Below are 144,179 nucleotides of genomic sequence, written 5' to 3' on the forward strand. Positions count from 1 at the left end.
TTATTTTATTGTTCATAGCAGAAAGTTGGTAGTGGCTTCTCTTAACTAACAGAAAAATAGGTTTTATGTCATCCAAATGTGAAACTTAAAAATGGGTGGAGTATATATTGTTCTGAGTGTTTATTCTGGTTGAAAGTTGTATGGGTTTTTGTGTTATCCACTGTTTTTAAGTGTATACTATTAAGGAAGCAGGCTTTGACAAGTACCTTAGCATCAGCCTTTTAAAGGTCCGTGAATATCTACTTGATAAGGATTTTGGTGGGACTAGAATAATCACTGCCTTCTATCAGAAATAGCTTACAAAACCAGCAACAAAAATAAAAAAGAAAAGGGAAAAGTTTGGATGTAATTAAACAGCAAGGTCATTCTTTCCATTCCTAAAGCACAAATTCCAGTAACCTGAAGAGTTACTAATGGAGCTAGTGTGATGATGACCGAAAAAGAAGCTTGAAAGAAGTAAAGATTTTCAATACCGTGCTGTTTTCACAGCCACAGGCCTACAGCCAACATAGCTATTTCTTGTGAATTAGTTCAAAACCAGGTTAAAGCAATTAATTTTTTATGGAGAATGCACTTTCAATTTTGGAGATATAATGAAAACCAGTTTGCATTTGGCATTACTTAACAGGTGGGAGCAGAGAACTTGGATTGGTTTAATTATTGGAACTACTTAGGTATTCTTTTATGTTGAAGTAATTTAAGTCAATTCTAAACAGCTATGTGGCGATAAACTTCAACACTTCATTTCCATGATTTACTTGAAAAATTTGATTTATAACTGCCCCACAGCACTGCGTTGTCTACTGGGTGTACTGGATTGGAAATGAAAATTCCATTAATGCTGCCACTTTTCAGCAGAGAAGCCTGAGAAGAGATTAGATAGAGATAGAAAGAATTGCCAGAAACTTTGTATTCTGACAGCAAATGAAGCAAATGAAAGGAGCAAAATGAAGGAAGCAAATGAAAACTCAGTTACCAAGGTGAGCAGCTCTGTTGCTGGCATTTTTGGCAGTGCAGTGCTCCAGCGTTGTGCACAGGAGAGGTTCCTCAACCAGGGAAACCTCAGGGGAGCAGAGACCCACCAGGAGCCCGCCGCCCACGCAGCAGCAGCTGAGGAGACCCGGGCAGTGCCAGGAGGAATGGCAGCCAAGCCCGCACACCTATAAAAGAAACCCCTGGGGAATGCTAATGACCAGGGTGGGCAGACAGGGCACAGCGTGGCAGTTTGCGCAGGAAAGGCACTCTGGCTCTGACAGCTTGACAGGGAGCAATGGCATCCACCCAGCAGAATGCTGAGTCCTCTCTAAACTCTGCACCCATTGCGACTGATGCAGCTTTGCAGACAGAGCTCCGATGGGAACATGCTGCTACCCAGGTGTCTGTAACCAGTTCGTAGGATTCTTATGCACAAAGTTCACCCAACATATGATATTTAAAAGCACAACAGTATTTATTGCTCTATTATAGCCTTGCATAAGCAGTTACCAGCATAGGCAGTTACAGTTCCTAGCATAAGCAGTTACCAGCGTATTGTTTTCCCTTTGTGAGAGTCTCACCAACCCGACTAAGCCAGAGACACCACCAAGTAGGAGGATGATGATCAGCGGGGTCAGAGCAGAGAAGGGAGGGAGGCGCAGCACCTTCAGGGCGTCCCCTATTGTTCACAGAGTGTGCTCTGGGTCCTTTCTCTCTCCCTCTGCGCTGAGCCGCCTCTGTTTATCCCCTCAGCAGATTCAGTGGCAGAGTACTGACCAGGTGTTGATACACGCGTGGCCAGCACACGCAGCAAGGCCTTCCAAGTACGTGCCCTGCTGGCTAACAGCGGTTCCCAGATAGCAGCAACATCGTGCTCAGTAACAACCCTCCTAGCTCCCCTCTCCAAAGTCGCGTTCTCACAGCTGTGTGCAGCTTGTAATTCCCCACAGTGGCCCTACACGGACCATCACTGAAATCCCTCACACAGTGTCCAGCTGTGCCCTGCTCCTACACCAGCACTGGATGGCAACAGTAAGCACAGCTGTGGAAGATGCACCCAGGGAGAGGAACTCCTCTTAGTGACAGAGCTCTAGGAGGAGGTGAGGATGTTGAGGAGCAGCAGGGAGTGGTCTTGCTGTGAGAAGTAAGACCATGGAGCAATAGACTCAGTGCACCAACAGCAGAAGAAGACAGCAGCCACAAGAGTACATCTTTCTTCCCTGTGCAGCCCATGTAAGACCTCAGCTGGAGACCAGTTTGAGTAATTTAGGAAAGATATAGTTTAAATGGGGGATGGATAAAGAATGTTGGACTTCTAATTTTAACATGACTAGTTCAGGCAAGAACACTGCCTATGAGAGTTGTGAAGCCCATATTGCTCAGAGATGTCTACAAGAAGGTTAGATCATCACCTGCCAGGATGGCTTGGCTGATCATGTCTTTGGCAAGTCAAAATTCACTAAAAAGCTTATAAGATTCCCAGTAACTGATAGCTTGCCATAAAAACAGACATCAATTCCCTCTAGCAGCTTTCACAGAAACAATAATGTAAAGAGCCAGGACAGACTCCTCCTGATGGGAAACATTCCTAATTACATCTGGTTTCAGATCTATGTGAAGGAGGCTGCTTCCTTTGCCAAAACCATTTGAAAGTTGTAGTAAATTAAAGTAGACATCTCCAAAGTTTAAACCATGCAATCTACAAAACCATATTTCGTGTACATCAAGGACTTTTCAAAATCAATGACGACCATCCAAAGCAGAGAAGAGATCATCCTAAAATTCACTAACAACTACAATGGATTTATTAGTTCAAAAGCACACTGATATGGAAATAATGTTTGATGTGGCATAATATATTCTATATCAGTTTCATTTCTGAAGAAATATACTATTTAAGCTCCAATTTCTAAATACAAAAGAACAAAATATCCGATAATAGATGTAGGGCAAGTAAAAAATGTATAGAGGTAAATCTGGCTTTTTGTCTGGAAAGGCCTGTCAAAAGATGCAGTAAATGCTAGGGCAGCAGATCTTAATCCCAACAAAGAATGGTCCTTTCTTTAAAGAGTATTTTACACATTTAAAAAATAGAGACCCACTTCTGTCTCTTTTTAAGCTTGTATATTACAAAGAGAAAATGTCCAGTACCAGCCTCAAGTGAAGTTACAGCTGTAGCTCTAGAGACAGAATTATCAGTAAAATACCATTAGTGGGGTAAGCAACATGTAGGCTGTTTTTTTACAGTCTGAGTTAATAATTTCCTGACAAACTGATCAGGTTCCAAGTTGTGGAGAGGACTCCCTAGCCATGTATAAAAACCAAAAGGTTGTAGAGGTCAGACAGACCATTAAGTGTCATCAAGGGGTGCCTGTGAAATGGGGTGAAGTATCCTGACTGATACCAGACACTGCAAAGGTCCCTGTAGCAGGGACCAGGACCCAGTAATCTGCCTACTCCACAAAGCGAGGCCTCCTGCAGTTTGCTCTCCGATGCGGCTCAGTGGCTTTAGTTGCGAACCAGATGACTTTTACAGAGAATGCCACATCCAGGTGATGGGGATGCAAGTTTGAGTCCTCTCATCCTGGGGAAGGAATTGAACGGAGGTCTCCCAGACCACGAACGTGCTATGGAAAAGGTAGTCAACATACAACATGGACTCCTCTCAACAGAGATGATACAACGCAGGTATAAACTCTGCAAGAAGACCAAATGCTCTGACCAGACAGCAAACCAACAAGCACAACAAGCAACAATGCATCAAGCAATTTATTTCCTTTGTTTGCCTCCAGGCTGCTCCCAGTTAGTGGGAAAAACATCCTCTACCAGAACATTGTTTCATCCCCACAGAGTGGGAGACTGCTCCCAGAGACTTGTATTTTGTGAAGGCACCAGAGCAACCCCTGCCCGCTGGCCATACAGATCTTAACTCATCTCAAACAAACTATTCTAAAAGTGATTAATCACTGCAGACATGGAAAAAACTAGTAGGCAGTTAGTGAGGCTGGGGATGGACCAGAAACTTGGAGTCAGGGGAGAAGTATGCCAGTCCAGCTGAACAGACACAACCTGAATTGCCCTATGGAAATACTGGGTTTGGAATTAGGGATCGACCATGGATGGTTTTTAACTACGTGATTTACTCAAGGCAATGTAGGAAGAGCATGGCAGAGCAAGGACCTGCATGGCAGAGCAGAGATCCTCTAAAAAATCTGTCTTAAACTAGGGCCTTCTTAATGTTGCTCACGAGTTACCTTCATGTTAATATTCTGCTGCAGCCAGGCGAAGCCAGACACACCACACAGGGTACCAAGCTGCAGGAAAGAAATCTTTTTAGCAATGCCTGGCAGCAAGGTGGGATAAGTCAAAGTTCCTCCTCTGTTCTCACCCTCCCAGCAGAGAAGAGTGGAAATACCAAACAAGACACATAAGCACTAAAAAGTGAGATTTTTAAAGCATCAATACACTCTTAGTAACCCCAGGTGTTATTAATAGCATCAGTATGGGCATTTATTTTCCCCACACTGAAACTGGAGTTCTAATCCCCTATTGATTGAAGCTGAAATGCAGGACACACTGCAATTTACATGATTGATTCGTGAACATTGAGGGAATCAAGTAATTTGTAAACCAAATTTTTTTCTTCCCTTACGGGTCCCTGTTAGATCAATGTCTCTGTAAGCAAAAGATCTTCTTTAACTTAAGGGCAAGAGGTCAAATACACAGCCAGCAAAAGCAGGCAGGACTTCGATGAAGTCCATGTAGAAAATCTGACCTGATAAACACATTTCCGTAAGTTATGAGAAGGTAACTTGGATTCAAGAAAAATAGCTTTTTTAAGAGTGAGAAGTTACGTGATTCCATACAGAAGATACACTTGGCAGCATCCAGAAAGAGATATTCACCTATTTATATATATTTTTATATATATTCACCTATTTATATATATTAAGAATGCATTTTTTTTTCCAAAATAGCAGATTATTGCAAGAGCTCAATCTAGTGTCCAACTAGCTGGGATGCACTCTGATCTTCAGAAGGCGCGAAGCATTCCCCCTACTAAAAGCACTAGTCTCCACTCAGGCATAAAATAAGAAGCTTGAATATCCCAGTCACTTCACGAAATGAAGACTGGAAACCTGTTCAGAAACCACAGATAAATCACCTTAGGAGTAAAGTCAGAAGGAGGAGACGGCCCCGGGTGCCACTGGTGCGTGCGCATCGGTGAAGGAGATCTACGTCTCCTTCAGCATTCTCTTTAAAAGCTTCTTGTCAAAGTTTCTCCAGTGTCTTGACTAACAGAGGTTTTGCTAAACTCAGCTCAGCAGGGGAAAGCGTGATAACTTAGAAGGATGAAGCTCAGAGGTAGTTCTGGTTCATTTGAAATAGCAGCAGCCATGACTCGGTAATAGAAAACAAAGTTCTTTCAGATATTGTCGTTGCTGTGAATCTCAATGATGCCGTCTCAGACAGGAACAATAACATCTGATTTTCCTTCTACGTTTGACATACAGAGACTAAGTGCCTTGGGGGAGGAAAGAAATAACAACTTACAGAATTCATACATGTTTATATTTATTTATATGGTAAATAACACAATTGGAGTTGGGGACATAATACAGGTGAGCTTTCCAATCTACAGCACTCAAAAGAGCTAGGTAGTTCAGTAATGTAAAGTTTTGATCTGGTTCTGCAAAAATTTAAGTGCAAGTGGGCCACCGTTGCTTGACCGAAGAGCGGATGGCAGCCTGTCCAGTCCCAAGGCTGGCCTGTTTTTTTCCCGCTACCAATGTACCACCTCAGTACCAATGATGTACCACTTCAACACCAATGTACAAACTCAATACCAATGTGCCACCTCAACACCAATGTACCACCTCAGCCCCAATGATGTACTACCTCAATACCAATGATGTAACACCTCAATACCAATGTACCACCTCAATACCAATGTACCACCTCAAACTGATGAAGCATGCTGTCATATTAGAGAGACATCTCATTGCAAGCTGCACATGAAAGTTGTTGTGAGTAAAAGATTTGTTATTAGAGGCTTCCCCCCCCGGCCTTTCCTTTTTTTTGTGTATAATTGAAGAGGTTCAAGACTCCCCTGTGTGCAGTATCTTCCCAACAGCGTGAGCTGTAAGGAAATTATTATTGGCAGACACTTTTATAAAACAAGGTAAATTAATCACTTCTTCATCTTCCCCACAGAGAATGACTTTTCCTGATTACACTGTTTAAAAGCCCTCTTATTAAATTCAGCTACGGAGACAACAATCTCTCTTTCTAGTCACACCGATGTCCCAGCCACCAGGCTACTGGGTAGAGGTGGGTGAGGCAGCGTTTGGAAAACTCCCTGTGTTTCCAAAGCCACGCGGAGTCATTGGAATAAGCCTGGATATTTAGTTCAATTCCATTCTTCTTCCTAAAAAAGTTTTCATTTTCACGCGTTCCTGTGCAGATGCGTCTCAGCTGGATGTAATAGTGCCAACATGGTGAAAGGAAAATTGCTTTTTTGTTTCTCACAGTATTTCATGCATAAAGCATCCAGTTCAATCAGAAAATGGAACTGCTCAGCCTGTGCAGAGCAGGGCAGTTACTGAGCCCTCAGAAATGGGTGGGATGGGGTCTCCTCTGCTTTTTCAGTCTTAACCAGGCCAGTTCCATGCTCCTTACTGTCATGACCAAGGGACTCAGGACTACACTGGCACAGGGCAGGAATGAGAAAAGAAGAACAGTATTTCTGGTCAGCTTCTGTAGGCTGAGGAGGACTCATTTGATTTTAAAATTATTTGAAAAAAAACCACAAGGGATCTGAAAATTTAGTGCAATGAATTTAAACTGGAAAAATGAAAAAGTGTCAGGCTTTTTCCACAGTTGGCCACAGTGTATGCTCATTTCTGCTTGTTTGTCAGCCAGAATCATACAAAGAAAGGTTCATTATCTACTACAAAGAATAATTTATCGTGTCTGTTTAAATGGCTATGAAAGAGCTTTTGGAGGAGCGTGAAGCCCTATTTATGTTATAGGCAGCACTGCAGCAGCAGAAGACATATTTCTATTCACTTGTGGGAGGTGAGAATTTTATTTTTCCATTTAGAACGTGTTTGTACATAACGCTGTCAGAAGGTGCCAGACAACGCCACAAACACAAATCCTCTGTTCATCTGCCCACGAAACAGCTCAGGCAGTGCCCCATGCCCAGGGAATGGCTCCTCCTCGCCTGCCAGTCCTGGGGACCAGTGCTGGAGGGCTGCAGGCCATCATCTCCTCCCTCACAGAGAGCCTGTGCTGCCGCGAGCCCGTGTGTACCTCGCTCCATGTGTCTCACCCTGTGAGACACAGCCGCTGCCAGCTGCTCTTTTGTTAACACGGATACTTATTTCACATCTAACCTCACTCAGATTTATCACAGCCTTTCTTTAAACCGGTGCGAAGTTTATCATTGCTGCTCCTCAGGGAAAGCCCAGCAAAACAACTCCTTGGGATGACTATCAAGTATGAACCTAATAACAAAGCATCACATCCAGGGACTCACTGCGATCTCAGACGGTGCTGCCGATGCCCTTTTCTGCTTTCTCATGTTTTGTTACACCGTGGATGGGCTGTTCTGGTTTTGTTAGTGAGGGGGGGGGGGCCTAAGGTGGTAGCTTCTGTAGGAAACTGCTAGAAGTCGCTCCCCTTTGTTCAGTGGACTCGGCCGGGCCTAGGGCGGACCTGCTGCTGGCCAAGGCCGAGCCAATTGGTAGCAGAATGTCCCGTGATAACGCCTCTGCGATAACGTATTTAAGTAGGGGAAAACAGGAAAAAGGAAGGAGAAGATGTGAAGCAGCTGAGCGGGGGGCAGAGAGGGGGAGGCGCGAGCCTCATGGGCCTTGCAGGCCTCACCCTCTGGCCTCCCGCCGGGCAGCCGACTGGGCCCAACTCGGCCCGGCCTGGCTGCAAGAAGTGGAGAGGAGATGAGAAGTGAATAAGATGTAAAAAGGATCCTGAGAGGCGTCTGCCAGCCTGTTGTGAGGAACGGCTGCAGACGCCAAGGTCAGTTCAGAAGGAGGGGGAGGAGTAATATGGCTCCTGGCCAAGATTCCTCTGCAACTCGTGGTGAAGACCATGGTGGAGCGGGTTGTCCCCCTGCAGCCCATGGAGGTCCACGGAGGGGCAGAGATCCACCTGCAGCTCGTGGAGGACCCCACGCCAGAGCAGGTGGAGGCCTGAAGGAGGCTGTGGCCCGTGGAGGGCCCGCTGGGACAGCTGTTCTGGAGGGACTGCACCCTGTGGAAGAGATGACCCACGCCGGAGCAGTTTCACGGAGGACTGTGGCCCGTGGGAGGGACCCCACGCTGGAGCAGAGGAGGAATGCGAGGAGTTCTTCCCCCGACGATGATACAGCGGCGTAAAACAACGCGTGATGAACTGACCGCGACCCCCATTCCCTTTTCCCCCCCCCGTGCCGCTCGGGAGGGGAAGGTAGTAGAGATAATGTTAAGCCCGGGAAGAGGGAGGGGTGGGGGGAGGTTATCTTGTTCCCTGTCTCATTCTCCTGCTAATTTTAGAAAATAAATGAATAGTTTTCCCCAAGTCGAGTCTGTTTTGCCCGTGACGGTAACTTTAAGGATTTCTCCCCGTCCTTATCTCAAACCTTGAGCCGTTTTTCTTATATCATCTCCCCCTGTTCTCTCGGAGGGTGGGGGGAGCGGGAGAGAGACTGCGTAGTCTGGTCCTGATCAGGGCTGAACTACGACATGGGCTCAGCTGCCTTTCCGCGGCTGAGCAGCGCAGTAGTTAGGAGAAGAGGGAATACGCAAGTTATTTTGTAAGCTGAGGATTAGAGAGGGCCAGGAACAAACAAATGCTTGACAGAAAACCAGCAGGGACTGGAAGACAGACACACAGAGCATTTCCTTTGACCCAGCGGAGCGAGAATCCATCCACATCCCAGAATGGTCCCCACAGTTTTCTGCAAACCACATTCACAGAAACGATGACTCAGAACTTCCATTTCCCCCGTGCTTTGCTAGCGGTGCGGTTACAAACCATCTCCAGCATCACAAGTGCACCTGAGACAAAAAGGAGGTGGAGAAAGGGGCTCATTTTAACCCATCAAGAATGTTTTCAGGCTGCCAGACTCAAGTTGTGTGTCTCTGCGAGGGCAAAATAGAAGGAAGGGACCTAAAAGCACTTGAAAAAAAATTAAAGGCTAGCACAAGCACATCACTAATTCAAAGAAATCCTGCAGCCAGGATTTAGAAGAGCACTGGTACAAAGTAATAGGTTGATTCCCTTAGAAACACTAATGCCAGTCATCTCAAGTTTGTTATTTACTGCCTGCCTACGCAGCTGCCTTTCAGTTTAAGCACTCAAGGAGAAATTTCTCTGGACAAGCAGCGATTAAACTTTAAAATCCAATTCATGACTTTAACCCCACAATCTCCTATACTTTGTGGAGAGAAAAATTGGCATTCCTCTTAAAATTTGACAACACAGCAGACCCAATCTTGCCAATTTGCACAAGGTGGCAAACTTTTCAGAAAAAAAAAAAAAAAACTAAAGAGAACTTACGTTATTGAAAGGGGCTGGGGCAGAGAGAGAAGCTCTCCCATTTGCATTCAGGGATTTATATAAAGGGTTTTGTAAAGGGAGCGAGATCCAAAACATTTACTGGGGAAAAATCATGCGGAATCTGTTCAGAACCCAGGCTGTGCCTCTCCAGCGCCGCTCATTTATTAAATGGAAATAGAAGCACCCAGCCCAGCATGCTCTGTCTTCTGATTAAAAAGGGAAAGGAAGAGGGGAGGGAATTGTTATCACTGTATTTGCAGCATAGCATGCTGACTCTTTTTTATTTTTTGTAACTCACTTTTACAAGTGCGCCATTAATAATTCATGCTGCTTCCGAATGGCAGGGCAGCCGCTGCTTCTTTGTCGCGTTTCACAACGGCTGAGTGACAATGGTGGCCCTGACTCCAAGCTCCTATCTTTGACTATCTGCCAGGAGAAACACATTGCTGTCCTTCCTTTGTCATTCCCTCCCTGACACAGTTGTGACAAATGCTGGCATGCCCTGTCATTCCCTTCACCCTCCGCTAACAGAAATCTGCCACTTTTCAATGTGCGCCCTGCACTCTCGTCCCCCAGAGAAGAAACTATATGTTAACGATGCCTGGTGATGTGTGGGTCTGCTTCTGCTTTTCCTCCAGTTACAGGTTTGGATTCACTGCGCTTCAAAAAGCACAGAATGTAAATGATGCTCTGGGACCAGCACCCAGCTAAAGCTTGTATGATAATGGTATCTCCAGGGCCATGAAGGGGGGGAAAAAAGGCTCTGTTTTTTATCAACAGTGATAGAAGACAATGCCAGATTTTAAGAGAGATAATAAAAGATTGAAAGATGGAATAAAAGATGGAAAGAACTGTATGTTTCCCATTGGTGCTAAGGAGCCTTTGGGTCTCAGCTGGCAGGGCGCAGTGTAACCCCCAGCACTGCTGGAGGCCTCCCAAAACCCTTGCCGGATGGTGCGTGCAGGACACGCCGCGTACCTGCCTTACGTGCCGAAGCATCACAAACCGTTTTGCAGAGGTCCATAAAGAAAACCATCCTGCTTCCTTTCTCAGATGCTTGGAAGTGGTGGGTTTGTTTTCGACAGGCAGCACAAAGTGTTCTGGGGCTCTCTCTGACTCCGACAGCAACTTGCAGCCCCCACCTTTCATCCCTACCTCCCTGCCTGCAACAGGGGGGCAACATGCTTTATGCGCTCAGATAAAATTGCTCTGTTCTCTTCACGTGCAATATCCATCACAGAGTACCTAAGCGCCTGTTCGGGATGCTGATTCCAGGAAGGGGCTGGGAGCCTTAATGAGTTTCCCAATTTCCAGCACTTTGATCTTCCCAGATAAATGGATGCAGGCAAATGCAAAACAAGGACTAAGTCATGATAGCCAGAGATGCCAATGCCAGTCTATTGACTCCACCGTGCCCTCAGAGCCGGCTGCAGCACTTTGGTGGGGCATCCTCAGCGTCCAACCATCATACCCTCAGCAAGCGTTCACTACATGTTGCTATTACAAACAGGGGGACAAGATGTTATGTTCTTTTTCCCATGGAGACACCGAACACTGCTTGCTTTATCCTCAGCGACAGCAGCGCTGCAACCGATTACAGTCACTGAAGGAGAGCAGCTGGCACTCGTTTGAACAGAGCGCTCTTTCCAAAGCGCACTGAAGCCGATGGAAAACGGTTCTCCTCTCTTTCATTGGATTTTGAATCAGACTGAGAGATGATTTAGAAAGCAGAGTTGTTTTTTTTTCCTTTGTTACTTCTCCATCTCATGTTTGTGACTAGAAACTGTTTTTTCCAAGCTACACACCCAGCAGCAGAAGGTTGGGGCAGCTTTACCCCCAACATTTTTGTAAAATAAGAAATGTTAATTAAAAAGCTGCACAGCAGGGCTGCAACTATTAGAAACTAGAAAGGGAGAAAGAATGAGGCAGAACAGCAAACAGGAGCAGACTTTTGATGTCCTTTGCACATGATGCTTTTTCCTGTTAGAGTACTTTCACGGCTGTTCCACACACTTCTCCAAGCTCAATTCATCTTGCACACAGACTTTACTGAAGGGTAATAAGCAACTCCTAGCTAGAGAGTCAATTAACATGTAATCTTTGACATTTTGAATCACCAGTGACTGCCAGATGCGCTTCTCCTTTATACAGAATGAAACCTATTGCTTGAGTGTTTGAAATGTTGATTTTGTGTTACATTTCTCCGTAGTCATCTAGACTGCTCTGTCTTTCGGTCCCATGGTGGGAAGTGTGCTGAGTTCTGCGTCTGAAATTAGCAACAAAACTCTTCTTGAGCACAGGGAGTAACAAGCTGATCCAATAGTGTGTTTGCAGAGCAACATTTCCTTTCCTTTCCTTTCATCTTGTCCATTTGGGGCCAAATTTTCATTTCCGTACCTGTAAGGCTCTGACGGGCGATGAGGCGGCGTGCCCGGATGGCTGCTGCAGCTGCTGATGCTGCCCTCCATGAAGGGTCCCTCTCTTGCGGTACAAACAGCTCAGCAGCTCAGAAGCAAGTACTGAACCCCAGGCACCGGCAAGATGATCTGAGATTACCTCGCATTATCAGAATGCAAAGCAGGAGACATTCAGCAGCTGTTTCACAAGGCAAAAACCACGGGGAGAGTGTGAAAGGGTGGGCAGCTGGGGATTATCATCTCTACATCCTTCCCAAATTGCCAAGACACTGAATCCTTTATTTGCAGTGCAATAACAGTTGGAGCAGTTTGGGCAGAATACATGACAGATAAAACACTTTACTGGACAACGCGCGTACTTGGGAATTCAGCTTGCAGACTGGTGGGACAGGGACTGTAATTTCTCAGGTGCATAGGAAGCACCCGCTGTGAAGGACTCCAACTGAGGTTTCCATTGCTACAGCTACAGAAATATTTAATAATGGTAAATAAATGACTGTCATTGCTCTGTAATTTCATTGTGTATAACAAAATGGTGTCTGTTAGTTAATAATATGAATCATAGAATCATGGAATGGTTTGGGTTGGAAGGGACCTTCAAAGGTCATCTAGTCCAACCCCCCTGCAAGGAGCAGGGACATCTCCAACCAGATCAGGTTGCTCAGAGCCTCATCCAACCTGGCCTTGAATGTTTCCAGGGAAGGGGCATCCACCACCTCTCTTGGCAACCTGTTCCAGTGCTCTACCACCCTCAGCACGATTTTTTTTTTCCTAATATCTAATCTAAATCTACCTCCCTCTATTTTGAAACCACTACCCTTCGTCCTATCACAACAGGCCCTGCTAAAGAGTTTCTCCCCATCTTTCCTGCAGGTCCCCTTGAGGTACTGGAAGACTGCTATCAGGTCTCCCCGGAGCCTTCTCTTCTCCAGGCTGAACAGCCCCAACTCTCTCAGCCTGTGCTCATAGGAGAGGTGCTCCAGCCCTCTGATCATCTTCATGGCCCTCCTCTGGCGCATATCTAAATACAGCAGTTGCGATAAGCTCCGTCTTGCTCACCTTATTGTGTTACTGTTGGATCCCCACCGGTCTCAACGTGGCTGAGATTCTACATCAGTTCAAATGGTTGGAATTATCTGTCCCTGAAAGATTAACAAGGAAGCAGGATTATACAAAGGGATTAAACATACACATAAAAATAACCTAGTAAGTAATGTAAGAGAAATTGTAGGTAAACTAATCTCTGAATCACCTGTGAAGGCTGAAAAGTTGTGAAATTGCCCTGTCTTACAGAGCTGTGTATTTTCTACGCCTTGTTTAGCTATGTAGAATGATTGCAATAAAACGTCACCTGCACCTAGAAGAAACGGTACCAGACTGTTGTAATAATCACTTCAGTAATTCTGGGCCACTTGCTGGAAACAGTCAGAGCTCTGCAAGCTGTTCAGTTCATCTGAACATCATGCAAATATATATATATATATATATATATAAAATGTTTGGCATCAAGTGATGTCTTTGCTGCCTTCTCTTAATGCTTCTGAAAACCAGGCAAGATAATAGCAATACTCTCATGAAAGAGCGATTACCATCATTGTGTTAATGATGGTCACAGAAGAAAGGCTCAGGTTCAATGAACTCTGAATAGGAAATGAATTTCGCAGAAGAGGCGAGGAATAAATGGGAGAATTTGAAACCCAAATCCATGAGGAAGTGATTTATTGCAATTTTCTGTGCACTGTATAATCCTAAAGCAGAACGGAATCCAAGCCTTTTCCTTTTAAGAAAGATCTCTGCCACATTAATGTTTGCTGCATCACCACCACAAAGTGGCTCTACCCACCGTAACACGCTGCCCTCCAGCCAGATGAAATGGCTCACACCTCAGATTCACTAGACAGTCAATTAAATCAAGCTGATAAAGCAGACAAATTCAGCCAAAGGACAAATTAAGCAGCGCAGAATGTATCGTCGCCAAGGCAGAAATGTAACACACAGAGCAGATGCAGAGATGCTGCAGTATTCCCAGAGAAAGCCGTGCTGGCCAAAGCGAGGAAACGCTACCAGGAATTAATGGCAATATGGTCTATATCATAGAATCATAGAATGGTTAGGGTTGGAAGGGACCTTCAAAGGTCATCTAGTCCAACCCCCCTGCAAGGAGCAGGGACATCCCCAACCAGATCAGGTGGCTCAGAGCCTCATCCAGCCTGGCCTTGAACGTTTCCAGGGATGGGGCTTCCACCACCTCTCAGGGCAACCTGTTCCAGTGTTCCACCACCCTCATTGTAAACAATTTTTTCCTAATACCTCATCTAAATCTATCTCCCATGAAATGCATGACCCAAACACTGCGGTTGACAAAAGTAAACATGAGAAGAGAGAGACATTATTTAAAGGGTAATCCAGCAGATAATAGTTTACTATCTTTTATGAAGAGCAGATCAATGCAAGAAGATTCCCAACAAGGGAAGAAATTAATTGCAGTCAGTGTTGCCGGTGTACGAGCAGAAAGGTCACCAAGGGTCTAGAGCAGGAGCTGAACAGATTGAAGTTTCTATTACACAGTGTTAGATGGGAACGCAGAATAATTGCTTTTGCAAGCTCGCAGAGGATTAAAGTGATTTAAATGGGATGAATCTAGTTGCAGCCCACTGCATCAGCTGTGTGACCATAATTAATATGCAGATTAGAAAAAAAAAATGAATAGAGTGGTTTACTTCACATTAAGGCAACAATTTCCTTTTAAAATTTCAGCAATATCTCAGGCCTTAACATAGACAGATAGCGTGGAAGATGTCTTCCAATGCTCTAAGTATTTAATGTACAGATGAATTAATTTTCCAGGCTTCTTTTTTAATGCTAAACAACTTAATCTGGGGTTTAGAATTGAATTTCTAGTTTTACACTACAAATTTTAAAAGTGCTTAGGAAAACAGTTTTCAATTACTTATGAATATACACAACGAAGTTGGGAGAGATGTACTTGCATTGGCTTGTATTTGTGCTTTGCAGCGACGTAAAGGCCACAGAGAGCATTAGACACGCTTAAATGGTCAAGCTAATTATTCCTAAATATTCATATTGCAGTAGCACTGACAAGCCCGTCGTGCAGTAGGGTCCAGCTGTATTATTCAGGCTGTCAATCAGACCTAAAACTGCATGGGCAGAGCTGAGTGGCTGTAACAGGGTCCACCAGCCGTCCCAGACAGGGCAAGGTGATGCACCAGGTCCAGGGTTCAGCTGGGGAAAGCAGTGAGGAACAGCAGGAGACTGGGCCGGAGGCAAGGCTGAGACAAAGCTGCAGTGCAGGTCTGGGGTCCATCCAGGAGAGAGGGGCAGAGGCAGGAGTGGAGACAATCCACCCACAACCAAGGCCTTTTAGGAAACAGGGCCAGAGATGCCTCCAAAATATCCGCAACATTTTCAATGTTGATCTCAGCTTCCAAAATACTTCGGTTGTCTGTTGATTTTCCCTTATGCAGATTTAATGAGCATACAATTATACGCATCATGATGTAGGCAAGGAGTCTTGATACCCGCGTTAAGAAAGAAGAAACTAAGACTGGAAGCTCAGGTTGTGTTACACACTGCTTGATTTTCAAAAACTTGTGATATTCAAAAACATCAGAGGGCATGCAAAGTACTCCTCACCTCTGATGGCTCTGGACGTCTAGCTCTGTGCAGTCTTCAAGATCATCATCCTATGAATTTCATTTTTAGGATTACTAAAAATTCATTTTTAATCAAAAAAAGGAATTGCATCCTTTTTAAAGTTGTAGCTACCTGTCACTAAAGAATGATACTGCTTTAACCTCTACTATTCCTATCCTAAAAATGACAAAAACGGATGGCAAGAATGACCCGGAGGGATGGTGACACTATCTGCAGTCAGCAGACAACCTCATTACAGACAGCTTTAGGACTTTTGTGTAACTGAGAGCAAGAGAGAGTTACACCTAGGGAGAAACGCTTTATTATTAGCTGTGCATTTCTGCTAGGATAATGTAGATGTTACTGGTGAAAGTTTTAAACTACCTCTTTCGCTCCACTGACTTCTTAGGCACTCACCCCCCCCTGCCTACCACACTGCAAAACCAAAAATCCTCGGAGGGCACTCAGCTCAAAACACGCTGCAGCGAGCTGGGATCTTCGCTGGCCGTTATCTGTGCGGAGAGCTGTTGGAACGCTGTGCTTTATGCAAGTAAAACCTGACCTTTAGACGCTGAGAAACCGGTGGTGCAGCTCTTCAGCAAGTCCTGAGCAGCTCTTCTGCATCTGTTTTTACAGCAGCTCCATCTCGTATTCCAGATATTGCCACCTGTGCGTCTGGAGCACAGCAATTACCGCCCAGCCCGCACCCCAACAGGCCGCGCGGCTGGATGCTCGCGTAGTGGCGATGAGTTCCCAAGCTCATTGGCACTGGAGAATCAGTTCTGTTGTTTGTGTGCTGATGCTTTATAATCTCTCCATGTGCATAGCTAATTTTGGTTTTAACCACACTAGGTGTTCCTCCCAGCCTCTAAAACCTCCTGAGAAACGATGCAGTCCCATTGGCTCTCATTTTCTTGATGCATGCTCCCAACACATGCAATTACTGCATGCGCAATTGCCAGCTTGTAGGCTCAATTATTAGTTTCTAAATCAGGTATTTACCTAGACTTCCTAAATCAGTGGGAGGGTGATTTAAACACAAATCCATGTCCCCTTGTGGTGTCAGCCCCAGTGAAATGGTTTGGGTTCGCAGTAAATCACACGATATCCAAGTTCAGTGCCTTCTGTTTTACAAGCAGGATCCATCACCTCAGAACAAGTGAAATCCTTTAATACACAAAATCCTTTTAAATTTCTGAGTCTGTGGATAAAGCAAACCGCCTTGAACAAAGGCTGAAAAATGGACCAACCTAAGCGTTCAGCATAACAAAGGAGCATCAAGAGATCTGAAAGCGGAGCAAAAGCCGCAAGGCATATTCTCCAGAATATGCAGCACAAGGGAACAAGCATGAATGTCCAATTCAGATGGATCTTGGCTCAACTGGGAAATATGCAATTAAATGACAATCTGGCTTTGCGCTGAGCTGTGATGTAGGGCATTCTGACACCTAGCGTAGAAACTTTATTGATGCCTCACAGCACTCGGTGCCCTGAAGTCTTTGTGAACCAACTTAAGCATAAAGTACAGATGCTAACCGCCAGTGAACTGGCTGTGAAAAGAGAGAAGAAAGTAAAAAAAAAAAAAGTCTACAGCTTAAGACAAAGCACTTTTATTGCTTTGAGGGATGAGCAGGGTGAAAGAAGTCCTGCTGGCTTACCTATAGAGTAGTATAAATACAGAATTTTGCTGCTAAACATATTTATATTGTTAAATCAAGACAGACATGCTGCTCTCTTGCAGCGCTCAAAATTGGACGTTTCAAGAACATCATTCAGATGTGGCTTTGCAAGCTGTGTTTGTGCTTGCCTTGGTGTTACACTCCCACCTTGGCACCTACTCACGCCTCCCACTAGAGGCTGGGCAGCAGCTGTATGACCAAACACACCCATGTTATGTATCTACAGATGTCCAATGCTACTCCCACCTACATTCCCATGCTGAGGATAATACTAAAAAAATGTAACTGCTTGAAAAACAGCACAACAACTGAAAGTATGCTGCCGTCATTCATCCAGTATCTGTCCTTTTCGTGCTTCCACTCCCCCTGCCATGGAAATATCAGTTATCAGAATTCAAGAAGCTCCAGGCTCTCACTTGTTCACAGAGCTGCCCACTATTACTCAAGCTCAACATGAGCCAGCAGCGTGTGCTTGCAGCCCAGAAAGCCAACTGCATCCTGGGTGCATCACAAGAAGTGTGGCCAGCAAGTTGAGGGAGGTGATTCTGCCCCTTTACTGCACTCTCGTGAGACCCCACCTGCAGTACTGCATCCAGCTCTGGAGCCCCCAGCATAAGAAGGACATGGACCTGTTGGAGCAAGTCCAGAGGAGGCCACAAAGATGACAAAAGGGCTGAGGCACCTCTCCTATGAGGACAGGCTGAGAGAGTTGGGGCTGTTCAGCCTGGAGAAGAGAAGGCACCAGGGAGACCTTATAGCAGCCTTTCAGTGTCAAAAGGGGGCCTACAGGAAAGACGGGGAGGGTCTTTTGACAAGGGCATGTAGTGATAGGACAAGGGGTAATGGCTTTAAACTGAAAGAGGGTAGGTTTAGATTAGACATAAGGAAGAAATTCTTTACTGTGCAACACAAGAAGTGTTGGTGTGGCACTGGAACGGGTTGCCCAGAGAAGTTGTGGATGTTCAGTCCCTGGAAGTGTTCAAGGCCAGGTTGGATGGGGCTTTGAGTGACCTGGTCTAGTGGAAGGTGTCCCTGCCCATGGTACGGGGGCTGGAGCTATATGATCTTTAAGGTCTCTTCCAACTCAAACCATTCTATGATTCTTTGGTTCTACACAACTACGTATGGCACTGTCTCCATGCTCCATTGCACAAAGACACTGCACTGTACAAAGACATCGCAGAGAGGAATGGAGGAATGTTAGCTAAGACTCCTGTTGGCTGTGAAAAAAGCTTTCATCCACTATAGGTTCCACATATGCTTCCCTCCACCTGCCTGTAGGCTTTTCTGCAACTTCCTTATGTTTTGTATCTCAAGAGGAGAGAGAACAGAAGGATACCTGTCTTCCCTTGGCTCTACAGCTACCTCCAATTCTAATTCTCCATTTACAGGCATGGAAAAACTGTATTTTAAGAACATGTTTTTATCTCACCTACTTAGAATAAAATCTTTGGGGCAAGAATTTTTGGTGTGATTTTACAGCACCTACAAGATGACCAACCAGTGAGTAAATTCTCCTGTAGCACAAGCTGACAGCAAAATAAATGGGCTTATATTAACTCCAGAATATCAGACACAGTAACATATTTCCATTTTATCAATTCTTGCCAGATCTGGTGTTGCACTTTGCTTCCTGCTGTAACAGTTTTCAAGGTGATAGTTAAAAAAAAACCCAAAAAAAAAAAAAAAAAAAAAACACCCCACCTCCAAACTTGCATCACAACAGCCACAAAAACTTTCCCAATGATCAACTAATGTTTTTCAACTACTTTAAGGATGACCTAAATTCAGGTTCCATGTGGCTGTTTGAAGTTATGGTGTTTCAGTGAAGACTGACATTCTACTTCATTCCCAATTTCACAGTGATTTTTTTACTTGCACTTTTTCTACCATATCTATCTCAGATTTTAACTCTTTAACTTGTCCAATTATCATTAGATGAAGGAAATACTTGGTTACTACCATTTGAACACGGGTTTGAACAAGCTACCTAGCATCAAACAAGCCTATACTCTATTTTTAAAACCCCAAGCCCATCCAGCTTTCAGTTCCCAGAAAGTATTTTCACTCTCAATGCTAGTAACAAAATAAATGCTATCAAGGCTAATCAAAAAGGGAACCATTTCCAAAAGAAATTGTAAAAACATCGACTAGCTCTGTAATCCACTGTAATATTTTGTCCTTCATTTCACTGCTAGCCCATAAAGCAGATTACAAATGAGGTAGCTGCTGTGGTTCCATTCCCATATCTCTGTTGTGTTCCTGTAAAATACACATACAGGGTATTTCATTTGGGTGCACGACACAAAATGAGCCCTTATTTCCCAGAAGATAACATCGCTTTAACTAAAGAAAAAGCCATAAAGCTTGTTCTATAAATTCCCATTAATTGTTTTATTCCATTCCAAAACACCAAAGACCTTTTGATCCCTTTTAATTTACCTAGGCTGATAAACTTATTTCCAGCTTTTCAGAAAAATGTACAGCATTTAAAAATCAGGCAGAGCTCTGTGCAATGTATTGACTGTAATTTCTCTCTTCATCCACTTTTAGCAACAGGATTGTAAAAAATATTTTTATAGGGAATGAAAAGGTCATTTATAGCACTGTCAGAGATGTTTATTTTGTGGTTCTGTATTTTACTGGCAACCACTACTCACTTCAAGTCTTGCACTGGACTTTTCATGAAGAGTAAGTGACACAAGAGTAAGAAAATATAAGTGACAATTTTGCTCTTATTTAACATCCCATCAATGCCCACCCCAGCAATTCCTTCAGAGCAAGCGCTGACAAGCATCCTTGCTAGGTGTGACTCTGAATATAAAACAGGTCTCTCATCATTTCATCCTCCTTTGCTGTTATTAAATGTGCAAAAATCCACGGTGTAAGAGAATCCTTTGAGATCAGCGGCCCTGTTCTTCCCACCAGGCTCAGTCCTAATGCCTGGCTGCATGTTACTCAGTGCGACAACACAGCAACTCAAGAGGAGCTTCTTCTATTTCAGGTACTGTCTTTCAAGCTAATAGTTCTCCCCAACAGTATGTTAATACTGTTCTTTGGCCTAATATTTCTTTTGCTCAATGACACCCCATCATTTCGTGTTTTTCTATGACACTAAGCCCCGTCTATTCTTCTCTGGTTCAATCCTTAAATATTGTTGATCACTGTACACATGGGCACTCGGCATCAATCTCTTGGTCAACTTACGTAAACCCCATTCAAGAGAGAGAGAGGGGAAAGGACAAAGAACATTTTCAGTAACACTTAGCTCCAACTTCTTCCTGCCTTGCGTTCTGAGGAGTTGTAGGCTGATATGGAGCCAGTTGAACTCAGCAGATTAAAAACCCACCGCCTTAAAAAAAAAAAAAAAACAAAAAAACACCCCAAAAGCCAAGCCAGTTACCCCAAGCTCTACTAAGTGTAGCCCCTTGAAGAAACTGCGGCCCTGGAGAGCCCAGGCGGGAGCAGGGTGTCCCTGCAGGGCTGCAGCCCGGGGAAGGGCCCGCGCTGGAGCAGGGAGAGGAGTGAGGAGGGAGCAGCGGCCCAGAGGGGCTGGGATGGACTGACCGCAGCCCCCAGCCCCACCCCTGCGCCCCTCGGGGAGAGGAGTGGGAGCGTGGGAGCAAAATGTGCATGTAAGAGAACGATTTTTATAAAACTAGGATGACTATTGCCATCCCTTTCCTTCATCCAAAGGGCTGACAATTTATTACGCACCTTAAATATCATTTAGAGAGCAGAGAGAAGAAAATAGGTAGCTGCACTAAAACAAGCAAGCAACTCCTGAAGTTTTCAGAGGAAGTCCCCTCCTGAACATGGTGCTACCAGAGCAGGAACGTGCTGCCTGGCTGGAGTCACTCGCCAACCAGATGCTGCTGCGGCTGCTGTAGTCTCTTTCTAGCATTCTTATGCTGAATTTTAGCTCCGCTACAGCTGAGGGCTGAGTCTGTAGCCCTTGACAAACATCTGTCATAATTGATGGCTTTTTATCAACAGGGCAAGCCATTCCTGTAAGCATCAACATGCTCTGTACTCTAAACCATTTTGCTGGTTAATCTGGGAAAAGGTGATTGGGTTGGTGATTGGCAACTCGTTCCGAGAAAGAAAAAGTCATTCTGGGATGGTAAATTCGCATTGCGATCTGCTTTGTACAGGATGGAAAGGAATTATGTTTACACATAAGCAGAGCATTTTCATCCATTAGTATTTACCAAGAAACACATGATGGCTTGCTTTCTCTGCCTCAATCATCTCGAAGACTGACAGAGAGGAACACAACAAACTTGAGCAGAACTTTCTGTTAGGAATATACAAGGGCTCTGGAATTTGCACTGTCCTTTGAAGTGTGTGGCACTGCTTTTAATCACTTAAAGCCCAATACAGGCAAGCTGAGAACAGGAACACATGAAAGACCACCTAACCAATTACCTGTACCTTGTGGAATTAGAGCAGAGATGAATATGATTCTACACATTTATGCCATAATATCCAGTTTGACACTCTCAGGATGTGCCAAAATACATCTCTGTGACTGAGTGAACATGGAAGTCTTCCAATATGGAAACTTGTCCTCATTTCAAGGAAGAAAAAAAGACAAATGGAGTAGTGCTGCTGTTGATGGAAGTGGCGTCTGCTAATGACAGGAAAGCTGGAAATGCAAATTGAGAAGCTGTCAAGCCATGTTCAGTACAACTCAGTAACCTCACTGCGATCAGATTACAAAAGGGAAAACATCTGCAGTTGGTAACATTATGAGCAAAGACTCTATTACTGCCATTGCCTAAAGAAACCATGTTTTTGCTAACGATGCAGTCTGCAAATGAACTCCTGTCTTTCCCCGATTTCAGATACAGCTCAAGCACACCTACAAAAAGCAGAAACTATAATGTGGTGTAAAAAAACCCCAAACAAACCACAAAACGAACTGTAACAATCCATATACAATGATTTTGTGTACAGCATCTGTTTCACTCAGCTCTGCTATGTGCACTCTGATCACAGTCATAATTATTTTCAGATCAAAAAAATTAAATAATAAAAATCAATACTCTTTCAATTCAATACTAGTTGAACAGTCCTCAGTTGGACCTCGCTGTTCTTACAGAAATACAACTGCACATTTAAGCAAGAGAAGAAAAGACAGGCTTGCAGTCTGTTAAGGTATAAGACTGGTTGACAATTCTACATCTATGAAAGATTAGGTGTGATTTTTGAAAAAAGTTCTCCCAACATCATCAGTTCTGGGTGAATTTTCACATCTCTGTTGACTTTACTGAAGCTTCTACAATCTGGAGCAGCTCATGGTAAGATTCCTCCATAGGCAGGCATGAAGAGTCCAAGCCAAAAATCAAGTCCTGATCCTACAGCTGAACACAGCTCCAAAAGGTTCCCTCACACACCAAAGTCTCTGCCCACTTGGAGCTTAAAACTTTTTTTGGAACATTTTAATATCTTGCAATATTATTTCTACCACTTTCTTCCTTTCTCTACTGTGCTAACAGTGCTTGCTTAGTCTTGACATGGGAGGTGAAGTGGTGGTGTGTATTTTGTTTCTAGTTTTGGTTTGGTTTGGCTTTTTAAAGTTTGCAAAGCACAAGTCCATGTTTTAAGTTTACTGGAATGTGAAAGCATTTTTCTTTTCCTTTACGAAGACCAAATGGATTAAGTGCCATATTCTATATGACAGTGCTAGGCTGCTGTGTGGACTCAGAACTTTATAACTTCAGAAGAAATTTATCAAAACATTTTGAAAATCTCAGACTTGCAGCAATGTCACTTCTGTAATCTTGTTTGAAAACATGCTATTAAAAGCATTAATTTCAGGTATACATACTCAAGGTGTGTAATTCCTTATTATGGTAGGACCAATTGGTCTAGCATTACCATCACTGCAGTACTCTTGTCTCTAGCTGTGATTTCATACAACCTCAAAATTTGAGGTAAAACAGCAAAGTAGAAGTACGCAGTTCCTTTCTCTTTTCATCCCATGTACTTTCCAGATAAGTGACACAGATCCAGTACAAAGCTTCTATTATTGCAGCTTCACAGAAGCTAAGATGTTACAAAAGCTGGTTAAAATCAGGAGTATCAAGAAATGGTGCTGGGATTGACAGGCACCACACTGGCCACAGAAATCAAACAACATCAGAAGGAAAGGCAGATCCCATCCTCTTCTCCACTCAGTAAAGAGAAACTACTCTCTGTGGATATAATAAATTAGAAAGGGATGTAAAAAATGTTGTGACCTCCATTCCCCATATCCTCTCTTCTGCCTTTTGCCCTGTGAGGTCCAAATCTTCCCCCTTGTGTACAGATGCTTATTGCATTCTGCGAGATAAGGACCTTCCAGAACTAGTGTTCCTACATAATTTCTATGAGATCTTTCCAAAGAAGTCATCAGCTCAAGCACTACAATATTACCTTCCATTAAATAAGACTCTGCTACCACTAATGTTATTTGAAGCTTCCTTCTTCCATGTCTTTAAACATCTTTTGCGCGATTCCAAGACCTATCTCCCCTTTGTGCTCAACATATTCCCAGAAACATCTGATGTCTTCTTAGCCATGCAGATCAGCTAGCCCATCGGTTGCTTGATTTATGCACCCATAAGCTTTTAAAGAGCAGTATTTCCCAAGTGTTAACCTAAAGCCAGGATACTCCTCAGGTGTCAAAGGAGAAAAAAACAGATCATATAGTGTTGTAAATGCCAACAAAAATTACTTGTGCATGGGAAGAATGTAATCTTCGGAAACAGGAGGCACTTGACTAAGTTAAAGCTACAATTGCTTGTCTCCTCCTGAACTGAAAGTCACCTAACCCTCAGAAAAGAGAAATTGGATAAAAAGAGTTGAATCTACATGGAAAACAATCTGTGCTATTTAGGTGATAACAGAAGCAGTGCTTGCCAAGCAGAAGATGTAATTCTTACCTTCCAAATCAAGACAAAAGACAACTGGAACAGCTGTGGCCTCTCAAAACAAGCGCCTGGTATAAACAAAGCTGTCTTTGTTTTCTTTATACTTCTGAAAAAAACACAAATCTTTGGATATTCACTTTGTAAATTACAATGGCTTACATTAAAGAGGAGGTACTTATCCCCAAATGGCATTACAGATGTCGCGTATTCTAGAAAGAATAAAATTAATTAATCATGGAGGCAAGAAATCAGTGCGCAGTGCTCAACACAGCTGAAGGTCTTTCCTGACTTACACCTCATGTTTCCAACCATTGCATTTCCAAGAAGAGTTGGGGAAAAAAAATGGAACTTAATAACGACTCGAATTGCAAAGTATTTTTAAAATTAAAAAAAAAATGGTTACAGAAAATTCACACAAATGTTTATGCTTTAGTATAGGAAAACTAATATATAGTGATATAACTTGTATACATTCACACCTTCATTTCTCCATTATAAAATTCATTAACATTTAGTAAAATGAACTGGACTTTCCTCCTTCAAATCAGCAGGAAGTACAGCACTTCTACTGATGTTTAAAGAAAAAAAAACAAACAAGTCAAGCCTTAAATTACAGTAGTTATGCATAGCCATGGTATATTGGCATGGTATATTGGAATTAAAATAAACAAAAAACCAAAATCAAAATCCTTCCTCCAAATACAGACACAGTTCTCATAAACTCAGTATGTCTATCTGGAAATAATTTGCTTAAGAATTCCTGAGTGATGCATAGGAAAACACTCTTCCATTTTTCCCCCCATCAATCAGGTAACAATACAATACATTGCTGAACTGATTCAGAAAGTTGTCGTGTTGAGAACGCAGCTGTTACTGTGTATGATCATCATGCTCTTCCAAATGTGGTTTTAAAAGCAAGCGGGCTGTGAATATTTCAATAAATTCTAAGAAAACCTTTTGAGACTGTTTTCTTCTCTTTTAGACAATAGAAAGCATTATTCTTGCGAATTAACACTGAATTTTAGCCAGTAATCACAAAATCAAAGTTTCTTATTGCAGATTTATCAAGTTGATACATTTTGTGCACCAGTTTCTATCAGGTTGCAAATGTTACCAAACACTTCATTGCTCATTCTAGTAAAGTTTACTGAACATGTAAGAAATGAACATTGACATTTGTGACCAGCTCCAGCCAGTTACCAAAAGGTCTCCATCCTACAAATGTAACATCTCCGGAGCTTCTTGTGCACCTTCAAGATTAAACCAGAGGAAATACAGCTACCCCCAACGTCGAACAATTGTCAGTTCTTTTCCATAAACAAATTTAAGTTCCGTACCACCACAGTTAAGGGAGAAGCTACCACTAAATGTACTGATTTTATATAGCACCGCAGCAGACTTAGAAGAGGAAGACAACTAACTCACTATGTTACATGAACTTAAGCCAAAAGCTTTTTTCCACTTTTCTACCCAGAATGTCCATAATTAAGTTCAATCACATAGAAAGCTCTGCCTAAACTTCATTATGCTGCTTTCTTGATTAGAGACTACTAACTGGAGCAATAATTTGTCAGAGCCAATGCAAACCAGTATTTTTTACTTAGCTGTGAAATGGAAGCCAACACTTAAGAAATTAGAGCATTAGAAGAAAACACGACAATTGTGTTATTAATCAATAATTTTTATAGCTCAAATTTAAAAATATTAAATCAGAAAGAATTCAAGATTCATGAAGAAAAATCTGGAACTATATACATGCATAATTAAGAATATTTAGTTTCTTGTCAATATTTACTTACGTTTTTTGTACAAGTTCTGTCACACTATCGTATTTACAAGAATATTTGTTTAAAACATACGAACATACCTCTTTTACAGCATTTACAAATAATTTAATTTTTTTTTCTTAAAAACAAAATATTATTTCATTGATTTGACAGATTTGGTTTCATCATATAGTACTGGACAGGTATTTATCCAGTGGGATGGAAAGAGTTATCATTATTTAATTATCTAAATAACAGTCATCCTACTGGTACCCATATATGGCTTTAAACACCTCCCAAACCCAAAAGATCATCTCACACGTACAAACTACAGTCCATCTGTGGTAAGTTTCTAATTAAAGTCTTGAGCCTTTGTTTGCCTTAGGTCCACAATTCGGCAAACACATTCTAAGCATGTACTCAGAAATAAGAAGCCCTTCTAATTGAAAGAAAAAATAACTCTGCTTCCAGTCAAGTCAAACACATATTAAGTACATATAAAATGGGATTGTCCTGGTTTCGGCAGGGATGGAGTTAGTTTTCTTCACAGTAACTGCTGTGTTTTGGATTTAGTATGGGATCTGGTGTGTGAAGAACGTTGATAATACACTGATGTTTTCAGTTGTTGCTAAAGAGATCAAGGACTTTTTCAGCTTCCCTGGTTTTGCTAACCTGCAGGTGCAGGAAGCTGAGATGGATACAGCCAGTACAGTTGATCCAAACTGGCCAAAGGAAGTGTTCCATACCATAGACGTCGTGCTCAGTGTATAAGGGGAGCTGGCCGGTGAACAACATTCTCACTCACTCTCTGCTTGGGTCGTTCCATTCCATGATCGCTGCTCAAGACGGGCTGTATCAGTCGTCAGATCAGCAGGTGGTGAGAAACTGTGCACCGTTTGTTTTGCATATTCCATTTTTATTGTTATTGTTGTTACTATTATCATTATCTATATATAGTCGTAGTGTTATTTCTTCCTTTGCTGTCCTAGTAAACTTTTTATCTCAGCCCATGAGTTCTCCCTTCTTTCCCCCGTTTCCCACCCTGGGGAGGGTGAGCAAGCGGCTCTGTAGTACTTAGTTGCTGATTGGGGTTAAACCACAACAGGGATGTACAGACTTCTCTAGACATTCTAGCTACCTTTACAGATGTTTTATTATTGTGGGATAACACAGTTTTGAATAGACAATATTTGTGGGGATTTACAGAAATTAAGTGAGAGATCTTCTAAGAAAGGGAAGAATATTTTTTTCCTCAAAATACGAACATTTTTTAGAAAAAAAAAAAAAAGTTGAGGACATTTTGTACATAAGTTACTGATACAATCCAACCAGTCAGATCACTATCTAATGACAAGGTCTCGCTTCACAAATTAACTGAAAATTTGTCAGCTTGCTTGCTTTTGGCTAGGAAAAAAACCCTCAAACTTTTGGCTTTGGCAAATCAAGTAGCCATCTCCTTTGAACACTGATCTCTAGAGCTCCTGCACCGATTGTTCCACGGTTTGCTCTTCCACAGGTTGCACAGCTTCCTGAACATAAACTATGAATTCTGAAGCCTCTCCACCCTGTGTGTAGACTGTCACTGTCTCAATTCCCTCCACTTCATCTGATGAGACTACCAGGTGATGCTGCTCAGACAGCTCCACCGAAGCCTGCTGCAGTGTCTCTTGAATCATCAAAGTGTGATTGGCTGATTGCTCCTCTTCTTTTACCTAAGGAGAAATTGAAGAGGTTATAGAAATTCCACCTTTCCAATAAGTAGCTGGTATTGTGATGATTAATGCAAATACCACACAGAAATTAGAAATCAGATAGTTTTGAAATAAAATGCCAGTTTTATAGAAAATTTGTTGTCAGCACTTTTGATTAATAACTGTACAGCTAGACAGAATACTGAAAGCCGTAACACAGCATCTCAGTTATATGCACAGAGAGCTGCAAAGTTCTAGGAACACAGGTCTTTGGAGACAGCTTTAATCTCTCAGCAGTTGTTCATTCAAAATGGTTCTTATTTAAATAAATCTGGAGTCAAACAATTCCTCTAGTAGCACTGAGAAGAGAATCAATCAAAAACCACATGAAAAAAAATCTACTGTACTCATTTCTTTTTATTTTTTTCTTCTAGTCAACTGATTGATCATAAGTGTAAAAAATTCATTAGAAATCTTAAAAGACTTTTATTAGAAAATGTGAAATGTAAATATTGCTGAAATAGGTTCCTAAGACTTACTGTTTGTGAGGCAGCAATTTTTACATTATTGAAAGGACAGTGACAGAAACAATTGAAAATAACAGAATTTTTACTGAACATTTTGCTTCTTGTCAGAAGCAAAAAAAAATCCCACAATTTGGTATTGAATTTCAAAGAGTTCAAACAATTATTAAAATCTAACACTTAACTAGAATTAAAGAACAAATCTTAATTCTTTGCCAGATCCATACAAAATTCCTATGCAAAGTACTCCAGGACAGTAAAAACACATCAAAAAACTGTAACTGTAAGTCATGTGGAGGAAATGCATTCTCTCAAGTGTGAGTGATAAAATAATGTACTTCTGAGGAGAGAAGGGAATAGCAATTTTTTTGTATGCAAGAGATATGCAAAGGCATTTGTTAGACGTTTTCAGTACAATACCACTCCCTGTGTTCATTGAAGAGAGATGTTTTATTTGCTGGATCATAAATGCCAACCACCTGCAAATGCAACATGGAGTTAATCAAATCGTCTCTTCCTTCTCTTTTCCTGAAAATAAGTTTTTTTTTGTTAAGGCCTATTTCTCTTTCATTTAGGCTTATGAAATGTTTTATGAAGTAAGCTTCCAAAGATAAATCATGTTTATTTCTCACTGTAAGAAAACAGCTGATTGAATTTGTAGGTCACATTCTCTACAGCAAATACTTTTTGCATATCATCAAGTGCATCTGTAAATGGTCCACTTACACAAGCAACAGGGAACGGAGACAGAATTGCTGGCTCTCCTGCATCTCATGATGGAAAGCAAAAGTCCATAGTACTTCCAATAACCATACAAAGAGTAGTAAGAAGAGAACAAAGGACTGATAGATATCAATCTACCGGATCTCAGTGTACTCTTCTATCTCAGAGCAGTACACGGTGTGCTCTTCGTAGCACTGAACTCGTAAGCGATTTTTAAAAGGTCAAACATGGTAGATTCCACAAAGTGTGGAATCTAAATTATGCAAATTAGAAAGGGGCTATTTTTTTAATTAGAAGCTGATTCAAAAGTTCTTCTCCAATTCTCATTTATACAACATTGTTTTGTAAACAGCATATGAGAACAATCAAGTTCAAGAAAATATAATTAAGATCAGTATTGTTGCTTAAGAGGGGAGCGAGAAGAGAAGGGAAGAAATACAGTGAAGCTTCCAAGCATGTGTTTGACTCCTTAGCATAGAGAAAAAGAAGTTCTACATGTTTGTGCTCCTCATGTTCTTTTCTAATTTGATTTTTTTCCCCTAAGCAATGGTTTCCATTGTTGTATATTGACTTTTCTTTTAACTTTACTCCGTGTTTAAAATATCTGTCAGACCATGAAGATTTCAGAGACGCACAAACCCCTTAGGACTTCATATCACTTTGAACTTTCACTCAATTTATCAGGCTATACAAAGCTTTTTCTTGAACAAGTATGTTCAGGTGTTAAATTATTCAGAGGTCCCACAGTCAGCATGCTTGTGATATACTGATATGGATTTTATCTGGTGAAAGATTTATCTTCTAAAGAGAATCTTGCTGTTGTCATTGACCTTAATGCCACAGCACAATCGTACCTACTGATGCCAACTCTGGCTTTGTTGCACAGGATTGAGATTATAGGGATAAAACTGAAGAATGGGCTGAAGTCCTTTCCACGTTCTGTTTCTTTTACCAAGCATATCTGAACATTTTAACGGAAAGTTACTTTAAATAGCTCCTGCTGAAGTTTAAGCTCAACATCCTACACAAGTGGGTGATGCTGGATGCTCACCTGGACAGAATAAAAGATGCCACCACTTATAATTTTGGGGATACTTTGAGTATCCCCAAAATTACCTTTTACTCATGGAAGCTAAATAATGAAATAAGCATAGCACTGTTAACTTTCTTCTCCTGTTCTTCCTCATGCACCTCTTTTTTTTTTTTTTTAAAGAAACCCTCAGTCCTGCTGAAAGCAATTCAGACACAGGAGTCCCTTTTCGTAACTGTGTCCTCCTCTTTTCTGCGGCTACCTGCTCCTGTGGCAGCTCCTGTGCAAAATGGAAGGATCCACACCAGATGTGCTCACAGAGATCACAGTAAGTAGGCTGCAAATAAAAATGTCAGGTAATTAAAATCTCACAGGTCATAGAATCATAGAATAGTATGGGCTGGAAAGGACCTTTAAAGGACATCTAGTCCAACACCCCTGCAAGGAGCAGGGACATCTTCAAACAGATAATTATAAATTACAGACTAGGTCATTATGAATCAGTTCACAATTACAGCCCTTGACACTAGAGATCCTGTACTGCTTCTGGCTGGGATGGAGTTAATTTTCTCCATAGCAGCAAGTACAGGGCCATGTTTTGAATTTGTGCTGGGAACACAGGGATGTTCTAGTTACTGCTGAGCAGTGCTTACATGGAGTCAAGGCCTTTTCTGCTTCTCACACTGCCCAGGACAGCTGATCCCTGATGACCAAAGGGAAATTTCATACCATATGACGTCATGCTCAGCCATATAAGCTGGGGGAAGAAGAAAAAGGGGAGGACATTCAGAGTTATGGCATTTGTCTTCCCAAGTAACTGTTACGCATTATGGAGTCCTGCTTTCCTGGAGATGGCTGAACATCTGCTGATGGGAAGTAGTGAACTAATTCTTTACTTTGCTTTGCTTGCACCCGGCTTTTGCTCTACCTACTAAACCGTCTTTATCTCAATCAAGGGGTTTCCTCACTTTTACTCTTCCAGTTCTCTCCCTCATCCCACTGAGGGGGAGTGAGTAAGCAGCTGTGTGGTGCTTAGTTGCTGGCTAGGGTTAAACCACGTCAGATCCTCAAATAAATATATAAATAGGGGTGTCTAAAATTTGACCCTTTAATTATGTAATACACACTGACTTCTCCTGTGTTAGTGCGCTATACGTAACCCTCTGACAACGTGCCTCAGGCCAGAAAAATTACACTACATTTGCTAGGAGCTGCAAGAATGCACAACACAGCCTGTGAAGGATCTTGTACAGTCTCACTTTAGTCACTCTAAACCAAAACTCATAAATAATTTTAAATATAGTTTTGTGAGTATACATAAATAATGAAGAAAAGAAAATAAAGCATAGTTGACACAAAAATGAAATGAAACCAGAATCTCATTCTGTTCAATAGCAGCAATCTAATACTTATTCAGTTTAATATACTTCTGAAATGAAAATGGCCAATAAAGAAAGTTAATTTAACCTCCCTGCCTGACTTTATCGACGTGGTTTTATTACCCTTGTCATGCAGGGTAAAGAAGACTAATGCCCTGATTTCTGGTGTTTCTAGCTTCCAGTATCTTTTTTTGGACAGCTATCTGTAATCCTTTTAGTTTGACAAATCACCACATTATTTTGGATATTTACATTTCAAATCAGTTCAATGTTTACATGCTCCTGTTTGGTTCCTATTAGAATGTTCCACAGGGAATAATCTCAAAACGTTAATTTACATCTCTCAAATTGATGAAACAGTGCGACAGATGCCATCAGAATGAATGAAGTCAGTACACTCAATTATTTTTATTGGCATCTGAAATCTTTTGAAGAGTAGCATCCAAGACCTCTCTTCTGTTTGAGAGCCAGCTGAAAAGCATCTGGCTACTTATCCTTTGTTAAAGAATGACAGCAAGAAGGTGAAGGCACACACAGCTGGCATATTAAACCAATTCAGTACCTACATAAATATTCTTTACTGGCTAAATGTGTCTCTCAAGAAAGCCAACAGGACTTTTGCCCTCTTCCTAAGAGGCTCAACATTTCTAAATTATAAAAGTTCTTAATTTACATACTGGAGGACCATTCAAATACAGGTAAGTGACATTAAAAAAAAATTCGTATCTCTTAGAGGAATCTTTTCCTCTCAAAGCAAGCAAGCCTTTTCTCCTTTGAGATAAATTAAATCAAGGCATTAAGAAAAATATACTTATTCCCTGAAAGGAAGAAAAAAGAAAATCTTTGTTGTAAACTGCTGAAGTTGCTTCCTTGTGCTAGAGCTCATAATGAGAAATAATGATTATCTTCAATTTTCTTTGAAGTCAGGAGGAGTTGCAGATCCAGAGCGTTTAAAACAGTTGTGCTGGGTTTGACCCAAAATCCACTACAGAATTCATGCCTTGATTTCAGATTGAAAACTGCCTTTCAGTTTACCATGAAAAGAAAAGTTAACCACAGAGATCTTGCAATATTTCTAAACCTTACACTAAGTTACAGATGCTCCTATTTTTTTTTTATATTGTAAGACATCACAGTAAGAAAATATACAAAACATGTTTAATATCTTTGTTGGCAACATGGACAGTAGGATAGAGTGCACCCTCAGCAAGTTTACCCACGACACCAAGCTGTGTGGTGCCATTGACGCGCTGGAGGGAAGGGATGCCATCCAGAGGAACCTTGACAGGCTGGAGAGGTGGGCCCATGCAAACCTCATGAAGTTCAACCAGGCCAAGTGCAAGTGTTCAAGGTCTCACACACGGGTCAGAGCAATACACGGTACAAATACAGGCTTGATGGAGAATGGACTGACAGCACTCCTGAGGAGAAGGATTTGGGGCTGTTGGTTGATGAAAAGCTCAACATGGGCCAGCAATGTGCACTTGCAGCCCAGAAAGCAACCACATTGTGGGCTGCATCAAAAGAAGCGTGGCCAGTAGGTCGAGGGGGGGGATTCTGCCCCTTTACTGCACTCTCATGAGACCCCACCTGCAGTACTGCGTCCAGCTCTGGAGCCCCCAACCTAAGAAAGACATGGACCTGTTGGAGCAAGTCCAGAGGAGGGCCACGAGGATGACCAGAGGGCTGGAGCACCTCTCCTATGAGGACAGGCTGAGAGAGTTGGGGCTGTTCAGCCTGGAGAAGAGAAGGCTCCAGGGAGACCTTATAGCGGTCTTCCAGTACCTAAAGGGGGCCTACAAGAAAGCCGGAGAAGGACTTTTGATAAGGGCATGTAGTGATAGGACGAGGGGTAATGTCTTTAAACTAAAAGAGGGCAGGTTTAGATTAGACATAAGGAAGAAATTCTTTACTGTGAGAGTGGTGGAACACTGGAACAGGTTGCCCAGAGAAGTTCTGGATGCCCCATCCCTGGAAGTGTTCAAGGCCAGGTTGGATGGGGCCTTGAGTGTCTTGGTCTAGTGAAAGGTGTCCTTAGAGTTGGAACAAGATGATCTTTAAGGTCCCTTCTAACCCAAACCATTCTATGATTCTCTGCAGAAAGAATTAAAAGGAAAAGTGAATATAAGCATTCTAGACGATAGAGAGCACTTGGATATGTGATGTGCTCTCTTACGTGCCTACAGGACTGTCTCTACCATTTTGTTCAGTTCCATTTGAATAAGTTGAACTCTCTTGGTTGTAGTTTATAGATATATTGTATGAAAAACACACAGACACACATAGAAAAACACTGTAATTTGGTCATATGAACCTCTATAATGACTTACAAAAGAATCTGGTGCACAATAGTTTCAGAATAATAAGGGACTTCAATATACAAGAGCTGCTTTGCATAAATTAAAAAATGTAAGGTGGCAAGCAAATCTTTATATTGGTGGTGTAGATTTTTGTAGTTTCAGCGACTGGCTGGTTGAATATATCCTGACAGAATGTGACTGGCTACTTCACTCAACTGACAAAATTCTGTATCACCAGATTTCCTTCTCAGGAAGTATGGTAAGAATGCTGCCATTTGAAGAGTTCTAACAGGACAGTAACCTTGATATGAGATTTTATCTGTATGCTACACAGATTACCAGAGCTCCACAGTAGATTACATAGATGACAAGAACTCCACAGAGGTTGAGAAAACAGGGCCATCTGCCCTGGTTAAAATATTCCTTTGTAGGTAACATCAAGTTAAACATCAAATTGCTACATGTCATAAAAGAACAGCAGTCTTGACAATCAACCTATATAAAATGCCATGTATTGGCAAATTTCCTAGATGAACAGTGCACAAGCATCATGAAGGTACAAATTAGAGTCAGACTGAAATATAAGGCATGCCACTGAAGTACAATGTATAGTAGCCTTTGACGTGACTGCCAAATATCTAATATTATTAGATACTTATTTTTGAAGATGTGTTACACTACAAAAGTCTTTCTGTGATCGGCTTCAAGCTGATGTGTAGTCTTTGCTGTATTGCTACCTCTACTTTCTTCAAAGTGATAGTCACCACGGTAGGATTTAACTGGAGTCTGAAGAGATGACAGAATAAAAGGATTAAAGGATTTAAAACAAAAGGTAAAATGCATGGAAATCCAGTGTTTTCTTTAGCTTGATAAAGATCTGTTTAGTTAGTGAAACAGCTGATATTCTTTAGAGCAAATTTTGTAGAAGTCAAGGTTGAAAATAGGTTACTGTGCTTTTCAGGAATAGACTTAACCCTACACTCCAGGCTACAGAGGTAATAAGTACTTCAGTCCTGTCTCTTATTTCTGAATGGGAGAAAAAAAAAAAAGAATTTGGCAGCCAATTGCTGTTCTTTATTGTTAATATTAGTGTAGTGCTTTGGACCAGGACCTGGATTGCATCAGGTATGCTACATGCAAAAAGTATTTAATGCCTCAAAGCCCTTGTAATTTCAATATAAAACAAGAGACCGTAAGCAGACTCAGAAAAAGGAAGGTGGGAAAGTACAAGATAAATGAGACAGTGGTCATTTTGTGTGACAGGCATTAGTATCAATATACCAATAGCCTAACCAGAGATAATTACTGTCATAATATTTTTGAAGAGTAATTCAGAGAGGACAATGAGGTATAAATTGCTCTTCATTAAAAATCCACATAACTAAGCATAATATGGAAGAAGGCATTAAGAAACTTGTTTGAAAAAAGTAATGAGCAATTAAATCTTCATGGACTGAAAAAAGGTAGGAGTCAAAATCTTTACAGTTAATGAGAAATGGGACACTAAGTCAGAAAGCAGTTAAAAATCTTGGAAATGAAACCAAGGTTTTGTTTGATGTGGCAAAAAAGGACCAGCAAGTGAACAGAGTAAGAGAGGGTGATGGCGTAGAGAAAGGCATAGAGAAAAGTAATCTTTGAATTTTTCTGAAAGAATACAAAAGAGGCAAAATAGAATCTGCGAATGTCAGAAAAAAGATCATCAGAGTTAACTGTAGCATAAAATAATGATAGCTTGGACAAGCATTTTAGCTAATTGGTTGAAATAAGAGATCATATAAAAATCATCATGCACAACAAATCAGCAGCATTTAGCTAATCCCTTGCATGCAAGGCCCAAGAATCCTACCTGAAGAGGACATCAGCCTTCTGGCTTGAATAACAAGACTTACATCCAATTGGGTTGAAAAAGAAAGTGGACTAAAGATGAACAGTTGTGCAGAAAGACTGCTATAATCATCTAGTGATTAATAATAATGCTTAGTGATGAATACAATCACCCATTTTCAGAGGGAGCTTGAAGTGATGGCTCTAGAGCAACAGGAAGACTTTGGAGAACAGATGCAATCTTGGGTCAGGAGAAGATTGTCTAGAGTGGCAACGTAATTTTGCAAAATGTCAACCCTGAAACAAAGATCATGCAAGTCAGATGTCTGTGTATTACTTAGCATGTGAAGCCCTGGATTTTTGACTAAAGCTTTTACATACTGAAATGCTACAAGCAAGGTAGCATAAAAATGTCTGTTTGCAGTGCTCACTCAGATATATTGTTCAGAAAAATTAGAAATTAAGGAAAAGAATGGGCAGCTGACATAGTGAACAGGACCACAGGTGTAGGTTAGTTGTTTTTTAGGGGAGCTGGTTTTGTGTTGTTAGAGAGAACAAAGACTACCGCTCTGCGCTCTAGCAGTTTTCTGTATATGAGGTAGGCAGGATTTGCTCTGAAGGAAGAGGATCTCAGTGGCTTGTTCATACAGGAAAAATAATACTGAGAACAAGATTTAAAGCTTTACACAACCATCTGCTGATGAGTTTCTGACACCAGGACAATAATCTTTGGTCCAGTGTGACACATAAAACATACTACAGGCCTAAACATGGCAAATTAGGAGCACATTTGTCTATCAGTATCTAAATAAAAAAGGTCCAAAAACCAGGTAACATGCAACTGAATTTAACTGGTTACTATTGTATATTGATTTACAACTTTAGTTGAGACTAGGAATCCAAAAATCTACTGCTTTGTTTCAGTAATTTGAGGCAAAAAGAAAAATTCAAAATTGGACAAAGAACCGTACATAGTTTCTACTTCTTGTTTCAAAGAGATTTGGTACAAGTAATGCACTGCATTTACAGGAAATAAATGAAGTAAAACAGAAAGTATATTGCTACCATTACATATTCCTGCTAACAAGCACTGGAAATGTAGAGCAGCAACTGTAACGAAAACTAGAGCTGATGGACACAGACCAAGAAGCAGTAATTCTTGCGATGTTCCAGTAAATGCAGTGAGGGATTCAGAAAATAAGTATTCAAGGATGTTGATATTGTGAAACCAAGAAAATGCACTTTAAATCTTGTCTCACTAGAGAATAACTTACAGACACCAGACACTGAAAGAGTCTCCTCTGCAGAAAAAAAAAGTAACAGGAATGCTAATTTCTGAGGGAAACATTTCTTCACAAGAAACCCACTATTTAAATCAAACAAATGCTTAACTTGGAAGAAACTACTTCTTCAGGATCAATTAATATCTGTATTTGAAGTATATGCTAACTGAAGGAAGTAACTATACATCAAGGTAGCTTGTAGTTGAACTCTCTCTCTCTTTCCCAGTTTACATACAGATAGAAGTTTTTAAACACAGACCTGCAGGCACTGCAAATCAAGGGTGGCTGTGATACTAGCATGACTGCTTATCCTCCAATTCTGCCTTTATGTTCAGCAAATGAGCTAGGAAAATAGTTTACCTATATAAATAATGAACTGAACAGCTTCTGCTAGCATAACAAACAAAAAATTGTATGATCCAACATCTACCCTAAGGCATGAGGGCAAAAGTATATCTGTAACAGGACACAGAGTCAAATCTGCAGAAGGTAGTGACTTGTTTTACATTTCCAGTTCCTCCACCTTGCTATGCACTCTGTTCCCACAAAACTGCTTTCTCCTCAACTCCTCATCCATCTTTACCATCCATTATGAATGATATTTCATATCTTTCCTAAGCATTTATTAGCCTCTTTCCTAGTTGTTCTTCGAACTTACCACTCTCTGCTTTCACCTTTTCCCCAGCTTGTTACTTCTTTTGGTCTTTAAGTAGTGAAGAACCACTCCAATATTATGCTATAAAGAAATATCTTCATAAGCTCTGTCTCAGAAGAAGATCCAGACTGGATCACTAGTAACTGAAAAGGACTCAACCTTCTCCTGCCATGCTGTGATCAAAGCTTTGGTGTGGATTTTTGCCAATTTCAGATCATACCGGTAAAACTTCACGCTGTTAATTTGGTTTTCTCTCAGGCATTTGGTCTGTATAACATTCCTTAGCAGCTGTATGTTTTCATAACTGTTACACAATAAGATTTATCCCAAATTAGATACCAGAAAAAAGCTTAGCTTTGATAACAGGTTAGTATACTTACTCTCAGGCAAGAATGAGCTAAAGTCATTTTGGGCTCCAGACACAACCTTTGAAAGGCCTCTTGCAAAGGACACTGTCAGAGCCAACAACGGCTCTTGTTTCTTAAACATGATCCAAGCTAGATAGGGCTAACTCTGCATTTTTGGGGTTTAAAATCATACGCTGAATCCCGACTTAGGCTGGGATTGGTTACTGGGATTGGTTTGTGTTGTCAACGTGTTTTCTTTTATAAAATCATTCCTATAAACAACAAAAAAAAACCCATAAAGTTTCCAAAATCAGAACTGATATTCTTTTCCTTGTCAACACTCAGTTTAGGAGCAGGGGGCTTTGAACACACAATCTGATCTTGACTTCACCTCCATTATAACGTGTACTCATGATTTAAGACACACGCAATAAGACTAAATACAACTCAGAGCAATAATTTAATAGAAGAACTCTTCAAACATGGTATGCTGTCTTGTGACCTAGTAGAAAAAAAAATTTAAAAATACACTAGTCAGATCTAGCTAATACACTGGACATCTTGCAATATGCTGAAAGGGGCATATGGATGAAGACAAAGTTTGTTTCTGCAGGCAGAAGTCTTGCATTAACCTGAAACACTACAGGTACTGCATAGCAAAGGCACCTGAGCACACAGGTTAGAGGAAGTGCTAAAGGGTGAAGATGGATACATAGATAGATACATCTGCATTCACACAGAATTTTAAGGATCATGTGTAAACGACACCTTTATAGGCAAAAAAGCCAGGAAGAGGACATCTGTGGGAGAAACTTCCAGGGAGGAAACAGGAGACAAAGATAGCAACAATATAGTGTAACATTTACAGCAAAAAATACTTTTAAAATGTTCTAGTAATTTAGGATTTAAAAGAAATTTCTTGATGCAAATATAGAAATATGAAGGCAACTTGCAAGGGCTGGCTAAAAATGAGACATGAAGCTAAGAACTGATAAAAAAAACTTGATAATGTATGTCCTTAGAGAAAAAGAAAAAAACCAACGTAACTGTAAAAATCAGAACAGCTACAATAAATGTTGGTAAGGAAAAAAATTGGAACGAAGCTGCTAAGCAAGGACTCAGTGAGGCCATTAAAGAACAAGAGTGGAAATGCAGTGACAGATGATGCCGATATATTGCTGACACCCTGAATGAATTTTTTGTCTCACAATCCACAAAAGAAGCTGAAGGTCACAGAAGAAAGTGTGGAATAAATTTTCCAGTAGGAAAGTGAAATATGAACATGTCTTAAGATCACTTCAAGGTTAACAATTAGGAACTCAGCATAATTAAAACCTGACAAAGTTGTAGGAACAAATGAGTGATATCCCACAGAAAGCTACTCCGTATTGAACAAAAAAGAAATGCTGACAATTCTGAATAGGAGAGAATTGCAGTCATGTTAATAACATTTAAAGTCTTCTTTCCCTTAAATTGAAAATGTGTGGCAATAATTCTGAGGCAATCTTCTGGTGGGAAGACAAGAACTGGGAACTAACTAAAGCTGTAAAACAGATCAAACAGACTTTGATAAAACATTGATTTATACAGGAAATTAAAAGAGAAACATGTAAAAGAGAAATAATAATCATAGTTATGATCATCTACAGACCTCCCTTGGTCCTTGCTCTACTTCCACAAAGCCCACTACAGGTACCTAAGCAGTCAGTTGCCAGTAGGTGTACTGCCATCTCATCCTCCCCTGGGAAATCACAGGTCTGCACACTTCTGCACACACACACTGAAAAGGCGCTGAGGCTACCAGAGACAGAAATGAGTAGGCATTCCAGTACACACAAGACACATGTTAATCGAGGAACAGTGCTTCAAGCATCACAGTAAGGCATTAGTAAAATCCAGTATAAACAGAAGTAGCCCAAGATCACTCAGCTTGAGATGTACTTAAATTCTTCATCAATTTTATTTCTGTGCAACTTCAAGGTGTTTTATCTGAAGGAGGGGAAATAAAACAAAAATGAAAAGCAGCGAAGACATTCTGTACTCTGAGAATTCAATATTTGATTGTATACAGGAGCAGAGCTAGTGACAGTTTGACATCAGACCAGTGAGAGTCAATGATGTACACAAGGCAAGGGAAAAAGAAGTGATCAGTGTTTAGCAGCTGGTAAACTCAAAGGCTAGAAACATGAATTAAAAAGTGAAGGAGATAATTAATTTGGAATATAAACACACACTTACAAAAAGCTGTCAGCAAATTCAGATGGTCTAACAAGGAAGACGATAAGTTTTAAGATTAATCAGACATTGATGAGATTTAATACTTGGAGGAAGAAGAATCATTCAATTTTTCAAATGATGTACTCATTAAGTTTAACATTCGAACATCAAAATGTAGTTTCTCCTTGGCAGCTGCTACTTCAACAGTCACTTTTTCCTAGGCTTTTAGTAGAAGGGCTTCAAAAGCAGCATTTTTAAGGGAAGAAGAGATTTCAGTAATATTGACAGAGAGCACAAACACCAATGGCTAATACTGTATTCAACCCTTACACAGGTCAAATGTATAGCACAGCATGTATGTCGGCAGTGACTCTACTGTTAAAGTTGTTCTGAAACTTGCACATAAAGAGGACTAAAATATCTCTTTAATGACTGAATTTAGTTTCCAAAATTGATTCTGTTATTCTTAAAAAAAAACCCCAAAGCTCTTACATGGTTTCTAATAAAAATCCCTGTTAAGTATTGCAAAGGAACATCTCAAAATACTTTGTCTTGAAATTCTGCCTTATCACCCTGACATTTGGATGGCAAGTTTAGGAATTATCCAAATACTGCATTCACAGACTACAAACTTCCCACTTCTGTGGAGCTCTTATGAATTAAACGTCCACAACACTACAAAAACCACTGAACTCAGTTTTAGCTCCCAAGACAATCAGAGTTTTGGTTCATTCAAATAAAAGGAGTTACTTAAACTCTTCAGGAATTAAAGACTTCTCGTGTACTTTCCTTCCTTCACCTATCAACCACATTGAGTGCAGAGACCCCAGCGAATCAATGAACAGAATGGGAAAGGAGATAAGCAGAGAGGTAAGATGGAAGAGGAGGAAAAAGTGGAGCTTGGAGAACACTGTAAGGAGAAACAAAATTTCAGCAACAAAGTTAGCAGACACGTGTGAGGAAGAAATGCTGATCAGAAGTCGTGATGTTTGCACTCAATAGCCACCTCAAATTGAAAAGTATTTATTTTTACTTGCTGATTTTGCATATCTTATCATTCTTAATTTCTAAAATGCTTTAGTAATACTGTCCATTGCAAAGAATTTTAGCAAAAATGGTGCGGTACCAAACTTCAAGAAAAATACACATACATTAAAGCTACTTCTACCAATACCTTCTAAGGTTTGTCTCATTTTAAGAGAAACTATATTGCCTACTACAAATTATGTCACTTAATTATCAGTTGAATCCACCATTTTTCTGGAAAGAGATTTCATGCAAAAGCCTGAAATTAACAATCGATCTTACACATGCTTTTTTTGATATTGATCTGCATCTTCCAGTCTTGCACAATTTCCCCTGTAACAACAAAATTAACTACAGATCTTCTCAACCAATTCCAACTCAATTGAACTATTCTTTATTTATCTCAAGTGTGGGTGGCCACATTGACTTTTGTCTCACATAACCAACTGTTGTAAGGAGCATCTGCAACATTCTTCTTGGAACTTCTACATGCCGTAGCACTTGTGTTGCACCCCTCATTAGAAAGGCAGTGTGAACTCAAACTGAGTAGGAGTCTCATTTATCCTCAGGGTACATGACTTTAGGACCCCGCAAACCTGTCTAACTTCAGCCACAGGATAGCACTGCAAAGACTGATGACAATGGTTCATCCTTGAGTACGGTCCTACAGAGCAGAGCACAGACAGTTGCGCACAAACAACACACCTTCAGACTCTTCTGCATCCGGATGAATGCTGTGCCAAGGACCTCCTTATTCTTTTAGACGGCAATGGGACCAAGTGTCCACCCACAATGCAGGTATGCTATTTTAAAAACGCCTGCTAGAAGAAAGCTGTATTTTCTCACACACACACGCGTATGTACTTAATATATCTGTGTATTTGCTCACTTATATTTTATATACATGCAAAAATATATGCATTTTTATATGTATAAACATATGTGCATGTATGTGTGTGTGCATATAAACATACATACACATAACTTAGTCAAAAATTAGTTTAGAAATAATTCTATGCATTTCGACAGTGATTCAACATTTAGCCCTTGCAAAACAATACTAATTTCACAATAAATATATGAAAATGAAATACAGCTTTTTTAGAGAAGAAAAGAGCTCTTACCTGCTTTACCACTGTCACAGTGCCAGGTGCCATGGTAACTACAGAAGCAACCGCAGTAGCATCATGGGTTTCCGAACCCAACTCAATGATCTGCTGCAGGATGTTTACAGCTGTTGGATCAAGTCTTTCACCTTATCAGAAAGACAGTAACCATAAGATCATTACAGTAAAACAGCTTTAAGGGTATGTGAATCCAAGTGCTACAGGCACTCTTTCCCCTCCCGCCTTAACCCTGACTCACAGCACTGTTTACAAATTTCAAACAGCTCAATAACATGACACTTTAATAATAGATCTATGGCAGGAAAGCAATCACAAAACAATCTGCCCGAGGAATGCATGAATCAACTACACTGATCATTTTTATGCCTATCTGAAAGAGATCTAAAGAATACATTGAATAAACAAACAACAGGTACAGCTCACAGCAGTAACTGTAAATTAGGAAGCTGCACGACTTTACAAATCCAAACGTGTATTTGTCAGACGCTCAGCTTCAACAAAGCCTGAACTCCACACCTATAACCACAACAGCTATTTGGTTTATTACAAACCTGTGGTTACCATCTGCCCAGCCATCTGCAATACCCCTGAACCTCAAAGAAGTACTGTTATCATTAACATGCTGAAGGGAAAAGTTAACTGCTTGAGAGAGCTCATGCTTATCATTTTATAAGCACAGGATCAGAAAAGGTTTTCTCTTTTTAAAAAAAAATCCTCTTGATGTATGTAGTCCTGCAAAAGGAAAGGCAAATTTAAAAAAGAGACTCCATATATAGTTGTACTCCCACTTCTGAAGTGTGAAAAGGGAGGATTCGGATACTGGAAAACGTTTTTTGTTATGCAGGAAACAGAATTCCCCTTCTGTGAGCCACCACTCCCATACACCCAGTGTCAGCATGACAGATGTGTTAGAAAGGGAAAGAAACTCTCAGGGTCCTGTTAAAGCTGCCTTATATTTGCTGTAATCACTGCTGAAACTAGGAAAGAGACAGTAAATATGATAAAGCTCATCTCTTAACCCCAAACCTTTTCAAACTGAGGTTGATACTGTGATGGGGATCTAGGTCAGATAATTTCATCTAAAACAGAAAGTAGTTATACTTTGCTATCTATGTAAGAAACAAGTTTAACTGAGTACTGAAAAACATTTGCTTGCTTTAGTCTTTTTTTCCTATATAACAGCCTTTACACAAGATACTACGGTGCTTCATACCTAGAGGGAATACGCTGGAAGAGTATCTGAAGTTGGATGCACTAAAACAAATAATTCTACTTTGGAAACTACAGCCTTATGCTTAAAATCAAAACTGTTATGTATGGCATATTCCATGATCATGTTAATATATAAAAGCTTAAGAAAACTTCTCAAGAGGTTTTTACTCATTCAGAATTCCCAGTCATTAAAATAAAACAATACATAGACATTGTCAGTAATGTAATTTAATTCCAACATGCTTGGAAATTCCATTATATTATGAACTACAAAGACCACAATGGTAAACAATTGTAAAATGCTATCTTCTGATAACCAACACATTTACTTATATATATAAAACCAAAATATATGAATACCTATTCCAGTCTCTGATGTTTTAACACTCTCAGAAACCTCAGCATTTTTTTCTTTTCTTCCAGTTTTTCGTACTTCTTACTTAACAATCACTATCTAAGCCCACTCTTGTTCTTTCTCAATCTGATACAGAATTGCTTACTTTGTTTTGTGTATCATTAGAATTAAGTTTTTTAGTACTGCCTTGGGAACACGGTAAATGAGCTATTCCGCTGTGTCACTTCTGCAGGCTGGCTGACTTAAGCAGGGAGAAAAATAATAGCTAGAGAAGTGTCATTAGATACAGACCATCTACTCTGTTGAGATAGCTGATTTCACAGTATATTTAGTAACACAGGCAAGAAACGCCACACACCTAATAATAAAGTGTGATAAGTATTAATGACTTAAAGATACAGAAATTCATAAAGAATTTCTGGTCATCTCTCATTATTTATCCTCAAAGAAAAACACAAACCTTAGAAGTAAGTTCTGGATGACAAATTTCACCTCTTTAAACAGTTTCATAGGAGATCATATATCGTCCAGACTACTCAAAAGAATCAGGTATTTATGAAAAAAGATATATTTTGTGTTCTAACCTAAAAAAGTTAACTTACCACTCTCAGAAGTATATCTAAGGTTCTGTAATGCAGCTACTGCAGCCTGAGTGCCTTGAACATCTTCTCCAGCCTCTGTGATGTGGAGATACTGAGTGGATGCTTCTTCAGAAACTTCAGTAGTTAACTTGAAAACAAAACCCAACCAATGCATGAATAATCTCACTCTCATTTTAGCAATTTAGAGAACAATGAAAGTTCTGATTTCAAAGGAATGCGTTTTGGACAACAAATATTTTAACAAGAGTTATAGAAATATGGGATGAAACGGAATTCAAGAAGAATATTGTATGGGAGTCAGGATATAATCCCATAATTTTCTTATAGAATCTACTTCAAAAGTTGTTTTAAGCACGCTAAAGTATCTTGACTTAATTTTTGCTGCTGTTATTTTAGAACTAATGGCAGACTTTTATGGTATTAGGGTCCAGCAAAGACCTTTTGGGCAAAATTAGTTCATAATGCATGTCCTTGCAGATCTGGTAAAATGCCTCTGAAGTCTTAAAATGATGCTTGCATCCTGGATATCTTCCTATTTTTTCAGGTTTGGGCATCTGCTAGCAGAGTGTACAGAGAATCATTTGTGAAATGTGGAGATAAGACTTTGAAGGACGACATTTTAAAATGCTTGCCCTGTCTTCTTCGAGTAACTGACCATATAGAACCTACTTTGACATTTTTCAAGGACTTAGCATTCTGTCTGTGGTTACTCAAAAACTGTTGAACAAAAACTGCAGGATGGCTCTTCCAAGTCAGGCATTAGGTTTGTAACGGGGGCTAGACTGCCTGAAATTTAGCAGAAGAGGTCTTAAACTGCGGAGGTCAGCCAACTGCAATTGACTTATCACTTTTTCCTCTCATTACACCAACAGTAGCCTAGTCAAGCAGTGGAAAAGACTTAGCTTGCCAACTGTAAGTTTTTAAATAAAAACTAGCTAGTTCTGTGGTTCTCCCACAGCTTCTGCATCTACAGTTAGCTCTGCTCTGTACGAGTAACAGTTCTCATTTTAAAATAGCTAAGTATATGAGAGCGGAGGAAAGCTTGAAAGGGTAAGCTAGCCTCTCAAGGTAGCTGCCCTACCCCACCCCAAACCAAGGAAATTCAGTTTGTTGGTTTGTTCTTTTCTAACCCAGCTTCTTAGGTCTAACTTTCTCTGGGCTAAGATATAAGCTTCCTTCATTAAGTCAATACATATTCGCAGTTTTGCGCATCTCGCAGTTATGTAGCTTATAACAAAATGCAGTAAGTTTTTCAATTACACATTTCTTGCTAAAACTTCCACCCTTTCTGCAGCAAATAGAGGACTAGCACCCTAAAATACAGAAATAAGCACGTACAAGGTTGTTAATCCTACCAGATATTAAAGTAGTCAAGCTTAACAGTCATAGCAATGTATGCATTCAAAATGGAGATGAGATCACGCAACCTCTTGATCTTATATAAAGTCAAGAACACATTTCTGAACACTTCTTATTCTTATCCTTTTCTCCCTAGAATTTTTAAAAATCTTTCGACCAAAGCCATAGTGACTTTGCTTTACCTCCCACTTGGTCTCCCCATCATGTTCCACTAGCTTCATCCCATGCTTGTTTTTAAGATGTCTGTTGAACTCCCATTTTGTACCATACACAAAACTGCAAACGGGACACTTAATGCCACCTATAAGGAAACACAAATAAATCCTTGAGTTATTTTCATATAAATTCTTTTTCAAGGCAATAAGAACCCATTTAATTTGATTTCATCTCAAACAAGGCACATAACTGTAACGACCAGTCATCATTTCCAAGGGAAATATTTTTCAAGTCTAAGGGTGTCTAGGAGTTGTGCTCTGCTTTAGACCCACCAAAAACAAAGCTGAGCATATGTTTTAAATCATTCTGAACTAATGCTCTTGCTCTGTAAACACTCTTTTATTTTGAATCATAGAGTTCCTTAGAAACTAGTTTTAATGCCTACTCCATTACACATCATTGCAGCTTCAAATGTAAATTGTATGTATAGCCGAAAAATCTAGAAGACAGGTCTCTACAAGCTTCAGCTTCAAATATCAGCTCCCTGTTGTCTTACAAAGCCCTGGTGTGCCGGCCTTCAGGACAATGAAAAAACATAGCGCACTGTACTCTTTCATAGTATCATAGAATAGTTTGGGTTGGAAGGGATCTTTAAAGGTCATCTAGTCCAATCCCCCTGGCAAGGAGCAGGGACATCTCCAACCAGATCAGGTTGCTCAGAGCCCTGTCCAATCTGGTCTTGTATGTTTCCAGGGATGGGGCATCAATCACCTCGCTAGGCAAACTGTGTCAGTGTTCCATCACCCTCAGTGTAAAAATTGTTTTCCTAATATCCAATCTGAATTTACCTCCCTCTATTTTGAAACCATTACCCCTCGTCCTATGGCAACAGGGCCTACTGAAGAGTTTCTCTCCGTCTTTCCTGCAGACCCCCTTTAGGTACTGAGAGGCTGCAATAAGGTCTCCCCGAAGCCCCCTCTTCTTCAGGCTGCAGAGCCCCAACTCTCTCAGCCTGTCCTCAAAGGAGAGGTGCTCCAGCCTATCTGACCATCTTCGTAGCCTCCTCTGGACCCTCTCCAACTGGTAAGTGCTTACTTTCAGTAAGTGCTGGAATATTTTTTAAAGTGCTTATAAACAACACTGAGATCTTAATATTGAACATACACAGCAGTGGCATACTTCAATAGTTTTTTAAAAAATTATCTTCTCAAACACAGCTGTTAGAGTTTTCACAAGTTTCAAATAAACATTATTAAGTTTTTTTTTGGCACAGTATCAAAGAAAACCAGGAAGAGTTAACAAAGTAATGTTATCTTCACCCAACTATCTTCGCTTGTGAGAGTTTCTACTTTTTATGTTCACATACAAAACTGTAACCCTAAGTCTTCTGTCTATCTACAAAATGATGCACAGCATGAGTTCAGCACAATGTTTACTGTCTGAGTAAGCAGCATTACCAGTAAAAAAACAAGCATGATGAAATCATAAGCATTCAATTTTCTAAACTAAACAGCTTTTGCCTCTTTTTCTTAGGAAAGTCATTTGGTCAAATGTCAGATCTCCGTTGCTTGTAATCCTGCAAATAAGTTCTCGGTTTTCCTCCTTATTGACCTAAACAGAACAGAAAAAATCTGCACGTGATAAATTGTTGTGTTAGATGACCAGACGTTACTCTAACCAATCTAATGGCCAGGGAACGGCGTTATGCCACTTTAGGAACTATGCCACCAGATGGCTGTCCCCACATTATCACGGCAAATGACAACTTGTCATATTCAAATGCTTCAAACATACTCTGATAAGCTGGTTATATGCCAAGTCCTTGTTGCACACAGTCTTTTATGAATAAGGTGATTAGCAAAAGCACTCTGGTTTACATCAGCACCCAGACGCTGCGAAGAATGAATTACACTTTGTGACACCTGTATCAAGCATGGCATGACATCCAATGAACTGAGGAACGTATACTACACAAAGTTTACCTTGATACCAAGTTTGCTTCAGAACAAAAAAAAAAAAACAACCCAAGTCTTATATGGTGGAGATGTACCTTGTTGGATAAGGGCTTCTGCTGCAGGCTCTCCAGAACCTACATTTACATACTCTTCATTAGGATGCTTTCTGTTGTAATGCCTCTTCAGGGAACCAGATATGTTGCAGGAATAGTGGCAATGTGCACAACGGAAAGGCTAGGAGCAACAAGGAAAATATCAGAACATATTTCTTGAGCGCTTCAGGGTACGGGCCTAATCTGCAATGTTTTGATCCCGAGAAACCATGTTCATTTCTGGCTTAGGCATCTTCCCAGGAGACCTTCCAAAATTCAATATAAATGGAAGTTGCAACTAAACATTACCTAAAATTTGTGCTTTTTTTTCATGTGCAAGACAAGAAGTATTCTCAACATTATAAGATTATTACCTACTTTTTGTAATTCAGTAAACTGTACGTTTTCATAATTGATGATCACAGGTCTGACCACGTGGAGACTTTCTACTACAAGGAAATGACTCAGCTGCCGTGAGCTTTGGTCTGAAAAGGGGGAGTAAGAGAGCTAAAATAACTGAAGGTACAATATGATTGTAGAGCCAACCTAATTTAACAGACAACTGTACCTCACAGGGTTGATCTCTTCCCTTTCCTTCTCTCTCCAACATGCCCCCAACTGCTTCCCTTTCACTGGCACTTGCATTCAATTGACAGTTTGGTGAGCGAAGTTTTGGGAACTAAATTAATTAATTTTTAAGAATATATGCCTCCCTTTAACTCGCAGGAAGAGATATTTCTAAAGAAAAAAAGTTTAACAAAACAAGTGTTTGTGTCTAAAGTTAGCCTTTGAGAATAACCTTCTGACTGAGATACGTCACAGTTATAGGAAATTTGACACAACCATCAGGGTCTTGGAAAAGAACGCAGACATTGATTGAAGTCCTTGGGGAAAAGTCAAGTACCTCAGAACGGGATGCAAAATGTTCCATGCAGAGCAACCAGGCACACCTAAAGCTAGTCAGCAGAAAATGGCTGGTACAGAAATGTTGATTAAGAAGCTGAATTTAAAAAGCAGCAAAATGTCTGCAGTCAGGGTCCATTGACTAGCACATTCCCGTAAGCTTTTTGCTCATGACCTTCCTTCAGGCTCCAAACAGCAAAAATAAGGGAACCTGACCACCACTTTTCTTCGTTAAGCTTACAGAGGGTAAGAGGGTACTGTAACATTCAGTTATTCAATTTTTCAGCAAGGCACTCTCCTTTTCTATGACAGAAACTGTCTTTTTTTTCAATAAAATAATCCAGACAGACTGCTGTGTTCTTGTACCACTTTCTACATACTTCACGTCCTGTATGTCATCTGCTATCGGAAAGCAGGATTGCAAATTCATGGATCTTGGAAATATGGGTTAAATTATCAGTAGGTTGTATATCTACTGACATTCCTCTGAGTCTGACATGCGTGCAAATAACTGCCTCAGACTAACAGACAGTTTTTGGACTCCTTCTGACAAATACTCCTGACTGATCTAGTTCAATGTTTTTGTGTTTCTCTTGATAATGCATCATCACACTTATACACAGGCTGAGAGAGGACTGAAAAGAGGTGCTGAGTCAGCAGTTCTAAAGCTGATCCCAAGGTCAGAACCAGCTATATTTCAAGAACTGCATTATATTAGCCATTAAAAAAAGGAAAATTATGTACTTTCATTTATAAAAAATTCTTTTAAAAAGGTAAGTCCCCAGCAAAACTGCATACTTAAGAAAGAGGTACATAGCATTGGTACTTATTAAGCATGGCTGAAGTGTACTCTTTATAGAAGTAAAATGATTTGTTAGAAGGAAAATGATTTGTTAGATAATGAAAAACGTTGCATATGAAAATAGTATTATGTTTTCAATAAAAAATAGGCTCACTGCCAAGATAAAGTGTTACATTAGAAGAAACATTTTCATATACACAAAATACTGGATTTTTCTGGAAAAGAAACTAGTATCATTTATATTTCCTGAATATAACATTTCACAATTCATTACATCAGGATCTATCATGCTGAGAACCAATGTGAAATTCAGGAATTCAACTGTACTACAGTTTATTAAAATGAACCGTATCTCTAATCTAAATACTTCATAGAAACATTAACAATCTTCAAAACTCTTTCCAAGACACGTTTCAGATAAATGGGGTATTTTAAAATTAATTCTCTTCAATTTTCTTCAAGTATATGAACTCATCTATAGTACATTAGACTGGCAAACTTTCAGAGAAAATGGAATTCACTTTCCTACTTCTCTAGGACATTTTAAGGTACATATTAGATTAGTTCTCTCAAGGACCAACAGTCAAAAAGGCAAGGATGTTTCTTTTATATTGTAACATACATATATTTTTGGCAAGTAAAGATACTGATTACAAATTGTTCACTAACAAAATAACCTCATCTCAAAAGTCTGCATATAAAGTCAAAATTCCCCAAATACGTCAATGTTAAGATTGTTTCAATTGTCACCAAACAGGAAAATGTGCCAGTTTTAAAAATGGCTGTCTGAAATTCTGTGTAGTTCTAAATGGCTTATCAACAAGCATGATTTACATGTTTTCTTACCTTGAAAGAGACGTGTTGTTCCATATGACGTAGGAGCTGTGGTTTTTGGGCAGCTGTATAGTCACACACTGTACATTTAAACTGCTTTCCTGAAATGGGAATAGAAAACAGAATACATTTTCCTATTTAAATTCAGAAAGCTACTGATTATATTTCCTTATAAAGATGACTTTCAAAATGCCAAGAATGAACAACGAACAAGAATAGAAGTCTGGCAGTTCTCTGCAAAATTTTAGTTAAATAGAGCTAAGAGCAGTAAGGAAGAAAAAAGGCTCAAGTGTCATCTTTAAATTATAAGCATTAAATAGTCTAGATGCTCCTGGGATAGTTACTCAGGAAAGAAGAAAAAGAATCATTACAGCATAGCCTAAACGGAGGAAGGAAACGAATTATTTACAACTGCAGGCACAGCTATTTTGCTATTTGTAAAGCAGATCTGGAAATCCTTAAAACACAGAGGTTTGGTCACGTTCACATGTTTTTACCTACTTTTGTCCAAAGGACGGAATTGTTGTGATTCAAATAAATACATTTAAATTTTCTTATGTTTTCCACTGTAAGTTCTGTTCATGTATTTCTGACAGGGTATGACATCAACTATTATTTTTACCACATGACTTACTTATGTGTTTAGCACCACTGTTCCAATAATGCCTCAAACTATCACAAAAGCGTTTTCTACACTGGCTTAACCCTAGATTCAGGGAGAAATAAGATATGCTATAGACAAAAATAAGATTAGAATGGCAAATAATACACAGGTTTTTTGTGTCAACCTTTGACTTCTGGTCACACAATTTTAAAACAATAGGCACACGTTGCTCCATCAACATCAGATTGAATGATGCCTGCTTGTTTTGTTCATCATGACATACTGCCCTTTCTCATCTAAACCTCTGCAGTAACCCTAAGTCTCGTCACACAAGGCAAGAGATAGCACATACTGGGACTAGTTCACTCTGTATGTGGTGACTCACACGCTGGTGGCTACCAAACACGAGGGATAATGTGGAGGTTCTGTGACTTGTTCTTAGAGAGTTCATAGAATTGTAGAATAGTTTGACTTGGAAGGGACCTTCAAAGGTCATCTAGTCCAAACCCCCTGCAAGAAGCAGGGACATCTCCAACCAGATCAGGTTGCTCAGAGGATGGGGATGTTGCTCAGAGGATGTTTCCAGGGATGGGGCATCTACCACCTCTCTGGGCACATATTTTCTCAAAAATATGTTAAGTTACAGTTGGACTTCTACACTTCTGCATCAATTGTTGCAAAAATACAGTGGACTGGAAGAGAAGACACTGGGTACATATTTGCACAAACAATGCTCCTTCAAATACCAACCTAAAAAGTCATTGAAAGATTTGAGACAGTCTCTGTCTCTCAAGTACTCAGCAGACTGGAAGTCTGCATTGTAAGCAGGTCTTCTGCACAGCATAGCACAATTAAATAGAGTCAATGTAATTTTTATATATTTATATTGCTTTGTGAAAAAAACCTTTATTTCAGTTCAGAAATGTCATCCAAAGAGAGATGCTACTTTAAGTTCTACAGACGACATTATATTTGGAATTTCTTTACACGCCTGTGAACTTACTAGTTAGGCATCAATACTGAAGGTACCAACCCTCCAACCTGAAATAGCAACAATAAAATCAAAGAAAGCTCAGACCATTCAGTCTAAAATAAAGTCAACATTTTTAACAGAGGGCATGATGAATGACTATGACAATTTACTTAGAAATCAGATGTCATATGAAGTCTTTAAATCAAGTCTGCTTAGCTGTTCCAAAAAAGACAAACTGCAACCCAGCAGAAATGTGATGCAAAATCATTAGATTAAGTTATGGCCTGTACACTGCAAGACATCAGATTTTGTGCTTGTAAAAGTCTGCTTTTGGCCCTGAAATCATTACTCTATGTCCTTCTTAAGGCAAGATGGTCAGATGTTGTCATTATATATTTTTAGGATTCTCTAAGAGGAATGAATTCTCTCTGACATTTTCGAGAAACATCTGTTGCTGTTTGTGGCTCTGCAAAGACCAAAACACCCAAACATATTACCATTCTGTAGGTTTCTCTTACCTTCCCTTCAAAGCATTTTCTCTCTTAAATATTTTTTTTTTTATGATTTAAAATAACACAATTTCCTTCCTTTTCTTATCTGGTTTTCACACTCCCTTTCTCCGTATTTCAGCTTTAAGATTCTATCAATCCTGCTACCTCCAGCCAAATTACAAGGTGCATTAAATATGGAGAAACTGCATTCCTGTATTAAATGCCCATGGCTGACAAATTGTATTTGGCTGACACGGAATAAGGATGCGCTAAAAAATACTCCAAAAGCAGAAGAACCAAAAGGAAGGATGGAGGAGTGCAATGCAGAATATTCTGTATTATCCTCAAGAGATCAGGTTTCTTTAGATTCTGGATCTTGCTCAAAGAAGTTACCAGCATTTTATACTGACTGTGAAAGTTTCCATAAAAAACAGCTACAAAAAACCTTAAGACAATTTCTGATATCTAATTAAAATAATGAAAACCAGGTCTTCTGGTTTATTTCTAATAACAAACAGTAGTAAGCACGGACTACGGAATAGTTTTCTACCACACCACTCCTGAGAAGTCTGTCTTCTGGGGAAGAATAAAGCAGAGAGAAAACGACTTCATATTCCACTGGTTAAATTGACCTTGCAGGGCTGATACTTGAACAAAAATTGCCTAGATTCATAAGTCAGGAAGACAAGACTCACAAACAGCGCAACATCTTTCAGATTATTTATTTGTGAAGTAACTGAGGAACACTAGATGTGCGCTAGTAAGAACTTCTGAAGTTCTTACTTCTGAACTTCTGGACAAAGAAACTGTCAGCATTCAAGAGGCTGAAAGTCCCTTGACAAATCACACGTGACATTCTTAGTGACAAATGTTACCCTCTTTTTCACGAGTGTTTGAAACGCATGAAGAATTTACTGGGGGAGACTTGGTAAGGAAAATTATCTGAGACTCCACAAATACTGAGATCCTGTTCCCACTGGAGCCAATGGCAAAACACATTTTCCAAAGGTACGGGGAATTCCCCGGAACACTTCTGGATGCGCAAAAAGCAAGGCAAAAGAGCGTTAAGCACGGGATTTATTTTTATCAGTCAAAAAGGGAGGTGGATCAACAAGGAACGTGCAGTTATCTCAGTTATTGCAAAAGACAAGGACAGTCTGCAGCCAGGTAAAAAAGGCTCCTGGTAATAACATTGCCTCTAGAGTCAAGGCTTCAGCCTGACCTAGGAGTAAATGATTAGAGAATATAGTTCCTTGCATGCAATAAAATGCTTTAAAACTAACTTCACACCTTTAAACCAAATCCACACAAGGCTAGGTCCTTCATAACTGTAGTCCTATTCTTAGCAGTGCCAAATTTTCAAAACAGCCTCAGCTGAATTGCAATAATTACTTACACACATAGATACTTTGTTCAAGAAATAAAACTAACTCCAAGGTAAAAACAAATTCAACTTCCATTGCTGAATTTCAATATTTGCACATGCCAGATGGTAAAAAAAAACAACAGAGAGGTTTTGAAATGAAACCGCATGCAGGGATTTTTTTTTACGGCACCGTAGAAAGAGGCCTTTTTTTCTTTATAGTCTGATCGTGCTCCAAATTTCCTTTTAATTCAAATACAACCTGCCTCCTTCTCCCAGCCAGGAATCAGCTGAGGATTGCATTTGATAAGTAAAATGGTTGATTCTTGCATATGAGGTTTAGATGTATGCACAACATCTGCTTGTTATTGACCAAGTTATTTCAAAATATTGGAAAGTATTTTTTGAATAATGAGTGATTTACTGACTCACGGCAATACTACAGTAACCTTGGTAATACTACATTAACGATATGCTTCCTATAACGTGTACCATATCAATGTAAGAAAGATAATTTCTTTCACTAATGTTATATATCGAGACATAAACACATATAAAAATAAATAAATCTCTGACATAAAAATTTCACATATGTTCTAGAGATGGAACAGACCACCTGCTCTTTCTGTAAAAGGACAATGCTAATGAATACACAATTTTGTTTTAAAATAATTTAAATAAAGTGATCAATAAGAAGTGAAATGATGTTTCACAAGGTTGCATTAGTAACAAAGACCAAGCTACTAAGTCATAACGAAGGTCCGTACAACTGATCTTGCTAAAACATTTACTTCAGTTTGATAATCACAGAGGAATAAAGGACTGTTGAGTCCCAAATTCTGAAATAAAATATGATATTTTTCTGGATTTACATCTCACTTTTTCTGTTATTATCACAGAAATATTAGTCACAGAGTAAATGCATGTGCTATTTGCGTGTCTACAGGGAATACGTGCCAAGGCTTGCCACTGCCTAGACCTGGGGACAGAGAGGCAAGCAGCCTTGCCTCTATTGCACTACTGCATTCGACAGCTCCTAACAACTTTCTCATAGAAGAAAGAAAGCAGTACAAGATTTAAACATGGAACTATTTGTATTTTCAAATTTCTGTCGAGATCAACAGTTCTCTCTAAGAGGGCTATAAGGCCAACCCAAAATTTCAGAAAAATCAAGTATTCCAGACACAGCTGTCTTAATTTTGCAAAGTTTTGAATTATTTCACAATCAGTGTCTCCTGGGAATAAACAAAATTTGTAAGTAGCACTTGGAGTTCAACCTAAAAATGCTTGTTAATAAGGTCCTATAGTACAGTCAGTATTTATTGCCCTAAAATAAACTTGGATTTAATAAAGATGCACTCACCATCAGCAGTATGAAGGAGTTTATGGCTCTTTAAAGTGCCTTTTGATTTGAACTTTTTCCCACACATATCACAAAGGTGCGTTTTCTCAGTGCTGTGACGATTCATATGGGCTTTCAAGTTACTCTTGCTGCGAGTGGCATAGTCACAAAGAGAACATTTGAAAGGTTTGACACCTAAAAATAAAAAAAAATATACTATGAAACAAGAAAGCTGTAGTTTTTGATGACAGCATGGACATTTGCTTGAAGGAGATTTAAGATTATGTGAGCCACATAGTCAAAAAGGTTAAAATTTTTAAATATGGACATCTACACTTAAGAAATTTCATCTATAGCTTCTGTGTAAATGATACTGAGCTCTTGACAGCATCATTTAACTTACTAAGCGAAAGGAGGGGTTCTTTTAGAACTAAATACTTCCCTACTGAAGCCAGGTACTGAGTTTAACCAAGCAAATATGAAATGTTTTGGTCTTGGTATGTCCATCCTTCATTTAAAGTAGAAACCAGACTGCTTAAGTTGATGCCTAGCTGGTGTACATACCAAATCTCCCTCTGAAAGTCTTCAGGTAACTTATTCTCTACTTATGGCAATAAAGAATGAAGAAATCTGTTTCAGGAGGACTGGTTTGTTAGGTACTTAATATGTAAGCACAAGTTAAATGTGCAAAGCTCTGTTTTATTGTTAATTAGCACCAGATTTGCTAATTTAGTAGTAGTAGTAGTATTTTCACCACCCCCACCTTGGTAAGATGCAACAAATTTCACTTCTCTCAAACCATCCAAAGCATGAACAGAGAGGTGCACAGTATGTCATCTAGCAGAAGGTCTACAAGAACAAAGTAAATCCTTCAAAGAAAAGTTGAATAAATCTGAACTGGCAGAGTAGTTCAACAGTTTCATGAGGCTCCGGCAGCTTTAGATTGATATTCATGACCTTAAGACTAGATTTACAAGCGTGAGGAATTATAGCCTACTTTAGGCAGACTTGATTGCACACTTTGATTTTGGAATAAATTTCCATTCACCTCTTTCTCCTTTTAGTTAGATGAGACGAGTTTCAAGCTTTCTTGTCAGATTGAACAAACTGTATCTATGGAATACACAAGTACCTGCTCTAAGCCTACATATTACCTAAACTCCTTAACGGAGTAAAGGCTACTGGAGAGGGCCACCACTATAGTACAACAGGCAGGTGAGCTTGTAGTTAAAGCATTCAAACAAACATGCAGTACTAGTATAAATCTCTGAACTATCTGCATGGGCACTAACACTTTGGGGCACAAACACTTTGGAACCAAAATATCAGTTTGAGAGTACCAAATATCGTTATTCCCTTTATGCAGAAGGATGGCTAAAGAATCCAAAATAATGCTTACATCTCATAGGCAATGTGTTCCATAAATTATTAACTGACTAAAGAGCACATGAGTGGTCTTCCACCTCTTATAAATATAGACAGATTGAGTAGAAACAAGATTTTACTGGGCATAGATTTTTAACTCCAAGGGATGTTTAACCTGTGTGTTGCCATATTACTGGAATTTGTCCCTGAAAAGTGACAGATACGATCAGCATTATCTTATAGGTTTTTCATCATTCTTTATGTCGATGTCAGCTAGCTGCCACGCTCAGCATCATTTATTGAAAACACAAACAGAAGTTACATGCATATATAAAAGCAACTGGATTACAATTATTTTACTAATAGATTTCCAGACCAAGTATTTTTGGACAAATGTGAAAGTAGCAGTTATTCATAAGAAGCTATAGAAAATTACTTGTTTTAAGAGACTGAGCATGTATTTAATTCACTTCTCCTCACTCACACTTATTATAGAATACTTCATGGAAGTTTATTAAAGAGTTTTGGGAAAAAAAATTGAATCATAAACTTATTAATATTATTTAACATTAAGCTGTTTATTCATGTTATGAGCGTGCAGTTCCATATGTGATCCAGAATCTATTAAACTAATTATTTAACCTCTACTAGAGCCTGAAGTTTTTGGTTCAGGTATAGAGATAACTTTGAATTCCTTTTTATGTCAGCAAAGCTTGTGGGGAATATGAGATTGATTATATGCCCAAAAGCTTAAAACTAGAGTTTTACCTTCATGAGCCCAAATATGACGCTGAAGGTCTGATCCATTCTTCATAAAATAAAAATCACAGTAAGGACATTTCACAGCTCGTTTTCCAATAAGTCCTTTCAGCTGAACTCTTCTGCCAAGAATCTCAGAAATAGTAGTCATTGAAACCTCTGACAGAAAAATTAAAGGTAGTAAAAAACAGAGGAACATGAGGGAATTTGTTCTATGTTATATAAGTAATATCAAAGAGCTAGATCTTGATTCACTCCAAGTTTTTAAAAGCTCTACTTTCCCTACTGCCACTTAGATAAGACTTGAGCAAAGAATACAAGGATAATTTTTCCTCTAGAGCTTCTAGAATACTCTGTCCTTCCTCTCCTGATCTGTGTAATCAATGTCCCCACTGCTGAGTTAAAATAAAATAAAATTGAAATATTAAAAAATCCACTGTCTTAGAAATAATTTTCCAACTATGAACTTTCCCAATAAGCTAACTTGGCACTTTTTTCTTCAATATTTTCAGATGACTTTATTCAAGATTTCACCCCGAATTTCCAAATGTCAAGGATCTGAAGATAATTCACTTCAGTCACAGCTATAATGATCAAAATGCTTGATAATCAGAAACTTTAAAGTTAAAACCAGACTGACAGAACAAATGCATTTGGAAGGGACCTCTAAGATTACCGGCTCCAAGCAGGGACAACTTTGGAGTTCAAACTCCAAAGTCACATGAAGTTGTTCAGGGTCATACCCACTCCTGTTCTGAACATATCCAAGGATGGAAGTTCCACAGCCTCTCTTGGCCCATTCCAGTGTTTGACTCCCCTTACAGTAAAAATTATTTTCCTAATTTCTAATCAGAAGCTCCTTGCTTCAACTCATGTCCCTTCACTGTACAGTTCCAAAAAGATTGAACCTCTCTCTTCTTTTTAATCTCCTATTAGATACCTGAAGACATCAATTAAGATTCTCCTCCTAACCTTTGCTTATTCATGCTTAAACACATTCAACTCTCTAAGTTTTTCCTTCATACAATCTAATGTTCTTCTTGTCATAGTGAAAAAGCTCAAAATAATGAAGTTAAAATTAAAATGTCCCAAACACACATAATGAAAGCAAATTTGATATAATTATATTAAATTATATAATAATTATATAATAAAATATATATTTCTTATATAATTATTATATAATAAATGTATAATATATAACAAATATATATAATTATATATTAAGAAATAAATCCAATTACTCAATGCATTTCATATTAATTAAATGCTATCAATCACTTGACTCAATGAAAGCAAAACACTCACGCAAACTAATCATTAAGACATGAAAGCTGATGACTTATTATGCCCAAAATCTTACAAAATTTGAAAGTTACAACCTAAACTTAGATTTTTACCAAGTATGAACTGTCATACCTAGTCTCCTGATGATTGGTCCCAGAGTGAAATAAAAAATTCTGCCTGAACTCATATGCACAAGGAAAACAAATGGGAAATAAAAAAGCCCATGAACTGAGCAGATACATTCTAAAGTACCAAAAAAAGAAAAATAGAGACACAAGTCTGAACCTTCATCTGCCTTCTATGGCTTAGATCCTTCATTCATGACTGCAGGCTAGTAAGTCTGCTCAGCAGGGTTCTATGAAAGCTGATGCCTCTCATGCCTCAGGACTATTAACAAATTTCACATTCAATCAGACAGTGAATGGAAAGGGAGATAATTCTGAGAGCTGGGACCAGAATCCAAGACTCCTTGTTTACTGCTGAGTACACAATTAATTTGGCAATAAAACCAAGCTGTCTTATCTCTTTGCTTTGAAATACTGTTCTAGCAAAGTCTACAGAGATTTTTGTCCCACTGCCTTCATGGGACCAGAATTCAAGTCTTATTCTCTGCAAACCTAGAAGAGGAAGGAGTACTGTTTTGTTCCATATTTTCTACTTGCTGAAATAGAAGAGACAAGAGAGGGGTAATGCTGAATGATATTGAGGAAGTAAGGCAAAGGGAGCTCCAGAAATAGCACTTTAATGATAAATATGAAAGGGTTTCAGTTTAAATTAATTTTTGATATGTTGTTTTAAAATTCAATTCCTTTTAAGAGTATCCATTTTTCCTTTCATCTTTATTCTTTTCGATTCACACTTTTAAAAGCAATTGCACTCACTCCCACTGCAGTACTTAACAGTTTATAACATCAGATCCCTTACATTTATTTTGCTTGCAATTAAGTATGTTGTAGGAATAAAGGATTTCCTCCTGATTACAAGGACAGCATGCACAGGAAAAAGATTTGTGCATTAATTGTCCTCCATATATTAAGGTAGTGTTGTTGCATAACTACTGCATAGCCATATCTTAGATGTAGTATTTCTTCAGTACCATGGAGATACATCTAATAAATCTAATGTTTTGCTTCTAAGTTCTATTCGCCTACAACATATGAATTAAAAATGAGGACAACAAATAATAGGCTGTACAGATTTTCTCTTTTAACCTTACTTCTTTTCTCACACAGAGTTTAAAAGAACCCACTCTTCTGGATCAAAAAAGTTACGACACTTTTAGAGGGATTCAGATACCACATGAATTGTTTGAAAGTATTTAAATGCATGAGTTCAGCACATCAGGGCTCCAGAGTTAACTGGCATTTCTGGACCCCAGACACAGCATACACTAATAATTCCGCAGTCAACGGACCAGTGGAGACCAGTGTCAACCTGTAAAGGCACAGTACATAACATACTGCTAGCTCACAGAGCACGTTATTTAGGGAGGCCTCCTATACTCCCTGGCTGAGACTGCACAAAGGCTTTACAGGCACAGCTCTTGAGACTGAATTCTATGCTTACTGGGTGACATACCTCCTGACTACAGTATAGCACAGAAGCCTTTCCTCATCTCAATTTGCTGTATCAGACACGTCACCTGATGTATAACAAGCCCTCCGTCCACACTGTTGTAGAGTGCTCTCCAAATAAAGAGGTTTGGTAACTAAAGAGCTAAAGTGGGAGTTAGTCTGACATTAAAGTGAAGGAAACTGGTCTAGCACTATCTAGTGGCAGTAGGAAGATAAGAAACTACTGCTATACCTATTATGTTGTACTTCAGACAAAGACAAGAAAAGTTACGTCATTTTAATTGTATTTTTCCTTTCCCAAATTCAGTTTGAGCGTGGCTGGCATTTTCTTTATTAATATCAAATTATGTCAGGTGATAAGTAATACTGTAGATGACTTAATTAAAGTATGTTGGGCAACGCAGTCAGCTCTCCATCATCCACAGAAGCAGTGGGCCTTTCTATTCAACATAATACAGAAACTGAGGAGGAAAGTACGGATACAGCGATGCGGCCCTGCCAGGTTCACATCAGTCAGATTTAAATCAGTCCCTGCACCAGTCACTTGGGCGCTTTGGCACTGAGTTCCCAAGATTTGAGAAAGGATTGTGTCCTCAGGCACAGCACACTGACTGACCGCATTCATTTTATGTTGTGCTTGCACTGATAAATCAGGGTGCTAAAACGCAAGGGACAAACAGAGTTTGGATGGACTCCAGTGGTTAGCTTGGATCCAGACCGGCTTGTCACCTCCCGCTTAATACCAGCCACACTGTATCACAGCTGGCAACTTTTTTCGCTCTACATTCTAACATCTGCAAACCTAATACAATTCTTACTCTGAATCAGTCAGATTAGACATAGACTCACATCTTTCTTTGGAATGTAATCATATTACACTGCTCACTCTAAACCTTTATTCATTAATTGCAATACACTGAGAAATTTTCCTTGATTTTTTCTTACCAGGGTGATTTGTCTTGATATGTGATTTTATAAGTCGATCTTCAGAAAATGACTTCTCACACACAGGACAGGAATAACTCTTTTTATCCTTAAGTGAGAAAAAGAAAAAGAAAGAAAGAAAGACTTTCCATTATCAGTCCACTGGTATAATCATTATAGTCATTATTCAGCAATACATGGTTCTCAATAAAGTTATAATTGAAGGTCCCGTTTTTAAGGAAAAAATGAAGATATTTATAGTGAAATAAGTGAAGGAGAAGTATTAAGGTATCCTAAGCACATCATTAATCCTCATGAATGAAGGGCTCCAAGTTACAGCACATGAGAAAATGCGCGATAAATGTAAGCATTATTTTCTGACTGACTCTTTAGAGAATCAAGAGTCAAAAGCTCAAGTCATACAACAGAAGAAAACATATTTGATATAAGCAGTAATATTCAGGGTTTCTTCAGTTTTTTCACAAGTCTACCTTTCTGAAACCTAAGGAACAGATCTCATTATTCTGAACATATCCATCAGTGTGTATTTATAATACTACTTAATGGCCTGAAATCGAGCAGAAGAGCTAACAATGACAGATGCCATTACTTATTCAGTGTCTACATTTCTAACTGCTTTATAAATATTCAGCATTTTATGTATTACCAATAAAGTATTATTCTACTATTTTGATTTAGAAACTTGCAGACTACTGTGGCTTTTATCAGTGTCATTGATGTTATAAAACATTTAATGCCATCAAACAAGTTGAACTGGAGAGCTTTGATGCAATTTCTTCCTACATGCAATTTTTGTGTAACTGTAATTTTAATGTTTTTACAAACACATCTGACTCAATATAAAAATGTAGGACTTTTTTTTTTTCCATTAATTGGTAAATTATCCAGTTTAAAATAATCTTTGCTGTTTGATATATAAATCGAGGAGGTTGTCCTTTCCAGAAGTACCTGCTAACAAAACAGACTGGATTCTCAGTCCAGTGAGTCCATCTAGTCACCTCTGCACGGACTAAATTAACATATGAATGGATTATCCAAACAACAGATGGAGTGAAGAAAGTCTATTTAGTCCTGACAATTAGGCAGAAAAGCAGATAGCATATTAGCTGGTGGGAGATGTATACCTACTAAACTCTCAAGAGATCACTATAAAAGGCAAACTGAAGCTACAGAACAGATATTTCACTAGTTATTTTGGGAGGATAGAAAACTTCTTCAAAAGTGTGGAAAAAGTACTGTACCGAAAAGAGACAAACCCTTGTGTTATGAAAGAGAAATTGGATGTAACAGAAGAATAAGGATCCTGGACTCTACCAGCTTCTGACCTGAGACCAAACAGCATCTCTGAATAGCGAGGAAAAATGTACAAGGAGGTTATTATTGTCTATATGTTGCACTTAGACATCTATAAATGGACATCTCTCATAAAAGAAAAGCATAACGCAATGTGCTTTCATAGTAAATAGGTTTTGGAATATGATGTGTTCAGTATCACGTACCTATGAGAAAGAAATCCCTATGCTGAAGTAGCTACAAGTTAAAATCAGAACTAGCTCTAGAACTTATGGATTGAAATAGTAATACATAATTTCATTACAGTAGGGTACAGGATATGAAGCTCTCGTTGCTGTTAATACAGCAATGGCACAAGGAGAATTGTCTGCGCTGTTAGGAGGTCATTTGCTCCTGTGAGAAAACCTACACCAGAGACTGAGGATGGCAGCTTCTAAGGGATTACCACCCTGAGCAGAGTAAGGAAAGTACCTTGCTATGATGGAGTTGGGGCAGTCACCATTTTGAGCCCTCAGAATCTCAGGTGAAGAAGGAACAGCAGAGAATAATAGCTGGTTTTTGGAAAAGTGTTTCAAGAAGCCTACAATGCTGACAAAATCTTCTCAAGAAAGAGCTGTTAATTTGTGGAGCTGGGGTCTCTCAAATGATATAACCTATTATTCCTAAACCTGCTACTGATGATTTCGAACTTCTACAAGAACACATTACTCAAATTAAAATTGGTAGGTTAATTCTAATAAAACTCTATAGCAATGTTTGCACCTTTTCAAAGACCGGGTTGCATGACCATATTCATAATTTGGCACATGTAAGAAAAACATAAGTATAATATCATTTAGGGGCTGTTGAGGGGCCAGTTGAAATTTGTTCACAAATCTCAGTCTGTTCCCCAAACTTAAATATATAGCTGATTTCAAAACATACAATAAATGAAAAAAAGAAAAAAAGTATACTTTTAATTCACAGTTGGGTGTTGCTGGTCTTTAATACTCATTGTATTAAGTATTTCTCAGTGTGCTCAGTACACTAGGATAAATACACCTTGCTGTTTCATAAAGTTTAAATAAGAAAAAAATTCCAACGCTCCACTCCACACACACTGCTTTAAGTAAAATGCTGTAATTGTGACAACTTTACATTCTTGCTAATATTCTTCAGGAAGGCAAGGCTATAAGTTTATGTCCGAGAGGAAAAAATCCTACGCATCAGTAAATCCTACACATCAGTAAATGCATCAAGAGCTCTAGAGCAACAGGAAAGTATGGGCACCAAGAACACATCTTTCCACATGATGACAGTAACAAAATTTTTCAATAACAAAATAATCGAAACAGCTTCCTTCAAGCAGTTAGAAAGTTATCTAGAGCAAGTTCTGCAGTAAATTATCTTCAAAAGGGCTATCTTTTGTAGTGTAACAAAGAGATTGCACCTCTGAGCACCAAGTCCCTTCAAAGCTCTAGCTGCAGCCTCTCACATCTAGTTGAAGCCGAACCTGTCATGGTTGTTTGTCCAGGTCAGGGCCACAGATTTTTGGTGCTAACATAGTTAGTTTTGAATGTACTTCTGTCTCTGCCCTGAGAGCCTGTGACAGTGCTGGTCCTTCAGTATAATGCTATCACTCTCAAAACCAGCCTTTAAGTAGTCCTCTGTGTCAAAGAGCACCCAGGTCACAATACAGAGCCCCAAAGAAGATCTTCTCCACCACAGCTTTAGCTCTTCACAGTGCCCTTGGCATAGCCAATAACAGAGACACTTTGAAGGACTCAGACCGAGGTTGTAGTAATACCTTCATCGCATTCTCAGCATGCAAGTTCTCCTCTGGTAAGAATAAAAGTTATTTACCCTATGCCTTATCATAGTCCCTGCCTTTTAAATGCCTTTGAGGGTTTGTTGTTTTTTTTTTTCTGAAAGACAGAAACAGAAGCAAAGTATCAAAAGAGCTGTTAGAGACCAGCTGCATAGTCCAATCACCTACTTACATTTCAACGTCACATCCACACTTCCTGAGATTTGCTTAATCCCCCTATTAAGTCAACTTGAGAAAATATAGAAACTTAAAATCATTCCAAGATAAAGTTACCTTTCTGACTGAAAGTACTGTTCACATTCCACAAATCAGGAACGATTTAGGTACATAAATATTCTTAAACTCAGTGAAAAAATTAGTCTATTACTATCACAGAGTTTTCTTATTTGTGCTACAGTTAATTATAAAATAAGGCCACTTACATAGGCATCACAATGCCTTTCTCTTTATATAAATTAATTAAAATTGTGCTAAGAAAGCATCAGCTATATTGCATTATCAATTTATAATTCTCTGAAGAGTATTTTGTTTCTCTAAGGCATGTGTTTCAAGATAATTCAAGGGCTAGGTGTGCCAATATATAGTCATTAAAAGAAAAAATAAAACCCTCTATATATGCAGCATTTAAACCAACAGATCACGATTAAGTTTATTTCATGAACCAACTATTACTGAGTATGACTTACACTGCAAAATACCAGAAACATTAGCAGCACTTATAATGCATTTATCAGTAAAGAGGCATTCTGACAACACAAATATCTTATCTTACAAACATACATAGAGTAACATACGGTTATGCTGCTATAGAGCTCATATATCATATTTTACATGATCTATATAGCAGGTTTGCCACTGTTTTAAAAAGAGACCATGTGAACTCATGACTGCTTTGTTATCAATTTCATTAATAGCGCAAAATTAAGACCATGGCTATAATAAAAAGCGTCTAGGCCCAAATTACACAAGTATGTTATAGAAATCAACAATTCACTCCCTTCCTTTTAGTAGTAGTGACACGATTTCATGAGTGGGAAATAAAACAAAGCTCTACTAACCATTGGTACTCTGAGAGTATTTCCAGCAAAAGTTCCCACAACTCAATTAACACAACATTTGATTATGTAAGTTCGTAAAGGAATAGAGAGCCAAAGCCTCCTCCTGCACCTACAGATCAACACAAATTTAATTTCTAACACCTATGGGAACAGAATTAGGTGCCTGTGTCACAGTTCTGAGGAGTGAAGACATCCAGAAATCTTTGCCACACTTGTTGTGATGTTCAAACAAAAATTTTCACATAAGATTCCCAAATTAAGCTGATATCCTATTAAAATGCAAGTTAGCTACATGGATCTGATGTACCCAGGAGGCGGCTATGCACAAGTGTGAAGAAGGCTACAGAAAAATCTGCAAATGGTTACACAGACTTTTATGAAGTCTGGCAAGCAGCAGAAATCACAGCTCACAAAACGACATGCACCTGCATACAGCATTGCTTATGCATTTTTTTTTTTTTTGTGAAATAACCACTAGTAAAAATGAATGGCTAGCTGACATTGATTATGGAAGCAAGGACCAAGAACAAAAGCCATTTTCTAACTGAGTGGCTGATCATTGGACCATTTTTGGTTAATTCCTTCCCTTTCCAGTACCTTGCTCTCTTGACTACCCAGCGGCACTGCTCCAGAGGCAAAGGTGTCACAGTCACACCAGTGACGGTCTGAAAATGAACACTCCTCAGGAAGGGGAAACAAGCAATCACAGCTCAAGTATCTCACTTCCTACCAAAAACTCTAACTACGCTATTTCACGAAAGGTCAGCAGCACAATGAAATTTCTAAGCACCCTTCCAAAGACAAGAGTCATTTACATCCAGCAATGTACGTGCGTGCAGAAACAGACACTGAAAAACAAGTGGTGGTTCTGGGTCTGAATTCCAGTTTTATAGAGATGCTTATCTTGAGGTATCAATTATGTATGTAGATGTAAATCATTTCAGACATAAAGCTCTCTGTGATGTTTATCAGCTCAGCATACTGACTATTATAAAACCCAGCGGAGGTTTGTAAACAAACTCTGGTACTTACATCAGCACTGTTTAGTCCCACAACCGCTCCCTAATTTTTATGATTAGCTCATTCTTAACTATTATTATCCTAAAGTCATTATAAACCGCCCACCCCTTTCCTAAGTACTATGACATTGATGTAATTCACACACGTCACGGTTTGAACTTTTAAAGAGCTCCATAAATGCCAGGAATTGTCAAAAACCACTACACAAGCCTTGGAGGTAAAAGAGCATATATGCAAAATTTTGGCTTTAAATCAAGCTGAGCAACAATTCCCAGACTTCAAAAGCAAAAATCTTCCCTGTAACAATGATGTGTAGCAAATACAGAGGCAAGAGGCAGCACATACACATTCCCCGTCATCATCCCCCAGGGAATAAACAATCTCAAATTCAGTGCAAGACCTGGATGGTGCATAGAGAGTAAGATGGGTGGCTATACACTGAGTGACAAGGATGAAGAGTAAACTGCTATTTAATAACCACCAAATAATACAGGGATTCCATTGAAAAGCATGTCGAAATACATGTATTCACACAAGGCACTGAAACGAGATTTTGATATTGTCTCTCTCCAGCGAAGCTTTGATTTTAGTATTTATTAAGAATTGATTTTGCAAACTCAAATGAAAGCAGCTTTCCACATTTAACTGTGCAGTTTGTTAAAACACGGTATTTTGGAATGAGTGGTCCTGTTCAGTGAGGTATGCATTAACTAAATAAACCAAGCAGTGGGCACAAAGGCCAATCTGAGAACTGCCAAGTTTAGTTACTGAGTAAATTCTAATACATTAATTTTTCAATCTATTTAAATACTCAACTATATTTGACAGTAAGCACCAGTACGTATACTTCTGTAAGATCTGTCAGACTGTTTTTAATTATGAAATGCATTTTCTGGGTTCTATTTAATACCATGAAAATGATCCTCCTGGTGGGAGCTGTCGGACATTGATCACACTTGAAAAACAGGTACTTACGTAAGGATATAGGATACCTAATTTTAGGCTCTTTTTCCTTAAGTAGTCTCAGGCATCACTTTCACAGATTTTTGCCATCAGATGGACATCACAAACACAATAAATTCAAAAACAGCCTAAAACAACATCTGTTATGGGAGTTTTCTGTATATTTCATAACAAATCCATATTCTGCTTAAAATACTACAGAATTGAAAGGAAAAACGTTCCCTTTTATGTCACCTGTTTTGTTTTGTTTTTTTAAAGCTGTCCTGCAGTTACAAAAGATTAGTACTTAACAAGAGTAGGAGGTGAAGTGTTCTGTTCTGTTACAAACACCTTTAAGGTAACTTCAGTTGTTGGAAATACCGGCCAAGATCCCACCTGCTGACTGCAAAAGATGACCTGAAACCACTAGGCACAGTATGTTAACAGTTTTTTTAAGCAGCTATGCAGAAATTGTCCACATCTGGAGAAAAATTCACATGAATCCTTAATTCAAACAACACATTCCACTGGTAAAAGGAAATGTGACAACAATTTTTATCACAATACTTCAAGTGAGTTGTGATGTTGCTTTCTCATGTGATTATGAGGAATGTGTCATATGTGGTGCGTTCTATCAAGGGTCTATAAGATTTATTTACAAGACAATACCAGTGAAAACAATAATGTTATGTCAAGAATGAAGAAAGGCCCATCTGTGTGAATATTTCCTTGCTCTTAAAGGATAGAAGAATGAACGTTGCTATTAAACAACTGGTATTCTTTTCTCATGTTGTGGTTTTGTTTAGTTAGGGGGGGCTACGGTGGCAGCTTCTGTAGGAAACTGCTAAAAGTTGTTCCCCTTTGTTCAGTGGACTCGGACGGGCCTAGGGTGGACCCGCTGCTGGCCAGGGCCAAGCCATTTGGTAGCAGAATATTCCGTGATAACGCCTCTGTGATAACGTATTTAAGAAGGTGAAAAACAGAAAAAAAAAAAAGTGAAGATGTGAAGAAACTGAGTGGGGGCAGAGAACGGGAGGTGCGAGCCTTGTGGGCCTTGCAGGCCTCGCCCTCTGGCCTCCCAACGGGCGGCCGTCTGGGCTAAACTACGACATCTCCTCTGCTGGAATACGAATAAATATAAATTCAGGAGAAGTGTAAATTACCTTTTGGAAGTATTTTACTACATAGATTATTAAAAACTCAAACTGCAAGGACACAGTTCATGACAATTTTCTGGCATTATCAGTCAAGAAAGTTTAATTGCAAATAGCACGCTTGCCAAACATTTTATGGAATACTAAACTGTACTTCATTCAATACCAGTATCTTCATATAAAATCATATGAGGTAATATGCTCCACCTATGCACTCCAGATGGCCTGCAGGAAAGACCACAGTCAAACGTGGAATAAATTTATTATTCTGGGAGAGCAAGTACTTGCCAAAGACACTTTTCTAGAGGTCAATTTGGAACAGGAGGGAACTTCTCTGTGTTCATACAGTGTGTGACTGTATGCACATTATAACCTTTTTGGGAATACTCAAAGTCTAGAATTTCCCAGATCAATGATACTTTGCAAATGGAAAATATCCTGACAAGTGGTAGGAGAAATCCATGGCATGCAGGCTTTTTCTTTCTTACAATACCTTAACCTATTTGGGCCACTCATGCAAAACAATAAAACAGCAAGAAGAAAAAGCTAGGCAACATTGATGTAAACAAACTAATTGTTTTTTTAATCTTGCAAGAAAAGTATGTAAATTATTTCACTTCTAAAAAACCAACAATGAAGAATAAAATTCTAATTCCTTTGAATTACTTTTAAAATATTTCTTATTCTGAACAACACACGTTTTAAAAATACTTTTGAAGCAAATGCAAGCAGAGTTGACGTAGAAAACATTTTTTTCTCAAAAGATTATTCATGTGAAAATGTTGGATCAGAGTAAGATCATAAAGCAGTATCTTGCACAAAGAGGGCTTCCAGTCAGGGATGCAGCCCTTTGCAGAGTCTCAAAGAAAATATGCAACAAGGCATTTGAAGAAGTAGACCACATCTTTTTTTAACACAATGGCATTGAGAGCTGGAAGCCTTAGTGAATAAGACAGGAGCCTTTACAATGAGATCTCTTCATTTTTGTAACCACAACAAAAAATGGTAGATGTTCAAAGAGATTGGCTGCAGCTAGACAGAACTATTGGGAAAAAAAAAAATTATTATCAACAACTTAGCTTTTGTCTGTCTATAGTAATTAAGACAGGAACAAATTTTTATTTTACCAGAATCATCTATTTATGAAGCAAGGGAATTCAGCTCCAAGTAAAGTAACAACAGTACCAGACTCCATGTTACTCTCTCAAGATGTAAAGAATCTGAGAACACCAGGAAAACTGAAGGGAGAAAAGGGATACAGACATACTGTACTGGAAACTACTACAAAAGTGACTGAATATCCAGCTGCTGTAGCTCATCTATCCCCTATACAGATCTATGCAGGGAGCACTCGGGTAAGAACTCTTACCTATGTCTTCAAATACCGCCACATGATTCCAAATATTAAGACGATGACACTGAATTTAGACAAATATACCATTTTGTTTGTTACTCACCAGTTCTGTGTGAACTTTAAGATGTGCCTGGAGCTTGTATTTATCTGGAGTAGAGTAGTCACAATGTTCTGTGGGACATTTCAGCAAAATATTACTGTGTTTCTGAATGACGTGACGCTTAAGGCAGTTTTTGGTGATGGAAGAATAATTGCACTGGGAGCAGTAATATAAATGTTCTCGAGTATGCGTACGAACATGCATGTCATAATGCACTTGGTACCAAAACAACTTGCCTGAAAATAAAATTAGACACGAAGAAAGTAATTTCTAAACAATTGTTAGTGAAAATTTCAATATATATCCAAATTTCTTTTAGGGCAAAACACACTGTTTGAATCCTGTCCCTTTTGTCTTTAACAAAAACTTGTACGAAAGACCCTTCACTACTGAAAATATGTTTACAAAAACCACTTTTTTCTAAAAAGATTGTGTTACGTGTCCTGAAACAGCCTAACAAGAGCAACTTTAATACATATTAATGATATTTTTCCTAATGAGAAAGTCTTTTAAATCTGTTTTCCTACACAAAGAATCTGAATGCAACTGTACACTAAAAAAAGATTGTCAAAATGTTTTTTCCTTTTGTGTTACTTCTTCCTAAAAGCTTTTCTGACTTAATAGCACCACAAAGTGCGTAGCAGTTCATCTAACATACAATGTTATGGTGTTTCAAAAATTTCTTTTTTCAAACTTTGATTCCTTTCCCTTTTGTTTCCTTACCAGTTACATAAACACAAAAATTGTCAGTTAGAATAAAAGGGAATGGTATGTTCCTCCCACTTTGATAAACTCAAAAAACAATTAAAATCAGAACAGTCTTTATCTGATACTGTGTAACAAAAATTTCACCTCAAAAAACTGGTTCAAAACAAGTAACAAAAATATGCCAGTATACGAATCTATTGTACAGAATGTATATTATCATACATCCTCTCATACTATATGAAACAGACTCTGAATTTTATACTAAGCTGATGAAGAAGCTTAAGCATTAAAGCATGACCCGACTAATGCTGATCACATGCCTAAACTGCTGTGCTTGCCCCCAGTGAAAGTTATGAGGTGGGGAGAGGCAGAAGGACAGAAATAATTTCATTCTATCAATTTTCACACCAATAGAAAATTGAACCTAGCATTGCTTTGCTATATTCCATCAGTGGGGTTTTTTTTAGGGGATTTGAGTCATTTCACAGTATTATACAGTCTAAAGTAAATCTTGCTGGACCCCTGAATGCATACTGAATTACAAAATTAATACTGCTACAAAGATATACAAGTATGTCAAGAACTATACCAATCGAGCAGGAAAAGTCGGTCCACTACATAACATTAAAAAAAAAAATAAACCAACAAAAAATATTCTACTGCTCCTTACCACAATATTCACATTCCAAGTCTCCATAAACTTTCCTTATCCTCTCACACAGCTCCGTGTTCATTTGTCTCTTCTGCAAGCTATCCAAGATCTGCATAAAGGCAACAGCTCCGCTCTGACTGTCTGATGTAACCGCGTTAGAAGAGGCTGCCTGTGGACCGACGGCTGCATTAGCCTCTCGTGCTGGCGAAGGGTTTGTGGTTTCTGTTGAATTTTGACTTGGTGGATTGTTTGTTTCTGATTCACTAGAAGGAACAGATTGATTTTTCTCTTCTGTGACTGAAAGGTTCTCAGTCTTTCCATTGTTTTGACTCAGATTTAAACCTTTGTCTTCAGACAGCAAAAGACTAATTTCTTCATCCCGCTCATTAACAGAACTGCAGTGATTAACTTCCTCTTCATTGACAGGAGGAACTTCTGACTCATCAGGACCATTTTTCAGCAGAAAGCAATCTGATGCTACACAGGACTGAATGCTTGGGACTGCTACGTCTGTTGTCTGACACAGTGTCTCTGTTACACTCTCCACCACAGGATTTTCAAATCCTAAGGAAGGGATCGTATCTATATTTAAGTCACCATTATGTTGACTATTATGGTTTGTATCTGTGGTTGTTGATTCACCTTTACAAGCAGATGGTTGTGGTGCGTTAATAGCATCAGTACTCATGACAGTCAAGTCATCTGCACTTCGTGCTAACTGTTCACCAAGGGCTTCTGGCTGGATATCACCTCCTGGCTCAAGCAGGCAGAAACTTTGATTGATAGAACTGTTAAAAACAGAGCTCTCCTGCAAGTCTGCATGCACATCTTTGATGTGAGCACGGAGTCTTCCACAACTGACAAATTTCTTCAGGCACACAGAACACACATATACAAATGGGTGCTTTCGAACATGAAGCTCAAGGGCTTGGTATTTAGTGGCTCCATGACCACAGAGCTCACAAGCAAAGGGCCTTTCATCACCATGAACAAGCATGTGACGGTCTCGATCGAGTTCATTTTTGAATTTGCGTTCACAAATATGGCAGTCATAAAGAAGTTGTCTTTTGCCCTCTCGTGTCATCAAGCGAAGTTCATCAAAAACATCCTTCACCTTTTTATCTTGAAGGTCGTGTGTTTCCTTGATATGCTTGATCAAATTTTTAACATCTGAGTATTTCTTTTTGCAGAAGCGGCAATGCTGCTTAATTTTCTTATGAACTCTTTCAATATGGACTTTGAGATGGCCTTTGCTGAGACAAGTGAAAGTACAATAATCACAGCTAAACTTCTCCCCGGTATGTTTCCGCATGTGAACATTAAGGTTGGCTTTGATTGCACTGGCATAACTGCAGTATGAACACTTGTAAGGTTTTTCATTTGTATGAATCCTCAAATGTGCTTGGAGGGAATGTTTAAATTTGAACACCTTGTTACAGTATTCACATGTAAAAATCTTCAGTTGAGTTGGACCCAATCTGAAAAGAAGCCAAACCAGTTTTATTTACAATATTGAAACTTGGTGACATAGTAAGTCAAAATTTCCTTAGATACTCATAATGGACAGAAATGTTTAATTTATTTTAAAAAGGTATTCTCCACAGGCTTTTTAAATTCTACAACTTATGTACAGATTACTTTCAGCTGTTCCTTTATTTAAAAGGCTCAGAAAACAAATTTTCATATTTTCCATGAACACAAATATAAGTACTTCAAAATTACCTGCTGGATTTCATTGCCTGTTCATATGGGGTTTGCTGAATGGAATATTCTTGATACCCTCTTCGTTGTGATGGATCTTGAGCTGTTGCCTCTGGAGTTGTGGGTTCACTTTCTTGGGGAGCAGCCTCAACGGGAACAATTTTTGTGGCTCCTAAAAGCAAGAACAAAAAATGATCATTACAAATGCCGTATTAAATCACGCACTGTCTATAATACACAAGTGTAAACAAAACATTAAACTCTGTAACCATCAGCTGAACTATTTTAGTTTCTGAGCATAAAACGATGGATACACTTCCAGAAGCCATCCGTACTCACACAACCGATCTGCTTAATTAACAAGCCAGAACTGCTGTTCATGAGGGTTATTCACGGTGCTTGATGCCTGCTATTATGAGATCCTATATCCAAATATTTCCATCTTTAAAAAACTGTAACTTGTTGGAATGAAATTTTATTTTTTCTGTTTCTGCCTCATACTACATCCTTTGAAAACTTCAGCCAAGCTGTTTAATCAGTTCCACAACTAAAGCTGGGGAAAAGACACTGTTTAGTCTGTATTTAAAAGACTGCACATATTTTCTTAAACAGATTTTTTACTGCTTATTTTTTGGAGCATGCCACCATCCCCTCAGAATAAGAGTATGTTCCACGTGCACTTCTCGGTCTCTATTAGAAGCAGGAGTAGAGAGGCCCTAATGAATGCAGGAAGATCAGATTCTATCCCTCAAAGCTTTACAGTTAGTTGAGACAAAAATAAGCATATTTTGAGATGCGACTGAGTTGAGACTATTTAGTGGCGTGCTCTTTATTTTCTGAATGGTGGCAGAAAAAACTTAATGCCGGACATTCATAATTAGCATTGGTGGCAGTGAAAATCCATATAAATATTATTTTACACTGAAAAAAAAAACCCCTCAAAATCTCATGTATATCAGACGAAGCACCCATTATTGATTGATCCTCTCCTTTTTAACATCTTTGCCTGTCTGTATCTCATCAATCCACATGCTCAATAGGAATGCTATCATCTTCAGAAGCTGAATTTGTATATATTTGTATATTTATGTATTTCATCACATATATAAATACGATAATTTTATATACATTTGTGACATATTCATATTCTATTAACAAGTACTATACAAAAATCTTTGAAAAATAAATAAATTTTGCTTTCTGGTCTGGTATTGAGAAATGAATAGCAAAAGAAGGACCATATAATGAGTAACAATAAGAAAACAAGATATTGAAAATGTAGTAACAGATGAATACCCATCCATCCTAAGAAAAAAATACTGCAGGATCTGTAATTAAAGATTGTTCTATGATACACTGGATTGAAAGCAGCGCTGAGGAGAAGGACTTGAGGGGAGCTGGTTAATGAGAAGCTCAACATGGGCCAGCAATGTGCACTTGCAGCCCAGAAGGCCAACCACATCCTGGGCTGCATCAAAAGAAGTGTGGCCAGCAGGTCAAGGGAGGTGATTCTGCCTCTCTAATCCACTCTCATGAGACCCCACCTGCATCCAGCTCTGGAGCCCCCAACATAAGAAGGACATGGACCTGTTGGAGCGAGTCCAGAGGAGGGCCACGAAGAGGGCGGGAGAACCTCTCCCATGAAGACAGGCTGAGAGAGTTGGGGCTGTTCAGTCTGGAGAAGAGAAGGCTCCAGGGAGACCTGATAGCAGCCTTTCAGTATCTAAAGGGGGCCTACAGGAAAGATTGAGAGGGACTTTTGGCAAGGGCATATAGTCATAGGACAAAGAGTAATGGCTTTAAACTAGAAGAAGGAAGAAATTCTTTCCTATGAGGGTGGTGAGGCACTGGAATAGGTTGCCCAAAGAGCTTACACATGTCCCATCCCTGGAAGTGTTCAAGCCTGGGTTGGATGGGGCTTTGAGTGCCCTGGTATAGTGTAAGGTGTCCCTGTCCATAGCAGGTGGGGTTGCAACCAGATGACCTTTAAGGTCCTTTCAAACCCAAACCATTCTAAGATTCTACGAAGGGGAGAAAAACTGCACAAGAGAAACTGTAGCTGAAGAGAGAAGCAGCTCTGCAGACACCAAGGTCAGTGAAGAAGGAGGGGAGGAGGTGCTCCAGGCACTGGAGCAGAGATTCCCCTGCAGCCTGTGGTGAAGCCCATGGCGAAGTAGAGGTCCACCTGCAGCACATGGAGGATCCCACACCAAAGCAGGCAGATGCCTGAAGGAGGCTGTGACCCTGTGGGGAGCCCACACCAGAGGAGGCTCCTGGCAGGACCTGACTTCATGGAGGGAGGAGCCTACACTGGAGCAGGTTTGCTGGCAGCACTTGTGACCCCATGGGGGACCCAGGCTGGAGCAGTCTGTTCCTGAAGAACTGCACCTCCTGGAAGGGACATGTGCAGTTTGTGAAGAACTGCAGCCCGTGGGAAGGACTCACGCTGGAGAAGTTCATGGAGAACTGTCTGCCATGGGAGGGACCCCACACTGGAGCAGTGGAAGAGTGTGAGGAGTCTTCCTCCTGAGGAGGAAGGAGCAGCAGAAACAACGTGTGATGAACTGACCACAACCCCCATTCCTCCTCCCCCTGTGCTGCCGGAGGGGAGGAGGTAGAGAATTTGTGAGAAAAGTTAAAGGAAGGGGGTGGAGGGAAAGTGTCCTTAAGATTTGGTTTTATCCCTCGGTATTCTACTCTGGTTTGATTATTAATAAATTTAATTAGATTTCCCCAAGTTGAGTCTCTTTTGCCCATGATGCTAACTGCTGAATGATCTCTCCCTGTCCTTATCTCAACCCATGAGCCTTTTGTTATATTTTTATTCCCCTGTCTGGCTGAGGATGGGAGTGGCAGAACGGCTTTAGTGGGCACCTGGCACCCAGTCAGGGTCAAACCACCACAATGGGAAAAATCAGTAACAAGTAGGGGTTACCCTACATGTGTAAAAGACTTAGGGACATTAAGTTGAGGAAAGCAGTGCTGTGCACAAGAGAAGGGAGAAAGATTAAGATCCTGTGGGTCCTTCAGAGTGATTTAAAGTGGGAAATGGACGTACTTAGAGAAGAAGCCATTTGGGAGTATGTAAGGCTATTGAAGGTTTTTGTATCAGATGGGACACCAGCCAACTCTGTAAATAAACAGAATGAGCAGACTGGAATAGCCACTCGTCGTAGTTCAGCCCCCGATCGGGACCAGACTACGCAGTCTCTCTCTCGCTCCCCCCACCCTCCGAGAGAATAGGGGGAGATGATATAAGAGAAACGGCTCAAGGTTTGAGATAAGGACGGGGAGAAATCCTTAAAGTTACCGTCACGGGCAAAACAGACTCGACTTGGGGAAAACTATTCATTTATTTCTAAAACTAGCAGGAGAATGAGACAGGGAACAAGATAACCTCCCCCACCCCTCCCTCTTCCTGGGCTTAACATTATCTCTACCACCTTCCCCTCCCGAGCGGCACGGGGCGGGGGGAAAGGGAATGGGGGTCGCGGTCAGTTCATCACGCGTTGTTTTACGCTGCTACTTCATTGTCGGGGTACCACCTTAGGCCCCCCCTCACTAACAAAACCAGAACGCCACTGAACTCGTTGGACTGAAAAATGGCTTTTGACTACTGTTTTTTAATAATGCTTTCAGTTCTGTACTAAAGATTTTGCCAATTGATCAGAACTAATCTTCCATGTTTTCAACCTAAATGTTACCAGAACATTATAATTTCCATTCTTCCCGTCACTCTCTCACCCACAAATACTTGTCCAGCAAGATTGCGTCTCCCAAATTGCACTGTAGTAGCCCAGTGAGACAGGAGCTTGCTATTAAGTCCAGGAGACGTGGATTCAGTATAAAGATGATAAAAAAGATATTAGGCAGCAGATCAGTGTTCCCATACTTCAATATTTTTAAAATAGAAGCAAATTATTCTGTATTTAGAATGACTCTGTTAAAAGACAGTAGATCTTGAACTGCTCTATATGCATGGCTACCTCTTTCAGGCCTTCCATTTCCTGAATGTGAGACAAAGGTCTTCATTAAACGCTCTGCACTAAACCTTCTCCGTGCCCTTCTGCCTTTCAGGATGTCTAAGCACTTCCTGAAAAGACTGTTGAACTGTTTAATAGACTTTCATGTTACCAGTATGAAATTTTAATCATTTAAATTAGGTCAACTAGATAAGTACTAACTCACTCGTATTTTGCACACCTGAAGTGGATAAAACGCTCCAGGTCATCCTAGCGCTACTGCCTGCATTCCCCATGCAGTCAACAGAGAGGCAAATACCTCTAAAAACCTACATCAGGAGATCCAATTCTTCAAACATACTGACAGAGTACTGGCTCACAGTAGGTAATCACATCCCCTCATGTTTGGCAGTTACTTCCTACCCTCAGAAGGTACAGAAGTCTTAGGAAACATGAGATGCCTCTATTCACTTGGGATGCTGCCTACATACGGGCTACTAATGGACCAGTAGCCACAGCAGTCACTGCTGTATCGTAAACTAATGACTAAAGCATATGTCCAGAAAGTGAGAAACTAATTTTCTAGCTCTACCCAACCTAGCAGCTAGTGAGCCCATGTGTCGTACATCCCAAGAGAATGACCTCAAGATTAGTGTTTCTAAAAGCAGCCACAGGTTAGGGAAAAGTGTAAGAACAAGGCAAACAGATACAAGGTTTTCCATTAAAAGTATCATATGCCAATAAGGAGGATAAAGTTTTCCTAACTGGTCCTTTGATAATCATTTCAAGAACTCAGAGTACACAAATAGCAGGGGAGAAAAGAGGTTAACTGTACTGATCATTTCTTTCAAAAAAAATCCTTCCTTCAGCACTATTATATCTCTATTTTAAACACAGAACAGACCTTTACTAGACTTTATTTACCCCTTTTGCTTTCCTCTTTTCAGTCAATATCATCTGTTCTAAGAAAATCTTCTTTCAGAGTAATAAGATTTGAGTTCCTTACGACATTCTGACAGCAACTTCTACAGATAAGCATTACCAGCATGTCTTATCTCTGGCTCAAACTTAGTGATGGCCTCTAATCTCCTACAGTCTGTCCGTTAGAGAAGTAGCTTGCCCTTCACTACAGAGCTCTCCAAAACTTACCAACAGTCTAAAAGGTAACCATGATGGAAGGAATGATTAGGAATGGATCAGAAATAAAACAGAAGACATCATCAACCAAATCCCTACTAAAATTGAACTAAATTCCATGAACCTCCTACAACTTCAAGTACGGATAACAAAAGGATAGAGAAGAACTGGAAAACAGTAACAAAGACAAAATCAGAAGTATTTTGTTTGTAAAAGGGATACATATCTCAAAGACCTTCAACCTGGAAGAGGAATATCAGAAAGACCTCTAAAATTAGCAATACTGTGGAAAAAAGTGTGAGTAATTATTCTCTAATTCATAAAACACGAACAAAGAACAGTTTGAAGAAATAAGCAGTCTGCAGGCTTAAAACAAAAACAATGTACACTTTCACTCTGTGTGTAATTAAATTACAGAATAATTACTGCACAATGTCACAGAAATTGAAAATATAAATGCATTCAAGAAGGCATTTAGACAAATTAATAGATATATAGTAAATTTGATGATCGAGATGCAACCACCAGCTCCATGGCCGTCAGAATCCGGGAGGCTTTTCATAATAAATGTATTATTTATTTCTTTCCTACAGAGAAGCCGCAAGCCGCCTTTAAAGACAACTAATTTGACTAGATTAACTTTTTTTTTTAAAAAAAGAAGTGCCATATCTTAAGTTTGAGTTAAAAAAAAACCTCCATAAGGTAGTTACCCTGGTCTGCACAGGCAAAACAATTTGCTATGGCTATGAAGGGCATATTTGTTTCTTCAAATCTCTTTTTGAAGGAATGTATTTTTTTCAGCTTCTACAGTATCCTACAAAATGTGCTCTAAATGCATATGACCCCTGGCAAGACAGTTCTGAAAGTGGAACCAACAGAAATTAACCCTACCCACAACTCGCAATGTTCCCCATGCAAACCTACCCCTCACTCTCAAAATAAAGCTGAAAAAAAAACCACAAAGGAACCTTTTGATCTTTTTATAGTTTAGCTCATCATGAGGTTAAACACATTTTAATTCCAATAAAGAAACAGAAACACAGACCTGTGTACACTGGGATGAAGACCACTAACTCTTTCAACAGAGCTGGACACTGGATTCGCTGAGCTAAATCAAGCTGTAACTCCATGGTATTACAGATACCTGCTCACATTCAGAAAGGAAAGCTTTAATTTTCCTAATCTTGCTTAATTCCACATTTGCTTTAAATGAACATAAGATTAGCCCCTTTGCTCTAGCCCTCTACTCAACTACATGTTTGTGATGCCTTAAAAGCGCCAGCACAGCAGTTTATGAAGAGGATCAGAGAACAGATCTGGCCGTATGTCTCCTTCTGAAAATATGCAATTAGTTTTCCACTGTGTTTTACCACACAACTGCATAAACATGCACAATGCTCCAAAGGTCAGGAATTTGTGGCAGGGGGTGGGAGGACAGCAGTCCATACCTACTGGGCTTAATGACTGAACCCGCTCAGCTGCTTTGAAAATGGGAATCCTCAGTTCTCCTCCTTTCCCCTGAAAGACTCATTTTCTCACCACTTTCCAAATTTCCAAACTTGTACGGCCGGCATGTCAGACAGTTCAGTAAGCAAAACTGGTAGAAAAAAAAATCTGACAGAGAAAATGAGTATGTGCATGTGCACATGTATGTGTATTGACTTTGCCACTTTTTAGAATCAGTTCAGCACAGTGAACTGGGAAATAAGAGACAAGCAAGAAAGCTGCCTTGGGAATAGTCTGATATTAAATCCATTCAGATGTGTCATAAACCCCCAACCATCATCCCATGAGCTACAAAAAAAGAAGTCTTCTTCAAGAGAAAAGACTGTTATCAGTTTAATGGAAAAAACTGTCATCAGTCAAAATAAGTCAGTAACAAGCTGAGTCTTTAAAATATTACAGGACTCACATAAAACAACTATTTAAATGTTCAAAGCAGAATCTCTCCTGAATCAAACTAATTGAGCATGAATAATAAATTGGTTTTAGAAGCCTTGGTAATAATACAAAATTTAAACATGGAAAATAAAATACATTAAAAAACCAGAAGTTTGATTATTTGTCGAGTTTATTCACTGCTTCTTAAAAATAAAGTACAAAGAGAAGTATCTGCCACTCAAAACAAGGTATTTTTAGATGTGCATGTAACCATAGTTATTCATTCTCATTCTTAATTGTGGTGCTTACGAAAAATTGTACTCCATTTCATCTGAGACAAGGCACGCATGTTCATGAATACAGCACTCCCCCTCCTCAGGATCTTTGGGTCCCTTCAGTTATAGGATCATAGAATGGTTTGAGTCGGAAGGGACCTTAAAGATAATCTAGTTCCAACTCCGTTCAAGAAGTAGAGGCACAAGACCAGGGCACTCAAAGCCGTGTCCAGCCTGGCCTTGAACACTTCCAGGATGGGGCTTCCACAGCTTCTTTGAGCAACCTGTTCCAGTGCCTCATCAACTTCACAGTAAAGAATTTCTTCCTTATGTCTAATCTAAACCTACCCTCTTCCAGTTTAAAACCATTACCTCTCATCCTATCACTACACTCCCTGCTAAACAGTCTCTCCCAGTCTTTCCTGTAGGCCTTCCTTAAGTACTGGAAGGCTGCTATAAGGTCTCTCCAGAGCCTCCCAACTCTCTCAGCCTGTCCTCACAGGAGAGGTGCTCCAGCCCTCTGATCATCTTCATGGTCCTCCTGTGGACTTGCTCCAACAGGTCCATGTTGAGTTGGGGTCTCCAGAGTTGGATGCAGTACTCCAGGTGGGGTCTCACCAGAGCAGAGTAGAGGGGCAGAATCACCTCCCTCAACCTGCTGGCCATGCTTCTTTTGATGAAGCTCATTTTGCCAGCTCATGTTGAGCGTCTCATCCACCAGCACACCCAAGTCCTTCTCCTGAGGGCTGCTCTCAATCCAAACTTTATTTTCAACCTAACTTTACAGATGATGTAGCACAAAGAAAGCAGAGGAAGGGGGATAAATGTTTTATCTATCTATATTCTTCAGCAGCAGTCTATAGCAATAATTCACCTCCTCAGCATACAATGAATTTCCAGAAAAATGGAATAAAAGACTATGAAAGATCTTTATAAAAACTCCGGATCATTAAAGCATTAATGAGGAAAGGGAACAGCTTAAGAATTGCTACCGACATTAAAATATAGTTAGACCATGGAAATTAATGAAAATAGAAGGAAAAGCAATGAAAAATAAATTAAAATGTAATTGTATTCAAGGAAATATCTTTCCTTTCAATCTTCAAAGAATTAGCCACTTACATAATATCTCCTAGAATTTCAAAATTCTGAAAAGTAGTAAGGTAATTCACACCTGTCTTAACAACAATGACTTTTTTATTACATATATTCTAGCTAGGAACTTGAAGGTTATAAGATTACTAATTGTCAACCAAATAAATAAGAGGACCTTCAAAAATAGCTGCAGGTTCACATTTGACTGTAAATTGTTCTAGCCCTTGCCAGAAATTTAGAGATCTCAAAGATAAAAATTCTTACAAGGTTTGTAAAATTTAGCACCTGGAGAGAAGAAACCCCAGATACAGCTCTTCCCAAAAGCAGTGAGAAGTGTGCATAAATCCATAAACTAACACCTATATGAACCCATCTACTAACACCTACATGAGCCCCTCAACCAGCCACCACATGTTCCCCTTCGCCCAGATGAAGGAGTAGAAGACACGAGGGGAGCCTCATGTGTGGCAGAGATGGGAATGGGCATCAGGATAGAGGAGAAGCTACATGCAGGGGGAATAAGGCAAAAGAGGTGGGAGACACAGTGGAAAGAGCCCAGGGTTACATCACACAAGAGAAAGGGGTCTGTAGTTAGTGAAACCAAGTGACGCAGACCTCAAACCACGCAGACCTCAAACCACCCTGAAGCCAGATTTCCACACTTCCAGTGCTCACCGGTCCTCTTCCACCTTCCCTTGTATTTACAATACTGCAAGACCAAATTTTTAACAGCCCAGCATAAGTCCAAAACCCTGTGTGATGTTTCTCAAACAACGAATTTCTCAAACAACATATCCATCGGTGAGCTTATCCAGCTTCCTCTACCATCATGATTATTAGAAATGCATTTTAGCAAACAAAGTCCAAGCATATCACAGATCTCATTATCAAGAGATATTAAAGAACAACACAGAAAATCCAGCTAGCTTCCAACTCACAACAATAAATAAATAAATACATTCTAGTTGTTCCGACAGTTATAAGCAAAACAAATATTCAGAAATGTTAGCAATAATGAAAAGGAGAACACTAAAGCTACAAGGCTGAAAATAATACACAAAGCTGTTGAAAAGGGATTCTGTCAGTCAGGTGAGTGACTGGTTTATATAAACAGGTAAATACAAGTCTAGTTTTAAAATAAATAGTTTGAAATTATTCCAAAAACCTTTGATGAAAAGGCACTACAGAAATTTATGGATGAAGAATTCTTTAATGATTACATAGGAACTTTACTTGATTTTCAAATATGTACACATATTTTCTGTCAAACTTCGTATGCATAAATATTAAGTTTTATATATATACTAAGCTGTTTGTGTTTTCATAATTAAATTCACATTTATCATAAATATACACACAAGTCAAGAGCTGAAATGACGATATGACAGGGAAAAAATACATCCCTTTGCCTTGACCACTGATTTTTTCAGTTTCTTCTTTAAAACCATTCACAGACTAAACATAACTGATGATAATGTAGGTAACTACAGCCTGGTCCAGCATCTGCCACACCTAAAATGAAACGTGATGGTAACTCTAAAACGATGTAGCTGTTAGATGCTGAGATTCTGTATCAAGATAACGAAATCCTACTAAATATTTTTTTAGATAATAAATAGCCTAAACAGTTCGGTCTAAGACTAATGACTATTTTACACAGTGTCAGCATGGACAAAAACTAATTTGATTATATAATTACTGATCGTCATTACCTGGAATAGCTTCATGGGCTGTCAAAACCACACTTATAATAGGATTTTTAGCTCCTGAAACCTGTTCCGTCTCCTTAGTTGATGAATTCTTCTCTGTTTTCTGAACTCTGGGCCTCTTTGGAGTTTTTTCTCGCTCATCTTCCTTCCTGTCAAGGTCAACGTCAGAATCATTACCTAAAGAGCAAACACCAAAAAGAATGTAACTATGTACAAAAGTTAACACAATCACTAACACTACATGACAGAATTGGGAGAAAATTAATTCTACTGTATAAAGAAACACATGTTATCAAAGCAAGACCTGCTGCATGAGTCTCTAAAAGGAAACTTTTTTCCCTCTATTTAATAAAACCAGTGTGATACTTATACAAACACAAAAAATAGACAAAATAAATAAAAATTCAAAATTTATAAAATGGAGTCCCAAAACCACTTCTGTTTCTAAATTATCTTGACATTACTGTGGATTTCTGTGGAAATTCTACAAATGTTATGGAATTTCTTACAATTTCACTATTAATGAACAAATTATTTTCCTCCGTTCCATATGTAACTGTTCTGATGACTTTAGAATTATTTCTCCTAGTACTAAATTTGTTATCTATCTTATTTAACAGAAAGTTCTCCAATAGTCTCTCTGGATTAAGATTTTTTTTCCCCCACTGTTACTGTGAATCAATAGCTAAAAACATACTTTCCTTTTTCGGTGTAGATTCAAGAAGAATTAAGGTTTAAAATAGTCCTTCGGTTCAACTCCTGACTTGTAACTCTTCACTGTGAAGACCTGCACTCCTAAATCATCCCCTACCTGCTGCTGTTCAGAATGTCTTCAGTCTCTTAAATTGGATAACTTTTGGACCCCTTAACTAGAAAGCAACACAATAGTTGTACTCTAAGCAGTCATCTGAAATAGGAATGAATAATCAGTAATCAGCTAAACTGTTCCTTGAAGCTATTTGTTCCTTCAAATGAGCAATTCCTTATCAGAATTCTAAAAAAAAAAAAAAAAAAAAAAAAAAAGAGCTTATACATAAAGAATAAACCCAGAGGGTTGCAAGTTTATACAAACAAAATTTCCTTATATTAGATGAAGTGGTAGAAAATATAGGCCAGAGAAAACATTCTTGGTAAATTAAGGCACCATACGAACATTCCAGAGGTAATGAGTAAGGAAAGCAAAAACTGACTGAAGAAAGGAAATTATAAATGAACCTAGTGAATTTATAATTTTTTTTTGTTTGTTTCTGAATATAAAGCAGTGGACACAATCTCCAGAATAAGTCATTCAATGTATATTCATAACGTGCTGTAGCTGCTCTACTGAGATAGGGAAGTAATATATATAAATACAAAACAGGAACAGAAAAGCTGCAGTGTGTCTAGAGCTGTTTATCATATGCAAATAGCAAAAGCAGTGGGAAGATATGCTGCATGGAAATAGCTGAGTTTTAATTTCAGTAATATTTTCTTAATATTCAGCTGAGATAGAAACAAATCTGTCTCCCCTGGTCTCACCTTAGTGGAACGAGGAGTTAAAGAGTGCTGGCTGTTCCTTTAAAAAATGAACAGTACAAGCACAAACTTGTGCATATCCATGCGTAACTAGCACCTGGATAAACCAAAGGCTCTTTATTAGACACAAAATCAGAAGGAAACAAGGTATGTAGGAATTTGTTTCAATTTCTCAGGCATACTGAAGCAGAAATGTGTATACCGACACCTGTTAATGACTTGAGGACAATTTGTAAATCTGAAATTCATACTTACAATACCTAGAACCACGTAGTGAATTGAATTCAAACACAGTTAGCAAGCCACCTTTCTACGGAGTCACGTCAGTAATGTTTTTGCCACAGCTTCTAGTTTCTAGACGATAGAAAATTATGCTCTGCCTTGAGAGTCCCCTGCTTTTCAGTGCCTACTAAAGACTTCTCCAATTTCATTAGATAAATACATTGACGCATGCCTCTTCTCAACCACCTTTTTCTCTGTAAGTGTCTATGATTTTGGAAAATGTTGCTGCTTTACAGGTATAAAGGGTCTCATCATGTCCCCATTTAACTCCTCAATACAATCGTAAATTATTGATTGATATTGAAACCAAGTAATTCTAACACCAAAATTTCACAGCAATATTTCAAAGGGATACTTGAATATAAAGAAATATCCCCTTCAACCAGAAACTGGCTGGGCAGTGCTTTCTTTTGGTGAGATGAATGGGAGTGGGAGGAAACAAACGTGTTTTTTCCACATTTCCTTTAGGAAACAGCCTTCATTAGGTTATTATCAACAATAAAATGAATCATTACAAATTTCATAGTAGGATTAGGCAACCAAGAGAAGAAAGTCTTCTCATAAAGTATCAGAATACACAAAGAATGTAAACTGCTTATTAAATTGTGTTTTCCTGAGGCTATTTCACATACTGGTAAATGACAAAAACAGAAATTAATTGGGTTAATTACACTGCTTTTGTTCAGTGGATGGTAAGAGTTAGTGATAGTTGGGGGGGGGAACTGATATACCTGTGGACAAAACTCAAAGTCATTTTTTTGCATGCTTTAGCTAACAAAATTACAGAACCATAGATTGAAGTGAAAACTGTGATTAGGACAATTTTCCTCCTTTTGCTTGGGCTCATATAATGAAATCCTAGCAGGCATATGAATAGAATCTAAGCACCACACTCCTGAATCCTGCTATCTAATCATTACAAAGTGTTAGTCAGTTTAATGAGGGAATAAAATGGTTGAAACCAAGAGATAAAAAACATTTTATTGCTTTTTCATGCTTTTCATGTTAATCTGTAACTCTATTAACTTTTGAGTATTGAAATTCTACTAAAAATAGAAAAGGATGAACCACAGAGTTAAGTTAGTTAGTGATTCAAATAATGAATAGAATAACTAACTACTATTACCACAGTAGCAAGCTAACAAACGTTTTATGCCATTTTTCTCTCCTAATGTGCCTCTATTGGGCTGATCAAGTTTGCTAGTTCCTTCAGTTTGATCAAGGGTGAAAGCTGTAGAAAAGAAGAAACCTGTTATGATAAATACAGCAGACTCCCTGCTTTCAAATCAGAAACTCCAAAAATGCTATTTAAAAAGAGATCTTAAAATAACATACCGAATTGCAAAATAAAAATCTTTCTTTATTAAAATGTCACTGTTTCATACACACAGAAACGTTGTACACAGATGCTAAGCACTAAATATGAAGATTATGGCTACATGAAAATATTTTATTAAAAACCCAAAGCCAGTAAGTACTTCAAATAAAGGACTGAATCTGAACTTCCACCTTCTTGATCTGAGTTAAGAATATCCAGCAACTAACAGGACTACATTCAGCATCTGCAAAGATGCGAGGAAGGTATTAAGTGCCATGCAAATTCAGTTAACACAAAAAAAAGTTCACACATACATTTGCCAAAAACAGGCAAGAGAGAAATTTAACTGATTTACTGATCATTTATGTTCAATTAGTGCTGAATATTTGTACATTCTCAACACTCACGTGACACATGAAAAAAAAATTCTTCCTCTCTACAGAGCGGCCAAGTCAATTTCTGGTACTTAAATGTTAAAATTTATTCACTGATCTGATGCATGTTGATGGCAGTATCCCCATTCTTCCACTTTCTGAAAGAAACAAGCACCTTCCAGAAGCATTTGTTGATAAGGAGCTGGGGCTGCACACCTTGCCAACACTTTTGGCTACAAACAACCATTTCAGAGTCTGTGGGTAACACGAACAAGACTTTAAAAACTTCCCAAAACCAACACTCTCCATCAAATCAACAAAACAAAAAAAAAATCCTAACTCTCAATGACAACTGCTTTCTTCCTGATCTCTCTCTACACCAAAAAAACACTGAAGTAGAAGGCGTGCATTATGAAAGGAGAGAGGGAGACAAAAGGAAAATGAAAAACAAGAGCTTCAGCTTTGATGACAGGGCTCAAACTGCCTTTCCATAATATGGGACCAGCTCATCAGTAACTTAGTTGTCTTCCTGGAAAAAATTACTTAACTGTTACCACTGTGGATTAGAGAGTCAAAGTAAGTGTTTTCTTTCTCACAACTAGGACAATTCACCCATCACTATTCTTATTGTATGTCCTGGTGCTGGCTAGGATAGAGTTAATTTTCACCTGAGCTAGGAGAGGAACTGGAGCTGGTGGCACCTGTGGCTGGGGGACACAGCTTGGGATAGTTTACTCATTAGCCAACTGCTGGAATAGTTTACCCAAGTTAGCCAAAGGGCGATTCCATCCCATGGGACATCATGCTCAGCAGTAAGTCAGGAGGGTGCTGAGGGGCAGAAGTAATGTTGTTTCTGATAAGATTCCCCTGCAGCCCATGGTGATGACCATGGTGGAGCAGATTGTCCCCCCTGCAGCCCATAGAGGCCCACAGAGGAGCAGAGATCCACCTGCAGCCCGGGGAGGACCCCACACCGGAGCAGGTGGAGGCCTGAAGGAGCCTGTGGCCCATAGAGGGCCTGTGCTGGGGCAGCTGTTCTGGAGGGACTGCACCCCGTGGAAGAGATGACCCACGCTGGAGCAGTTTCCCGGAGGACTGTGGCCCGTGGGAGGGACCCCACGATGAAGCAGGGGAGGAATGTGAGGAGTTCTTCCCCCGATGACGAAGAAGCAGCATAAAGCAACATGTGATGAACTCAACAAAACCCCCATTGCCTCTTCCCCCCCTGTGCTGCTGAGGGGAGAAGGTGGTAGAGATAATGTTAAGCCTGGAAAGAGAGAGGGGTGGGGGAGGTTATTTTGTTCTCTTTAAGGATCTCTCCCTGTCCTTATCTCAAACCTCGAGCCTTTTTTCTTTTATTATCTCTCTGTTCCCTTGGAGGGTGCAGGGAGTGAGTGAGAGGCTGCATAGCTTGGTCCTGAGTGGGGCTGAACTATGACATTTTATTATAAAGGAACATCCATAAGAGATTTTAAGAAGTTTAGGAGAAAATGGAGTATATCCAACTTGGAATAGCTAAGCAAAGTTTCTCCAAGCAGTAAGGGTTTTTGCTTGCCCCTGAACATATCTATGTAGATAAATTGCCTCACGTTGCAGCTCCCTTGCTAGGCAGTCAGCTTAGCACTTTGTCAGCTGGCACTTCGATTCAGCAGACAAATAAACCAACCCCCCCTAGCTTGTAACGCGCATTTTAATGTGCAAGAGACACAACACCATGCCTGTGCCTTCTAACACATTTTAAGGAATGGTCGCGTCCATGTTGATGAGTAAAGCTACTGTCACCTCTGACTGAATCACTGCTTTCAGAGTCCTGCTGAAACAGATTGTTCATCTGCCCCATGATTCTATTTGAGTTGTTAATTGATGGTACCGCTCTCCGCAGTCATAATTGGATGTAGGTTTTGCAGGCATAGCTACACTTCCCTAATTGACGTGTTTTTAAACTACTGTTCATTCAAATTATTTTTTTATCCACTAAAAGATGCTGGTATTTCAAAGTAGCAAATGAGTAGCTTGGAAAAGAAAAGTAAACTGATCATTTAAAATGAACCCATGCAATTGCTTCTCCTGCAGAGACTGATATACTGCTCACAGAAAAAAAATAATTTAAATTAGAATCCAGTTGATGGCAAAGACATTTTAAACGAAGGCCAAAAGTGCCACCTTTAAGAATTATACAGGCTCCTAATTCACTGGGAACGAATGCTTCACTCCAGAGAAGAGAATCTGGGCTGTTCACTGCTGTAATCCATCTTCCACCCAAATCCCATTCCCCAGCCATCAAATCCTCTCTCAAATCCGCCAGAGATTCAGGTATGCTGCAGTGTGGGAGAGGGATGGTGGTTAAAATAATTTCGTGTTGTCTGTCTCTCAAGACAAGTGAGTTTAGAGGCAGCTACCAGGGAATTGATCCAATCCAGCAACAGCCAAAATCCCCAAACTCATCCCAGTAGTGGGGGCTGAAGTAGCTCCACTTTCTGGCTGGCAGCAGACACAGTGAAGACATGGTTGTTCAGGAAGCATCTCAACTCTTCTAGTTTTGTCTTAGGACAAAAAGAATGGATGGCAGTACCTCCAGCGAGCCAGATCCAAGTCACCAGCCAAAACCGTCAATTTGGTTTAATCAAATAAAATCAGAAATAAGTGTACACACAGCTCTCCTGAAATCACAGTGATGATCTTACACAAATAAGCCGTTTATTTATATATACATATGTATTTTCTAAGCATGTACATGGGAGATCTGTAAGTAAAATTGACATTTTTTAATTCTGTCCAAAAAATTAACACATTTTTTCCTGCTGTTTTACTGAATGGCCTACAAGATGAAGGCAATCATTACGCACCAAAGGATTAAATTAGATGCACAGAGGTCGTCAGTAACCAGAAAGGCTTAGTGACTCCTGAAAGAGTGGGAGAGCTGTCAGTGAGACACTGAGCTATGAGACGTCAATGTGGATCACTGATTACAGAAGTAAAAAATTGGCTGGATGGTTGCACTCCAAGAGTCAACGGCTCAATGTCCATGTGGAGACCAGTGACAACTGGCTTTCCTCAGGGGTCAGTATTGAGACCAGCCCTTTTAATATCTTTGTTGGCAACATGGACAGTGGGATTGAGTGCACCCTCAGCAAGTCTGCCAATGACACCAAGCTGTGTGGTGCTGTCGACACGCTGGAGGGAAGGGATGCCATCCAGAGGGACCTTGACAGGCTGGAGAGGTGGGCCCGTGCCAACCTCATGAAGTTCAACCAGGCCAAGTGCAAGGTCCTGAATGTGGGTGGTGGTAAACCCAGGCACAAACTGTGTCCAGTTCCGGAGCCCCCAACACAAGAAGGACACGGACCAGTTGGAGAGGGTCCAGAGGAGGCCACAACGATGATAAAAGGGCTGGAGCATCTCTCCTACGAGGACAGGCTGAGAGAGTTGGGGCTGTTCAGCCTGGAGAAGAGGAGGCTCCAGGGAGACCTTATAGCGGTCTTCCAGTACCTCAAGGGGGCCAACAGGAAACATGGGGAGAGGCTGTTCAGTAGGGCCTGTTGTGATAGGACAAGGGGTAATGGTTTCAAAATAAAGGGCGGTAGATTCAGACTGGACATAAGGAAAAAAGCAACCAGATGCTCATTGTAAGTCCCTTCCAGCTAAAATATTCTATTTTATTCTTTCCATCTCTTCCTTTGCATCCTTCTTTCTCTTCTATTCCTTACACAGTATTTATATTTCCTGTGCTACCACTAGTGCTGTGCCTGCTTTCCACGCGTTCACTGTCGTGTGGAGCTTTAGAGCAGTAAAGCAGCTTTAAATCCATGTAGCAGGGTGAAGTCAGTGCCTCTTATCAGAACTCTGCCATGAGTTCTCTGCCCATTGCAACAGGACAAGGGGTAATGGTTTTACACTAAAAGAGAGTAGATTCAGACTGGACATAAGGAACAATTTTTTTACAATAAGGGTGGTGAAATGCTGGAACAGATTGCCCAGAGAGGTGGTAGATGTCCCGTCCCTGAAAACATTTAAGGCCAAGTTGGACATGGCTCTGAGCAACCTGATCTAGTTGGAGATGCCCTTGCTCCTTGCAAGAAGTTTGAAGTAGATGACCCTTAAAGGTCCCTTCCAATCCTAACAATTCCATGATTCTAACAGCAGAGGTCTGTTAAGTCCACCAGTTATTCCTCTGACCAACACTGTAAAACTGTGCTGGAACTGCATTATGCGATTTATTCATTGTAATTTCAAATGTCCAGACAATAAGAATTTCAACATTTCCCTTGTGGATCTAGAAAAGATGGCAAAACATGTTATTACTTGGAAATCTTTCCTAATATTTTAACTTCAGCTCAAAAGATATGTTTCTCTCAATAAAGGAATATCACACAGAATATCAATGTACACCTTTTTCAGTATTTTTGTGTTTACCATATTTTAGCAATAGCTAAAACATTTGTGTGTTATCAGCATTATTTTGGTCACAAATCTAAAACACCACAGTGTATGAGCTGCTACAAAGAAAATTAACTCCATCCCAGTCAGATCCAGTGCAAAGTGAAAACATAGTTGATTATTAATCAGATGGTCATACAGTGCTAAACTACGCAAGAAATTAAAAACATGAGAAAGTAGTACAAAAATACTACAGAAAAATCCCAGAAGCGTTAGGAAATAAAATTAAAGTACTTTAAAGTTGGGAAGACATGGATAAAAAGAAGGGGAAAAAAAAAAAAAAAAAACCAACCTGTATGTGTTAGGTAAGAGGTCAAAGACTATGGGAGAAGAACTTACAGTCAAAGCTCATTATATTTTTTAGCTACCTGCTCTGAACTACTGTGTCTGAAGTGTCAGAGAAGACACTGTAACCCTGGAAGATTCAGAGACCCTCACTAAAATTTTCCATTTAGCTCTAAGAACTTCAGCAATGCAGAAATCTCATCAAATTAGGAGTTTCAGTACTCCTTTTCTCATATACACTGAAATAAGTGTGTGTCTTGGTTTCAGCTGGGTGGGGTTAATTTTTCTCTCAGTAGCCCATGCAGTTTGGATTTTGTATGTGAAGAATGTTGATAAACACACTGATGTTTTCAGTTGTTGCTGAAGAGACCAAGGACGCTTTGTGGCTTCCCAGGTTTTGCTAATGTGCAGATGCAGGACGCTGGGAGGGATATAGCCAGAACAGTTGACCCAAACTGGCCAAAGAGAGGATTCCATGCCATAAACGTCACGCTCAGTACTTAAGCAGAGGTAGGCTGGTGGGCTGGCTCTTTTTTCTCTCACTGTTAGGAATCCTTTCAAGATTGTTTACAGTTTTTTTTCATCCCATTATTGCTGCTCAGGATGGGCTGTATCGGTCATCAGGTTGTTGAGTGGTAAGAAATTGTGCATCATTCAAGTTTTTTTAAATTAGTAATTATTATTATTCCTACTGTTTTCCCATTTTATTGTTATTATTATTATTATATATTTATAATTATTTCTTCCTTTGCTATCCTAGTAAACTGTCTTTATCCCAACCCAGGAGGTTTGGGGTTTTTTTTCCCCCAATTCCCTCCCCCATTCCCAAGGGAGGGTGACTGACCTACTGTGTGGTACTCGATTGCTGCCTGCTGTTAAGCCATGTGTGATTTGAAGGAGTTTTTGTCTCAGGGATAGTTTACTCTAGAAAATGTAGGTATCAACTATATCTGCTCAAGTAACTTAAAAAGCCGATAAATACAAAACCCCATATACAAAATAAATACTTGGTGTAATACTTGCAGTATTATGTGCAGAGACAGCTATACTGCTATCTGTGTATGATACATTTAGATTCAACATCATTTGATGACAATGAAGCTACAGAACGATCTCTCAGTAATCAGTAACTGGTGACAGAATAACCTGGAATTAAACCAGATTAAGGCACCCAGGAGATACATTTCTAAGCTGCCATTATAGACAGAGCTCTAGTTAACACAGTCAATGGAGCCTACGAGCAATTCAGCTAACCCTGTGCTCTCCACAGGCTCCCCTAAAGTACCGACTTGATCTCTGCTGAGTATAATTAAAGCTTAGAAAATCTATTGCATAAATACATATATGCAGGCAGGTGCTAGTTTGGAACAAACTCCCACCTACAGACACAGTAAATGCATAACATCACATAAAGAAACAAACTGTACCGATAAAACAGTGGGCTCTAAATCGACTCCTACAACACAGGAAAGATGTAGCTGGCTGTCTGTTTAAACAGTTCCCTGAAAACAAAACTCAATACTCAGCAGCAGTCAGAAAAGAAAATATAATCTGAGGAATCATCAAGAAAAGAGTAGAAGAGAAAAGAAAAATAAAAAAAAATTATGCTATGGTGTAATACATTGTGTCCTGAACACCACTTGTAGTTCTGGTTCTCCATCTCAAAATAATGACAGCAGGTGCTGAGAAGAATGATGAGACTGACCAGATGCATAAGCTACTTCCATATAGTCTAGTCAGTCTGTTACTAAGACTTAGACAGGAAAAGAACAATCTTAACACAAATACGAAGGTTTTTAAATTATGAACCTTATGCAAAAGGTTCATAGAGCACTATTATTCACCATTTCCCAGAGCAAGACAGCACCCAATCAAATGAGCAGCATCAGATTTAAGAAACCATTGAACGTACCACTATTTCACAAACTATCTAATAATGCTCTAAACTCACTAACATAGAACATACGGAAAACTGGAAACCAGACAGCTTTGTAACCCACTTAGATAAATCAGAGTTTAACAGCTTTCCCAATGGCAGGGGTGAAACCTCTAGTTCAGGGACTGTCAACAACTTTGAAAACTAAGAATCTTGATGCATTTGTCCAAGTATATTTATTTTTAAATTATGAACAGGTCCTCATGAAATTACAGGAATGGATAAAAAGTACATTTACAATTTCATTATTTCCTTGCCTTTTCAATTTTAGGCTTTCTTGTTCACATTTAGAAGGTTCATTCGTCATCCTCAAAACTTCCTTCATAATGAAATTTGAGTCTGATTAACAATTCAAGAGCTCAAATTTTAAAGAACGTGTTTTCTGAGCTGGTAAAGCAAAACAAGTATGACAAACAATTCCTAGGTATAGACCTTATTGTCCTTGTCCACTCCTCAGAAAGTGCTGAGTTACTCAACGTAATTATATTTTCTTGAAGGATAATAATAATATGCATGCTGCTTTTATCTATGTACTCAGAAATCAAAAAGTTGTACCGAAGCAGTTCATATGGTAAAGCCAGAAGTGAAAAAAATTTCCTGTGATGGGACAGTAATCAGTAGATAGCTGAAGATTGAATTTGCCAGGTGTATTCCACAGAAGAATTATCCCTTCAGGACAAAAACAGCCCCCAATACCTTTACAACACGCTTCATATATTTTTGTTGGATATTTCCTTACCTCCATCTCCTTCTTCCTCTCCTTCAGTTAAAACAAGAATGCAGATATGTTTCCTCAGCTGACGTGTGTTGGAGAACTTCCGATTGCATTTCCTGCATTCCAAGCTGCCTGGTGAGACTTCAGCCAGTTCCAGACCTTCTTCTGTCCCAGGAGGAGTTTCTTCACTTGGCACCGAGTTATTTTCTCCCACGTCTTCATCTACACAAAACTTCTTAGTAGACCCTTTTGGTCTGCCTCTTTTCCTCTTTGCTACAAGCAGCTCTAGAAAAGAAAGCTAAAGTTAAAAAGAAGCCATAATTAAATTCCACAACTAATTAGCTAATATCCATCTGATCTTTGAAAAACAGCAATATTAAATGAAGTTCAAGAGCTTCAATCCCGAAAGCTTACAAGAGGGTCAGCTTCACACAGATTTTTAAGCAATGGTATTTGTTGGCATTTCTGCTAGCTAAAAAGCACTAGCATTTGTGTTACTGAAATCAGCAGATGTCAGAGTGCCACAGTTTACAGAAATTACACTGCAAGCACTTTTTAAAATTGCTGTGTAAGAATATCAGCATGCATGTTCTACAAAGCTGCTCTGCTGAGTTCTGACATTCTACAAAAAATGCCTTTAATTTAAGTCACTCTCAAAGAAATTGCTTAAGCATTGGGATGTATTCAGAGAAAACCAATTTATCTTTTAATGCTAAAAGCTTGTTCTCCTTTTAATAAATTGAACAAATTACTCCCTAATAATTCTCACGGTTCTTTATTGTTAGTACTTTCAAGCCAGAAGTTGTTATAAAAAATCATTGTCAAAAAATAAATTCTAGAAGCCATGCAGAAAAAGGTCTCCTTAGTGAGTATCTCAAATAATTAAAATCAGAAGTCATCCACAAATCTTAGTAACATAACTTTACATCTCCATATTCCTCTAGAGGGAATATTGATAAACTCAATGAGATGTAGTGAGCAGAGAAACACATAACAAAAAACTTCACATTCATATTTCCTGCTTAAGATTTTTCTCATTACTGCTGCAGTTATTTCTAAAGCCAACTTGCTATCATCTGCTCACAGATGTAACCACTGAAGATGGACCAAACCAACGAGATCCCAAGAAAGTGTTTAGTCAACAAAAGCAGATACTCAAAGGGAAGCGAGAATTTTCCACACAGTGATCGGGCTCTTTCAGGAGATTTCATCCTAGCTACAAGTTACTTCTATAAAATGAAAAGAATCAGTCTCTATCCTTCTTGTTAATCTCAGGGGTTGTCTGCTTGTGTTTTAGTCCTTATATTGTGCTTCTTGAGGAATTATCCAATTGTCATTGTATACATTTTAGTTATTTATTTTGAACCTGCTCTTCTGCAAAAAACTATCGGTTCACAAACAGCAAAGCACGGTAGCATTTAAATCATGTTTTTAAGTCTGAGCAAACATCTGGTGAAGTACCAGACCTACTCTGTGTATCTGCAGAAAAATACAGTTCTAGGAAGGAAAAATCAGTATGCAGCTAGGAGAGCTTGCCTGATGGTGTATGGACAAACTGGAGAGAGGCAGGCTTCTTCCAGGCTTTTAGAATGCATTTTATTAATGTTAGATACCAGAGCTCTCAAATTCGTTAATATTTGTCTTCTATATTGAAGGAACAGAAAAACTACTCTCCAGAGCGCAGTTCAGATCACATAAGGCCTGAATCATCTCCAGATCCCAGCGTGACTAAGATCTCAGTTTAAGAGTATTCAGTTAAGTGCAGTGAATTCCAGCTTTGAGAATTAAAAGGCAAAAGAGCTTGATACGGTCATCGTAACTGCAAAAAAAAAACCTGGAGTATTATGTGCACTAAAATGTGCAAAGTAAAATGGAACAGATATGAAGCACATGTCGGACATCATCTTTGTGGTAGCAGAGACAGACACAAGATTGGCACATACAAAAATTTTCTGAGCATTAAAAACAAAGTTTGGCAAAAAAAAACGAAGCAAACTTAAATCTCGTGCATGTTTCAGCTTATGGTAGTCACAGCAAAGAAGTCCTTTATAGTGGGGTTTTTTAAACACCAAAATAGTTCCAGATCTTGAGATTTCTGCAAAAATAAAATTATTCTCCTCTGAATTTCATATTTTTACTGTTAGTTTGGTTGCTGGTTTTTTTTTGGGGGGGGGGGTGGTTTTTTTTTAATTTTTGTTTTATTTTGTTTTTTCCCCACAGCACAGACAGGAGAAGTACGAAATATGTCTTCTGGGTTATAAGAGAGAAATGCCCAGTAATTAAGTAACTGTTGCAGTTCCAAAGGCTTGAAAGTATCTTAGAGAATATTCAAGTTAAAAGAGACTGGCAAGTTCCACTTATAAATTGTGCCTCTTATTAGAAACTTACATTTCTCCTGCTTATTCCAGAAACTTTCACCAAAATCAGTGTATATCAAGAATAAAGATTAAGAGCTGCCTAAAGCTTTTTATCAAGTATTCATCAAGCCAATAGCCTAGCTTCTGCTTGAAAAAAATTGAGATGGACAATGTAAAAGTCTGAAAAATCATGGAAGGAGAGAATATTAAAAAAAAAAAAACAAACCAAAAACCACTAACAAATAATTTTCAAGTAGATATGCCAAAAGACCTCACTAATTTGGTTGACTTGAAGCACATGGAAAAATAAATAACCTCAAGGAATCTTAAGAGAAGATGAAGCAAGAGAACAGGAGGTGGTGGCAGCATCTTATTCAAAATCCGTTTAACATTTCCCTTAAGTATACCAGACAAACAAAACCCACACACAGAGATCATAGCTTGGAGTTAATCATGTAATTAATATCAATGGAAAAATAAAGCATTCCGGCTTGCTACAGGAGTGATTGAGTACCTGCTTGCTTAAATACAAGGTAATAAGGACATTAAAAACCTCATTATGGATAGGAAAAAAGCAACCCCTCCACCTAACTTTTCACAGCCCTCTATCAGCAGCGCTCTGAATTTCTGTGCTACCGCACTCCAGCGAAAGTTGTTTTGTCAATTCTCAGCCAAAAAGAGAGAGGCGATTTCACTGCTCGCAAAACTTGTATTTGCTGCCCTTCATGTTACTTTGACATCCATCAATCGCAGCTATCAGTATTTGGTGCCTTGAGTTAGATTAATTAATGTGCAATTAAAGCAAGCAAATAAACAACATTTATCTTCTCGTCAACCCGTAAAAAGGTCACAGTTTGCCAAAGTGCAATATAGATGCGGATACTGCTCAGGTTACTATAAAATAATAAAATCCTAGGATTTGAAGAGCGAATCCAACCACCATATTCTGTGTGTTTTATACACTTCTCAATCTTTTACAATGCAATAATCAGATTATCCAGCAAAAACAAACAAAGCAGAATCAGGTAAAAGATATATGCTGCTTCTTGGCTGTTTTAATGTAAACTTAATGAAAAGCAGAACAGCACTTTCACATGAAGACAGAAACCGAAACAAACCCTTGTATGCAAATAGAAATGTGAAAACACTCCTTTAGAAGGTGGCAGATCTTCTTCTAGAGCCTACACAATCACAGTTCTTACCACTGTGACTACAAATGGTGTGGCAAGCGATACACAGAATGTGTACGTTGTTTGTAAATGAGCCTATCAGCAGGAGAATTTACATCAGTTCTCAAACATTTTAAAAGGCTTGGTGGCAAGCACTGGGTAGCAACATACACAGGGACAGGAGGACTCATATGGACAACTGATGTGTCACCAGAACTTCTGAGGCTTACGGCAGTCATTTCATTTCCTTGCTCCTTTCCTCTTTTGCAGGACCAAACACATCACAAGCTACTTTGAATTAGCAATGCCAGAATTGAGTTTTCAACAATGCACATGACCATAAAATTCCAGCTGTCTCTCTCTACCCAGCTGGCCACCAGCTAGCCACTCACACTGCACTGTGCCCGTCACAGTTCACAGCACCACCTAAGAGTGACAATACACAGCAATTGAATAGTAGCACTTTGTCATCCCTCTGTTAGCACATCATCCAGTCAAGCAGAAACATCATCACATCATCGCTTGCTAGCAAAAACAATCCCTTTAACTGTTAAAAACAAGGTAGTATCTTAAATAAATAAATAATCTCAGTTAGTTCAAGGATGCTTAGTCCCAAGTAGAAGTTTTAAACAACTCATAGAAAAGATTTTAAAAGTAAGATCTTGTTCCCCCAAGAACATCTTAGTTATTTTTGGGCATATTTACACTCAGCAGAGACTGACTGAAACCAATCTTTACATTGACTGGCACTGGATGTGCAATGGTAATATTCAAGGAAGATGTTCTGTGCTATGCTATGTCATTATGTACTCAGACATTAAAAAGACACTTAAAAAGAGAATAATGAAATAGACTACCTAAGTCTATTTTTGTACTGTTCCTTCACAGGAATTATTCTTCAAATCAGTTGATTTAATAACCAATTGTCTCAAAAATGTTTAGATCATGAGTAGCACAGAATATTTCCATTTATGAGGCCTTCATGTTATCATACAGCAGAATTATATTTAATTAATGCCTTGAAGTTTAGCTAAGCAAAGTATCTCTCTCAATCAAATTCTGCTGAGGTCTGTGGCCGTTCCCATAAATCATTCTCTGGGATCTTGCTGTATAAAAATAGAGGTCCACAACCAGACCTCCAGAGCACTAGGGCCTAGACAACATTTTAAAAATTTTATTTTTTTAAATAAAGTTGAATAAAAGTAAGTATAAAAGTAAAATAACAGTAACTTCACTGTTGAGTATTTTTAACTCTTCATGGATCAGGCTGTAGACCAGGTAGATCCTGAATCCTGTGGATTTCACTAGGCTTAACGATCCTCAGTACAGCATTTGCCTAAAAACCAACCTCTACTAAAACTGCTTCACTGAAGGACAACACTCTTAAAGAGTAGGATTTTCCAAAGTTACTTTATTATGTACAGGACAACGCCATAACTACTTAAGACTAAAGTATATAATGGATTTTTCTCCTCTGGTTTTCTACTCCTCAGCCTTAACTCGAGTTACACACTGTCCTGGTTCTGGCTAGGATAGAGTTAATATTTACCTGAGCTGGGTGGAGAACTGAAGCTGGTAGCCCCTATGGCTGGGACAGTTAACTAATTAGCTAACAGCTGGGGTTAATTTACCCAAATTAGCCAAAGGGCTATTCCATCCCATCTGACATCATGCTCAGTTAGGAGGGTGCTGAAGGGAGTCTCCCCTGCTACTTGGAAGAGACTGGGTGTGGAGATCATAGAATCATAGAATGGTTAGGGTTGGAAGGGACCTTCAAAGGTCATCTAGTCCAACCCCCCTGCAAGGACCAGGGACATCCCTGACTAGGTCATGTTGCTCAGAGCCTCATCCAGCCTGGCCTTGAACGCTTCCAGAGATGGGGCCTCCACCACCTTTCTGGGCAACCTGTTCCAGTGTTCTATAACTCGCATCGTAAAAAACTTTTTCCTAATTTCTAATCTAAATCTACCCCCCTCTATTTTAAAAACATTACCTCTCGTCCTATCACAACAGGCCCTACTAAACAGCCTTTCCCCATCTTTCTTGTAGGCCCCCTTGAGGTACTGGAAGACCGCTATCAGGTCTCCCCGGAGCCTCCTCTTCTGCAGGCTGAACAGCCCCAACTCTCTCAGCCTGTCCTCATAAGAGAGGTGCTCTAGCCCTTTTATCATCGTTGTGGCCCTCCTCTGGACCTTCTCCAACCGGTCCATGTCCTTCTTATGTTGGGGGCTCCAGAACTGGACACAACAGATCTGTTGTGAGCTATTGTACTGTATTTGTGTTCCATCACTGTTTCGTTTTCTTCTGTCATTACTGTTAAATTTACTTTTTGTTCAATCTCAACCCACGTGTTTGTTTTTTTTTTTCTTCTGATTTTCTTTTGTTTGCCAAATCTCCTCCTATTCTCTCGGAGAGTGGGGGGAGTGAGAGAGAGACTGCGTAGTCTGGTCCCCTTCGGGGCTGAACTACGACACACACCTACAAAACACCTTCAATAAACCATTTTAATGTTCTAATGGGACAAATATCTCCGACTCCAGAAAAGAAGGAGATATAAGTGATCCCTATCAAACAACCCTTTTTATCCAAACCTGTGTGAGTAAGTAGCTCAACAGCCACCACACTGCCAGTTGTAGCATGATTCAAACAAGAAGTTTGTCATAAGTCACAAAACAATTATGCAAATGTTCACTTGAACATCCTAATTTTAACAGCTAGAAAATTTTACCGGCTAGATGCACTACTCAACACAAATTCTTCCTCAAGTGTCGATATAAGAAATTTACACTGTATGTAAACAAACACACTATATTTTTAAGTGACCTTAATGAGTTAAAGTCCTTGAAGGAAGTTATGATACCCAGAAACTAACTTTCTTCCAGGTTTCATCATCAACAGATCAGGCCTGGAGAGTGGGAAGAATATTATGAATAGATGAAGCTAGGGCCATCCACGCCATCCCTCAAACCACTAGTCATCTAAGTAGAAGCAAAAAACAAGCAGTGAGTTTTGACAAGCAGTTTGAAGGAGATGGGGATCATTATGAAAAGCTGGGACAGGAAACCCTATGCGAGAGTGGAGTATGAGTGACTGCAGTTAACTAGTAAATAACCCCCTTTTTCCAAAGATGCCACACGCCAGCGCTGGACAAAACGTGAAGTATGCATAATTTGTACAATAGCAACACCTACTGGGTGCTCTTGGTTCCATTTGATAAAAAATTTCTATCATAATCCTATCAAAATGTTTAGGACAAATCAACTCTAAACATATCATGACCTAACTACAGGAAAGTGGCGTGACTAAATAAAATTCAGTAGAGAGCATTGCCAATAAAATAACATGAGAGTAATAAACACATATTACTTGCCTAGCAGTTCACTTGTTCACAGTACTTATAAAATCATTAATTTATTACTCAGGCAGAACACAGAGCTCCATTAACAACTCAGTATTCACTTGTCTATACCAATTCTGGAGTAGCTGCAGTGTTTACCAGTACTTGGAAGAAAAACTATGCTTTCAAAGGACAGAAAGATGTTCATCTATCTGCCAACAAGTACTAAAGGGAAGTTGTAAATTCTAAGACTGCCATTCATCAATCACTTCTCCTTTTAGTGACAATACTGAATTACTACAAAGAGGGGTCCACTGAGGAAAAAAAAAAATGTATATTATGCATTTTTAAAGTTTTATCTGCTGCAGATTCCACAAAAGGAGGGGGAAAAAAATGATGCCTTGAAAGAAGAACTCTTCCAATTCCTATATTCAGCTGTGAAATACTCTTTTTTTTTTTAAACCAGAACACAGGAAATAATGGAATAGGACTTCCAAACAGACTACCCTCTTCTCCAAACAATCTGTGTGATGTGAAAGAAGAAATATTAAAGTACGTCTATAATACAAGTTGAAATCTATGTGAAAGTAATTTACCTTGACATTCTTACTGACAGTAAATGGCAAATAGTTGGGCTACATAATCTGAAAATATGGCTAATTTCTGCTGCTTTAGATCATAATGGTAATTACATACCACTGTCATATGTACAATGCATGCTTAATAACATGTGCAGACAGTCCCTGACACAAATGCAAAAAGTAGTTTACAGAAGAGTCTTTTTACTAAAATGAATACAAATGTTACAAAGTATCAGTGCTCAGAAATACAGTTTAGCGAAAGGCTAACAGGAAACAAAGATTTAAGAAAGCAAGATGCATTCTGCATGCCCGAGAAATTCATTCTGTACAATTAAAAAAGAAAATAGGATGGCATTTTGAAACTTGACATAGATCTGGTATTTATTAATCTTCTTCTGATGCACTGGTCTTTTTTAGGTATCATGTGAAACAATAATCTGGTCCAATTTTTACTTACCAACCACCTAAGGAGATAGCAGCTATAGTTGATTATTCTATGACCATTATTAGAATAATCTTATCTTGAAGTTAACATAACTACTGAATTACTGCTGGTAAATAAATGAAGAAATATCACATGCGTATGTTAATGGAAAAAAAAGCCTTTTAAATATAATATTAGAGTGGGTTTTATTCATAAGCACATACTTTTTAAAATCCAGAAATCATCATGACTGGAAAATCCTAGCAGCTGTGTTAAATAAGAAGTTTGCCAACAATACAAATCCTCGATAAAGGTGTAAAAGAAGAGATAATTATGAACTCTGAATTACTTTGAACCCATTGCTAATATTAAAAAGAATTGCAATTATAATAAGTTAAAAATTGAATGAATGCAACTTCTTCCACTGCATAGTAAAATAATTCTGTATAAATAATTCAACCTTTGACTACCAGATTGCTTTATTTACTACTGCCAATATCAAAGCACAATTATACATTATGAATGGCGCCATTTCCTTTTGGGAACAGAACTATTATGCTATCCGAATCGCAACAGGCAAGTTAGACAAGTCAAAGAACACCACCATTCCTAAGCCTCAAGACCCTCATCCATGGTGCCCTGGTTGCTTTCCACTGCTATTCTACAATGTTCCCACTGCTATTGCACAGCTCAGATTAAAGCTGTAGGAAGCAGACTTTGCTATATTTGACATTTAAAATTAACTGACCAATGTCATCATCCCCAATCACCTCTCCTCCAATCTATTCTGCACTGAACGAAATTCCAGCTGACCATTGTACAGTGACCATTATAAAAACAAGCTATGCACACTGCTCTATACACAATGCAGAATCATCTTATTAAAACACAAGTACTTTGAAAAATACATTCCTCTCAATTTATGAATGTACCTTCTTCATCTTTGTTTATGTTTGTGGGTGCTGTTAGAGGCTGGAGCGGAATAATGATGTCATCCACATTGGTCCCTTCTTCTGTATGCTTCTCAGAGACATGAGACAACAGTTCGGATTGGTTTGGTGAAAATAAGTTACAAAGCTTACACATGAAGATGGAATTGATTCCTGCAAAATAAGTTTAAAAACAGGAGTTAATATTTCCAAATTCAACTTGTTGATTTATATTACCACTAGTTCTTGAGATTTTGGTTCATCTAACACAGTAACTATCAGTTGTCACTTAACTGACAGTAATGAGCTGAAATGAAGAAAGTTACACCTTTAAATGAAGCCATCCTTAACAAATCCCCAAATTGATTAATTTAAGAAACGGTTAAACTTCCACTCAGATCCTCACAAGGCAAAAGATTTCTTCTGGCTCAAACCTTAGAAATTTTCTAAGATGACCCAAAAGGAAGCAGGATAGATTAAGACCTTTTTTTCCCCTTCCAGGCTCAGACAACGTTACAATTTCACATTTTTTCAAACAGAACATAAAAATTCTATAAGATATTATGTCACTGTCCAGGTTTGATGTGTATCACTTCAGTATAAACACAAAACATTTTATCCTTTACAAAGTAGCTCTGAAATACAGAGAAGCTGGGCCGCAAATCTTAATTTGTGTTCAGGGACCTCACTATTCTTTCCTACTTGTGCTTAACATTTCTACTTATCTCACGTAAGCAAGTCTAAATCTCTAACTACCAGTGTAAGTGCTGGAAACAAACAAAGGTTAGAAAGAATTAAATGCTATAAAAGATAAAAGGAAACTTTCTATAGTAACATTTGTTTAAAAATAAATATATTTTGTATTAAACGCATGCTTTCATGCATCATTTTTGCCTTAGCATGTTACCACAAGCATACACTATGATTTTAAAATCATAGAATCATAGAATGGTTAGAGTTGGAAGGGACCTTCAAAGGTCATCTAGTCCAACCCCCCTGCAAGGAGCAGGGACATCCCCGACTAGATCAGGTTGCTCAGAGCCTCATCCAACCTCATGCGACCCCAAAATGTTAGGTGCTTGCTTTCAAGGTCATTATCCTTAGATGTGGCTCTACCACTAACGAAAGAGGGGGGAGGAAAGCATTTGCAGCACTGCAGACCACAAAATATTCCATCATGTGACAGACACAGCTATGCGATCACATCATCTTCCTTTCTCCTTCTGCTCATTCACTTCAGAGCTGTTCAAACACCAAGTTTTTTCTTCTTTTATCTCAATATTTTAAAAAAATATCAGGCCTCATCTTGATCATGAGAACAATTTAAGGAGAGGAAAAAAAGTTTTGTTCTCAAAACAAAACACGTCACAGAGGCAAAATTAACATTTGACATTAACAAAAATATCTAGTATTTCATACGCCTTGACATACAAGTTCTAGGAAAAAAATTCATATTGATTCAAAAAAGCCCCAACAAGCTAAAAACCTCTGAAGCAGCAGCAAATTAATTTCATTAAAACTTTCTTTGGTTCATGCTCTACACAGAAATCTTACAGATCTTTATTTAGACAACACTTCGTGTGAGTTTTTTTTAATTCACAGGTACTAGAGGAGTGATGTGAAAGCAAAGTCACAAGAGAGTAACCAACAATAAAGAAGGGTTAATATAAAGTTAATAATTCAGAAAAAGCCACTCAAAAATAACTCAAACTTTTGTCAGAGAGTTAATTCAGAGAACTTTATTTACTTTCTAAAATTGCTGTCATTTGTTTTAATGATTTGATTTTTCAACAGTCCCTGCTCCCTTCAGTGTCCGATGAAACCTAACAACAAGAAGGAACCAGTTTTAGCAGCTTGTTCTTCAGCTGTATATAAAAACTCCCAGCCTAAAGACTGGTTTCAATTGCTCCTCTCCTCGCTGCTTCCCTAAGGAAAATTAGGGACATACGCTCACTGAAATCAAACTGGAACAACCAGTGCTATTTGAGGTACAAACCAATGGATTAGCTGGGTAAGTACAGAAGCGCAGTGATATTTCGTAAACTTTGGAATGAATCTGGGGGGAAGAGAACAGGAAAGCAGTATTTTGGAACTCATTTCAAAAAAAAAAAAAAAAAATCCCAAGCAAAGATCACTGCCCCATTCAACATTATTCCCCTCCCTTCATGACAAACTAATTATATGGTTCACCCCACTCAAGAAAAATCCCTCTTTACGGTGCTCTGAATGTTAAGAACTGCAGAGCTGGCTCTCTTTTACACTTATTTACAGCTGAAACTATAATAAAAGCATCCTCATGTTCAGAAATAATACAACTACTTCAAAACTAAAAGGCAGAGTATGCCTTCATCTCTCTTAAAACAGCTCTGAAAAACAACTCCAGGACTGTTCCTGTTTGAACTACATCCTGTATTGCACCCATAAGCAGCCAGGTGAAATGTGTAATACGCTCCACGTGTTCTTAGGAACTCGGTAGGGTTCCTTCTCGGGCATTCTGCTGTCTTGAGCACACACGCATTTCTATTTTGACTGCAGTATGTCTATAATGGAAGTGTTCCTTTGAATCAGTTCCTTTGAACCAGTTCCGCTCTACTTGGTTTTGTTTGTTTGTTTTTTTAAAGTGAATTAAGGCTGTTATTGATTAAGTGGATGACAACTGTTCTCTCTAAATGTAAATGCACATTTAAGAGTCACACGACAAAACCGATGAGCATTTACCCAGAGATTTAACTAATGCTGAACATTGAAATTCCATGACTTAGCTGATACTTTTATATCTAGGTCCTATTTGCCACTCTTTCTGCTTCCTGACCAGCTGGTTGTTTTCCGTAAAAGTTCAGGCTCACTGCTTTATGTCTCCTGTCTCCTCCTCCAAGTCTTAATAAGCATCCACACACCACTTTATCTCTAACTCTTCCCAGTGAGGACTTGGAGAGAGGTAGAAGACCAAGAAGAATCCCCAGAAGTCTGTCTGGTTTTTTAAACCGCCTGATTACACAAACCCTTGTTTAAAGTCTTTCCAAGAAGCATTTGGGATTCACACGAAGTAATAAAGCCACGGGAAACCATGGAACAGAAATAAAGCTGGAACAAAACCAGGGGTGAACAGACCAGGTGGCAGAGAACACTGTGTTAGCGAAGGTGCAGAAAGCAACAGAAGAATATGTAGGAGGTGCACGTGCTTTGCTCAGAAGTGAGATGGAAACAAAATTGAGTAAAGAAATTATTTTAGGAAGAATGACTGGAAAAGGAGGTCATAAAGCAGAGGCTAAACTATGCTGATCATGGGCCTAAACAACTGCATTAGGAGTAAGCAAACGGTAATTGATTAACCAGTTAGGTGGTATAGCAATAGAGCAATGAATTATAGTCAATTAAGTGTAAAAATCAAATCAGCAGTAAGTAAGTTAACTATGCAGGGAATAAATGATTAATTAGTGAATAATTAATTAGGTAGGAAATCAACATAGCAATTAATTAGACAGGAATTAAATATGCAGCAAAAGAAAGGAACAGTAATCAAGTATGCAGCTAAACAAACAACGGGAATTTCAGCCCAAACCAATTTGGAACATTCCATTGACTAAACATGCTTTGTGTTAATTCATTGTCTCCAGTTTGCCCACATAAACTGTGCTAAGCGTACACGGAAATAACTCACACCAGTTATTTTCCTCTTAAATGGAAAAAGGCCAATCAAGCAATAACAAAGTGAAGCTATTTCTTTTTTTTTTTTTTAAATTCTTCCAAAGATCCCATGGTATTTCCCAATTAGTCAAATTTTTTTCCTTATACTGAGGGAGATTATCAAATGGGTTACTAAAGCCAAATAGCAAATGGCAGACTAGGAAGCAGGCTCCGTTATTCCCAATCCCCTTCCCAAAGCATAAAACAGCACCTGTCCTATTTCACTTTAAAGGTGGAAGGGAGGAGGAGAGAAGGGGGAGAAAGAAGCACTTACATTAGAAAAATCACTGAAGTGAACAGTGTTTAAGGAAATCAGGTAAAATATTGTTGTCATATATACTTTTGATCATTGTATGACAAAATCTAGTCTAGAGTTAAAATTAACTAATGAAAAACTTTCATTTCATACAAAAGGTTGGGTTTTGTTTTAATTGTAGATAAATTATTTTCACAAGAAACACAGAGCAACGGAAAGAAAAAAGATAATTCATCTGCATTTATATGCCATAAATCATTCTTATGTATCCAAAACTTTTCAGCACTCTTTTCAATGCAAGTAACGTTCTAAAACTTCTGTAATAGCCTTTGAAGTTCTGCAATAGTTAAAAGGAACTAGAACTCCATAATTAGATGTAAAAATAAAAATTCAGTGGACATCTATGGGCCTGTTGAATAACTAAATTATTACAAATGACACATACTTATGCACCTGCTCAACCTTCCTACAATACACAGCAATAAAGTTCAGAATATGAATAACTTTGTTTTTCCTTCCAGATTTACAACAGAGGTGAAACAAATCTTGCTGCCTCAGCACCATCAAATCCTTAGCAACAAGAAATTCCTGCAATTAAAAAAAAATCTTATATGTCATTCTTAAGCTAGGATGTTGTCTTGTTGAGATTCTTCCTTTTTTTTAAATGACAATTAGGTATTTGTGATTGTATTACAAATAATTAGTAAGGCTAATGGTGAAAGCGAGAAAAAGATAAAGTACATTAAATCTAAAAGCTTTCCTCTCAGCTTCAGCATATGTAATATAAACTTTTTTCAGTTTAGTAATTTATCTCTCAAGTTATATTAGTGTTTGTTTCAATTTTTTTTTCCTCACTCCCTATCATGCATTTTTTACCTTTCCCTTTCTGTCTCCTGCATCTCTTATGCCATGCTCTCTCCCTGTTCCTTACTACGCACCTCCAAGCTTTCCACGTAACCACTCATGTTGACTTGTACTTCTGTTTCCAGCTTCCCTTTTTCTTGCAGCTACGAGAACTTTGCCTCTCTCTGTTGAGGCCTGGTTGGAATCCAACAGCACTCATTCTTAGCTTAAAGTCTTAAATGTAAACATAGCTTCCAGGTTTCACAAGATTTAGATGGCTCAGATCTAAAGCTGCCACAGTCTTCACTGAGCACGTTACACCATATGGCTACCAGACACCGCCTTACTGAATCCTGCCAGAAGATTCACGTATTCTTAACTCTGGTTAAGTAAGAAAATGTATCTTTATTTCTATGGTTAATAGCCAGTTACACCACAGAGCAAACCACTATGTATCTTCTCCAGTAGTACTTCTTCCTGTAAAGACACAATTTAAGCCATTGATTTGGCATGTTCTACCCCAGCAAAACAGCTAGAGGATCTCCATGTACTTAGCCACAGACGTGATTCCCTTAATGCTAAAACTCCCTTTGCTTCTACCTTCCTACCTACAAGCACATCAAAGTTTGCAAGGAAAGGCTTTGTGATGGTGTTAGCTTCTTTACAGAACCTGCTAGAAGTATCAGAAACACAAACACATGCCTTGAGGTCAGAATCACGTCCTCAGGTCTATTCTCCTTCTCCCAGTTCCACAGCACTGTCTCCTTCTCAGCTGTCTGGCTACAAGCCCAGTTCCCTGCCGGTCACTTCACTCCCTGCTCCAGTTCACCAGCAGCTCAGCAACAGCTAACAGGGAGCATGCTCTTCACCACTCAGGTTTTCCAACTCTAGAGTAAGCCATGTCACAGCACACAGCACTTCTTGCAAATTCAGTTACTAGGTGAAGAGTTTTATTTGGTTTTTTTCTTTTTTTTTTTTTAATGTTTTCTGTATGAAAGCTGTTAAAAACAACTGTATGAAAGTCCTTCTGTTGTGCATCCGAGAGTACAGCCAAGAAACAGAATGTAATGAGCCAAGAATGGGATGAGAAACATCGACTACTTAAATAAGGTTTTAGTCTTTTTTATCATTTATAAGGGTATGTGGAAGGTGAGAGTCTGCTTCATTAAGGCTATCTGATCAAGAATATTTTCCATGCAAAGGAGGTCAGTAAGTTAACGGGACAAATGAAAAAAAGAATACACAGAGACACAAAGCTGGCAGACGAGAGATAACAGTGACAATGCCAAGGACCAAAAGTCTCCAGCTACTAATTGATGGGACACCAAGAAACTGCAGACACAGCTCTGGAGAACACCACCTGGACTTTGCAACTGGTAAGAAAAAGGAAACCAAAGGAACAAGAAGATTTGGGATACTTTCGGAGCATCTGTGGGACTATGTGTATCTGGTCTACATGGCAAGATTTTGATAGTGGAGGGGAGGTTCCAGGGGTGGCTTCTGTAGAAGACACCTGGAGCTGCCCCCATGTCTGACAGAGCAGTTCCAGCCAGCTCCAAGACAGACCCACCACGGCCCAAAGCTGAGCCCAGCAGCGATGTTGGTAGGGTCTCTGTGATAACGTATTTAAGAAAGGGTAAAAACGTTACACAGCAGATAAGGAGTGAGAAAATGTGAGAGAAACAGCCGTGCAGACACCAAGGTCAGTGAAGGAGAGGGAGGAAGTGCTCCAGAAGCCAGAGCAGAGATTCCCCTGCAGCCTGTGGTGAAGACCATGGTGGAGCAGGCTGTCCCCCTGCAGCACATGGAGGCCCACAGAGGAGCAGAGATCCACCTGCAGCCCGTGGAGGACCCCATGCTGGGGCAGGCAGATGTACACTGAGGGAAGCTGCAACACACAGAGAGGAGGCCACACAGGAGCAGGCTCCTGGCAGGTGCTGCAGCCCATGGAGGGGAGCCCACGCTGGAGAAGTTCATGAAGAACTGCAGCCTGTAGGAAAGGAGGAACAGTTTGTGAAGGACTGTTTCCCATGGGAGGGACCCCACACTGGAGTAGGGGAAGAGTGTGAGGATGAAGGAGCAGCAGAGACAACGTGTTACGAGATGACCGGAACTCCCATTCACTGTCCTCGCCTCCAGCCACTGGGATAGGACCACTGCATGTCCCAAGTGCAGCCACTGGGGAACTGGGATGAGTGGAGCAAGTAAAGGGCCCAGGACCAGAAGCTGGAGTGGGATCATGGGTCATAGCCAGTGTGCCTGTTGCCAGCTGCTGGGCAGGAGTCAGGGGGGACAACGACAAGTATCTGCATCTTCCTCCGAAATAGTGTGTGGGTGTCATATTGGATGGACAGAGGGGCCATGTCGGTACCTGGGTGATCCGCAAATGCACGCGTGCTTGTGAATCTAGAGTGCTGCGCGTGTGACTTTCAATCTCTACTAGCCAAAGAGGAGGACCTGGCTGTCTCTACTTATATGAGTCCTATGCGTAGGTGCAGCCTGCCATACTGGTGTCCTGTGTATGTCAAGTGTGTCTCTGGGACGTGCACTCAGCTTTGCCGAGGGTTGAATCGGCAAGTGGGAAAGCAGCAGCCACATCCATCACCCTGAAAGAGGGATTCCCCCAGGATACCCCCACAATGTTTTACTTCCTTAAGATGTGCTACTCTCAAACCTCCAAGCCCGTACTATATGGCCTGAGGCTATGCCTGAGGACCAAGGAAAAATTCTACAGTTTCACCTAAATACATCTCAGCGCTGGGCTAGATTCAGATAACTGCCCAAAATCCAGCATGAATTTCAAAATATTCCTAAAACAATTACTTATTCTTATAAAAACTCCCAATATCTAACGCCTTAACAATGTCTACAACTAGCTGACCCCAAGGTTACAATAAAATCAGAAACAAATTGTAGTTTAATCAAGGGAGGATTAAACTACATCAAGAGGAGTGTGGCCAGCAGGTCAAGGGAGGCGATTCTCTGCTCTCGTGAGACCCCACCTGGAGTACTGTGCCCAGCTCTGGAGCCCCCAACACAAGAAGGACATGGACCAGTCAGAGAAGGTCCAGAGGAGGGCCACAAAGATGATCAGAGGGCTGGAGCACCTCTTCTATGAGGACAGGCTGAGAGAGTTCAGCCTGGAGAAGAGGAGACTCTGGGGAGACCTTGTAGCAATCTTCCAGTAACTCAAGAGGGCCTACAGGAAAGATGAGGAGAGGCTGTTCAGCAGGGCCTGTTCTAACAGGACGAGGGGTAATGGTATCAAAACAGAGGGAGGTAGACTTAGATTAGATATTAGGAAAAAATTTTTTACACTGAGAGTTGTAGAGCACTGGCACAGGTTGCGCAGAGAGGTGGTGGACGCCCCATCCCTGGAAACATTCAAGGCCAGGTTGGACGGGGCTCTGAGCAACCTGATCTGATTGAAGAAAATGTCCCTGCTCCTTGCAGGGGGGTTGGACTAGATGACCTTTGAAGGTCCCTTCCAACCCTAACCATTCTATGATTCTATCAGCAAAGCATAGCACTGCGCTGCTGTCCAAAGAGCTTATCAAAAAGAGATAGTTCTGTTACTTCAGTACCCAACTTCCTCACCATCTTGCCACTGCTCTCCCCCTGCACTGCCTTACCTTGAAATCTCCAATTACTACATCACAGCTCCATTAACTACAAGCTGTCTTTACTCAATGGAGTTAAATTTTCCATTATAATACCAAACACGATAATATTACATTAGCATGAGAATTACTGAGAAAATACAAGAGTTTCTGTTCAAATCTCAAGTACAATAAGAAGATACTATTACTAATTATATGAGAAGGTGGGCACAATTCTCCCAGTAAAACTCTTGGTTTTATTAAAGCACTCTTCATACACAAATGCTGAGCATGTAAGAGATTAATATTAAAATTGGCACATACAGTACAATGAATTATGATATCCTATTGTTAAATACATCAAAAATATTTTTCTTAGACATCAGATCTTATTCCTCTGTCCGTGTTAGACAAATTTTTTCATTTTCAATGCTATGTCAAATATACAAAATTTTTGAAAACATAGTATAATGTATCTCTGATCTTATTGCTTCATTGGAGGAACGCTTTTTTGTTGCTGGGTTTTTTACTTAAAATCTACTTTAACCTGTTTAAAAAAGAAATCTAAATATTTTAAAGTACTGTGGAAGTATGTGTTTTTAATACCTTCAGTAAATCAGTACTATGTCATAATTACAGTAGAATGTAACTGACTGTCAGCTGTATTTTTCTATTTTACAGAAAAGGATCTTTAAAGGAATGTAAGTTTTGTTTACATACACTTTAACCTCAGAAGGCTATATTTAGCCGTAGATTTATTCCCTAGACCTCTTCCTCAACCTTATAACACTTTAGTTACCATTTTAATAAAATTAGTTTATACTAGTGTCTTTATTGCTCTTCATTTGATAGAGTGAAAAAAAATTAAATAAGTCAATACTTGTTTCCTGCTACTTTCTCTATTTTAGTTAGGATGCAGGATTATGGCATAATAATATGCAGGATTACGGCATATCTTGAAACCAAAAGCACTACCTCAGTTAGCATTAAAAGAAAAAGAAGTCTATAAAACCTGACACTATTTGCTACCATAAGAACATCAGCATCACAAGTATCCCATGATCAAAACTAAGAAATTAACTGTACTAAAAGCAGCAAGCAAGAGGGAATAGAAAGCTGGTTTAGGGCTTCCTTCATCTGAACCTGAACTATTCTGAATAGTAAGCAACTATTTTTTAGTTAATTCACCAGCATGGGATGACTACTGAGACAAAACCCGCAGTGCAGAATACATATAAGCAAGGAAAAGGAGCACCTGACCGTGTTTTTTCTTACTTTTAGCTGCTACCTAAAATCAGGACAATTTAATTATTATTAGTTAAATGCCACTAACTTTTTTTTTTATTTTAAGAAAGAAGGTTAATGTTGAGATAGGATGCATTCTTGCAAATCTAAAAGATTACACTGAAATCAATACTGCTTAATACAGTTTTATGGAAAACCTAACCATATACATTCAACATTTTTTCTAACAAGGCTACAAGTTTAGCTTACAAGGTAAATTACATCTGCAGAGGCTCTCAGATATTACAGAGGTACACAGTATATGCGCGACTAAATAACACTGAAGTTTGTTAATGTTTCTGATTAAGAAATAAACTGCACTCAAAAATCTATGAAATGCAAATATACTATGACAGAGAAAATAAAAGCAGGGAACAAACCCACTAGTTGAGGTGCTTGGGATGTGAATGCACAACGGCGCTGTCGTGAGCAGAACTAAGTTGATAGTTTCATACATACCCTACGGGAAGATTGTAAGTTGAGGAAAAAATACAGAGGAGCAGGAGGCTTCATCCAACTCAAAATGTAAGAAATTCTGAAAATGTTTTTAAATTAAAGATTGAAGGGTAGGTGACAAGTGCAAAAGACCACCAAGATCAAGGTGATCTTTGGTTTACCACCAAAGGTTTACCACCTTGCAGTTGGTAAAATCATGAAGACTATTTTCAAATGAAGGACAATACAGAAGTTGTAAAATATTAACAGTAAACTGCAAAACACAATTGAAACAAATCGTTGGGTTGGTTTTCCATTTCTATTTCTTTGTAACTGCTTTAAAAAAAAAACAAATCAAGACACTACTACAAGAAGCCTAATAAGGTGTTAAAACCAGAGTGCCTAGTTGTAAACAAGGATTATTGACAGACATGCATTCAAACAAGTTTCTCAAAAATGCTGTTGTAATGCCGTGGGACACTAGGACCTCAAAATATTGAGGACAGAAAGTAGGATCTATTGTTTGTGAAGCAATGCCATCTGTTAGAAGCAACTTAGGGTCAAATCTGATTAACAGGCTTTTTTAACAAGTAACAGAAACCCTGAGGACTGAAATGCTCGCAAGCACAGGTGCCACATTAGCACCAGTCTGACCACAATGGTGGGAATGCTTGTGTCACACTGAGGGGGATAGAAGAGGTTACAAAGACAGAACAACAATATATTGTAGAGTTCAATTACCCTTATGCAGATTGGTTAAACGTCAGGTCAGGACAGCATGCCAAGGTAAAACGCTTAGACACCACTCATGACTGCTTCACCCAGCAAGCAGTCAGGGAAACCACTTGAAGAAAAACAGTTCTTGACTTTATCAGAAGTAAAACACAGGACGGCATTCAAAGTGACACACTCTGTAACTGTGATTAAAGCAGCACTCAAAAATCCTTTAAAAGACTGATAAAGAGACAAATATTTGTGTTTAATTTGAACAATGTGAACTATATAAAGATAAAAAGCAGCTTTAACAAAACAAAAACAAACCACAAAAAGAAAAAAAAAGGTTTCCAGAAGAGTTAAATCCTTGAAAGCAGCATGAAAACTATTTAAAAGCATCGTATTTGATGATAACCATCAAAGAAGATTTTAGAAAAAACATCTTGCACAGCTAAATAGCAGTGAAAGGACATTTTTGCGGAAGAAAGTATCTTTATAAAAAGGTAAAGTTTTGTCAAATGAGGAAAACAAAAAGAAAGATTGGAAATTGTGACAAAGTAAATGTAAAAACACCGCAAGGCAGGTGAATAAGGATAATTTTATCCACTTCAAAACCAAAAAGCAGAATGCAGCATTTTTTTAAAACACCTCAACAGTAACAGCCCTGCCTGAGAGCTCATGTAATAAAACATAATCTGTGTATGAAAAGACTCTTCAAAGAAGGTTAGCCCGTAGCAAAAAAAAAAAAAGCTTTTCATAGCTGGTGCTCTATGAGGATTTGGAGAGGTTTTCTCTGAAAGATCTCTCAATTCCAAACGCTTTAAAGACAGCCTCAAAACTAAAGCTAAGAATTGCACTCCCCAATTACAAAATCTTACAGTTATAATAGACAGTCCTATAAAAGAGATGGTCCTGTAACACACACAGACCTGTAAACCCAGAAAATAAGATTACTGCTGCAAAACTCCATACTGGGCTTACATCTTTGGATATTGTACCTCTACCTTGCAAAACTAAAAAATTAAAATAAATTTTAAAATAATCCTTAAAAGGTAGAAAGGACAATCTACAACACAGCATAGTTCCATACAAGAAGCAGTTAAATAAAGTAGAATTTTTCTGCCTGGGAAGGATGAAACTGAGGGGTGGAGAAAAGGCAAAGAGTAAAAAACTATGAAATCGTGTGTCATGGAGGAGATGACCAGCAAGTGATCCCTCTGAAACTACTGTCTGCTCTTTTCAGTTGCTCTCTCCCTGCACTGGAAGGAGCAGAGAAATAAGCAACCTGGCCTAGCATACGGGGTCCCTGCTCACTGCAGGGAGCTTGGACTAGATGATGTTTAGAGGTCCCTTCCAACCCAAATCATTCTGATTCTAACATGAAAGGAGGCAGTTCTTCATGCAACTGTAAGATGGGAACACATCCGCTTGGTGTTAGAATTGTAAGAAGGGAAGTCCATCAATAACTAGTAAGTTAAAGACACTAGTCAGGGCTCTGCAAGCCTGTAAGAAGGCCTAAGAGGATATTCTGGACAAATATCACTGTGTGCTTGGCCTGTTCTTACACTTCTCTATCTCGACATCCATTATGAGGCACCACTGAGAAACATGGTGTGCCAGGCATGCCACAAAACTCAGATCCAGACCATTTATACTTTCTTAGATTTAAGTCACATCAGCACTGCGCAACGTAGACTTTAACACAGCTCAGTTACTATCACATTCAAATACTAGAGTATTTCACCAGTACACCACAGTACCTATGAAAATCTCCAAATATTTGACATAAAGATATCGGTACCTCCAATACAAAGGTAGATAAACAGACTAGTAACGGGCTAGAGTTCTGCCTTTTGGTCGATCGATTTTAGATGGTTAACCTAAGTTACTGGAAGATTAAGTATCCAGGTTACATTGACTTGCTTCAGAATTGTCTAAGATATTACCAGAAATTAGTGTGCCTCATGCCACATGATGAAATAGCTGCCCCAACAGGGAAAGGGCACAAGGCTCTCACCTCTCTTCTTTATCTGAAGCGTGTTCTCACACTCTCTCCATAATAATGCGTACTGTATTGAACTAGTCTCTTACTAGGTAGGTCAAAATAAATTTGAGTTTAAAACTACTGAAATTTAGCTAATAAAAGCAAACAAAAGCCTATGTATTTTTTTCTTTTACAGACATCAGCTTTACAAATGTTCCTGGAAAAAGTTACGTGAAGTTTTTCAAGACACTGGCTACACACACGTGTCTTGGCTAGAATATACAAAATTCAGAACTGGATTCAAAAGGATGTTCTAATAACTACGAAGTTAACTTACCTGCAGCAGTAAAAGGTGCCTTAATAAATATACTTACAGCAAGTTTTTGGGTTTTTTGAATGTTCTAAGATCGCCCTCACGTGGCTAAATGCAACACTGCAGAAGTTACCACTAAAACGCACCGTCAGACAGCATCGTTATCGTGAGCCACCCTACCAGAGATTCTGCCAGCGCTTGAAACTTCTACAAGAATAAGCACGAACTACGTGATCAGCCATCGGCTGCTCTGAACCTGATTTTCGGAGGCACACATCACAGAAAGGCACCTGAAGTCAGATACAGTTCAGCAGCTGCAATATCAAACACGCCAGACACTCGTGACAGTCTGGGTTCCACGACCCTCAGAACACTTTTTACTAAGACAAAGTGCTTGAATAAATACAGATTTATTAACAGCAGTAGAAGCTGAAGTAAGATAGCAGTTGAAGTAAGTACCTATTTCTCATCTAAAGTTGGATCAGAGAACATAAAATAGTCCTGAAATGCTTTTACAATAGTACCTAAATAACACTACACCTGCCAGATATTCGGCTATTTAGATGCAAGTTATTCTCCTGACATTGCACTTCTCTTTGGCATAAAATCCTGTTTGAGTTATAAACTAATTGTCTGTAAATACTCCACAGGACAGACAGAAATAACCTCAGATTCTAAATATCAATTAAAACATGATCTTGGGGAATGACAACCAAAAGCCAAATTTGAGTATACAGGGTAATGAACTAGCGCTGAATTATTGCAACATCAGTTCACAAACTCGCACTGCAACGAGCACACAGGGATTGTGAAATGCAGAAAGCACGCAGACAATATTTTACGGCTCTCTCGTTTGCTTTATTTTACTCACACTTGTAATCCCCATGAAATTCAGGCCCGTTTAAGGCACATAGAGGAGTGAGATGACAGGGCAGTGGAAGCACCTAACTTTAACTTGTTCTCTCCCTTCCGCAGCTGGACTCTCAGGCTGTCCGGCTAGAACTATTTACACAGGCTGTCAAGGAAAGCGTGAGTGTTTTCACTGCACCGGCTCAGCACAAGCAGCAGGCAGCCCGGCAGCCGCTCTCTCCCCGGTGTTCCCCACACGCTCCTGAGCGAGCAGCCAGGAAATCTCGGGCCCCCCGCCCCGGCCCGGCCCCCCGCCGCCTCCACACCTGCACGGGGCGGCCCGCGGCCCGCCCTCCCCTCGGTGCCGCCCCCGCCCCCCGGAGCGTCAGGCGGCTCCACAACCCCTCAGGGCCGCCGGCAGCCGCTTGCCCCCTCAGCCCGTTCCCGCCAGCGGAGAGGCGATAGCGGCTGCCCGCCGAGGGGGGAACTACTTCTCGTGCGGATGGAGCGATACCCGCCGGCCGGAACTACTTTCTCCCCCCACCCCCCGCCGCAATCCCCGGCAGCGCCGGCCCCGCTGGGAGCGGATCCGCGTGCGCTCGGCCGCCCTCCCCCTCTCCCCCCCACCCCCCCCCCGCGCCGCCCCGCTCACCTGCGGCCGCAGCCTCCATAACAGCGGCGGGGGAGCGGACGGAAAGCCCAGCGGCGCGGCCTAGTTTTAAAAACAAAAAAAAAAAAAAAAAAAAAAACCGGGAGGGAAGGGGAAGGGAAAAAATCACATCCGTGGCAGCATCCGAGGCTCACGCGGGCCTCCCCCTTTAGTAAAAAAAACCCATTATTTTACTGGGTGGGGGGAGAGGGGCCGGGCGGCGGATTATGGCGAATCTGCCGCCCCCGACACGGCGGTTCTTCCTCGGAGACGTCGCGGGGAGGGGGCGGGGCGCCGCCCCAACGGCTGGGCCGCCGCCGTTGCGCGGCGCCTGCGCAGTTGTGGCGTCGCGGCCCTTCCGCTCCGCGCACCCCCCGCCTGAGGCACTTCCCGGTCTCTTGAGGGAATCCCGGCGCCTCCCGCGGGCCGCTGATGGCGGCGGGACCGGGTTTGGACACGTGGAGACATGGAGGACGGCCCTGCGGCCGCCGGCCGACCCGCGGCTGGCCTGGGGCTCTGCCTGGTGGGGGTGAAGTCTCCGCGCGGGCCCGGAGCGGCCTCATCCCAGCCCCGGGACCCCGAGGAGGAGGGGGGCTTGCACGGCTCGTGCTGACACGGCCCTTGGGTCTCGGAGCCGCTGTGATCCACCACCAGTGCTTACAAACGTGTGTCTTAACGAACCCGGTACATCTCCGCAATTACTACAAGGTACTTGGACAAGTTTGGAGCCCACCATATTAACAACTCCATAAACAAACATTTGTGATGTAGTCCAGATGGGTATTTAGCCTCAGGCCTCAGACCATGACTGTTCTACAAGTTTATTTTTATCTGGGTGCACTTCAGGGCTTTCACAGTTGCCTCAGCAAGCCATACATCTATGCGTTTCAACAGTCTGGTGAATCACTCACATTTTTTTATTCAGCTCCTAAGTTACAAATTTGGATATTAAATTCTTTCTTGAGGTTTATTTTCTTAATATGAGTTTGAAGACAGATAATTTCATGCTGCAGCACAACTAGTGCCACTGGAATATTCATAAACGCCCACTTCTGTCTCATATTTTCCTGTTCTGTTGCTTTTCTGTTTTGTTTCTACACTAACAACCGCTGAATACCAGTTTTATCTCTTTCACTCTTAAATCATCATAAATGCTGTTTGCATTCAGTATTAATGAATTTAGTGTTGAATTCCATAATGTCTGTTGCTGTGGTTAATTTCAGTACAAATGTCTGTGTAGGAGATCTCATTATCCTTCCTGAACATTAATGGTATTGCATTATTTTTTTTGTCATACTGCAGATATACTCAATTAAGTGTAAAGAGTAAAAATTGTGAAAACAAGAATTCATTTCAGTATTAATTACAGTAATAAACCTAAATAATTTCCTGTTGTAAGAGAAATAATGCATACATATTAACTGAGAAATAGCTTGTAAAAATATTTTTTAAACATCGCTGCTTATATCTCATTGTGACAAGGAAAATTCAGCTGCAGGCAGAAGGCCACAAAAGCTATGTATTTCTTAGTTTGACAAAACAGTTTTTAAGCTCAAAAACATCTATACGATGATCCACATAATAAATATTTACTCCAGAGTTGACAAATTGTCTACAATTTTCCTCTTTTTTTTTTTAATTTTCATTTTTATTTTCTAGCTTTCTCTACTCGGTGCTGAAATAATTCGTATCTTTAGCCTAGCAGCCAGCCTCACAGTTTTACCCCATATTTTATTCTTGAAAGTCTTTTGGTCTGGGCAGAAAAATCCATCACATTCATTGAAACAAAGGCCCTTAAATCAGATAGAAGAGAAGACCGAGAGCAAACTACAGCCCTGCAGCCAAAAGGAGGGTGAGTCCCTGTTATTTAACTCACCGGGACTATGGGAAGCCACAGTCAAGGATCTACCAGGGGTGGGAGTGCAGAGATCTGTAAGACCAGTACAAATGGAAATGTGAGTGTTGGGAGCAGAAGGAGCTGAAGAAGCGCATGTGCCCAGCAGGTCATTGATACCACAGCACGCCTACGTGTAGCCCCTCAAGACACCCAGATGAGGAAAGCAGAGGGCAGGCAGCACCCAGAGAAGACACGAGACAACAAATCAGCGCTGTTGCCCGTGATTCGTGGGGTGGGGCAAGATGAATGTACAAAAGATGAAAATTGCTGTCAGCTCCTAAACAGCACAGTAGACACATCCAAACACCAAGCTTGCCAGTCGAGGAACAACCAGGAGACTTGATGGGGACTCAGTGGCTTGTGTCAGCACAAGTAATTCTGGCTGGACTGCCTGAACAAACACCCTTGGTGCTTACGCGTACGCAAGGGCGAGTGCGGGGGAGTGAAATCGTTTGTGTGTAAAACGAAGTCACCTCTCCTAGCCGGTGTCGCGTTCTGCTCAGTTACACTGCTCACAGCATTAAACAATCTTACACTGCGTTTTGCTGCATTAGTTGCTACAGATGCAGATGTGAAAGGACAGACAGGGGGTTACTGCCAAGGAGAGTTTGGCCAGAGCCAGACTGAGTCTTGGGCCCCAGCAGAAAGACTGAGCAGCTGTTCGCCCCGCCAATATTCCTCTTGCTCAGAATGACTTGCGTGAAACAGCTCATACTGAAACATGTTCTTCAGAATTTTTGTCAGGGACCCAAATACAAGGCAGAGGGGAAGGAAGACCAAACCTTTCCAGAGCCTCTAGTCACACTCCTCTGCTAATTTAATTTGTCTCGTTTGATCTGAATGACAGAGTAACATTATAGCAGGGCCATGCATGGATATTATAACTCGATGAGAAGCAACATTTAGGACCCTGCCTTTGTCTTTAGCTTCCTGCCTTCACTCACCCTCTTCACCTTCTGGACTCCCAGTGCCCCTTTTTGCCCCTCTGTCCATCCCTGCTCGCTACAGTATCTGCTGGCTTCTGGAGAATGTTTTCTGCTAGGAGCAGTAAAGATGAAAGCACATGCATGCTCAGGCACTCACCACCCATTAAAGGAAGGGATTGTGCTCTTTTTAGGACATAAGCAATATTCATCCTTACCTTGGCATTGAAAGAACATTCTCTGGTCCTTGAGTCACCGAGCCTCACTACAGCAAGTAGGGTGGATTCTGCTGCCAAGAAAAGTGCTCGTCCCAAATCTTTCACATAGTTTGAACCACTGGTTAAGCATCGATATGATATGTGGTTTGTTACTTTTTACATATAGTTACTGCATACAGTTCTGCTTTACGGGATCACAAGCCTGTGTAAAAGGCCACATTAATAAAGGCTTGTTCTTTACCAAAGACGAAAAGTCAGAGCCGGAATCCCTGAACTTTGGTGTCTGGCCCAGTCAAAATGTTCTGGGAGCTCTGTCTGCTGGAGGTCAGAAGAGAAGGAGAAAAAAATATCACTGCTGGGGTGCCAGGCCAGGTCACAGAGCCAGATTAGAGCAACGTCTTTGCAACTCTGAATCACAGTTTCCACAGCTTAAACAACAATACCTTCAAGTTCTTCCAGAAATTCCACCGCGTGCATCATATCAAAACCCACATAACTCGTCACCAGCATGAGTTCAGATGCACCACACACAACAGCTGATCCAGCTGACAGGACAACTGGCATCAGTTGCCAGTGCCCTCTCAAAGTAGACAACAACAGAACATGCCAAGATACAAAGGAGTTTCAGTGGTATCTTCTGAAAACAGGAGTAGCAGTATTTATGAATCTTGAGTCAGGCTCCTCAAGGTAGTATGGCCTCTATACACTCATTCCTTCACTCACCTCAAGAGAGAATCTGATCCTGGTCTGTTTATTCATCTCATCCTGTCCTAGTTTCCTTACTGACTAAATTCAAGGTCCGCTCTACCCATGCATTCCCTGTCTCTCCTGCATGTCTCCCTGTCTGACCTCCGTTGCTGCCTTTCAGCTCCCAGTCCCAGTTTTCATTCACAGGTGTATCTTTCCTGTTTTCCTCAAAGGCTCTTTCCAGGTATTTTCTTCTGTCCAGCCACTTGCATGTAAGCTCCTGCATGCACAAATGTTCATCAAATACAGCTACCAGTTCCCTCTCTTCAGTCCAGCGAGTGGTTCCTTCTTCTAGCCAGTATCAGTTGACTTCCCTTAACCAGCTCTCATATAATAATAATGAAAGACCTACAGAGTGCTAGAGAATGCATAGTTCACGTATAGAGCAAGTTATTGCATAGGGCTTCAGCCTGCTACTGGAGCTGGCATCCATGAACAGAATGTAGATGGCCTTATTGAGGGCACAGCAGATGCAGACGACTCCTTTTTCCCAGGGATGTGGTTTGGCTGTATTCACAAACAATAGGAAAAGCACTTCCAGGAGATGTGTTTTCACAGGTGTGAAAGCGAGTGCACTTTGCTTAGCTGTTCAATATGAGTGGTCCCTCACAATTAAAGTAACAGAATCAATTAAAAGGTTAGAATTAGTACTGTCTTGTACAGCTTTCATTTCCATAAGCCGTTTCTGGGACTCTTTAGCAGTCGTGTACTGCATTTGTGCAGGATCTCTGACTCATTGAGCACTGTTGGTGGACCTGACCTACATATGAGTTAGGGCTACGTAGCAAAGGGAGTTGTCTGTAAAATAAGATTGCCTCATTTGTTACGGAAGCTGGAAAATACTGAGAAGTAAACATGAGGTTTTAGGAAGGGAAATGAAGGTCAGATTTTTCAGGAGGGTAATACTTTTCTTGAAGAGTTCCTTTATGATATTCATTAACTGTGTCTTTTTGGTTTTCTGGTTGCTCACAATGGCATCTCACAATGTGCTTTGAAAAGAATCATGTATTTCTATAGCTGAAAATTATAGCATCTGTGCTTCAATGTGATAATTGCTGTTAAAAACCTTCATCCTAGATGTCTTCAATTGAACATACAAAGTTAGGAAGACTTTTTACCCTAAACTTCAATGCATCACTTTCTCTTTTTTCCCCACAAGCATTTTGTGCAAAGCTGTGTCTGTTGAAGAAGCAATTCAATAAAAATGCCCCATAAGCACCCAGAAGAAAATTAATTAAGCCACAGGGAGGATGCAAAGCTTTATATAGGACACAAACCAAATGCTGTTTAATTGCTTAAATGAAGCAGTAGTCCTGTGAGAGAAAACAGTAAATTATGTGATTGCAGCTCTAAGGATCTGCAACAAAAAAAATATCAACAAGAGGATAAAAGCAAATATGCTGACAGTCTTGACTTTGACACTTCATGAACTTCCAGTGCTTGACTTTTCAACCTTGCTGATTTTCCTGGTTTGGGCTGGGACTGAGTTAATTTTCTTCCCAGTAGCTGCCGTGTTTTGGATTTAGTATGGGATTTGGTATGTGAAGAACATTGATAATACATTGATGTTACGAGTTGTTGCTAAGAGATCAAGGACTTTTTCAGCTTCCCAGCTTCTGCTGATGTGCAGGTGCAAAACACTTGGAGGGATACAGCCAGTACAGTTGACCCCAACTGGCCAAAGGAAGTATTTCATACCACAGACGTCATGCTCAGTGTATAAGGGAGGCTGGCCGGTGGGCAGCTCTCTTGCTGCTCAGGATCACTCCAAGATTGCACTTGCTTCCATTACGTGATCTCTGCTCAGGATGGGCTGCATCGGTCATCGAGTGGTGAGAAATTGTGCATTGTTCATTTGTATATTTTATTTTCCCTATATTTTGTTATTATCATATTTTTATATATATATTATTATATCTTCCTTTGCTGTCCTAGTAAACTGTCTTTGTCTCAACCCATGAGTTTTTCTTTCTTTCTGATTCTGTCCCCCGTCTCACTGGAGAGGGGGAGGGTGAGCGAGCAGCTGCATGGCACTTGGTTGCCAACTGGGGTTAAACTGCGACACTGATTTTTATTGTAATACTAGTACTTTTAAGACAAAAAACTTTTAGTATTTTATGAAGTAGAATGCATAAAGCATTCTAACAGAAGTGCAGAAGTCAGAGATATGACAAAGTAAATATTGTAAAAAAAAAAAATTCAAATCAAATTTCTATACACTTGGCAAAGAAACCAGTGCAACATGTCTGTTGCAGGTCTTAACTAATCCAAGGAATCCCGCAGTACATATGCACTTTACTGCATGTGAGTTTACTGCACTTGCTTGCAAACAATTTTTTGGGCAAGTACAAAATTCTCACTGAACTCATGGTGTTGTTCTTGGAATTATTATTTTTTAGAAAAGAAGTTTGATCAAAAAGCAGTTTTAGGTAACCACGGTAGGTATATTCTTAATACAGATGCAATCACCTTACAAGTTCACGTGAAGGTTTTCCTACCTCTTTCATGACAAAGGACATTGCAGCGTGGGACAGCTGTGAACTAAATCAGATAATTCAGAAAGCAAGTCTTATGAACAGCATTACTTTTAACCTTTTTTTCTCCTTTTGATTAGCATATCAGGAACTGAGATTTTTTTTTCTCTAGGGATAAGAAATATTTTATTGGATGCTATTTAAATAATAGAACATTGATATACAAAATTGTTATCCTTTCATGTCCTTTAATTTAACAATTTGAAGCTGATGCATTAATACTAATTAGAGTATTTACTACTTGAATCCCCTTTGCATGTTTCCACATTGAGCTATATTAGTGCTGAACTTAAAAAAAAACAACCTTTCAGATCTTTTTTTTCTTTTAAAATGGCTAGAGTAAAAGTTTCCTCCTCCCCAACACTGAACGCTGGGAACCAAAAATACAAATATTTACAAAAAATATTTTCCAGTTTGTCAGCAGTACCATTCCATAAATTTTAGTATTTTACATTCCCTGCGTGTCATTGCAGTTCATATTTGTAGGCTTCCCTTGGGTCATTTTGAGCGCATAATACTGATTATAGACTACAAAGACTTAGCCAGAGCTTGGCCCATGCAGTTCCAGCATGACACGTTTCAGTAGCTACGCAGTGAAAGTGGGCAGCGAACCCCGTTACCCTGAAAACAGCCCAACACCCAGTGGCGTTGCCACTCAAACAAGCTTTCAAACCACACCCTCAAAACCTGCTCTTGATTCATGCCCGCTTTACAATCCTGAAATTGGACATACCAGTTCCTCAGTCGCACGCCTAGCCATGTAATTAATGGACACTTAATTCCAGGCGTAACTTCATCAGCGCAGGGTGTTACAGTTTCCTGATGCTCTTCCCACTCTTTTTTTCCCCTGAGCTGTTCAGTCCTCCTTGCCAGTAAGTTTATTGCCATCTAGCTATACCTGTTCAACTCTGTGCCGCCAAGTGCTCTATATTCAGTTTGCAAAACAATCTAGATACACAAGTTGTTTAAAAAGAGGATTAGTTCTCTCAGCCAGCCCAGAGACAACCACGCTGAAACAACCGAGCAGATGGCAGAGAGTGGAAACAGAAGTTGTACCACTGTGCATTGATCCATAACATCTCTTCTTTAATTTTAGTCAATTAAATAGCGTGACTATCGGTTTTCATTTTACAATGCAGAGACAGTCGGAGTTCATCACCTTCCCCTCCAACTCAGAGACTCAGGCAAACCTGTGTTACCACGTAGGGAACATTTCACTATTTTTTAAATAAAAGCACCATTGTTTAATAAGAGCAAAGACTAAAGTTTTTTAAGTAATTAAGTGTTTCTTCTTGCATTTTGTAAACTGTTTTTCCACTAAGGGAAAACCCTAGCCATATTTACAGCTGTGAAGGTATTCAACACTGTCCTTTTAAGATCAATTCTGGGAGAGGACATGAAGGAGAGCATTCTCGAAGTATTTTAAGTATATAATTTAGGGCATATAAGGTAAATAATTTAAGTTCTAAAAAAAAAAAAAAACCTGAATAAAAACATGAATCCAAAGAAAAGCTCAAAGCACTACATTAAACAAAAATATTAGGTGCTTAAAGTGAATTTACCTTCACCTCTTGTGAATACTACTGCCCGTTATCCCTGCTCAGTCAGTTTGATCATCTGTGTGGCAAAAGTCAGTCCACCACTACACAGGTTTAAGAGGAATTTTCTGAGCTATTCAGCATGGATTTTTAACCTCACTTTTATTTTCTCTTTGATTTTGAGGGGAAAATAACTCAAGCTGATGCTGTGCACTTTTGGAAGTCCTACTTGGAAATGCAAAGGAGATGAATACTCGGAAATCATAGGAGGTTGTTTTGAAACTGGTTTTATGCTTAAGAAAGACAAGTTGTTATTGCTTTGATGTAAATGCTTCGGTTTTTTTCCACAGTATCTGTCTGGAGTAACTGTATCTGCTTGTTATTTTTATCTGCTATGTTTAATGTGGAGTTCTGTGTTTAGGACTGTGTAATTGCTGTTTTCTTGTTACAGAACATTAACTTTATGCTTCCAGTAACAACTTTATAATGAAAATGCTAATAAAAATGGGGCAGTGCAAACTGCACATTTACAAATCTCTCCAGAGCTTAGTATGAGGCTTATCATAATTCTTGCCATCTCAGGATTGTGTCATCTACTGATACTGATTACACCGCACAGTTAATTTAAAAATTATCTCCTGCAGGCCTGAGAGAAAGGCAACAATTATAAATAACTTCAGAAAAAAAATATATATATACATACTGAAAATGCTTCTAATAAACAGATTCTACTTTTCTCAGTGTAGCAATATAATATAATCACTGCAGGACTTAGAAATGCCCCATATTAATCACATTTCTGCTTGCAGGTTTATTCTGTTTAATCCTATTACAACTGTGCAGCCTGTTTTTCCTTTGCTAGGTGATGTCAGACTATCTGGAGACAGCAGCACAGCTGGAACACTGTGCAGATTTAAATGGTTTTTTCCTTGTTCTTTTAAGGACTTTTTCATTGGCGGTTGCTTTCTTCCACAGGCTCCTATGAGACAAGAAATTGTATTAAAAAATGAAAGTTAGAAAGAAATGTTATTATGTGCTGGTTCTTCAGCCGAGTACAAAATGAGCACCACGCCGCTGGACTGAGATAGACATGCATGTGAGAAAGCAAACTTTGCCAGAAGCTTTTCAAAACGTAGCACTGTCAAAGTAGATGATTATTTATATTTGTGGCAATATATAAATAATACAGTGCAACATCCAAATAGCAGCCTGATTTCATTCTCGTCACCTTTACTGTAATTCAGGGAAAGAGGAAATATGTATGTACCAAACAGAAAAAGTAAATTCATAGTACAAATAGCATATTCTCAGTGCCACTAAGAGACAGAGGTATTGAGAAAGGCACAAAGACAGGTGTAGAAGCCAGACGTCTTTGTTATCATATTCCTACTGGGAAGGTTGCCGCAGCTCTCTCTGAACAGGGAGCTATTTACAGGACAGTAGGAAAACCAGCACTGATCGTGCTGTTTCGATTTATTAACTCTACAGTAGGAATTTGACAACCGTGGCATACCCACACTGCAAACTACACAAACCTGACAGTTCCTACGTGATTTGTAGGGTTTTGATTTGATTGGACATTGCATCATATGTTGGGCTTCAGCAGACTACTGTTTAATTCTTAATCTTCATCAATTTTCCACAAGATTAGCATGTCATTAAATACTTCATGCCTTAAGTTTCCTCCTAGGAAAGTGAGAACCGCCACCACTGCCTACCTAAATAATTTTAGTTCCTCCAATTAAATACATACACATACACACAGACATATATATATTACATGCACACCCAATTACCCATGTTCTCTTTTCCACATAAATTTTATTTGTCCTGCTAAAACACGTCTCTGACTTTATTTACTGCAGGTGTTGGTTTTTTTTTCCCCAGTAAGCTTACGTAGAATATGATATGCCTTCATCTATCCATCAAGTTCAATGGGTAAGGCAATGGTACGTTTGTTCAGTACTCATTGCTTCACTACAAAAAATGTTTTAAAATTACAAGAAAAAGTACATGTACATTACTGTATCCATAGGATTTCCAGCCAGAGAAGGAGAAAGGAAAAGTAATGCAGATTTCATTATAAGCAAATAAAAGGTAGCTTGTTTCTTCTGCTCTCGCTCTCCTTTTCTGGTAAAAAAAAAAGCCCACCGTTACTTAGAAACTCTGATGATTGTCTATAGAATACATGCAACAATGTTTTTAAAATCGAAGACTGCTGCTCCGTCTCATAAAACATCACCCTAGAGTTCAGTCAGTCTGAAAGTGTAACATTCTCTAGCCCTATTCTTTTAACTGTATTTTTAACGTGAGATGGGAATAAGAATTTCCCATTCCTGGGTATTGGAGGTGACACCTTTCAGTGTCCTCACCTCACAGGCAACTCCAAACCCATTTTCACTAGCTTTCAAAGTCAAGATGCTGGGCTTTGAGCAGTAGTATCTGAGGCACAGGCGTACTTTCCTCTCCTGGCTCTGTATGGATAAGCGTGCTAATGAATGGGAAAAAATCTGCAGCAAAATTCTTCAGAGCCTGTGTGCCTACAGCTTCCAGAGGTCTTTGGAAGCATCCTGACTTTCCCACTGACAGCAGGAGGAGACTGATGGGACTACTGTGACCATCTAAACAACACCTTAAAGGAGCACATGCCTACTTAAGAAACAAGGTTAAAAAAAAAAAAAAAAGTTAAGGTCTCTGACTCATGCAGTGTTGATGTAATTGATTTGCTCATTAGTCTTTGTGTAGTAACATTGCAACTTCCATAGTTATCACAGCCCAATAGTTCACTCTTTAACATAATAAATACTGATGACAGAAAAAAATCCTTAAAAAGGGAAAAGGTGTAAATAAGTCCTTTTTAGAGTAATATTGCTTGACTAGCAAAAAGTCCTGTCACCACCTATTTGTTCTTTGCTCCTTACAAGGAGGAAAACACGGGCACTGTACAGTGTTTGTGGAAATTTTAACCGAATACCCTCCATCTCTCTTACAGATGAATTTTAAAAGTAGTATAGCGATTAGACCACAAAATGTTTTAAGGAAAATGAAAAATTTTACATTTTTCCTAGAATCACAAATATTGCTCATATTTTGAATACTCCAGCTACTAAAATGTAATGTTAACAACACTGAATTGGATAACCTACAGGAAGTCCGCGCAAGAGAAGATGACTTCAGTTCTCTAAACTTCGTCTCCTAGGGCTGACGGAGGCTCCAGTTAAACTCCTTAATTGGTATGAGCTGTTTGAATTTCCTTTTTCATTACTCCTTCATTTCAAGCTAGTATCTTCAGGTTTCATTCAGTAATATTTCAAAACCAAGCAACTATATGTTCTATCTGGGATTGTTCTTTTGGTCGTGCTACCAAGAATGATTTTTTTTTTTTTCCCCTTCTCCTCCCTGATAAAAACTTGTTAAGTGTGTTTAATTAGTAACTCCAGTGCTGTAATGAGACAATTGCTCAAATTGGAGGGTAAAAGAAAATAAGTTTTGTAGCTTGCACACTTGAATATTTCCTCTGTTTTTGGAGTGTTCTTCAGGTCATTTTCTGTGTTATTTTAACAATGAGTGGAAAATGAAGCTTTAAAGGTTTAGCTGTATTTCTTTCTGCCTCACTTCTCTTTCTCTGAAAGAACAGCACAGTTGCATAATACGTGAAGTGCAGTCCCTAAAAACCATCTGCTCAGTCTGCTTTCATTAGCACATCACGTCAAGGGTTTTGGTTTTTTTGGGTTTTATTTTTGTAACACAGGCACCATTACTTAAACATCTAATAAAGATACACAAGTGCAGTTTTCATATTCATACAGGGAAGGTGTGCTGATAAATTACTCATCCCTGTCATATCTCAGCTGTCAGTTTTGCAAAACTTGTTTATGATTAAACCTACTTCTGCATCATGTACACTTCACGTGCTTTACATGACTGTTCAACTTTTGCTCATATTTAGTATCTCCTGATATATTCTGAACCATAACTGAAGCCTGATTATAATCTCATTCATATTAATGAAAGGCACAAGAAAATACCTTAGAAATCAGTGAAGTCACCCAGATGTAATGGAATTTAATGGAGTCACAATCTGGCCTTCAGTCCCAACCCCTACAGATAATTAAGTGCTCTCAAGCCGGCACTGCTATTCTGCTATGAAAGCAACCACCAAATCTAATTAACAGATGGGAGCTATCACTGAGAACAAGGCATTGGAAGCCATTAGTTTAGTGTCACCTCATCTATTTTCCTGGCAGAAATGCTGCAGCTCAAACAAAAATTCAGGAAGGTTTGGTACTCCAGGATTTTCCAATATCCCATCTAGATGCGCTGGAGGAAATCCGTCTGAGGACCCGCAGAACCTTCTCGTACCTTGCAGTTCTCATGTCTGCAACATCTTCGGTGCTGAAGCTGTCAGGGAAAGTTCAGAGCTTGGCATAGCGTAAACCTCCACATGCCTGCTTGTCACACAGAAATACACGTTTCAGTCCTCTCCCTGACTCCTGAGAGCCAAGGAAAGTTTCTCATCCCTATTGCTGGGGAAGCCCTGGTAGTGATCTTCTGTCAATAAGGGCAAACTGAAGCCTGCCATCTATGGCTCTGGGGAAGGTTTGACTTACTAACTGCATCTCCCTCACCCCATCCCCCCCAAAAAAGAGCAGACCTACCTAAAAGCTACCAGCCTGGAAGGTCTGTAGCCCTTTCTGTCCTATCTTGTCTGCCTTATCCACCCAGTTCTTGGCCCCTCTGACACACACTTCCATCCCTCCCCCAACAATTAGTTTGGGAGTGTGGAAACTCAACTTTTCTTTTTGCCCGTACAGATCCCTGGACAACCTTTCTCAGTCACCTTTCACAAAACATATGTAATGCCCTAGAGATTCCCACGTTCCTCTGCTCCTGGAGGGAAGCAGTGCCGTCAGTAGTCCAGGGGAGAGCTGCAACGTGGCTGTGGAGTCTGCAGAAGGCATTGTCCTCGTTCACCGAAGTGTCAGAGAGCAACTCTAAGCAGCCGAGTATCTTTCCACATCCCTCCACGTGAAGGTATGATGATGACTGCGGCCATGGACATACCTAGCTAGGATAAACCACTGTCAAGACAGGGGGGCTGAATGGCACAGTTAACGGAAAGAGGACAAGAAACAATAGAACAAGGTAGGAATCGAATAAGCCCATGCCATTAAATAACTTCTTAGATTGGTTATATCCATCCTTGAGCTTTCTTTTGGAGTCTGCAGAATTGGTTCCCTCCAAAACAGTCACAGTTTTAAGACCATTTTCCTTCAGGAACACCTTCTACTGACCCACCAAGTGGGCTCCTCCTGCCCTAGAGTCCTCTAACACCACTCAAGCAATGCTACCAACTACATCCAAAACTTTACTCTTACCGTGAAAAACTACCCAAGATTATTTAAATATTTATTGCCTCCTGTTAAACATGTGAAATGGCCAAAGTTTCCATCTCCTGAATTCACTGATTAAAACCAGGAACTTTTAAGTGCAGTAGAAAAAAAGCTAAAGGATTCAGAAAGGAGCAAAAAATTTAGAAATCTGGGAAATCTCTGCTGCACCAAAGGCCTACAGAAGCCCAGTCAATTTAGTTGGATCAAGCAGCATATAATCATCATGTAGTTAACATACGTGGAAAAGATTTCTCACAACTTCTTAACTTTGTTTTCACTAAGTTTTTCTCATGGGAGGAAGCCAGAGATAAAGATGGATGTATATTCACTAGTGGGAGATGTCACATAGCTGTTAGAATTCCTGCAGGGCAGAAAAAATGCAAATAAACAACTGAAGCCCACCGTGTTTACAATAAGGCATTAAAGAGGCAATATCTATGTAAATATGAGAGTCAAAAGGTACGCCGCTCAGCGGGACAGGCAGCTGTCTCAGAACAGCACCCAGCCCTGATGAAAAACCCAAACTTATCAGATCTGACACAATGAGAGAGCTTTAATGAAGGTTTCCAAGGGTAACGAGTTCATTTTTAACAGATGTTCAGAGGGAGCGACTCCAAGCAGCAGCTGTGCTCAGGGCAGTGGCAGTAAGTAGATGACATTATACAGATGGGCTGCTTGTGTATGTTGTCACGTCATGATTCACTAGAAAATAAATGCAGAGTTTCAGTTTGGGCATGAAGCTCTTTTATTTTTTTTTTTTTTCTGGGGGGGGGGAATAGGTATTTTTGCCATTTTTTAGTATCTTAGTTTGAAAGAAATGGGCACTCTACCACTCTGGTACTCTTTTTTTTTTTTTTTTTTTAGTCTACTTATATTTAATATAGTTCAGTAAAATTACATCCCATTTTTGGTTCAGAAAAAAATCAGTTTATAGTATAGTCAAATATTGATTCTTAGATATCTTAAATAAATGAGGTTTTATTCTATTTGACAGTAGAGAGACATATTACTTATACACTCCCTCCCAACTCTGTGTTTTAGTATTGCTAGTCAACAAAATTTTAACTAGCAAAAAAAATTTTGCAGGATTAAAGTAACCACAGGTGCAATTTAAACGATTCCTACAAAGCTCTTAAAATCCTTATAAAATGTTAAAGTGCTTTTGTAACATTGAGAAAAAATTCGAGTTTCCCTGCATTCCTGTATTTGCCAGCCGGTTGCGCAGGTCTGTGCTGCAGTGTGTCTGATGTCTAAAAACCAAGAGTGATAACACAGTGCTCAGAATGCTTCTTTTTGCTTAATATTGTGCTGTATCTCTGTAATAAAAGTCCTAAGAACACTACACATTGGCAAACCTTCAAGTAGCAGAAGATAAAATTTTCACGTAGCACGCCGACTTTGGGAAATGCTCTTTTCAGGCCTACTCAAGCACCTAATTACTTTATAATCCTGGAGAACTAGAAAATCATTTGTAAATGGGATATATTCCCACCCAATTCACTTTCATAATTTGATATTTTGTTTTTTTTACTCGTAATCTCAAAAAGTTTTGATTCTTACGCTCTGTGAAGTTCCCCTATTCCTATCCTACATGAAGACTGAGCGCCACATGTCCAGAAACCTCTGAGGTTTGGCTCTGTCCTCTGCAATGTTTGTTATGACAATTTACGTGTCAGAGATGGACAGTTTATCATCATCATATCAATGAAGCTTTTGGGCCTTCACAGAAGCATTCTTCGAGTTAGAGGATCTGGTGAATCCTCTTTCCCCCGACAATACCGTCTGCAAGAGTTGCCTGGTATCTTTCCACAGCTAAGAAAATGCCATCTTGTGAACTCCCTAGAAGACACCCAGAGGAGGCCATGAAGATGATCAGAAGGCTGGAGCACCTCTCCTGTGAGGCCAGGCTGAGAGAGTTGGAGCCTGGAGAAGAGGAGGCTCCAGGGAAACCTTATAGCAGTAACTCAAGAGGGCCTACAGGAAAGATGGGGAGAGGCTGTTCAGTAGGGCCTGTTGTGACAGGACAAGGGGTAATGGTATCAAAACAGAGGGAGGTAGATTTAGATTAGATATTAGGAAAAAAATTTTTACAATGAGAGTTGTAGAACACTGGCACAGGTTGCCCAGAGAGGTGGTGGACGCCCCATCCCTGGAAACATTCAAGGCCAGGTTGGATGGGGCTCGGAGCAACCTGATCTGGTTGGAGATGTCCCTGCTCCTTGCAGGGGGGCTAGACTAGATGGCCTTTGAAGGTCCCTTCCAACCCAAACCATTCTATGATTCTCTGAAATGCTCCTAGCTCCAACCAACCCCGACAACGCGAATTCCTTAAAACACAAACCAGCACGGCATTCCCTACTCCACGTGTTTACAGCTCAGAGTGAGGAACAGGCTGTGTTTAAAACAGCGAAAAATTACGTACCTGTTCCTGACACCAGATCCAAGCAAAGGGAGTGTGAACTCACTCAACCCTTGGAGATCAAGGCAGTCTTACAATAACCCCTTTTAGGGCACAGCAGCTCTTCAGAACTGCATTCAGCTGGGTGCATCTAACAAATTTAACTACCAAGCAAAAAGCCACGCCCTATAAAACAAACAAAAAAGGAGAGGGATCCTTGTGAACCTATCAGCCAGCCCAGTTCACTGGATAATCCCTTCTCCTGTTTACTGTCTACAAATAAGGTTTGTTCTGTGCAAACTCTGGAAAAAAAAAAAAAACCAAGGCCCTTCATACCTCTGTCTTTGTTAATTTATTTGATTTTGCCTTACTGGCACTTGCTTCCCTACTCTCTTTCTTTTGGAGGGAGAACTCTACTTCTGAGGAGACAAGTAGAAATGAAAGGCAAAGAATTCCTTTATTGCAGTTACAGGAACTCTCATTTCCCTTTATGTGAAAAGAACCAACTGGAACGCTGTGCAATTCCTAAGTAAGCTGGACAAAGCTCGGAACCTTAATTTTGTGAGTGGAATAAGAAAAAAAAAAATGTCAAGGACCAATGCAACACACCCCACAAAATAAATATAAATTTGTCATAAACATGTTATTCTATTTGCTTTCAGTGTCTTTTAAACACAGCAATCTGGAAAGTCCCAAAATATCTGTTCCTAACAATATAAGTGCCAAAGTATTTTTATTCCTTGAAAAAAAAAAAAAATTGTCAAAGTCCAGTTAAAAAAACCCTATATTACCATAACATCACCCAAACATTCCAAAGCCTGGTAATTCTCATTTTCTGAGAGCCGTACACAACAGGGAGCACAGGCTTCAGCAGAAGGACAAACACAATGGGGTAGTGACGTGCCAGTGTTTCCTGTACAGATCGGCGGGCAGATCTAGATGTGCATGTGTCCGATAACGACTTAATACCACAGCTTTATGGGTCAGTCTTTATGAGAGCACATAAAACTTTACTGCAGAACTAGCACAACTGAATTCCTGCACGTAAATTCACTGCACAGTAATCTCGAGCTGTGAGGAACACCATTTGTATGATTGAGACCACATTAAAATGTGTTCTGCTCACTTTTTTTTTTGTTTTTAAATAGTTCATTAGAAAATAACTACCCCTTGTAGCTACAGGGGCAATCTTCAAGAAAGGAAATCGGTGGTGCTTACGTCAAAGCAGCTCTTTGTTCCGATTATCCAGGCAGCTGGTGTGATCCTGGGCACCAGCAACGCTCTGGACAGCACAGCGCAGCCAGAATGTCCCAATCCAAGTGGATGAAGCTTCAGACTTTTTCTTCCTATATGAACCGAGACAAACACAACACAAACCTGGTAGGACCCTACAAGACTGCTAGAACATCCTGCCACAAGAGCGGATGAAGGAAGACACCTTTCAATAATCAGTTCCTTCATTTAAGTAATTTGGCTTTAAATAGCATTTATTTTAATTGTATCAAAATAGTTTGGGGTAGCGGAACATCTGCCTCATCACTAGAATTTAAATTTCAGACCCAAAACTCTGTAGAAGCCTGGACTACCTGACAGAAAACAGGAAGATTCCAACAGAGTAAAGCAACACTTCACCAAAATGCAGAATTCTTCAGTAAGTAACGTTTCTTTCTTAGGTAAATGTCATCAGGTCTGTGGAAGTGGAAGTTTATCTTCAACACTGCAATTTGAATTAAAACATGTCTTTAAAATTTAATGTATTTTACAATACAGGCAAGCATTCTGCAGGTGAATGAAATCATTATCGCTCCTGCTGAAGAGGTAACTGTAACGACAGGCGTGGTTCTGCGGAGCAGCTTCCCCCCAAGTCCGATGGGAGTTGTGAAGGGATGAGGTAACAATGCCCAGAACAGGTCAAACAAACGGGATGGACTGATGGCACCATCACTCCCCTGCAACTCAAAAAACAACCACTCCACACTACCAGAAATTCAGTACCGAGCTGCAGAATATAAAGCAGGGTTTGAAAAATTCAGCTCACTTCAAGTAAACAAATCATGCAAGAACATGAACGTCAGTAGCAGTGTTTCAAAGCGTGTATTCTAGTACTTTAAAAACCTGGCTGGTTTTTATGAACTCCACGTGAGGAAACGAGTACCTTGTTTCCGTGTAGCTTAACACACTTACACTTGTCCTGGCATAAATGCATATGCAATTAATCTGGAGCCATTTTTGGACCCAAGGTTCACAACGTACAAGTAAAATAATGGCAAATCTTATCACATTGCCACCCCCTTACTCTCTAGTGGCTCACATTGCACATACTGTGGCACTTGGGCATTGAGAATGGAAAATAAAGTTTATACGGCAAAACTAAAAACACCTCTGCATTTGAATGTCACCCCAAGAAATTAAGACAAAACCAAATCCAATCCTGCTCCCTCTGGAGCTCAAACTGGCTTCAACAGCTTTGTTTACAGACATCATAGGTTAGTAAGTGTAAATCCCACCTACGCATAACTGCCTTGTAGAAAACAAGAATTTCTCATGTTATTGGAAATACAGAGCAGGTACTTCAACCAAAATTAAGCATCTTCTGAATGCTCCTTGAGTGCAATTGTAAACAGCGTATTTTATCCTTTAAAAGTTGAAGTTTATTAACATGCATCAAAACGAGCATGAAAATTTTGTAGTCTTTAACTCAAATCTAGCATTTTAATTTATCTGATTTATCATCAGAACTTCTACATCACATGGTTTAACTACATAGGTGCAGTGGCAACCAGGTCATACTTTTTATGCAAAGTAGGGCTGTTATCTAAAAACTACTTAAAAATTAAATAGCCGTTTAAAAGATCTCCCATGCAGCTGTGCAAGCGTCCCCTGAAACCGGTATTCTGTATACAATTGCCTCAAAAAGTCCAGTTTGGAATTTTAATATTTCTCCTTCCCTTCCATAGGTTTCTTATGTGGAAGTAACATTTCTAGAGAAGTCTACACATTGAAAAATGCCAGGGTGGGGGTGTCTGTGGCAGTTGGTTTTTAAATCAGCCTTAGCAAATAAAAACGGGAAGCAGCAGTTAAATTTAAAATACAAAGGAGGATACCACAATTCTCTAAAAGAGAACAGGTTACTTAGTTAAGATATCCATTTTTGAATGAGGTTTTTTTTTTCCTTTTTTGGCTTTAAAAAAAATTCTGAACATTTTTTTCAGTATTTGTATCTCAGCCATACCTGCAGCTTTCACTTCACTTAATTTGGTCTCTTCAAGCAGAAGCCAGATGTTCTCTTGGCCTCTGGCACCAACACCACACACACTGGTGCCTCTGACCTGAAAACCCTTTTTTTTTCCCCCTCCTCATGAAGATGCCTTCTTCCAATAAGATCCAATTTGCTTCTTTTTCCCCCTGCCTCTGTTGCATAACACCAGCTTTTTTATAAAACTGTAGTTTATGCAAGAAGGGGTTAGGGGTATTTCTTCGTTTATTAGTGGAAGAAAGATTTCATTAATGCTTCTCTGAAGGTGACTGTATGAAATTTGTGTCTCCAGCTGACAGAGCTGGGCCAGTAAAACCCTTGGCAAGTGATGCAAGAGGGAAGTGCCTGTGCCTGGAGAGCCAAAAGCTGCCAAAGTGGAAATACTGGGTGTACGTTATCCATTGCACCTACAATAGCTGCAGCAGACAATTCAGTAGGATAGACTTCCTGTGTTGTGGGCACTAAAGATCTCATATTTCATGAAATCACACTCAGCTATAACATTTCTGTTGAATATTAATACTAAATTGGAATCCAGGTTAAGGAGAGATTTTCTAGCTTACAAATTCCTTAGACTTCAAGTGTGAAACATCTCCAAAAAACGATTTTGCATAGATCACATTTTATATTAGTTGGTAGTTAGTCAATTCAACTAATTTATTAATATTTGAGGAAATGTGTTTATAAAAATATGCATTAAGCTATGGACTTAATATATATATATATATATTTTCAGCATGTTTTCCATAAGCTTGAGTAAACAGGAGTTCAGGTCACAAAGCATCTTTCATCCCTGCCACCTCCCTTTTTCCTGTCAAAGATAAGGCTTGTGTAAACTTTGGAAAAATAATCTTTCACTTTATTAAAACGGCGGATTTTTAAGATAAAGCCATATTGTTTACAGGAAATTATTTCTCTACTGAGAAAGCGATGTTATCTGACAACAAGTGATCCAGACTGACATAAACTGTATTTCCTTCATTCTGCTTACAGTGCCCATGCATTGTTTCAGGAGTTAAGCTTTCCTCTCTTTTAAAAGATGCTCATGTTAGAAGTTTGCTATTCCTTACAGAGGAAAAAAAAAACAAAACAAAACAAAACCAACAAACAACTTAGAGCTTTCCTGAACGGTCTGAACAGACCTCAGCAGCAGAGTTAAGCCTCATGCTGCTCACACAACTGCTACAGAATCCTGTGCATTCACTGGTGATGCAGGAGCATTACGTGGAAGATTTCAGCAGTTTTAACTTCGCCCTTATTCACCAGACACACAGAACCCCTACAAAACGTGAACCCAGCTGGTTAGAGCTGGCATAGCTGGTTAAGAGGGAGTGCACTGAATTACAGCAAGAGCAATCTTGTGAACAGCACAACAGACAAGAAAGGTGGGTATCAATGTACTCTTATTTAAATAAGCATTTGGATTTTTAGGATAAAACAAAACTAGGAGTTAAAGAGGAGCAAATGTATGTTTTAAAATAGCCATTAAAAATACATTAACTGCGTCTATGTGTTTTTCAAGAGAAATTTAATTTTTGACTAATGTTAAGTGATTTACCGTTGCTGCAATAACTATGTAAAACTCCCAGACTTTCTTATAAATCATGCACACTGTATCTTTTTCCCAGTTATTTATCTAATTTTGTTTTATGTTGCCACTGGCGCCCTGGGATTATGAATTATCTCTTTAAAAAGCACAAACACTATGGAAGAAAAAAGTGAACTACGTGATTTAAAACAGAGCTTCAAATTCTGCAGTGTTTTTTATGCCTGGAATCTTTGAACGCATATTCTAATTTAGAAGTTTAACTTTTTGTTTTACTTTAGCACAAGCTAGAACGACAAATGCTACCCCATAAATACAACTGAGGAAAAACAGTATGAGAAGTCACCTATTTAATTCTCAAATTAAGATTTTCACAGAAGGTAGGACAAATCAGCAGCTTACACTTTTACAACAGCCACGTGTGCAGCCAAGCACATGGAAGGATGCACACAGGCAAAACAGTCATTCCCCTATCAAATCCTTACTAAAAAAAAAAAAAAAAGAAGAAAAAAACCAAACTAACAAACCAAACCCCAGCCCAGCCATTTGGCTTACCTTTAGAAATTTCATCTCATGATACTGGCCCTGGCACTTTGCAGTGAGTGTGTTGTCTCCCTGAGGAGGAGCCAGACTACTTGAAAGTGTTTGACAGGAGTATCCCAGTAACTGACCCTACTGCCCAGTTATCCAAGGAGCAGCTAAACAAAACTCACCCCTCCAAGTCTGAAACCACTATAGAACACAAACTCCTGCAAACCTCAAGTATTCAAAACATGTTAATTAAATTTCAAGCTTCAATAGGCTCTTTGGTTCTAATTAACGTTTTACTCCTAATTAAAGTCTCCCATCAAAAGCAGTCACAACTGTTCTTTCTAGAACAAACAGAAAGATTCCAGTTTTGGTCATATTTATATTTATTCCTGCAATATGAATTCCAGATCTCAAATGCATTTAAAACAAACCTGCTGAACCACCAGGTACACATCCACGTGATCTGTTCAAGAGTGTTTACTCACTATTCACACTGCCAACTAGTTCCACTTGCTGAAAAGGTGAATCTTTACACCTTTTGGCTGACACTAATGTTGATTGGAGATTCCTTCTTGCCATCAAACTTTTTTTTTGGTCACTGCACTATCCCAGAGCTACATCAGCATGTGGTGCTGCACCATACACCAAGCAAGGGAAGTGATCGTGTTGAGAAAGAACCGTAAGTGCACTTCACTGCATACTCAGTGATGTAACACAGATGCATATGGACCGTTACGTTCCTTCGCATGAGAAAAGGGTAGAAATCAGTCAAGAGCATGTGTCAACATTAATAACGCACTACAGCAAAACTGCAAGATGTTACGCCTTCGCAGGTGTATCCCCCTCGTCTCTCACCGTCTTCTCTGTGCTTCTGTCCCGCTGTCAAAATCTGGCGTTCCCGGAGTACAGCAACCCATGGCAGGATGATTTCTCAGACACAGTTCGGGATGCCACGAGGCATCCAAGTCTGGGGAATAGAACAGAACAGAACGACAGGCAGATTCTTTCCTGGAGGTAAGCTTTTTTAATCATGTGATTTCTCCCGAGGAGAACAACTCACATCCCTCATGTTTCTTTAGTTCACCCCAACTGGAAAAGTCAACGCATTGAACAGATGCACTAAATCAAAACCTACTAGAACTTATATACATAGACACGTACACACAGTAAATCCATGGTTGTACTGCAGAGTTCACACACTAGAATTGTGTGTGAATACAGAATTTGATGTATTTTCTTGCATGCAATTGCTTGCAGTGCCATATATTACATATCACTTGCCCACAAGGACTTCTGCAAATTAAGACCTCTTCAGTTTGGAAGCAAAAATAAAAAGCACGGCAAAAAGCTTAACTATCCAAAAAGGTGCTCATGTATATGAATTTAAATGAGGAAAAATCCTCTTGATAATTTTCATAATGTGTCAGAAATTTTACATCTCAGAGTCTGAGCCTTTGAAATATTCATGGAGATACAAAATCATAAAAATGTTCCTCAAGAAAGCAGGTTATGCTTCACAATGATGACGAATCCCTTGTCTTTCATTCTTTCATTTGAATAAAAATTATTTTGAGTTCTTTTTGAACAGGTGAATTTAGTACTGAATATGATCCAAATGCTGGAGCCATACTTCATTTAACAATGCATCCATCACTAGCAGGAATGGGATCCCAGGAGATGTGATGTAAGAAGAATTATATGGAAAGCAAAAGATGCTCGTCTCCTTCCATGTTCTCCTATACAGATTTTCCTCGTCAAAACAATATATTTCTCATTTTGTTAGATATAAAGGGCAGAAATGGTTAAATCTTAGTAGTTCTACACTTTAAGTTGGTTTTGTTTTTTAAGCATTACCCACTGTATCTATTCCTCCTTTGACAATAAGCAAGTATACAGCAATAAATCACTGCTGAAATTGAGAACTGAGTATTCAATATAAGATTTTGGATTATTTCTGTATATCAGGGTATCCTAGGTGAACCAAGGACATCAGAAGTTACTTTTCAAGGCAAAGATACATGATCACAGTTTATTTGTAATTAGAAAGCAACACAGATTTCCGCAATTAAAGGACTGCTTCACAATAAACATGTATGCCTTTACAGTCAATATAAATCATCATTTGAGTATTAAGAGATTAATAGAAATACATGCTATTTCCATAGAAACTACAATACAATAAGCTTCTTTGAAAACCACCAGAAAATAGTATTCTGCTCTTGCCAATATCTCACTGGATCATTGAGGAAAGCTGCCTTTCCAAGTCAGTTGAAGTAAACATCCACTCCCCAGCCCTACCACTTCTTATAGCTGAGTGTAGGATGTTTACAGGAACTAAAAACTAGCTTAACAATCTAAACACAGCACTGGCTCTCAAAATATCCAAAAATGAATCTGCACAGACATACTTCAGTATATTGTGAACTGCAGTTTGTGCAATTCATAAGGCGCACGCAACACTAAGTCTTACTAACAGTAAGAAGTCTGGACACCTGTTTTTAACATTTAATCTCTAAATATCAGACCACAGTAATACACAGGTACAGTCCCCGATGCTGTAGAGATACAAGAAGGAAAATAGGAGAAAAGTCTCTCACAGCCCATGAAAATCAGCATTCTGTTGCACTTACGTGCCAAGACCCTTGATGCTCAGAGTAGACACCTTCTAGAAATCTCAAATTCAAATAATTTTCAAAACTGAAACTCAACATCAAAATACACATATGGGAGAGTAATGACGTGGTATAAACTGGGTAACATCCCCAAAGATGTCAGTCTCAAACTGTTTATGGAAAAATAAATCTTTGCGGTGTTGAACATTTCAAATTTCATCAGTGTGCTAAATTTTACAGCTTTTCTTGCTACATTTGTACATCTTCCTATTTGTGTTGTATTTTCTTCAACTAATTCCCACCCTTCTCCAGAACTTGTTCAAGGTACTCCTCTTATTTCAGTGTTTTTCATTCTTATTTTCCTCCACGTGGGTTTAGTTACTCAGAAATCCAAGTGATTATAACAGCAAGACAGCAGAACACCATCACTTTAGCTTCAACATCTTAGCTTAGATTTTACAGATGTGTTTAAATTAATGTCTACCGTCTCAAACAAATAAGATCTCAGCAGTCCAGGAAAAGACTACTTCAACAAACTCAATCACCAAAGAGGCAAAGCCTCAGCCTTTTCAAAGCTCTTGTCTGAACAGGTGTTTTGCAGATTTACTGGGGGCAGGGAAGGAACGACAGATGCAAATTATTTCATACACAGAGGAGGGGGAAGCCCTCCAAATGTTTTCACAGTTGTTCTTTGTATGAAGAAAAACAGGAGCTCAAGCACTTCTGCTGAATGCAGCTGTGAGTTCACAGTAAGGGAAGACAGTGCTTCACGAAGGCCAGTCTAAAGTCACCGAGGACTTTGACGTATTGCCCTTAAGTGGTCATAAAAGCCACTCAGAGGAAAACCACAGACAACTAATCCAGACCCCCAACACTGGTCTTCACTTGCTCAGCAAGTGAGGACCTTCCTGTTCCTCCCCAGCTTCCCTCTCCAGGGGTAACTGCGCATTGCACCTGCAGATACAGCATATGACAGCCACTCAGAATTATGAGCTGTGTGTCCACAATTTCACTGCTGGCCTCTGGACCACCAACCTGGTTTTCATTCAGGTATCTTCCTCCGCTTTGAAATCAGTGCACCACAAAAGATCAGGAACTGACGCATGACCCCTGATATTACAAGCAATAGTCACAGACCTCACGTTAACAAGATGGTGTAACTTGCTTGTCAATCACCAGGCTGACATGTCGTATCTGCCTCTTCCATTCTCAGAATTCATTGTTATATTTGAGGCCCTGTGCTGCCTAATTCTGCAACAGTTGCTTCAACTACTCCTCCCCACCAGCAGACCTAGCATGCCAAACTCCCATCATCCCTTCCCAGCAATACCAGTACTGCCAGCTCACCTGTAATCATGGTATAAACATGCACCTGGACAAGACTTTCAGAGACCCCACCTTCTTTAGCTGCAAACAACAGGCTTGTTTGAGACACGCTCAGATGTTCACTACTTTGTATTTCATGTACAGAAAAAGGAGACAGAAGTATTTGAAACACCTAGCAAAGAAAACCTCAAACAAAAATGCAGTGTATATTTTAAAAATTTATTTCCTGCAGTTACAAGCAACTTCAATTTGCTTTCATGTGAAGACATGACAGCTGTGTTTGAGTACATGTATTAGATACCAGTACAACATCAATGTAAAACTCCAGAAGACTGGACCGACAAACTGCACACAAACTATGCTTATAAAAAAGTACTGTTGTTATTTGGCATGTGGAAAGGCTAAGAGAGCACTAAAATGTCTACCAGATTAATTATGAGATAACATGTTTACTTTGATCATTCTGAGAAGTTTGTTTACAGAGAACACTTCCTTTCTTCTAAGACCAAATACTATATAGAACTAGGAAATGCTAAATATTTACAGCAAAGAAAGCCTGGAAAACAACTATCAGCACTTTTTTTTTTTAAGAAATCAAGAGCTGTAGATTCTGTTCAAAGTCATTTTTATAAATACACCTACATGAATTATGAAGCCAAACAGATAATATTTTTAAAAATCTGATTTTAACTGAGATTGTATTATTAAGTGTGCAAGTTGCTTTAAAAATAAATCTCTGTAGAGGTGCTAGCAATGAAATGGATCAATAAATACACTCAGTACCTTCTGTTCCTGTGTCACCAGACAGAACACCAAGGTAACAGAAACAAAAACAGTTACAGTTATGGGACAATCACAGAAGCAGAATGGCTCTCCTTGGTTCATGTTTGGTCATTCACTGCCTGCTTGAAAGTCACTACCTTTCTAATGCGTGTTAATCTAGCTGTCCCAGGACCAAGAAATCCTGGTAGTTTTAATTCTGATCAATTAAAGATAAATACTTTCACTTTTCTAAGTATTTGTATCTTTGGACATAATCTTTTACAGAATCACTACAGCAAAGTTGAACAAGTAATACCCAAGTTTACTATACTATCAAATAAATTAAACAGTTTTTCTATTAAGTGTTAGGGAATAAAAATATAACATTTTGGAGGAGGAAGAACGGAGAGGTAAAACAGTGCAAGAATATTTTCTGTCTTAGCAGCAGCAGAAATTACTCACATAGGTCACTGCTTTAAAAATAGACGACTGGAGAGAAACAAAAGGAGAAAAATCCCAGACAAGATCCAGGAAACAGCATGTGCAGATCCCACTCAGGAAAAAGTGGAAAGCACTGAAGCTTTTTTTTTTGTAGATAGCTGCTCCTGTAGACATGACTGCTTTAAGTCGTTTTGGAACTGAATCAGTGAAGAGTTAATTCTCAAGTATTTGAAAAGCTGTTATTTACATGAAAATCAAACCTTTGTAGTGCCATGGCAGGGGCAGCATAAACCAAGATGACCATACCACAAAGAAATGTATAGCGCAAAAATACATCCTCTATTTCTTAACCTTTATTTTTGCCTTGGGTTTTATCCAGCTTAAACACCACCCACTCATAGGAGACTCAGAATGTGGAATTTCAGAAACAAACAACACAAAGCAAGGCACAGCAGAGAAAATCTCTGCTAAGTATTTGATAGCATTTATAATAATTTCTCCTACGACTCATAAGTAACAGGAACTGCTAAAAGAGACAATCCATAAAACAAGTTTGGTTTATGGATAATTGCACAAGAAATTAATCACCACTTGCCCTTATGTTCCAGTGAGGCATAATTCTATAGCTCAGAGCACAAAGCAGTGAAGAACACTGTTCTGAGTGACACACATGCAACAGCTTTGTATCTCCATTTCAGACTAGACTTCAAGAAATCACACCTACACTATCCAGTTAATTCATTTGAAGGCAATTCTATTGTGTCTACAGAAACAGCATTAGACCGATGTACATACGTATTTCTGACAGCTTTTCCTTTTGCTGTTGTCCAAGCGTAGCCAGGTGCAGCAAACATCTGACTGAAAGCTA

The 144,179-nt window shown here is 39.5% G+C and overlaps 1 protein-coding gene across 6 annotated transcripts; it reads right to left on the minus strand.

Moving 5' to 3' along the window:
• Window positions 1-26,795: 26,795 nt before the first annotated feature.
• ZFAT (zinc finger and AT-hook domain containing) lies at window positions 26,796-117,476 on the minus strand. Of its 6 annotated transcripts, none has more exons than XM_086741304.1 (17): window positions 117,193-117,476; window positions 116,563-116,706; window positions 102,580-102,750; window positions 93,804-94,064; window positions 82,921-83,094; window positions 72,880-73,030; window positions 71,176-72,635; window positions 69,801-70,033; window positions 61,070-61,157; window positions 57,273-57,422; window positions 55,161-55,334; window positions 50,379-50,467; window positions 47,831-47,969; window positions 45,807-45,925; window positions 44,266-44,392; window positions 42,094-42,224; window positions 30,014-30,275 (listed from the first exon to the last, which is right to left on the minus strand). In XM_086741304.1, exons 3-17 carry the CDS (start codon window positions 102,731-102,733, stop codon window positions 30,021-30,023), a joined length of 3,705 nt encoding a protein of 1,234 aa, XP_086597430.1. In that variant the 5' UTR covers window positions 102,734-102,750; window positions 116,563-116,706; window positions 117,193-117,476; the 3' UTR covers window positions 30,014-30,020. The 6 variants fall into 6 exon arrangements, 5 of the variants coding, with proteins under 5 accessions (XP_086597429.1, XP_086597430.1, XP_086597431.1 ...); XM_086741305.1 differs by lacking the exon at window positions 117,193-117,476 and adding an exon at window positions 116,943-117,007; XM_086741303.1 differs by lacking the exons at window positions 30,014-30,275; window positions 116,563-116,706 and adding an exon at window positions 26,796-27,682.
• Between the last annotated feature and the right edge of the window lie 26,703 nt (window positions 117,477-144,179).

The sequence above is a fragment of the Chlamydotis macqueenii genome, chromosome 2, assembly GCF_036417535.1.
Source record: "Chlamydotis macqueenii isolate bChlMac1 chromosome 2, bChlMac1.mat, whole genome shotgun sequence".
NCBI classification, from domain to species: domain Eukaryota; kingdom Metazoa; phylum Chordata; class Aves; order Otidiformes; family Otididae; genus Chlamydotis; species Chlamydotis macqueenii.

What these genes read in the sequence shown, in the direction of transcription:
- ZFAT (XM_086741302.1), bottom strand. An exon ending in CAGGCAATGAAATCCAGCAG is followed by an intron (nt 72,636 to 72,879) that starts GTAATTTTGAAG and finishes GCTTCTTTTCAG; the next exon opens with ATTGGGTCCAACTCAACTGA. An exon ending in ATGGGGAGACCAAGTGGGAG is followed by an intron (nt 44,393 to 45,806) that starts GTAAAGCAAAGT and finishes TTTGTTTTCAAG; the next exon opens with TTAACTACTGAAGTTTCTGA.